Source organism: Centruroides vittatus, unplaced genomic scaffold (genome assembly GCF_030686945.1).
Source record: "Centruroides vittatus isolate TY-2023 unplaced genomic scaffold, ASM3068694v2 contig_502, whole genome shotgun sequence".
In the NCBI taxonomy this organism is placed as follows: Eukaryota; Metazoa; Arthropoda; class Arachnida; order Scorpiones; family Buthidae; genus Centruroides; species Centruroides vittatus.
The window spans coordinates 471,007-615,185 of record NW_027122289.1 but is presented as its reverse complement, the minus strand read 5'-3'; the positions used below and the strand labels follow the sequence as shown (position 1 = coordinate 615,185).

The following is a 144,179-nucleotide window of genomic DNA, read 5'->3' as shown; positions in this document are numbered from 1 at the left end:
TTCAGTTTGAGTATCGAGTGAAAAGAAATCGCAACGTTTCTTCTTCTTCATCATCTTCTTCCTCCTCTCCTCCTCCTCCTCTTCTTCTTCTCCTCCTCCTCGTGGTTTTCTTTTTATCTTATACACAGAGATGTGTAATTAAGAATACCGTTTCCTTGTTCCTCTTGGGGTTTTTTCCCCGCTCTTCTTTTGTTTTCTGCGTATTGCTGGGGTGTGGAAGTTGGCGCGTGATTGGCGCGGGGAGAACCTTCCATGACGTCGGCGTTTCGTCGGCCACGTGAACGGAGAGAGAGAAAAAGTTTCCAAATAAATGGAATCCTAAGAACAATGGGACGTTGGGTGGCGTTTTATTTTCCCACCAAAAAACCTCTAAGTTGGGGGAAATCGGATTTTCGAAAATCTGTGCAGATTCTTCTGACACTTTTATCTCCCTCCGTGTTTTCGTCCCCTCTTTTTGGAGGTTTTGTTTGTTTAAATAAAAGCCATCTCTCGCCTCATTTTGGTGGGGTGGTTGCTCGAAGAAGCGAAATCCCGCAAATTTTGGTGGTAGGTTCGTTAGAATAAGTAACTATCTCTCATTTTTTGGTAGGATACTTAGCAAAAAACGACTTTCTATTGATTTTGGGGGTATAAATCTCAAAAATATGCAAAAATACCCTTTGGTTTTGCGATAGAACCCTTACGAAATGACGAGAACCCCTTAAAATATGATCATCCCTCTTATTTTACGAATAAACTTGTTAAAAATCATCCTTAATTTGGAAATAGAACACTAAAAGATAGTAAAACCTCCGTTCTGAAGCTAAAAAACACAGCAAAACATTCAACCACCCCTTTTTTGAGGGGATTGGACTCCTTGAAAACTGCAATCTATAATAAAAGGGGAGCGAGCGTTGTCGCGTCACGCAACTCGGCTAGAGCTGCCCTTAGTTACGCAAATAACGAAAGTCGGCGTCACGCAAGAAGCGTAAGAAAGGGGATGGCGGCAGTCACGTGACGAGACTCCACGAGACCTGAGGGAAGTAGAGGCGCATGAGAACGGGCCACCTGACCCGTTAGATCGATGAGATGTCACTTAGAGCGGTATGTGTGCCATCCGCGTAATCTGCACTCCAACGGATTTAATTCCTATTTGGACCGGAAATCCACTTTCCATTCTGTCTCAGCAGCAGCGCCAGCCGCGGCTTTATTAATAACTAAAAACTTTTCTCGTTCGTCGAGGGGGGAAAGCGGAGAGGGGCGGGCGGGGAAAAGACGCCCGAAGCGCCCGTTAGCGTGATTTGTTAGAAGAGATGCTGTCAAGGGAAGCTGCCATCGATGCGGTTTGTGCATTATTGTGTTCTACGTAAATCCCATTGGTCAACAGGGGGTGACCCGTCGTAATGCTCTCACACACACACAACACACACCGCAAACACAGCTGCCAAACAATGACCCCGCGCGCTACCGGTTTTATTAGCATTCATGCAAAACAAAACAAAAAAAGAAAAAAAAATTGAAATATTTGAAAATTTAAATTTTAAAAATATACTCGTCGTGCCATCTGTCGTTTGGTTTTTGAATCGTATTTTTTAATTTTTTTTAAAAATTTCTCTACTCTTTTGCCATCTGTTGTCGGTTATTGAAATTAATATATTTTTTAATTTTTGTTTTTAATACGTATTAAAATGTATATAACTTAATTTAATAATTATATCAATTCTTTAACTATTTTATAACGCATTTTGTGGTATTTATATTCTTTTAAAACATTTTAAAAAATTTACGTATTATATGCAATTATCTTTATTTTAATATTTAAATTAATATATATATATTTTTATAATTATACTTGAAAAATTATAAATAAAAGTAAATTTATGTAATAAATTTCTAATGAAATTACCTTGACTATATTACCATCTGTTATTGAATTTTTTAATTATTTTAAATTTAAAAAAAATTAAAATTTTAATCTCAGAAATATTAAAGTTTGTGTAGTTTTTATTAAATAAATGTTTATTTATAAGTTATTTTTGTAACGCTTTCCGTTTTATTTGAATTAAGTTAGAAATATTTTATTTTACTATTTTAAAATTTCTAATTTTATTTTCGAAAGATTTATAACAGCAGATGGCGCCATTATACATGTACATCAAATTTTTTATAAACTTAATAGAAATATTGAAAATAATTTCCTATAATTTATTCTTAGTTTATTAAATATTTGTAAAAAAAGAAACCTATAATATATTTTTAAAATTTAAATGTAGATTCAATTTTAAAAATAAACTTTTTAAAAGATTTGATAAAGCATTATAGAAATTGCTTTCAAGATTATTTAAATAAAATTTAATTATATAGACATTTAAAAATTAATAAGCAATATTAATATTTATTTATTGTCTTTAGTAGTGAAGAAATATAGTACTGGTACTGTACAGTACATAAACAATAATTAGCTTTCGAATTGGCATATCGCACTGCCCCCTGGACACTAAAATCGAAAATAAAAAACTAAAATGATTTCCTGTTTAATTAATTACATTTAAACAGAAAAATTAACGTTGTAATTTGTATTTTATAATTTATAATATCTTTATCACAATCTACATACATTTTTTAAACATTTGTTATTATTTTTATTATTATTATTATGAACAGGTCAATTTTTTATCATATTTTTATTTTATTGGTTTACGGCAACGCGACTCTACAAGCGATCTGCCGAGGGGGGAATGCTTCCCGGGAGGCCTTTTATGGGAAACAGGCCCTATTTAGGTATTGCAAACCTGAAGAAAACCCGTACTATTGTAGATTTTCTTCTAGAATTTTTGCATTATTCGATTTAAAAGAAAATTCATTTTTTAGAAAAATGCATCAAAATCTTGAAGTAATCTTTTCAAATGTGATTCAGAAGCATTGTACGATAGTTCATTCTTGCATATCCTTTCGCTGCTGTTTCCTATTTGAACTAACGCTGAGAGTAGAGAATAGAAACTACTGAAAACCTAAAACGGAATTTATATTTATTATTTTATTTATAACTATCATTTTATTATTATTAATTCTTATTTTCAGGAAAAAAAATAATAATAAAATAAGTTTCTCCCTTTAGAAAATTCACACCGGACAATTTCTAGAAATGTAAGGCCGCGACTCCACTAGCCGTAAAAGGGCCGTAAAACCCCTCACCGTAAAAGCTTTTACGCCCGAGCAGGTCGTAAAACCAACGTAAAAGCGAGTTGAACACTGCTCAACTCGCTTTTACGTTGGTTTTACGACCTGCTCGGGCGTAAAAGCTTTTACGGTGAGGGGTTTTACGGCCCTTTTACGGCTAGTGGAGTCGCGGCCTTAACCTTTTTTAAATTACAGAACAAGCAAAGGTTCTAATTTATTAAAATAAAGACACATTTACCTTAAGAATAAAATTTTTCTTAGCGTAAAAAAATCCACCAAACGATATTCCAATGGGCATTTTACCGAATCTTTTCATAAAATTCAGCATCTGTAAAAATACAGAACATTTAATAAATTGTATATTTTAGTCGAAAAAAATCGCACGCAACATTAATTTGATAGAAATCCATAGTTGCACAACACTAGCCGGGTGGTTAAAACCACTGGTTCAGTGGTTTTAACCACTCGGCTAGTGGTGGGCAACAAGTGGTTTCACTGTTATTATTATTCACTGTTAAAACCACTCGGAACACTGGTTCAGGTGGTTTTATCCGTTGAACTAGTTTCACTGATAAGTTCATGCCTAGCCAATGGGCTGGCCATATGGAGTTTTCCGAGTTTTCTTTCATGTTTGTAACATAATAAGAGTAGTTCCCCCTCTCGGGACGCATTCCCATGACAGGTGTCGCATTGCTGCGTACAAAGAAACAATAAAACATTAATCAGCCATAGTTATCTTTGATAATAGAGAATCGGCAAATAATAGTATTATTTGTAATGTATTAATTACTAATTCCTAAACGGCAGGCATGGTTTTGTTTCAGGCATGGTCAATTTATACTTTTGTCTAAGACCTCGTACTTTTAAGAACCTCGGGTTCTTAAAAGTACGCATGAATTAGTACAGGTATGCACTAATTCATGCTTATCCATAGTTTGGTCTAAATCCAATTATAGCTAGGATTAAAGAACCTGTACATTATCAAGTATTATGTAATTCTTGGGAACTCAAAGTATTGACAGTTAATGATTGAAATTTACCATTCAGAAACACTTTACATAAAAAAACAATTCAAACTTACTCTCAATTTGTATAGTAAAGATAAATTCGCTCCCGAAAATCTGTTGAATTCTACGAAATTTCTATATAACTGTAAATAGAAAGAAGTATTAATGCAACTAAATTACTGTTTTTAAAAATTCAAATATACTTACAGCCAAAGAAAACCGAGAAAGTCCAAATGCACCAATTATACTCTGAACTAACATTATCGTTACGATTGTCAACAAAACAATGACAATAAATAATTCTAGTTTCATGAAAATACAGGAATAAATCACCAAACAGCTACAGTATAAACAATACATGTATACAACAGCAAAGAACGTTTCTGCCGTTTCATTAATATGCTGCACGTAGAAAAAAATGTCCGAATGTCTTTCCATTACATCTTCCAATCTTTCTTTCAAGTTTGTTGATTTGTTATTGATACTGTTTAGTACAATACTCAAATTTAAAAGTCTCTTATGTAATATTTTGCCCAATACAAAAGAAGACATAACAACACAATTCATCTCCCCCATTGCATATGCAAATACCATTGTTACGAACGTATCACAAAATATAATTTTCTCGTCGGAATTTTCGTGAAATGTACGATATAGAAAAGCATCTATTGCAATTGTATACGCTATAAGAGTAATAAAAGATGATATAATTTGAGACAATAAATACGAATCAATGTCTTTCATTAAATACACTTCTTCTCTGTAAGAGCTTCCGTCGTTAGGGGCCACCAATTTTCTCGTTTGAATGAAGAAAAATAGGAAAGCAAAGAAAATAATGATCATTAGAATACCAGAAATAATCAATATTTCTTTATCCGAAGATTCAAAAATCTTTATGCTGCACACAATATCCACTTTGAGTATCATTAAAAAGATGCTCAAAATAGCGGTTATATAAAGAATTTTTAACGTATTAAGGTAAACGGCATATAATTTCTTTATAATTTTCGGCTGGTTTACTGAATATTCTTCTTTTTTTATAATATTAACTCCAAATATCTCAGAAATGGAAAGAATGGGCAACATTAAGAACAATGCAGATGACTTGGGTGTTGTTTTCATTCTTACTGGATCCTCTGGATCGTTATTCATTTCTTTATTTAAACTGTAGCAATGCAAGTGAAGTTCTCCCTCCAAATAAAACAAACAAAGATAATCCAGATAAAAGATTAATTAGATACGTAATGAAAATGATTTTGATCAGATACAAACAGTGAAACATTCAGTCAAAATTCTGAAGGATATTTATAATTTAGAAATGTACGGCGGTGTTGCTAGGAGCACTTATTACACATTTCTAGCTAAAAATACTTTAATGAAAAGCGTGTAAAAAGATCGATATTTCGATAAATCGATATCTTAATTATATTCATGTTCTTCGTAATTATCGGAGAAAAATATTCTAGAAATTCCAAGTTATTTTTAAAATTAATACAGTAAACCAGGGATGGGCAGCATGCGGCTCGCGTTAGTATATTGTCGCACAAAATATTACAAAACAATATAACGGTCTATAAAATAAAAATTTAAAATATTAACATCTACTCGTCTGTAATCGTACTAAATACCAAGAACCCGCTTCGTATATATATTCGACGCAGTTAGAGACGGCCCTTGGGTTGATTCGTTTTTGCGTTTTTAAGGGGTGCTACAATTGTTTACAAATGCACGTGTACTTTCGTAGACTGTCCATACGCGCTTGACCCTTTTTCAAGACTAAATGAAGCTCGAGGGAGTAATATGCATTCGTAAACAATTCTATTGCTCCTTAAAGACGCAAAAACAAACCAATCCGAGGGCCAACTCTAATTGCATGGTATCTGGTAATTTGACCCGACTTCACTCGATACTTCATATTCAGCTGTAAAGTTTTACCAACGCTTTGTATCGTTGCATTTAATTTTTTGGTATTTTCTACATTTTTACTATTAATCTACTGTGGTTTATCCGAATTATAGAAAAAGGTATGTTAAATATTTGAAATTTTACGGAAATAGAATTTTTAATGTGGAATTTCGAATTTTAAATATCCAAGTTAGAATTTCTGTTTAATAATAAATGTTACTATTAATTTCCAAAATTGAAATTAAAAATGTTTGAACTAGAGAATTATTAATATTTTAAGAACAATTCAGACTTAGAACTGGACAGTAATAAATACAAAACCCACATATGAAAACGTTTCAACTTTGCATTATTTTCAATGCTAAAACTGACCTTGAGGTTCGCACCTGGTTTTGTACAATAAAAGCTCGATATAACGGACGGTCTGGCCAAAAGTAAAAGAAAATTATTTAAAAAAAAAAAAAAAACTCATTCCTTGTAATGGACTCCTGCTACTTCGGATTATTTTTTAGTCCTCGCAGACCATGGTTATTACGGACTTTTTAGTCGCCGTTTCATTTAGTCAAGTCATTCTTTTACAGTCACCTCGTCCGCGACGGCCGGATGGCCGAGCGATGAAGGTGGCAGCCTACCGCTCTGGGGGACCCGCGATCGAATCCGAACGGGTCGAAAATCCCCAGGAATTTTTCGGGGGGTGGTCCGTTCGGATATGTCGGGCCCCGTCCCTCACCACCCGGTCGCCCCATTGTGGGCCTGGCCGAACCCATAATGGGCCTTCTAAAAGAGGCCCTCTTAGTGCCCACAGGGCGGAAAGAGTTAAAAAAAAAAAAAAAAGTCACCTCGTCCGAAGTTGCAGAACCGAACCCCGTCGTAAGTCGAGAAGTGACTAGTTATTTCACCATAGTCGTTGTTTTATTCATTTTATTTGACAAAAGTAAACACAAAATTAATATAAAGTTTATTTTAATCATTGTTTCGGTGTAGATTTTTCATCTTACATGCAGTTTTGGTTTCGTTTTCTGATCGACTTGTTTTTGGACTGCAACTTGAAAAATTTGCAAAATCTATAAATTCCCACTGTCGTCCGTCTGTCTTTCCTTAAACTAGGGGGCAGGAGTCCCCAATTAACTATTTACGAACTTCCGGTTCAAAACCCAAGTCACGTTATTTCAATTCAAAAATTTCCCCCGAAAGGAGTTAGATAAATGACCGGCACTACTAATTTGAGGCGGAGAACATATATCTTAAAAATTAGATTAATTAAAAATGTGATTAAAAATTGCAGCCCAGCATTGTTCAGTTTTGGTTTCATTTCGCCATGGGTGATGCGTCGTGGATTTGTTTGTAAAGCGAAGATATGGATCATAAAAGAAGACGATAAGCTTTTGATTTAATACAAAAAATAGATATATTTCGTTAGATTTAAGATGGAAAATATCAGGATGAAGTTGGTAAAGAAATGTCTCGGAATAAATAGACAACTTCAGACATTTCGATAGCGAGAGAAAAATAACAGACTTTTCTTAAATATGACAGTTCTACTAAAACTAAAAAGTCTTTTACTTTGTCTGATATAATGTAGGCTGGTAATAGGGTAAAATTTTAAATTAAGAAAAAGTACAGCAGTAGTAGCCGTTTTCACTCTTCGTTTTTCGCTTTAATCTAACAATATTTTTTTTTATGTAGACAATTTTGATACAGGTGGTAATTAGTCTAAAGTTGAAAATCAATTTAATCAAGATCCCGTTCTAACGTGATTCTACTATATAATAATATACTGTTTGATATAACGGACGAGTCCGTAGTAATGAGTTATCGCGATAAAATGGACTTTCATTGTGATGAACCAATATCTGCGATTTGTTTTGTGTGATTTTTGTGTGCGGTATATGAATTTCAATCAAATTGGTATACTGCACAAAAATAATTGCACAAAACACATTGCACATATAAAAAAATCGCACAAAAACAGGTTTGAGTGTAGATGTCAACAAGAAAGAAAAGAAAAATTGAAGATGAAAATCGAATTTATAATGAGTCGTGGAAATATGATTACTTTTTCATTCATAATGAAAAAAATCTTGTTTGTTTAATTTGTTCGGAAAGTATTGCAGTTTTTAAGGAATATAACATTAAAAGGCATTACACCACTAAACATTCCAATAGATACGACCAGTTTACTGGAGACTTAAGAAAATAGAAAGTGGAAAAACTGATAAAAGCCGTAACCTCCCAGCAAGCATTCTTAATGAAAACAAATAATGAATCTGATCCGTTACAAAAGCCAGTTATGAAATTTGTAATCTATTGGCAAAAACTCTTCATTGTTATTCTGATGGAATGTTTATAAAGCAATGTATTGAAAAAGCAGTTGAAATTATATGTCCTGATCAGAAGAAGATTTTTGCTAATATTAGTTTATCTCGACGAACAGTTGCGAGAAGAATCGATGAAATGGCAGATAATGTTGACGAATCATTAAAAAAACGAGTAAAAGCCTTTGAATATTTTTTCATTTGTTTGGATGAATCCACCGACATAACAGATACGGTTCAACTTGCAATTTTCATTCGAGGCGTTGATTCAGAATTAAACATTACTGAAGACTTTTTAGATTTAGTTGGGCTAAAAGGAAATACTACAGGAGAAATTATGTACGGGGCTTTTGAAAAAAACCTTAGAAAAAAATGAACTCTCACTATTAAAACTGAGTGGAATTACAACTGATGGCGCCCAGTCTTTCAGAGGAGAGCGACCCGGTTTAATTGGTATTCTCTCGAATAAATTAGCACAAGACGAAAATCCAAATGATTTATTTATTTGCCATTGTGTTTTGCACGTGGAGAATTTATGCGCTAAGAAAATTAATATGGAACATGTTATGGATATAGTAGTATCCACAGTGAACTTTCTGAGAGGTCGTGCATTGAACCATCGTCAGTTTAAAGAATTTTTGTCTGATATTGATGCTGAAAATAATGACGTTGTTTATTTTACTGACGTCAGATGGTTAAGCAAATCTTCAGTTTTACAAAGATTTTACAATCTCTTACCAGAAATAAAATTATTTATGGAAATGAAAGGAAAACCTGTTAAAGAACTTTCAGACTGCGAATGGCTGACAGATCTTGCGTTTTTTGTCGATATTACAATGCATTTGTCAGAATTAAATATAAAAATGCAAAGAAAAAAATCTTATCATATCTGAATTTATAAAAGCATTTATATCCAAGCTCAACTTATGGAACACGCAACTGTCCACTTTATTACACCGCACCGAACCTAAAAATTATTTTAAATATGCGGAGAAAGTCAAGGAACTAGAATAAGAATTTAAAAATAGATTCGAAAAATTTCTTAGCCGAGAAAACGAAATACGAATAATTACGGCACCTTTTTCAGTAAACATAGAAAACGTACCAAATGAACTTCAATTGGAGTTAATAGACTTGCAAAGTAATTTAGATTTGAAAGATACTTTTAAAGAAAAAATTTGGTAGATTTTTATAAAACTTTTATCAAAGAAAATTGTGAGCCCGCAGGTTTTGAGGGCGTGAACTCGAGAGTTCAAAGGGGTTCAGGACCCGCAAGTTCGATAGGAAGTCATCGCGATCCTATCAGAAAGAGAAAGCATAAATCCAAGGCATCGCGATCAGATCAGAAAGAGAAAACAAAAGTCACAGTCATCACGAGTCAGCCAATTAGTCATCGAACATTGAATAATAGACTGGCTCAGTGCCAACAACGATGGTATAAAAACCTGATCGACTCTGGAAAGAGGGCGATCATCCAGGAAGGTCTGAATCCAGTGTCTCCAGTCCCGAATCAGTCTTATGTTCCAATCCAGTGGAACATAAGACTGATTCCAGCTTCCATAGTCCAGGAGGTAGTCGCATACAGTCATCGGACCACCTATCAAGGTATATTGACTTTGTAAACTCTCTCCCACTAGACTGTATTGGTTAGATCGCGATTAGCGATAGGGATATTTTATCCGCATTTTAGCAGTAATTATCTGTATTCTTTATTTTATGTGTATCTTTAGTGTATGTGCGCTTTTGTTAGTTAGTAAACCTTTATTGTTATTTGTCAAACCTGTCTCCTGTCAAAGTAAGGACGCCTGTCGACTTACTGACGCACCTCACCACTCATTTTTGCCCTCCTAGCCATCCAACGACAACGAGATCGGGTTTTACCAACCCGTGCAGCGTAAGTGGTCAGCGAGGTTTCTCCCCTGACCCTCTGCTTATCTCACAAAATCAATTTCCTAACTTAAGAAAGTATGCGGCAAAAATTCTGTCCTTATTTTGTACAACTTACGTATGCGAACAGTTTTTTTTCCGCAATGATTTTAGTAAAAAGTAAAACAAGGAATCGGCTAACAGACTCTCATCTAAAAAATAATTTAAAATTAGCGATGACAAATATTCAGCCAAATATATCTGATATATTACATTCGCATCAATTCCAGCAGTCACATTAAGTACAGTATACCTATGTTAATTTATGAATAAATATTTGTGATTTACCCGTATTTTTTATTTTTTTCTTATGTGCGGCCCGCGTTAATTCAGAAGTTTCAAATGTGGCCCTTACATAGAAAAAGGTTGCTCATCCCTGCAGTAAACAATGTCTAAAATTCCTAACAAGTTAATAGTTTTTTTTTTCCATCAAGGCTATTAACTTGTTAGGAATTTTAGACATTGTTTACTGTATTAAGTACTCGTTACTGTATTCGTAGGAAATTAACTTATTCGATTTTTTCAGCATTCTGAACCGTACTTTAATTAATAGAAGAATAAAATAAGATTTGAATGGAAATTCCAAAAAGAATTGCGTAACTTCGCCGACTGTTATGAGAATTTATTTAAAAAATAACTTTTATATTATTAATTATAATAAATAAACTTGAGTTTGGCGCCATCTCTTACTAGATTTTGTTATAAAAATGTTATAACTATATATATAAACGAGACGAGTTGATAATAATAATAATAATAATCACAGAGCCCAAACGGTTAGGAGTTGAAAGTTGAAATTTGGTACACAGTTAGGGTATGTCACGAGAACGCACACTAAGAAGGGATTTTTCGAAATTCCTCTCCACGGGGAGATAGACAGGATTAAAGCTTCTATATACATTATCGAGACGTGTCCAAACGGTTAGGAGTTGAAAAGTGAAATTTGGTACACAGTTAGGGTACGTCACGAGGACGCACACTAAGAATTGATTTTTCGAAATTCCTCTCCACGGGGAGATAGACAGGATTAAAGCTTCTATATACATTATCGAGACGTGTCCAAACGGTTAGGAGTTGAAAGGTGAAATTTGGTACACAGTTAGGGTACGTCACGAGGACGCACACTAAGAAGGGATTTTTCGAAATTCCTCCCCACGGCGAGAGGGACAGGATTAAGTCTTAACACTTCCATCAACAATGGAAGTGTTACGTAACAATGAAAATGTTAAGAGAAAGCGACGTGCAAGACGCAGATGCAGTTTTTTTCGTTTTTGCGGGAAATCGAAATATTTTTAAACTCACCTAAAAATTCTCTAATTAGTCTGGAAACAGGGGAACCAAATTCTTGCATTCTGTGAAAAGGTTGACTATAACGTAATAATCTTAATCTCAGTGGCGTGCCGTGACATTTGATGATAGAGAAGCTGTGTTTCTGTAAGAAGCCGACTTCCAGGGGCAATCAGTTAATTGCGCGTCAGTGATGGCCTAGGATCCATTCGTACGTGCGTGGTGGAGGAAGAGACGGTACCTGACAAAAACCGACAAAAAAGAAACATAAAATAAACATATACTATGTACAAAATAGTTTTCTTTAGAACAATCAGCCGTTCGGACATCCTGAGCGTCGATGTGGTTCTTTGATGGTCGATCGAAGGTGGTCCCCGGGACAGAGGCGTTGACAAGTCTGTAGGGCACGGGGAGACTTCCTCTGTTTGCGTCGGGGACACGGTCGAAGTCCAAAGTGGTACGGGTTACAGGTTTGCACAATAGACGAGAAATTGTATTTTTTTTTTTTTTTTTTTTTTTTTTTTGCGCGTTGTGTTTGCGCGTTTGGTTATTCGGAACGTTAACCGAGTGCGAGGTGTCCTCGATTGTCGGAGATTATATCAATCTCCGTTCTTTCTTTTGTCCATTTTATTAATCATTCTCCCTCAATCACGCTTCCCGAGTGGTTGGTCCCTGGTTACTAAAGGTAACGAGACTCTTACCTGGAGCGGGAGAAAAATCAAAACCAAAGATGAATTCGATCTTCCACCGATGATAGGACGACTTCCTTCCGCGATTTATGGTTTCCGCCTCGCAGTTTGATATAAACAATGGTCCGACTACAAACGACTTTTACCTATGTTTTTTTAAACTAATAAATTTTTCTCTAAATTAACCGTTTTTATCGCGCTTTTCGTGACGGGTCAGACCTGTCCGGTACATCAGATTTCCATAAAAGTTTTAAACAAATACTGGAAATGACAAAAATAAACAATTTATGTATTACAGTTCTAAAATACATAAATAATACATACATAATACAAATTGATATGATACAAACAATGATAGAAAAACTTGTTTTTTTAATTTTTTATAAACTAACTGTATTCGGCGATTTTTTCCGCAAAGTCGTTAATTACTTTATCATAAAAGTCGCTGGTCGTCGACTCCATCAACGTATTTGAAAGCTCTTTTTCTATCGAAAGCAACGCTAGCGACGACAATTTTTCCTCCGACCGAGTGAGTGTTCCTGGCCAATGTATGAATTTGCTTCGTGGTCGAAAAACTGCGCTCAACAGACGCATTGGTAGATGGTATTATAAAAATTAATGATATTAAATCATATAATTCTTTTAGTACATCTTTGTTCGGATCGACACTAATTATAATATGTTTTATGTTTAAGAGTTACTTGTCAATATAGTCCGGACACGAATATAAATATTGCGATTCGCTACGTAATTTAGATAAATCAAAAAATTTCCCATAAAATTTACTTAATTTAAAGAATTAAAACACGCTTGGAAAAATTGTTTTTCATAATATTAAAATTATTAACATCTAAAAGTGATAAAAATTCTAAAGATTTTGTCTGAAAATCAGTCAATATAATTACAGTATAATTAAAAGAAAATTATAATTAAATATAACTTTGCAAAAAAAACGTACATAAAAATAACATTGAATACTTTTTACTTTTTAAATCTTAAAACAATTCACTTAGTCAGATACAGTAGCTCCCTACCCGGTGGCTAAAGGATAGATAGAATCGTTAGAAGCGTTACACGTGTGTAGCTTCCACCAGGGGTGCATATACTTTTCGTTTTGTATGGATCGATCTGTAAAATCGGATCAGTCCTTGTCACGTGATACAGATAGCTTCTGTCATGGCAGAAAGTATACAAGTAGGATCGAAAATGGCGGCAAACATTTGTTAGTTAATAATAGTCTCTGCTTGTTAGTTAACATATACGTATAATATTTTTAAAATTCAGTATAATATCTTTTAAATTCTATATATGTTAATTAACAAGGATCAATTAATTAAATTAAAATAATCCATTTTATCTCTCGATATTAAAACTGTAGTTCGTACTAAACGACATACGCTGTTACGAATTATCGTTTATTTGACAAAATTGTTTGTGCTTATTCATACGAATTTTTAAATCGTATTACTATGTGAATAAAATTATTTTCCACAAAATAAAATTTAAATAAAAATTTCACAAAATTAAAAAATAAAACTTGCAGAAAAGATGAAAGTGCATGCCATACATTCTTGAGGTACAACTTCGCAAAATTGTATCTAAATACTTATTTTTTCATCTCAGTTTATCGGATATTTTAATAATGATGTTTTTACTTGCCATTTTATAAGTTTTAAATAAGTTTCTTTGTCAACAATTAAACGTGTTTCTTCGTTATTTACTGTAAGCTTAACGTCAACCATGGTAGCCGCCATCTTTAATCTCTTATCCGATCCAAACGATCCTACTCTCTGCTCGGATTAGTTTGATCGCGATCCAGTTGATCCTAGATGGCGTTTGTATACGCAAATAGAGATCGATCGGATCGCAGTAGTTCCTTTGTATACACGATTTGAACGATCGAAGTGATTTGGAATCAGTTTGATTCCAAAAGTATATGCACCCCAGCTAAACCAGATGAGGTTGTAAAGCGCATGCGCCAATGCCCTCTGGCTGCTTTACACCATTCAGTTATTCTCGCCGTGGAAGCTGTCTCGTAAGCGCTTCCATTCCGCCACTGATATTCGAATATACAATAGCAATCTTTTCGTTTTTTTCACAGGTAGTATAGAAATTTGTAATAAGATACATAATGCAGTTATAATAAAATATCAATTTTAATTAATTCAAAGTACGTTAAAATATGAAAAATTTATATTTTAGAAACTACAAGGAAAGGTCGTTAGAAAGTGGAAGCGGCGCTTCCACCGCTTCCAATGACGGCACGCCACTGCTTAATCTTCGCTATCGTTACTTTTACCCGAGCAACGCCGGGCCTATCTGCTAGTTATTAATAATTATAAAATGGCAAAAGCTTCATGTTGAGGATAGAGTCGAGTTTTATAAATAAATTGTAAATGTTAATAACGAGTATCTTTCGTATCGTACTTAACTCTAGAATCCTTCAGTAGTAGGTTTGAGAATTTCTATCAGCAATTGCAACATCCAAAAGTTTTCGGTGACGATACAATTTTTTAATCTCATTTTATTATGCACTGTGGGCAAGTAATTTCCAGATATTTCTCTAATGTAATTTTTTTAATACAGTACTACAATTTTCTTTTTCAATCTTTCTCTCATTCATGAAAATAAAAAAAAAAGTGATTGAGCAAACAAACCGTTTGCAAGTGTATTTGTAGTGATAGCTTTGAATCAACTGCTGAATGTCACGCAACGAGCTAGAATATAATACTGTGCATATAGTATAGTATATATATTCTAGTCGTTGAAACGACGCCATGTTTGAGGAAAATCGCCATTTTACATTTAGTCAAGGAGGTGTGGCATTTGTGTTATGTAAAGGCAATAAGTTGGAATATTCTAACTCGTCAATAGTACCATTGTTACCACCAAGAGGGCTGCAACCATGGTCATAGCCACTATATGTGGTATATTCTAACTCATTGATGTCACTCAGTTGATGCCACCAGCAACTGCCCACAGTACTGATACTGCGATTTGTCATAGTTTGCGACTGATACTGGTACTGATACTACCCTCTGTCTGCTGCACAGTCAAGTGTCAACACATGGTGCAAATCGTTTCAAAAAATTCACCAACAAAATTTTGCTTAATATCAAAAACTTACGTTAATTGATTAATTAAACGCTTAAACCGATAAATGATATCATTTCGCTCAATCGTAGTAACTGAATATCGCGCATATCGAATTTGCGTTAAGCGAGGTTTTCCAGTATAATTTAATAACTATAAATTTAGATCTGATGCTTTGCTGTTTCAAATTATATTGAAGATTGCTGATGTGTCGAAATCGGATTGGTCTTTTCACAATAACATTAGTCTATACTATTCTGTAATACAATGTTGCAAGACGCCCGGATGGCCGAGCCGGTAAGGTGGCAGACTACCACTCTGGGATCGCATCCGGACGGATCGAAAAATCCCCAGGAATTTTTCGGGGTTGATCCGTTTGGATATGTCGGAGTCCGTCCCTCACCGAATCCTCCTCCCGAACCCATAATGGGCCTTCTGAAAGAGGTCCTCTTATTCCCTATTTCACCAACAGACGATTAGGCAAATCGCAAGCTTAACAACTATCACTAATACAGGATTATTGATTTTGCGTTCCACCATTCTAAGATTAGACCTAATTTGGCATTAGTAACTAATCCGTCAAATTCGAGCGATTAGTGTACTAATCTCGGTAAACATAGCGGAAGATTTGTCTTACTTTGCAGAGTACGTGTATGAAAACGAAATAATACAAAATTACTTTCGAATTCCACGACGATTAATTTGTGATCGATTCAGTCCTATTGAAAGGTTTGACGATCAACTGTTTATCAAAAGGTATAGGCTTTCTAAAAGAACTGTTGTACATGTATGTGAAGAAGTCAAGCACCTGTTGCCATCATATAATACAAGAAGAAACCATCCTATATCACCTCTATTGCAGTTATTGATTACTTTACATTTTTATGCCACTGAAAACTTTAATCACGAAGTAGCGTAATCATTCAAGCGTAATAATCCCCAAGTTTATAATTAACGTCAAGTTTTAATTATCCTACATACGAAATCAAGCGTATGTACGATAATTAAAACTGTATCTAAAGCGTTGAGGAGCCTTTTCAAAAAAGTACATCGCATTTCCATCGACCATGCTGGACTATAGAATTATTACTATAGTCATTAAAAATTTTTATGATATTGCTAAGTTTCCAGATGTTATAGATCAGGGCTGCCCAACCCGCAGCCCGTTACGTTAAATTGTGTGGCCCGCTAAGCGATATTATATATCTATTAAAACTTTTGTTTCCCGTTATGTGTATACCAAAACAATTAAATAAATGAAAATTTGCATGTGTCATTGTTATAATGCGTAAGTGCGAGTACGAACTCTTGGTATAACAATAAAATCTTATTCATTTTGTATTTGTTTTACTTTTTTAACAACATGTTTGCCTAAATTGTGGCCCACCGTAATATTACGCGTGATCAAAGTGCCCCGCGAAACAATTTGGGTTGGCCAGGCCTGCTATAGACTGTATTCATATTCCAATTTCATCTCCTGGAACAAATGCAGAATTATTTAGAAATAGGAAAGGTTATTTTTCAATCAATACCCAGGTATGTTAAATTTTATATTATTTTTTTTTATCAGAGTGCTTACATGAATAAATTCTGTATGTATTTAAATTTTAATAAAGATAAATATTACATCTTTCATTCAATTAATATTTTTAAGTAGTCAGTGATGCTAATTTACTAATAAGAAATTTAGTAGCACGATGGGCTGAATCAGTGCATGATTCTACAATATAAGATATAAACAAATTTACTTTCGACAGGGACATTAAAATCAGCATCACTGTCAACAGGATTTGAGAGAGGCGTAAATTGCTCGGTTATTGCTCAAAAGAAATTTTATCAATAGTTTTTAATGAGGAATTTTTAATATGATATTTTAAATTTTCAAAAATAATAAAATATAAACATAAAATAAATTCGTATCTATACAAAATAATGAAATATTTAAAAATTTGTTTCTATTAAATTAATGCTTTTTTATATTTTAGGCATTTATTACGCATGAATTAAAACGTTACAATTTTCAACAAAATTAACAATTTTTCCATATTCATAATTATCATTTTAGATTTTGATATTTATGATAATACTAACTGTACCCGGCCACACGTTGCTGTGGCTCAAAATGTATCTATTATAAATGTATAACACTCCCCGCGGGGGAAAATTTCAAAAAATCCCTTCTTAGTGTACATTCTCTTGGCGTACCCTATTAAAACGTAATCAAAAACGCATCTAAAATAGAATAATAGAAGACCAGTTCTTCACTGTAATCCTTAATTTTGTCCCTCTCCCCGCGGCGGGAATTTCTACATCTATATAATATAAAAACACACGCGTATTCGAATGCAACGTTGTGTCAAAATTTCAAAGCAATCGGTTAAGAACTTTTCGAGATTTAAGATTTTGAACAAACGAACATTTACATTTTTATTTGTATAGATAAGGCCGCGTTTCTTTATGCAGCGCTCGAGAAACGCTTTACAGCGATACGCTAGAATTGGTTTCTAATTGGCCAACACTGCTCATGACGTCATTTCGCTACACTCTCGCTGCATAAAGAAACGCGGCCTAAATTTAAAGCGTCACCATATTTTCTCCACCTGGTGATAATTATTGGCATACAACTTTTATCATATTCTTACAAAAGATAAAACCACGCGATAGAAACAACTATAAAACGTTTAATATAAGAAAAATTTATAATAGAATTATTTATTTTCAATTTCCACAAAAATTCACACTCTTGTCTGAATTTAATCATTTGATAAAAATAGGAGTATGCATTATGATAACACAGTAAAACGATATTGTAAGGAAACTTTACTTAGTGTTATTAATTTAAAATGTTTTCCAGTGCATTTTTTGAGAAAGACAAGTTTTATAAATTGAAGAATATTTAAAAAATATTTTATATATTTTTTCTGTTAAATTTATTAAAGTCTCCATCTATCGGACGAAAACGTAATCGGATCGATGGCCATCCCATCGTTCTATTCGCAGCTGGTCAATGGCGAACGCGAAGCAATGTTGATGATGATGGACGAGTGTCCAAATTCTGTCCAAAATCATACGGGTCCAAACTCACCTCCATCATTAGGACCTATAAAAACAAACCAAGACGAAATCCAACAACAGCAGAGACCGAGATATTCTATACCCGGCATAGTACATTTTATACAACACGAATGGACGAGGTTCGAAGCCGAAAGAGCACAATGGGAAGTGGAAAGAGCGGAATTGCAAGTGAGTAATAACCATTAGATCGAAAATTTCCTTTGTATAATAATCGTATATTACGAATTAACACATCGTTCGATCGCCTTGTTGGTTTTTTGACATTTCCCCGTCGGCCATCTTGTTTTTCAAAATGGCGTCGGTATACCCGAATTTTGTTATCTTTTATTATTTTCTGTGTATTTGATGTAATAGTTCTTATATTTTAAGCTTCTAAATCGAATTTATTAGCTTAAAATCTCCATTTATGCCTCGATTTCTTTATAAATAAACGAAATCTACATCATCAGAAAGTTCTGCATTGTAAATGTATTAAATAGTAATTAATTATATGTATAATTGGTAATTTATGATGAATTTAAAGCAATTTTAACTCATATAAAGCTTCTGATTTCTAAATTAAAGGTTATAAATCAATGTTTGATAATTAAAAATAATTTTTTTTATTATTATTAATTTTTTATGGTTTTATTTTACAGCAAGATTCATTGTTTTACTATGTTTAAAGCCTTGTTTTAATACACTACCTTTGAAACATGTTAAAAATTATCATCAAAAAACGTAAATTAAAAAAAAAAACCTTAACCCGAACTTAAAATGCCTTAAAAACCGCTTTTATGAAGCTGAAAAATCTTAAAAATTCACATTAAATGTAGAAGATTCTTGAAATTTACCATATAACAGTTTTATAAACATAATTCTTAAACAGAAAAATATATTTTTTAAAATAATAATAAAAGGAAGAGTTTGTTAGGTACGTATTCTTTTGTTTTACATAAACACAATTTCAATGATCTCCGTGCAGATTGCAAAATAAATTTCGTGTACTTACAATTGTTTGATTCTCTAAAAATGTAAGAATCATTAATAATTCATTGCTAGTTTCTAAAAATATATATATATAGAAACTATACAGAAACACACTTTTGAATGTATTATTATTATTTTTATAGCTTCAATTTAAAATTAACTAATTATAAACATTACGACATATTGAAATTTTACTTAAATATTCTTATATTATTTTATTAATTAAATTTTACTTTGTACTTTTTTTATATGGATTTAAATTCTTATTGACGAACGTTATTTTGGGTGGCATTTAATTATGAGTAATCTGATCCTCAAAAATTTTCTTTTTTTTTTAATTTTAACAACATAAAAGAATTTGATGGTGTAGGATCATTCTTATTTTTTTATTATTATTAAATATATATAAATGGCCGAACAAAGATACAAATGAGAGCAATTAAAATCTTAAAGATTAATGTATTTAAATTATCTGGAATTATATAAATGAAGCATGATGTATTGGAATTATTTATGGAAATTCAATATTTGTAGATCTTTTATTTTAAATTATTTTCTTAGTTGTTTTGGAGGACTTGTTTATAAACTTAAAAAAAAAAAATTGATTATATTTTACTCCAGAATTTTTTAAATTATTTATTTAGGTTTAGATTTAATTCCTATGCCAAATTCATTTATTTCTCTACTAGGATCAGATCATAAATATTTGATGTATTGATTTGGCAAATATCCCTTATATCAGATTTTATATTCATAACTTGGTTTAAATATAGTTTCTTAGATTCAGCCGCGTTTTGTGTTTTTCATATATCTTTTGATTGTAGATGTTTAGGTCTATATAAAATGATTCTACGATAAGAAGTTTGCTTGGTTTTGTTATAGAAATCTTTTGTTCGTATACAGAAATGAACGTTTATATAAATACCAACATAGATCTGAAATTTTTTTCAATTTTAATTTGCTGGTTAAAAGGCTTGGAAACTAAATTTATTATTGTAAGAATTGTATAAGTGTATTAAAAAAAAAAAAACCCTTTCTGGCAAATTCCCAAAAGCAAAAAATTTTTCTTTATCATTAGCAGAAATTATTCATTTTGGATAATTTATTAGGAATTTTAATTAATTATCTTTGCTTAGCAAGGTAAGAATATTTATTTTCCCTGAATTAAAAGGAATTTATTTTCTCTTATATATTCTTCATGTTAAAATTTATTTGATAAGACCAAAAATAATAATTAATATAATTAGAATTTTTGATTATTTATGGTATCTTAGGGCATAAAATGTAGATTTTTGTATCATATTTTAATTTAATTGTTTTTGCCAAACATGAAATCAAGTTTTGTTAACAAACTGTTTTGACTTATCGAAAAAAATCATGCAGTAAAAAATAAGTTCTGCTTATCAACTAGTTAAATACATAATTCAGTTTATTTTAAATCATTTAATAAATTATTTAACTTTTTTCTCCCATTTAATGTCTAATTGTCTATTTGGATTTCTCGACATATCTGAAATTGTAGAATTGCTATAGTAATTTTATATCTCCATACATGTTATTCGATATGTTTACTACTAATATATTATTGATAGTAAATTGTGGCATTACTTTTTTTTTTATAAAAATTTGTTGATGAATTCAGAACTTTCATTTCCTATACAAAGTATTTGTGATGATATTGTAAAATACATTGCATAACAGGAAACAATACACAAAATTGAAAATCCGGGGAATAAAATATTACAGCATATATATGAAATAAAGTTTTATATCCTTAAATTTCACTTTTAATCCTTTGTAAGCTTAATTTATGGCAGAGAAGCTTAAGTATTAAAATATTTTGTTAATTGCAAACATAAGATAGTAATTAGATGCTTTGTGGTGTAGAAATTGCAGAGAGCAAGTATGATTAGTTCATTTCTAATAAGTTTTTTTTTGTCACTGTTACAATATATGGTAGTAGTCAATAGAAATATATGCAATGAAGTAATTTGATCAATTAGAATAATTGATCAAATTACTTCATGCTGTAACATATGATAGACATAACTTGCAATTTTTTTTTTAAGATTTGCATATCTGCATCCAACAAAATTAAATTCTAGCATAAAAATCATCTTTTAAAGTGCATTGATTATAAATAAGATTGTCACAAATGTGGTTTTCGATTAAAGCAACAATCTGCCATATTATTGGGCTAGACTATATAAGAAAATGTTTAATGTTTAATTTGGAATTTTATTGTTATATTAAAAAATATTATATATTGACTAGATTTACATAAGCAGTATCGGAGTGAGATGTGATTCAGTTTATGCTTATTGTCGTTTATCTTTCATCATTAGTTGATCAGCAGAATGAGTATTCTTAATTTTAATAATATCCTTTTATATAAAAGCATTAATATTTTTTCCTTATTATAAAAATTATAGATTTATGAAGTTCTATTGTTAGAGCAAGCATGATATTCAGTTTTTGATATTCGTGTGATATGTTGATTGAATTTTAATTTATTTGATTTGAATAGAAGCTTAGGTATCTTAAATTATTATTAAATTTTTTTCATTTAGGTTCATTCTTATTTATAATAGGTGAAAACTTGAAAATGTAAAATCATGTAAACTACATCCAGAATGAAAGTGAAATATTCATAAAGAACAGGTATTGCTTACACTGCAGAAATAGGTGCTAGTGGGAGCATTTATTATCTAAAACTATCGAAAAGATTATTGATTTGGGAAATAGAAAACATACTTGAATTAAAAATAAAGTACTGAAACAATGGTATTTCAGTCTTCTTAAGTAAATAAATTAATTAAATTTTTTGAATAAAAAAAGTCATCACAGAAAACTGGTTATTGTATGATTACTAGTATAAGCAATGCTGGCTGAATGGACAAGATGATGAGGTAACTGCCTGAAGTGGCAGATTGAGAAGGGCAACAAAAAGTTCAAAAGGAGAAAAATAAATAAATAAAAATAATAGCCAAATACACTGAAGTCCCATAAATGTACTCTAAAGTCGTTTATAAATAGTTCAGCAAGAAAGTGCTCTCTGTTGGCAACCATTCTGGAAGTTGGGGCAGCAAAAATTGGTATTGCCTCATCTGCAAGTTACCATTGAGCCAGTATTAAGTATAAGGATTTGTTATCTAATCACAAGCTTATTCTGGAATAAGCTACTGTATAACCTTGTATTAAACTAATAATAATCTTTTCAGAGTCCAGACATTTTTATATATTGTACAAATCTATATATATACATACATATATGTACTGTATATAACTCAATCTACAGCAATATACTGTATATAACTCAAAGATTATATATATATTGAAATATATATATAATCCTTGAGTTTTATATAGTATTTTGCTGAATTATCTTGAATTTAAGCTGGCTGTTCTTAAATGTATTTGCATAAATAAGACTAAAAGTATTCCTAATATTTATTTTAGTGTATAGTTTTACTCGTAGGTGTAATACTATTGGCAAAGAGAATTGTACTCGTCCGAATGGCACTGATCTTTAATTTCAGTACTGAAATCTCTGTATTTGATAATTTTTTCAGTTGGTCTGTAAGGTGTTAGATTAAGCATAGTTGTCAATGAAGCATGTAAATTTAATGCTCTTCATCAATTGTTATATTTTACATTAGTTGTTTTATAATATATATTGAATTACTGAATGAAATTAGTTGTTATGGAAAAAGCAAAAATACCAATTTTATATTTAAAACTTGATAATGTATAGTCAATTTTTAAAATTGTTTTATACTAATTATTGTCTACCATTTGATTTAATGAGAGTTATTTATTGAATTTTTAACTTATTTGCTAGAACATTTGAAATATAGAATAGCTAAAATCTGCCACGTGAAAACATAAGTTAGTTGATAAGCTATTAATCATGATAATGGTTTTGGTTGATGAACATTGGCTAACAACTGCAAAAACAGATTATTTAGCAGATTTCGAAGGCATAGTCATTTTTTTGTGGAGGGTCATGACAGGAGAATGGAGAATTCCCCCATTTGTAGGTTGCTGGGAAGTTGCAGTGGGTCTTTGGTACCGCTTTCAAGAAAACTGGTCGAGGGAAATATTTGGTGAAATTTTTTAAAGAAGAGGTATTGGATAATAAGAATAATAAGAGTATCATAAATTTAGAGATAATAATAAGTACACATTACAGTATTTTCAGGTTGAAGGTATTTCTTTCATATCTTCAATGATGCTAACCATTGGCAGATTTTGAGTTATGATCTATCTGAGCATTGATTTTTATGTAAGTTCATCTTAAGATCTATAGTTGTGTCATAGTTAGGCAGTGTTATTTTATAATTAAATTTTTCTGGACTAATATAATTAAAAAAAAATTACAAAAAGTAAACTCATTCATTTACATAAACTTCATTAATTATCACTTAAATTAAATTTAAATTTATGCAAATCATAAATTATTTAACATTCTCTATTGTATTGAATTTATGGAGTGAATAATTTTTAATTTTTGACAAATAATTTAATGGAATTGCGAAGACTGTTATATGATATATTTTTTAAATATTTTTTATTTTATGCTTGGATTATAGAATAATAATTTTAATAATATGAAGGTAATCTGTCAGCTGTTGAAGACTAGCTCCTGTTTTTTATACAAGGTCATTTTATATCATATTATACATTGACGATGGATAAAACAATCAAATTGGACCTTGAGTTAATTAGGAAATCAAAATATTTTCTGTTTCACTCAAATTATGTAGAATATTGCACTGAATTTCATAGTCTCTTAAATGAGTTTCATTCAGCTCCATTTTAAACACATGAATATATTTCTTAGTATAAAACGTCATTGCTAACTCATTAAAATGCTTAATTTTAACAATAATTTGTATGATTGGTGACAGACTACATTAAATAATCAAATAGAGGTGATAGCTTACTGTTAATTTATGCATCATAGCAGTGTATTGGTAGTAAATTGTCTCAACTTTATTAGGTTTGATTTGTTAAACTGTCAGAAAAACTTGTGCTAATTATCTAATTATATTAACAATTTAGTAATTACAATTATTATTATTATACTTAAATAAACAAATTGTCAAATTTAATTTAGAAAAATATAGCAATAAAATGACAACACACTGTTGAATTACAGTGATTTAATTATTACAAAATACATTCAATGCATTATATAATTTTATAGTGTCTCTACAAGCAGAAGAGATGAATGTTGAATATTTAAAATTATTGATTTATAACAATAACGAAAATAACTACTTCTCAACTTTGAAATGTTAATCTTTTGAATATTATTTTGTTTATATCATTTTAAAACTCCAAATTATTTTAACATTAAATATTTAAAGAACTTATTTTTAATTATAAATCTGTTGAGGATAAAATTAGATTCTGTGACTAGACATTGATTTAAGTTACGCAAATGGTAAACTTCAGTCTTTCCAAGGCTTACGTATGAAGCTGGATTAGGAGCCAAAACAGTCATTAGGTTTTTTCCTCTATGCTTAGGTAGATTAAGCATTTTCTTCTTAGTCTGTTGCTGATAACTTGCTGTCTTGTTATCTGCTGATATGATGCTATTTTTATGTGGTTAACCTGTTTTTGTTTTCCTATAACATTAATTTGGTTCTAATTAATATATAATATGTTTTCCTAATTTGCATAGTATTAAATCATCTAGTTTAAAATGTAACTTTGCTATTAATGTATGCTATTTTGAAATAATTAGATTAAAATTTTTTTATAGTCACGACATGACTGACTAAAATGTGGTGCCATTTATATACACTGTAACATTAACTGCATAAATTATATATATATATATATATATATATATATATATATAAAATTAAAAATAAAATATATACTTGTACACTTGAAGAGTTTATTTACTTAACCTGAATATTTTAAGTTTATTGATAACTTCTTTAATGCATATTCTGTATAAAATTTAAGTAAAGAATTATCATTTGTAGTTAAATGGCATGTTAAATTGCTCAAATTGATGATGCAATTTTAATCTTTAGAGTTACTTTTATTATGTAATTTGTTTTCATGTGTATTAAAATAACAGTACGTATCTGTTGTGTGTACGTGTTTGTGTCTGCTTAGAGAAAATTTTGTGCATTTGTACATCTTCCACCAAACTTTGTAATAGTTCTCATTAATTTAATATTGTATTGAGTATATGAATTAATTTTATATTCTGATTCACAAGTAATGTTTTGAGCATTCTTGTTTATCATTTAACCAGTTTTAAATTAATAATAATAATTAAAAATATACACCTGATTTAGTTCCTTCATTATTTTTCCATATCTTAATTTATGCAAGGTTTATAAAAAAATGACAAGTTACATTTTATTTTTAATTTTGAAAGCTTTGTCACGTTAAATATATCGAATCGGAATGTAAATATTGATAAAATTAATCTCTCATTGCAGTTATCTCTACTGCCAACGGAATGGGCATTAAATAATTTGGATTTTTCTTTAAAAGATAAAATCAATTGGAATATGAAAATACTTCAGTTAATTCTTCCATGGTACTTAATTAAAAAGGAATGTTTATAATGATTCCATCTGATTAATTTTTGTTCCGAAAAGATGCAATTAAGTTAAAATAGAAAATCTATAAATTGCATTATTGCTAAGTAAGAAAAATATGATATTGTGGAATAGGACAAAAATAATCCCACGACAATTCTGTTGTTATATCAACGACGGTTCATTAAGGATTTTATCTATACGATAATTGATTCCAATCTAAATGTACCTGTACCTGTTACTAAGATAATTAAATAGTCTTACTTTTCAGACAGTCTGTCTGTCATTAACAGACACAGTAAACAACACTAAGATAATTTTTAATAATATCCATTTTAAAATAGTTGTACATTCACGTAGTTCGTTGTCATACTCAAGTTGTGCAATAATTTAACTGTTTAACATGTTAAATGAAGCAATTTCACATATGGTTAACTTTTCCTTTGAACTCTTTAATATCAATACTCAATAACAACATAGCCGAATAAATAGTAAATTATTTTTTAATGTTTTGTATTAATACGTTTCTTACAGTAAGATAAATATGGCGATCAAATATCCATCAAAATGAATAAAAATATGGCTGTTCTTAATTAATGTACAAAGCCAAAATTTTTCCTTATCGGGTGGTTACGTCATCAAATTTAGCTTTAATATTAAGTTGTATTTCTTTATTGTAATAAATTATTTATTTATTATTTTGGTAAAATTAGACGAAGTTGTACGTAAAATGAATTACATTTTAATCAGAACCAATTAAAGTTTTCAAGTTATTTAAATCTTTCAGCTTTTAAATTGGCACTTGCACAAGTACTTTTATATAAATAAAATATATAAATTGGTTTAATTCAAAATATTAAACATAAAGTAAGGAAGTTTCTGATGGTGTCCTTTGTCAACTGCATTGTCATTCACAACATTATTAAAAAAAAAATCATCTTTTTCAGTAGGTTAATTTGTAAAATTGTATGTATGTTTATTTATTGAATTAATAATTAATTTGTTCAGAGTAAATTTTTTTTTCTATACTTTATAAAAGCAATAGATAGGCAACTAATAAAATTGGATGAAAGTTTATTCTTCTACAGATGCTAAGTCAACAGGATAGGATAAGTTCATTTCATCCAATATCTAGGGAAGAGATATTTTTGGACGTTTCCAGTTTTATCCTCAAGTAACTTGATATCATAAGTTTAATCTTTACTTACGGATCTAAAATAACACGAAGGGATTTATTATATGAAATTATGTTTAAGGTAAAATGAAAAGGGGGAAAAAATGAAATGATAGAAAATTATTTTGATTTACAATTGTTTTTTCCCCCCTTCTCTCTCTCTGAAACTTTTATGAATCTGTATAAAAATTTTAAAGAATTAGAAAGTATGTTTAGTTATTTAATTTTTTATAAGTTTTTATTTTACAAAAAAAAGAGACCATACAGAAATAAAACATAGCTAACTTATATTTATATCAAATTAATTTAGATATTTTACAGGTACAGCTTGTATAGGATATATAAAAATATATACTTTAAAGGCTTTGTATTGTAATGTTATTGGAGAATTTTTTTTGTCAAATTAATTAAAAAACGATTTTAAAAAAAAATATTTTAAATATTACTTTTTCTTATTCTGTTTATTAAATATTATTTGCGGTTTGTTATAGATTTAGTTGTTTAGATTGAGTTTTTTTTTTTTTTACTGTTTAAAAATCAAATCTAATTAATTTATCATATCTAGTTTATAAATGGATTTTAGTTAGTGATTTTCTTATAATGAAGCCCAAGAAAATGCATAAAATGCTTGCATTTGTGTGATATGAATCATTGTTCATGGTGCTTCTTGAACAGAATTAAATTTAAGAAAGGTCAGTACAATAGATTCTAAAGTTTATTTTTGGCAGAAATAACTGTTTGTTCATAAAAATTCGGAAATGTAAAACGTTTTAGCAATAATAATAAAGCTTATATTAGTAATTTGACTGTATCTGTTGGTCTCTAGTGACAGTTTTAAAAATTGTCTAGAGTTTCATTTTCTGCTCTATAGACACTAAGAGATCTTTTTCCAGTTCTGTTGTGGGTTTGGCCAGATCTATAATAGGATGGCCGGTAGTGAGGACGGGGCCTTAAATATCCAATATAATCGCATATGAAAAATTCCCAGGGTTGCTCACCTGGATTTGATTCCAGTTTCCTTAGAGTGATAGACTGGTGCCTTAACCATCTTTTTCATCAGGCTTTTGGGATAGTTTGAAATGCGATGTATATTATTTTGCAAAATTTTTCCACGAATAGAAATCACCATTTCAAAATTTTAAACAAATTAGAATAATTTTTATTAAATTGGAAAACTGAAAGTAATATTTCTGTTTGTTTTCCAAGTTAATAAGTGTTTTATTTGAATATTATGATTTTTATTTTTCTTATATTTTTGTCATTAACTAGTTGACTTTGTTTCTGAATTCTTAAATATTATCAGATATTGAACTGCTTCTGAGCGATTAATGGGGTTACATTATTTATTATAGTATTTATTAACAATGTGTAGTGGTAGTCTATTTTAGGTGGTGATGATATTCTATCAAGATTAATAATTCCTGTTAATCTTATTTTATCATTATTGTTTTTCCTAAATTCTGCTACCTATATGCATTTTAATTCCAAGTTTACGATAAGAATATGCAAAATAATATATATTGTATTACATATTTGTTAACATAAGTGATAGTTTATATGTGTGTGTGTAAATGAAGCTTTAGAAATAAAATATTTTAAAATAAACAAACATCTCTAGATATATTTTTATCTTTTTGTTTAAACTGTTCTACAGTAGCATTCTTACATGTTCTTAGAAAGACACAGGTATTTGAGTTGTAAAACAAAGTTTGAGTTACTGTTTTATTTAATTATTTAATGAAGAAATGGAAGAAGCGTTAGTGTGTATTAGAACTTTTTATTTCATTTTTTTTTTGTTAAATTTCTAAAAAAAAATGAATTAAAAAGTTGACACTTAAGAGATTGTAAATAAGTTTGAAATAAGATATTGTTACAGATTTAAATATGTAAATAAAAGTACATTTAACTTGGTTAAACATCTTTAAAGATTATCCTTTAAGCACAACTACATATTTCTATGGTAAACAATATTAAACTAATACTGCACTGTAGACTGAATGAATGTGTAATCTCATTTTAAGGAAAGCTGAGATGAGAAGAAGAAATATTATAATCAAGTAATGATAAAACTTCTGTATAGAGAAAATGTGGAAACTGAAATTGAACTTAGAGTTAATAACACATTCAGAATATTTTGTTTGTTTCTAATTGATTTGGATCAACTGATGATGAAGCAAACAGTTAAAAAATGTGGCTTTCCGAACTTAAATTTGGCTTCTTTATTGCAATTTTTAAATATTTAATGTTTAAATTTATATAAAATATTTGCTCATAATAAATTTAATTTAATTTTGTGGTCATACAGTTGCGTTATTATTATTATTATTGTTATTGCTTTTAAGTTTCCATTTTTCAAGTTAACTGCATGATATATTGAATGAATTCATTAACCCTTCAGTCAGTAATTGAAACAAGAAAAATTGTATCTCTGCCAAAAGGGATTTTCTCTGGTGAGGTTGCAAAACATCAAATTAATTTACTTATCTGCTTCATTTATAGTGAGTATTCTGGTAAATATGTTTGTTTATATGCTAATATGTTAATATTAAATATATCACTAATACAGCACTTGACCATGAAGTTAAATGAATTATAATATAGAGTTTATCAAATATAATGTTAATAATTTCATTTACATTTATGTAGATATGTTGTAATCTTGTTTAAAAATTTTTTAGGCTAGAATTAATTAATTGAATTCTTTGAGGCCTTTAAGAAAGCATATTAAAGTTTATTGATGATTCATCTAATAAAATGATTTTTTTAGAAAATTTCACAAATGAAATGATGCAGTAAGTAGTCTGTAGAAGCAATTAAAGTGTATATGAAACGATATATATATAATTTGAATAAATATTCAAATTAATTGGTTGAAGGTTTTAATATAGGATGGTCCAAAAGCCAGTCAACCATGTAATAACTGAGTTTATGTTGGTTTTGAAATACTTAGTTTACTAATTTTGTAAAAAATATGGTATCTTGGTGTGATTTGTAGTCAGCAAGTTTACAGGAACATGCAAAACAAAAACACAATCAAACCATCCTTTGGGCCATCTTGTATTTAATAATAATACCTGTTAAGTTCGATATTCAATTTAACAAAATTGTAACACATGTGTTTATGTTACGTAGTGTTGATGTACAGTCCATAGCTCTGTCACATGTCTCAGGTGTGTTGTGTAACTATAGACTTGGGAATGCGGGGAGAGATCTTCCTGCCTAGAGAGGGAAAAATTGTGCTTTTTCCTTTGGTGTGGCCGGGCAGTGCGACCGGAGTGTGTAGCTGTGCTGATGAGTGTGTGGCTGTGTGGCTGGCAAAGAACCAGTGTTGTGCCTTTATTAATTAATTGTCGGGTGCCTGAGTGTTACTCGTTTGTGGAGTGCCAGAGTGTTACTCACTAGTGTTGAAAATAAATTACAAATAGTGTTGTTGTTGTGTTATAAATAATTTGTGTACTGTGTTTAGAACGTATAAACAGCAACACGTTAAAACATTTACAATACCTGTTAATAGAATTTGAATTAAACAAGATTCTAGTTGTAGATCTTTTACCACTTTGCATGTTTTGAATGTTTACTTTTTAATTAATCTTTGTATATTTTTTTGCATATAATTGCATTAAGATGAAAGATAGGAACAAATGTGAAGTGTTAAGTAGCCAATTACCATCTCAGGTAAACATAAGTTTGCATTTAAGCATTTTTGTTGTTTCCAAGACATGTTTTTATGATGTAGTAATTCAGATAGGCTATAGAATCTTAATGTAGAATGTATTAAGAGAGAAGAAAGTAGTGAAATGCTGTGAATATATAAATAAAGATATATATTTACTATGGAATCTACTATTGGAATTTAGTTTAGTATTGCTTAAAGATGCAGTATGAAGTTCCAAAGTTTAAAATTGCATACATTATGTAAACAATTAAAAATATATGCAATTTATTCAGGACTGCTTATGCAGGGTATTCAAAAAATTATTGTGTGATGAGAAATTTATAATGGCATTAAAGTGATAAGTTTTAACTGTAAACAATTGATTAAAAAGATCTGTTAACAGTGTTTTTTATTTATTTTTTAATAGATACAACTTGGTTTTTCATAAAGAAAAGCATGACTTTGCATTTGTTATGTGAATATTTGGATTAAGAAAGCAAAATAATCATTAAAAAAATCTGAAAGAAAACTCTACAATGCACTAAAGATTTGTTAGTCAAAAATTGAAATTTGGAAATATATTCTTGTATTTGTACCTGTACACTCAATGTTTATTTATATTGATTGGTAAATCTGTTTTTTATTTAGATACGAAATTACTTAATCTAAAAAAAGATAAAAAGTAGTTTTCTAAAAATAAAATTTATCTTTCACAAATAAACAAAGTGCATTTTTAATTTAAATTTTGTTAAGCAATTTCAGAATGGTACGGTGTGTATGCAAGATCATAAATCTTAGTCGTTGGCCTGTGATAATCATTCTTTTACGTGTTACATTCTAATATTTCCCCTCTCTGGCAGCTCTTGTCTTTCAAAATAAGTAATTCCCAGTTTGAGAATTCTTATTTAGACACAATTTCTAGACAAAGCCAAAAAGTGAGATACTGTGTTGTACCAGATTAATGACAGTAACTGTAAAATTCGTAACGATTCATAATTAGTCGTTTCCCTTTTAACATAGATGCAGTGTCTGGATCCAAAGTTTAATAGTATATTATTTATGCTTCCAGTTTTTTATAAATCATAGTTTATTTGATATAAGAAAGAGATTATTCACTTTAATTTAAAATTAATACAAAATGCAATTTTTTGCTTAGATAAGATTTTTTTTCGTTTTGTTTTTGCAGTAAAAACAATTTCTGATCATCATCATCATCATCATTAACTTCCCATCACTTTCTTCATCTTTCTTCCTCATCCTTCTCCTCATCATCCTCATGTTGATCATTAGAAAATATGCTTTATTATACAGGTTTTCAACATAATTCTTCCCGTTTTTAATGATAAATTATTAGTAATTTGTGATTAATAGATGACAATTATTTAAAAATATCAGATTTTTGTTGCTTTGTTTTCTTTCAAAGTGTGTTGAGTAAAGATTGAGAAAAGTAATTTGGTTAAATTGCATTGTTTATACTACGCTGCATTCTAAACATAAATACAGAAGAAAAATCAGAGAATATAGAAGTTTGGCTTGTTTATACAAAACTTAAAGAATTAATATGCTGTAAATCATTATACACTAGCATATTTTACCTAATATATATTATTACTGTGTAAGTTTAGATAGTATCAGTTAGTCCTGTTTCCTGTATAGTAATATATGTTGTTGAATTATTTTTCTGTATCGTTCAATACCTTCCTAACCTATATATTACCTCATAATGCTATTTATATACCTTACTAAGCATTATTATTATTTTTTTTTATAGAAATTTTATTATCATCTTGTTTACATTCTAGAAATCGGTATTTCTGAATCGGAAGCATTTACAATTTTCAAGCATCTGTGTTCATTCTCTTGCTTTATTTGTTATTACGTTATGCAAATTGACAAAATTCTTTGAATTATAGTTAGAAATTTATATATGATGTGCAATTTATTCACTCTCCACTATCACTTTTTCTTCTTTTTTTTGTATATTTATCATTAAGCAATCCGTATGATTAAATAATTTCAATATTTAGTGAACCATGGCCTGCAAATGGTGCGATCTTACAATATTCTGATATTTATAGATTATTCATTTTGTATTCCTCTCCGGTAACAGGAAAGTCCAAAGTATAAATATTTTTCAGCTTATTAAATTTATACGAATTTAGTAATTCTGAAGAACGAGACGATTTGAAAATAATTCGAGAACATTTCGGGGGAAAGAATTGCAAAACTGATTTTATGGCTTTGCTTTTTTTTTTTTTCTTCCTTCTTCGGGCTTAATTATGTTGAAAAGTTTGTCGTTTGCATTTCCGAATTTACTTTTAGATAAATTATAATTGTTGTCAGTTGTAGAAAAATTGCTGTTTTGTCAATACAAATTTCACACAAAAAATGATTTATTTAATTTCTGACCTTTTTTTTCTGCGCTGAATTTTATATTTAGAGGAATTTTATGATACAATTTCATGACTTTATTTTTTCCAGAAACTTAATTCTTGGTGGAGATATTTTACGGGTGAGGAATTATGTCAAGGTTGAGGTTAAAAGAATCGGCTCAAGTTTCGGAAAAATAAGGAAATACTGTAGTTTTGTATGAAAAGATATATTATAGTTTGAATCATAAACGGATAGCTACTTATGGAATTATTGCAGCTGCTTTTTTATGACATAATTTCGAAGTATTTTAAGCACCAAAGGTTTATTGCAAATTTTTTTTTTGTGATGATATAATAAAATTTGGACTGTACAGGAACATAAAAGAAAATGCTTAATAAGTTTACTCCTGTAGATAAGTTATAAACATAATATAGAAAATCTAATTCTCTTTTCTCGGTTTTGTTGTTAATATAGCAACGTCAAAAGATAAGTGTATTGTTTTGTGCTCTCGGTTACATGTAGAGAAAATCAGGACTTCTGAAGCATGATATTGTTCGCATTAAGACCTTGAATAAATTAGGAAGGAAGGCATGCCGTACTGTTGTATTTTGTAATGTTTACGGTTGCATTACGACATCAGATTTTTAAATGTATTAAGAAAAAGGATTTTAAAGGAGATATCACATTCGAATAGGAATGAGCAAAGAATAGTGATATTTTATATAAATTTGAATGGAATTAGAGCGGAAGATTACCGTCTAAAACAGACCGTTAGAAGCTAAATTAGTTAAGTTATAATTTATTATATATTATTAATTTTTTAAATAATATTTTGAGTTGCTTTCAAGTGAGGTTAATATAAAGTTTTGTCTCGGCTATAACAGAAATGTGTATATATTCGTTTCTGCTGTTAATTATTTGTTTTCAAGCAGTTAAAAAAACTATTATTATAAATAAATAAACAGTAAATATTAATGCTTAAACTTAGATTTAACTTAGGAAAAATATGCAAATCATGAAAATTTAAGTGGTTTTCTTTGTTATTATCTTTTGTTTTAGTGACTTCCCTAAAAAGTTTTGACTTTTGAATTCTGCTTTCATTTGTGTTCAATACCCTACTGATTCTGTTTTTCCTCCTGTATTTTTCTTCTTTTTTCTAAAGAAACCATGTACACTTGAAAGGTACAATGAAAATCGAACAATGGTAATGTTACAGAATCACTCCTCTAAACAATTATTTCCAATTTAAATCTACAGGAAGTGTCGACATCTTAACACTAGATTAATTTAAAATATTAATTTACCAACTAAGTTAATGACTCAATACTAGTATTGTAGAGAGTGATCGAATATATTTTGGAAATTCAGCAAGTGGGTGGTCTAAATTATAAGATATTTATTGTTAAAATTTTCATTTAGATAGAGAAAAGGCCTTTCAATGATTTTTATATAAATTTTGGAGCTTGGTATTACAAAGTTTCAATGCCATTAATTTATATATCAACAGAAATAACATGCTTGAAAGCATCAGTAAGTTAAGGAAATTTAGCAATTTCTGAGTAAAAATGGTTTTTACTTGCTTACAAGCATTTTTGACTGTTTGTTCCCGATACAAAATATGCATTTGCACATGTTTTGGTTCAATCAGATGTATTTTAAATGAAGCGAAAATGTTATTTGCATGAAAAAGTTGAATTTGGAATGCTTACTTTATGTCTGAATTGATTAATAAATACTTTGTAACTAACTAAACATTGGTATAGTTAATATTTTTCCTTAATTAATGCTAATGATATTTTAATGATAATGATGATTTTGCTAATTGAATGAACTGCTATCAGTAAGAGATTGTTTTAATAAGAATCAACAGAAAAATCTTGTCTAAAATATAAAATATTATTAAACGAATGTTTGTATGTAGTGTATTGATAGATTTTACTCTGTACTGTGATCCCAAACTTGTTTTAATTCTAAGAATATTGTTAATAGTAATAAAGTATTAGTTTAAATCAAAAAAAGAGCTGATTATAAAGAAATTTCATAGCTTTAAGTAGTATTTAAGTATTTTGCTGTAAATTTGTATACATTTTGCTATTGAAGGTGTTTCTGGCTTATAGAGTAAGATTGCGTGTTAAACTGGTACATTCGGAAGCGGAAATAACATGTTCCAATCATTTTTACTCCCCACGGAGAGCTTCTGTCAAGGACAATGTCGAATAAATCATATAAAATATAAAACAGATTCGCTAAAAGACAAATTAAATTTATTGACTAACCGTTAATATTATTTAATCCATTTTATTTTTACAATTACAGAGAGAACCTTTAAATCTTGGAGTTAAAAAAAAAAAGTAAATAAAATCAAAATTTACTGGTTTTCGATTTAAAAAAAAAATTGTTTGGAGTAATGCTTGTGAGCAAAAAAAAAACCCGAATAATAATAGTGTAATAAATTTCCTTTAGATGTCGATACCGTGACCTTTTAGGAATATCTTTAAAATATTTGGTTAGGAATAACACAGGTGAAAAGCATTATTAAATTATCAAACAGAGCATAACAGACTGCAAACATCTTTGAACATTTGTAATTTATTGTGTGATTATGATGTATAAAGATTTATTGATGGTTTATCCTTGAAGAATTTTTGATATATTTTCAACTAAAATGTATATAATTTTATATATTCGTATAAAATTATAACTGCATTTTAATTCATTTTTCTGTAGTCATCTATTTAAATTTATTATTATTAACTTATATTAATTACCATATTAAGAATATTAATGAATAAGCTGCAAAAATAACTTTTTTTTAAAATTTATATCTTATAAAAACTATTTATTAATGCACAAACAGGATATATAATCATTCTTTTATATCTTAAATAAATAGAATTTAGTGCAGTGATGTTATTAATGAGGTTCATTTCAAGGATAATTTAGTCTATATAATAATGGTTTTATCTCTAGGCAGTTCTAATTTTATTTTCTTTTGCGATTACATTCCGCTTGCTTTTGCACGTGTCCGTTGGAGTTATTGTCCGAATTTCTTGTTTTTAAACTCGGCAAAGTGATAAGATTGTTGAGTAACATCGCGCATAATTGATTCGTAAATGCTGTAAACCTTTGTGTACATTTATTTTCTTAAGCGCGTGTTTTTAATGCGTGTGTAAGAGATATTACGGCGATTTAATAAGTAATTTGTAAAATAGAAAACAGTATTTAATGTCTAAATTTATTTTATTTACAAGAAGAATTAGCAATTCTTGTAATATTTCTGTTGTTTAGAGTGTGTGTGATACAAATTATGATAAATAGCTGAGTATAGCTGAAGGTCTTAAATGACCTCCAAAAATTATAAGAAACCATTCATAGACTATAGTAACTTTTTGATAAAGCATCTAACAGATATGATTTATTAAATATTGGTTATATTTTTATCAGCTTTAATCGGCATAAACCAAAATTTCTATAACCGACATTAAATAAAATGATCCGTAAGAGTTCCAAATATCAAGCCCCAGTTAGCGTCTGTAGCATGAAAGTTGCCCCAATTATTCTTTGTTTATATATGTACTCTCTGGTGATGACAAGCTTAATAGATGAGAGTTATTTTTTTACAGAATTGTTGCCTTTTTAAATCTCTCATTTTACTTATTTTAAGTTTTGCTGATCAGTTATTTGATGGTTGTAAGTTTTTCTTATCCATTTTGCATGCTTAACAATATTTTGTATACTCATTTCTATGCAATTAAATTATTAAAACAGCTTTATTTTTTTTTTTTAAAATAGTGCTGTTATAGGAGTAAAATATATGAATATGCTAAGTCTACTTAAGAAATGTCAAAAAATGAAGAGAGCAAAATTTTATTTAAGACACATTACATGATATTAAGACAATAAATGGCAAATTAATTGATAATTAATGAAATTTCTTGTTTAAACTTTACATATTTTCAGGAAATTTTGAGGTTTTTAAGAGGAAAATTTTGAGTTTTATTTGTTAATTTTAAAGTTCCTCCTCTTCTGAGTTGACTCAGAATGCTTTTATAGAGGATGTTTTTCTTATTTTTATAAAAAGACAACATTAATGAATTTAGCTGTAATAAAATGATTTTTTCTTTGCTATGTGATTCATTTGAAATAAATTCATTTTCTTTCCTCCTGTAATTTAAATTGCACTTCAAATGGATCACTTCAAATCAGTTTTTACTGATATGTAGTCCTTTTAACAGTGGCATAATTTCTGCTTTCTGTACAACTGTGTGTGTCAAAATGTTTTTTTTTTCTTTTTTCACAGGCTCGGATAGCATTTTTACAAGGAGAGAGAAAAGGACAAGAGAATTTGAAAAATGATCTCATTCGTAGAATTAAAATGTTAGAATATGCTTTAAAACAAGAAAGGTGAGTGCATACTTTTACTGCAAGATTTTTTTTACTAAAAGACTGTTTGCTTCGTACTTTAAAAATGACATTCATTGCATGCCGTTAGACAATCAAATACATTTAATAAAACTGTTTGTTGTTTCTAATGTAAATTTTAATAAATCGGCATTTTATTCAATTTCAAAAGGACTAAAACATATAAATTAAAATACGGAGCCGATCCTAATCAGGCAGATGCTCGTCTCCAGATCTTTGACGAGACCGACAAAGGTAAATTTACGGTTTGATTGGAATGGTTATAAATTAACATCGGCATTCACAGCTCATAATATTAATTTTTGTATTTAATATGTTGTTTAATGTTTTGTAGAAGAGCCAGTCGATGGAGATATATTTCCTTCAAATAGTAATGTTACTTGGAAACAAGGGAGGCAGCTTCTCAGACAGTAAGTTAGAATTTTAAATTTTAAATTAAATTTAACGAAAGGTTAATAAAATAATAATTTAAATTTATTGTTTTTTCCAGATATCTACAAGAAATAGGATACACAGACACTATTATAGATATTAGGTCTGCAAGAGTTCGTTCTCTTCTTGGTTTGAATAATAATATAGGCGATCAAGATAAGCAGCTAAATGTTGTCATGAATGGAGATCAGACAACTAAACGGGCAAATGATGTTCACAACAGAAGGTAATGGAAGGTCAAATGTTTTTAATATCCGTTCTCGTACGTGGAAGAGATTTATAAAGAACTTTTGCAAGAAATAAATTCCTGGAGAATTTTGTAATAGTTTAGAAAAAAATTCAATATGATCTGAAATGATTACAGTAGAAAAAAAATATATAAAATATTTTTCTTTAAATTATTTCTATATATAGGGTCTTCCAAAAAGAACGCTACCATATTAAATTATTGTAATTATCTAAAATATTATTTGTGAACATTGTAATGTACATTAAAACATTAGAAAACTGTCCAAATTTTACATTTGACCATTACAATTTCTCAATGCATTCACTTCATATTACAGAACAGAATATCTGACCAATATTCAAATTCTTCCTATTCTTGCTATAGCATATCTGTTGTTACTCCTCCCACAACAGCCACAATTTTACAACTCCTGCAAATTATTTGTGTTGCATGATAGTGAATGATTTTGGCTACAAAGTGCAGAATGCAAAATGTCTTCTCTGTTGCAGAGTCACCATTTTTGTTTACAGTGCTTTCTAGAGGTAGTGGATGATGCAGGTTGGAGATGAAACTGGAACAGTTATTCTATTGATTGGTGTGTGTCTCATACTTCTCAGATAATAATTAACATAATTACAGTAATTATAAAATAGTAGCATTTATTTTGGAATACACTGTACATAAAATGGCCAGTTAATGATTTTACATTTTAGCAGAGAAAATTTATTAATAGAACATAATATTTAGAAACATACGTTCTAATCATATTAGAATACATACAAATCTAATTACAACAATTGTTCAAAATACTGTCCGGTCTGCGAAGTCAATCAACTCTTGACTTTGCAGACATTTTGCAGTTTAAATCGTCATTATTTGGAAACTTTAAAATCTAAATAATCCAAAATAGTTATTAATTAATAATCAAAGTAGTAGTAACTGCACTATTACTTTTGGCCAGTCTACATTTAAAATTAATTGTAAATGTTATGTAATCTCTGTTATGCACATTTTCAGTTTTCATTGCATGAATTAACCTTGTACTGTTGTTAAAGTAACAGATTTTTTTTATGTTTGAGTTACAGGTTACTTTAATATAATCAATAGTTTCATGTATGACAGACATATTCATTTTAATTAATATACATCTGGCATCATTTAACAGATACAGTCAAACCTCTGAACAGTGGCCATGGACAGAAACACAAAAATTGCTGTTGTATGGTGATTTTTGGCCAAAAATGTGTGCAAAATAAGTATATAGTTTTATTAAAAAAAAAGAGAGTTCCTATAAAAATGGCTGCTGTGTTGCAATATGGTTATTACTGGAGATTTGACTGTATTAATTTCAATATCTGCAAAATCTAAACAAATATCTTTGGATAAAAAGATAAGAGAAACTGCACTAGAGCTCTTAAAAAGGAGTTATTAAACTAGTTATTTGATAGTACCAGAAATTCTATTCATAAATTACAATTATTTACAAAACAAAGTTTAATAATGATGACTAATTTTAACTTGATCAGGAAAAATCTAGCAGAAGAGAGAAAGTCTCAATTAATAGTTCAATAATTTACAATCCAGTACAGTGGAACCTCGCTTAACAAGCATAAATCGTTCCAGAATCTTACTCGTAATGCAAAACACTTGTTAAGTGAAACAGTTTTTCTCATATAAATTAATGTAAAATATGATAATGTGTTCCATGCCAAAAAAAAAAAATACTGAAATATTTTATTTATAATGTTTATTCAAAGAAAATTGTACAATATACATTGTTAAGGAGTGTGAATCAACTTCATCTTTTCTTCTAGCATGGAATGAACCAACCTGGAATGTGAATTCGATTTGTAGAAAACAAAAAAATCAAAAAAAGTCTCATAAACAGCCAAATGATATGCCAAATTCCTGAGCTATGTAAAGGCTATAATTAAATACTAGAAATTAATTAATTTGACTAGAGGTAGGCAGTTATGCTGTCATCTCATATTAAATTTAATGACCAATTCCAAATTAAATTTTAGAAATGTCTAAATGAAAAATTATTTATTTATAATTATTAAATTTAATATGAGATGACAGCATAACTGCCTACCTGTAGTCAAATTAATTTCTAGTATTTAATTATAGCCTTTACGTAGCTCAAGAATTTGGCATATCGTTTGACGTGTTTATTATATAACGGGCTATGGTTGTTGTTGTTTATAATATGTGTGAACACAAGTGACACTAAGATGCTAGCAGAACAAGTGCTACACACAGACTGATGGAGCATGCGCACGCACAATTCGGGACTTCCCCTCTCCTTTTTACTTGTTATGCAAAACATTGTTTGTTAAGCGAGTCATTTTTTTACAATTTGTTTTGCTCGTTAATTAAGTGAGGTTCCACTGTAATTCTAGACTGGCTGACAGTTGTCCAGCATACCTTGTCAGCTTTTAAGTTATCTTTTAAACATACTGTTGGCATTATACTAATTGATGTAAAATACAATTTGTATTCACAAGTAATTTATTAATGATGATGATTGAATTCATTTAAAACCATTATTTTTGGTGTTATTAAGGAATTCAATTCCAATACCATACCAATATTACACGAAATATCTAGTAAACTGGGAAGCAGTGATGAGATTTAACAATACTAGACCCAAAATAGCATAATGGTAGTAAAAATGCAAAGAATGTATTAGATGTAACTATAAAAGTTCTTGTTCTATTTTACATACTTTTATAACAGTATTAGTAATTAGTTTTAATGAATACTTGTTGTTTATTATTATTATAATTTTAAAATAATAATAAATGTTCTTTAGGATCCCTGGAAAGAAAATCAATTCGATAGCCGAAAATACATTAATGGATGCTGAAGCTTCAGTTTTAGCAACTTTTGATTTCTTGGCATCAGAGAATGTGGATGTTGATGACGAGGATGAAAATCTCAGGTTAATATTAATCTATAAATTTATTTTCTCAGACTGTAGTTAAATATTTATGTTCATGTTTTTATATATTTAATTTACATAAAAGTTTCTTTTTTTGACACGCTGTTACAAATTTAAATGTTTCTCGAAGTAATGTTTTAAATATCTACTACTAAAATTTGAAATTTTATTTTTGAAGCGATGAGCTGGAGTTTGGGGGATTAGGTGATGAAAGAATGGAAAGATCGGAGGAAAAATTGGAAAAAAGAATGAAAATGAACTTAAAAGTAAGTTTATGTTGTTTATTTATTTATGATTAACTTAATTCTTTTCTCTTTTAGATTAACTTAATTATTTGATGTTCAATACATGTGTGTGTTGCTTTTTCAAAGGGTGATTCAGGTAGCGGTTTAATAACAAGAGTTAATAATATGATGGATGAACCTGATGGGGATGAAGTGGTGTCGCAGTTTGATTATTTGGGGGCAAACAACACTGACGGAGCTGGAGAAGCTAGGAGCCAGGATGATACAACAGAATGGAGTAATTACTAACATATTATCAATATTCTTTAATGTTGTTTATGTAAATTTTTTTGTATAAATATTTATACATATACTTGTAGACATCCAAGGAAGATCATTCCCCTTCCAACCCGTGTCGCAACGGCAGCTTTTGGGAAATCTCAGAACAGACAACGATGGTATGGAACCTACTCTTGGTCTCGGTGATCTTGCCGAGTTAACAATAAACAATGAGGCAGAATCCACTTACGATGTAAGTGCCATGTCATATTTTTTTTTTATAATTGGTGATAATAGAATAATATAGAAAACTTTTTTCTATATTTTATTATTCAGGTGGCTGCAACCAAAGAGGCTTTTAGGAAAACTTGGAATGCTAAATATACCCTTAGAAGGTGAGATACTTTTGTTGTTAAGTAGATTATGATAGAGACTTATCGTTTTTATATTTTTATTAGTGATATAATATTGAAATCATTTTTTCCCCCAGTCATTTTGATTGTGTACGAGCACTAGCATTTCATCCTGTGGAACCAGTTCTTATCTCTGCTTCGGAAGATCACACATTGAAGTTGTGGAATTTACAAAAGACTTTGCCAGCAAAGAAGTTAGCTTTCTTTTTTATTATTATTAATTTTATCTCTTGATTATTTATATAAAACTCTTGTGTTTTTCTCTGAATTTGCAGAACATCGTCATTAGATGTAGAACCAGTTTATACATTTCGTGGGCATGTGTAAGTAAATTAAATTAACTGTTCTATTAAATAGTTTGTATAAAAACTATATTAATGAAACTTCAATTTGTTTAGTGGTCCTGTACTCTGTCTTGTTATGGGTAGCACTGGTGAACAATGTTATAGTGGTGGTCTAGATGGGACTATTAGATGTTGGAACATTCCAAATTCAAATATAGATCCTTATGATTCATATGGTAAATTAGTAAATCTTTTGTTATTATGAATACACAATAGTTTTTAGTAGTAAATTAACAGTTTGTTTTCCAGATCCGGGTGTTCTCGCTGCTACACTATGTGGGCATACAGATAGCGTGTATGGTTTATCAATTCATACTTCGAAAGTACAGTTAATCTCGTGTTCTTCAGATAGCACCATAAGACTCTGGTCTCCCCAAAGCAAAGTTCCTTTACTAAACACTTACATCTCAAAAACAGGTCAGATAACGTTCAGATATGTATTTTTTGTTTGTGAATATTTTTTTCTTTTAATATAAATATTTAATAAATTCAGATGATGGAATGCCAACATCTGTGGATTTTGTACGTTGCGAACCCACACAGATGGTGGCAGCATACACTTCGTCAAATACTATTATTTTTGATATAGAGACCGGAAAGCCAATAATGCATTTAGAAAGCAATTTGAATACTGGTAAGAAGGTAATTTATGCAAAGATTTAAACCCTTGAAAATGTCCTTTCATTTTATTTTATTTTTATGTTCAGATGGTAATGCTATTAACAGACAGATTAACAAAGTCATCACTCATCCTACACTTCCCATAACAATAACAGCCCATGAAGATAGACATATTTGCTTTTTTGATAATAATACAGGTTTACATTTTGCATTTATGAATTTAATCATATTTTTTATAACTTATAAACCGTACTAACGGAAAATAAAACATTTTAGGCAAAGTAATACATTCAATGGTTGCACATCTTGACGCAGTAACCAGTTTGGCCATTGACCCTAATGGATTATACCTATTGTCCGGAAGTAAGTATTTTGTGTTGATACCGTTGTTAATATATCTTGTTATTTTCCTGCGTTAGCAAAAAAATATTAGTTTGTAATTTGGAGTTTGCAGAACTCAAATCATATCTTTATCTGATCCTAATGGATTTTTCTGTTCAAAATATGCTAATTGCATGTTTTAGTGAGGATTACATTGAATTGATTGTGGAAAGGAAAAGTTTTTAGGATAATTTCATGTGAAATATTAAAAAAAATTGTGAAGATCGGAGAAAGTTGTCTTAACACTGTTTATATACTAGTGACTTATTGTAAATTAGTTATACTGATTGAAAAATGGCCATCACATCCCTCACACATGCTGCACTTTTGTTACTTTCGGAACAAAAAAAAATATATTGGTAATATAATTGAAAAATATTGGTGAAATTTATAAAGTTTTATATATATAGTATGTCAATGTATGTATTTATTAACTTGTCTTTTAGCAAACAACTAACAAAGACTATTCCTAGAAAATATGTAGCCGACCAGAGATCTGTTAGAAAAATCTCATTTTCCTTGATCTTAAGCTAATTATAAATTTTTATAAACTCCATAATTAAACATTTAATTGAAAGTTTGACGTTAAGAGTTAGTCAGAATTATTAATAATAATTTCGAAAGTAAAAAATAAATATTATTATTTGAAAGACATGAATAAAATTTTGTATTCCAGGCCATGACTGTTCCATTCGTCTCTGGAACATGGACAATAAAACATGTGTACAGGAGATAACATCTCACAGAAAGAAGTTTGACGAATCCATCTTTGACGTATCATTCCACCCATGTAAACCATTCATTGCCAGTGCCGGAGCAGACGCACTAGCGAAAGTCTTTGTTTGATGAAAAGTAGTAATTAATATCAACTGTACAGGGACAAGTATGCAAGGATAAAAAAAATAATATGTTGCTTTTTACAACATCAGGGAAGATTATTTTATCCCATATTTTAAAACCGGTATCAGATTGTGTAGTCATTTTTTGTGTATTCGAAAAAGATATCCATTCTTCCCTGTTGGTTGTTTTTAATCACGACAATCGACACTCGTTATTACGGATGAACTGGATTTCCCGAGCCGATGGAGGAAGAAAACAACACTAGGATGTGAGAGAGATTGTTTTCTGCACCTTTGTTATGTTCTTGAGCCGTTAGTTTTTGTGACTTCGAGTAAGTTCTGGAGATGTCGGCTGTAAGAATAAAATCTCCAGAAACCCCCAATAATCAGGTATTAAAATTTCGTAATTAAAAAAAACTATATATGAATATATAATATCAGTATTTCATTGTGAATCCTGTGATCCATTAAGCAATGTCATCTTTTTATTATTATTTTATTATTTTGAGTTCTCGTCAATTGCAAGCTCCAAAAGAAAATTCTCATTGTAGTTCTCTTTATATTTTATTGTATAATGAAGGAAAAACTTGTATATATTATATATACATATATATATTATATATATATCATATCTGTAAAATCACTTGCACTTTACTATAATTGTTAAATTTATGCCGCTTGCAACGTTATGCAGCTTCATTTTTCAACAGTACAAGCAAATGCACATTGTATAAATGATTTTGCAACGGAGAAAACTCGACGCCAACTTTTTTGTTCCTTGTTTTCCGCAGACAGAAACGAGCTTTGTTGTACAGTGTACAGTTATGTTCCATGCATTCGTCAGCGAGTAAACCGGATCATTTCCAACAAGTCTTGCCGATCCTCGTTAAAACTCCCCCACTCAAGACGGCGGTATTTATTGTAGTTTGGTTTGCCGCCCGCAGGCAACTCATTTTTAACACGCAGCGTGTCAACGTTGTTACATGAATTATATAATATACAAGAAATTAATCAATATTAGATCGAACTTTACTGTCGTTTTTAATGGTTTTATTTTTAATTTTTTTTTGTCAGTCTTCAAAATTTAGGCTAGCATTCTAGCTATGTATGTAATGTATTAGGTTGTGGCTTCGAATATTTGTGAAACAAGGAAAAAACCAAAAAAATATATATATTAGATTGTTTTGCATCATCTTGCACGTGTCAAAGTATTTTCACAACTGAAACATTATTTATAGAATCAGTTGTGTAAATAATTTACAGATCCAATTGAAGCTGTGAAAACTGGATCAAAGTGCTTCCTTTTGTAATAAAGATCATACAGCAGTTGGTTTCACGGTGGATTTCATTCAAACACGACCAAAATCTTTAATTCTTTTCCTCGTACCTCAAAGCATTTACCATTAAACAGCAAAGTGAAAATTAAATATATTTATTTTGTTAATTGTGTACAGCAGTTTACAATTTAGGTGCTCCGTATGCATCGGGCATTCTTTCTATGGAGTACCTGCAAAGAAAGAAAATTAATGCATGCAGATTTTTAAAATATTTGCAATGTGAATTTCCACGTACCTGTGTTGATAAATGTACATTATTGGAACACCCGGGATTTTCCTTATTCTCCTTTTCAGATCTTTATCGCACGTTGCTACAATATAACACTTGTGCTGTTTGGGGGAAATATATTTATGAAATTTCTGATCTTCCGCCCTTGCCGAAATACCATCTCAACATACCTGAGTGACTCTCTGCACAATGCAGTCGTCCGCATACGTTCCCTTGTGGAGGCATGGAAGCCTTTCGAACCGCGGGTCTTTGACGATTCTATTATTTAAATACGCCATTAACAAACAAAGAGATAAAAATAAATACAGAAATAGAATATCACCTTAATGCCACTCTGTATTTGCTTCCTAATTTTTCCAGCTCTCCGATAACGCAATCTGTGACGTAAGGTATACCTGAAATATAGACATTTTCTGTGAGTAAAAATTTATAGATGCAGAAGGCCCGTTAATACATTAACTCACATTTGGCATACAGACAATCCATCATAGACTGGATGACGTCTAATTTATTTTTGATGGAGAAGTTGACGAAATTTGTGTCTATCAAAATGCGAAATGGCGGGCCGAGCTGAGTATTATATTTGAAGTAGAGTGCCGACGAATACTGCGGACTGAAACGGAAATCTGAATTAGGAACAAATTTGTAGTTTTTAAATGGAGTCCAAAGAATACTCACGCTTCTTTTACCACAAGTTTTTGAGGATCTTGTTTCTTCTTCTTACGTGGAGGTAATCTATCTTTCTCGTTACTAGTTTGAATGAGAAAGGATAGAAAATTTATTAAAATTGAGGGAGGTGTACTTTTACCAAATCGTCAAATACCTTTGTTTCAAATAGCTGTAGATGGATTTGGGATTGTTTATCCCCTCTACAGTTTGGTTTCTAAACATTCTTGAAATATGTTTATCACTGTGAAATAAAGGTGTTTGACGAGGCAAGCCGCAAGCATTGATAGGGACTGATACTAATTACTATAGGAACAATTTGGAAAATAAGCGATGCAAGGTGGGTCTGAGAACGAGGGGTACTTACATTCTGCTGTCTGCAGGATTAATTAATTTTTTCACCGGGGCGGGTCTGACTTTGACTCTCTTTACTTTCGGCTGAAAGAAATGGGAATTTATATACATTATCAAATGCTATTTTCAAAATAAAAAAAGAATTACAGTTAATGCACGAAAGATTGCACTTCTTCCCGTTAAATGGACAATACCTATCATTCTATTGACTTTTCGGTGTCCTGGAAGCAACATATGCAAAACTAAATGCCCAACCCTGTAAATAATGTACATTTATGCATTTTATCATTATTACACTATTAAGCTGTTTTCAATATTATTTTATTTTGTAATGTGTCAGCTTTTTAAAACGATCAAGAGGATACTGAACCCTTTAAAGGTAAGTAACCGAAACAAATGATTCTCATTTTTATAACTATAATTGGTTGTCTGCTTATAGATACAAACATTGAAAAGACAATGTTACTCTAATACGGTGGATTTTTACATTATGAATTGCAATGTGCAGAGCACATATTCATAAACAATTCATTTTTTAAGATTTTGGAAATTTAATTAAGTTAAGTTATAATGAACACTTGCAATTATATGTCAAACCACTAAATGTAACCTCCAAACAATGGCCATAATCCTTTAAAATTCTGTATGTGTTTCAAAAGAAATGTTGCCAAAAAAATTACTGCTGTTTGGAGACAGCCATTATTAGAGATTTAACTGTATTTAGCAACAGATTTGTCTTTTTTATTTCACGGTATTATTTACAAAAAAAAAAAAACAACACACAGTATCCTTGTATATGATAGACTTACTCCAAATCCCAGAGAATAGTAGAGAAATAGAAAGTAACATTAATGAGCCCATTGATTTTACAAAACCATTCAATTTCCATACAATACCAAGATGTGCCATACTAATGAAATTTCTTGGCAATGGTTTGTCTCGATGGTTGCAAGCATCCCGCGGCCTCTGGAGCTTTGGCAATTTAACTTCATTTTCTCGTTTTCTGTATTTAAGCCGATATTTGCGACAAAGAAATTCAAAGAATGAGAACAAAGTATATATTGTTAGTACCTAGTGTACTAGCAGTTAATGTTTATGCTTGGAAAGCTCAAAAGTCAGACTATAAGTAAAAATGCACACTGGCCACTTGCAGAAAAGGTTGCGCGTCGACAATCTAGAACTAATAAGTCGAATTTGCGGGACTCTACTGTACTTAACTTGGACCGGGAAGATGAGTTTTGCAGCATAGTGATGATGCTAGTTTAAGTAGTGCAATTTTTATAATGACATTATATGAACAAATTCAAACACACACATTAACTATACACCACTAGTAACTTTTATTTGTAGTTAAAATTTAATTAAAAAAACTACTGACCATTTAGTGGCATTTTGCAGTGGCACATCAGAAAATGGGTTATATTCTTAATACAGGAAGTTGATGCTATTATTAATTTGTCAATAGTGAAGAACAATAACACATTTGATTCTAGTGTTAAGTTATTGGGTAAAAATTAGATTATATTATATAAATTATCTACAATTTTTTATTATTATTATAAGTTTTGTTTTATATGTTCCAAAGCTACAAATTCAAATACATAATGTATGGTTGTAGGAATAACTGCTTTGAATAAAATGAGCTATTTTTGCATGCAACGATACACGCAAGAACATATTAAAATTTTTCTGCACGAAAGAAGAGCACAGAGAAAGAATTCCATTCTCCAATCCGTGGTTTTGGAAAATAATAATAATGCTTCTCATTCTTTGTAAAGAATAAACAAAATAAGAATTTGGAATATGAATGCATAAAGCTAAATGTGGATAGGGAAACACCCATTCTGTAGAACCCGATGTATTAGATCCCATCCCTGCCATAGACGTGAATAAACCTCTCTAAGCACTACAAACTGTGGAAAATTAATAATAGAAACAACACAAAATATGTAATTTATTTTCTACCACAAACTACAATGCATAAAACTAATGCACTTTATGGGCATAAATATGGAACTTATTTACTTATGTAGTCTTTTATTCATAGATTTTTGTCAAAAGAGTTTCGTGAAAATTCATGCTTTGGTAATAAACTGTATACAGTAAAGTGACCAGATATGTTAGGTTGAAATGCGAGATGCTTCTGTGTTGTGGGAGCTAAAAGTGGGGTGGACCTCCAACATATATACAGGGTTCCTACGTACCTGGAAAGTCAGGGATTTTCATTAGTTTTGGAAAAAGTCATGGAAAGTCAGGGAATTTGTCTCCCTAACTGCCTTGTTGATTTCGTTTGCTGAATATGGCTGACTAAGCGTAGCCATCTGCAGGCGGAAGAAGTAATGCTGCAATCTTTAATAAGAAAATATACTAGAATCCGTTTTGAATCTGAAATGGCTCTTTTCACCGTTCTAAAGCCATATAATTTTACAGTTGTGGATTAATAACAGGATAAACTACTATTATGTAATAGTGTTTAATTTTAATAATTCAGCGATTATAAAAAGATGAATTTGTTAATTAGAATAAAAAATAACTAATTAAAAATTAGTTTACAAACTTTTAAAACTTGAAATCGTAATTTATTAGATTGTTCACTTCAAAATAGCTAAACAGATCAGTAAAAATCCGTGATTTAGTTGTTTTTCACGTTTAAAACATTACTATACAACATAAAAAATTATAAATAGCTACCCGACATTTACAGTAAAATGCTGGTGCCGATTAGTAGTTTTTTACATGTGTTGTTACAACTTTCCTTGAAAAGAACTGTACTGCAAGCGTATTTTTCCCCCTCTCCCGTTAATTTCCGCAACTTCGATACATAGTTTAATAATTAGTTTAACAGAAATAATGTTGGGTAACAAATATCCACTGATTTTGGCAAATTTAGGCATCATACTTGTAATAGATATACTGTAGTTATCGTTTTGAAAATCATCTAGGTCAGGGGTGGCCAACAAGTCGATCGCCAAGCCAATTTTGGTCGATCGCTAGCGATGTCTTGACTTAGTGTATTATATTTGTAACCGAACGCAACTGTTTGCATGCAGTTATGACTCGACTCACAAGCAGTGAGTTCACTTCGTACTGAAACAGTGTATAAACATAGTATGTATTTCACACTTCCCCTCCCCACTTAGACTATGCCTATGACAACAAGTCGATCGCGACACATTTTTACGATAAAAAGTAGATCTTATGTGCACAAAAGTTGGCCACCCCTGATCTAGGTAATCCGATAGTTTAACCAATGTTAACTTGCTTATAATTAATTATAAATTTAAAAAGCTGGTAAATTTTTAAAAAAAATTAATTAAATTACTAAAAAATTAAAATAAATTTGATTATCTTTTGTGCGAAATAACAACAAAACAATTTTTATAGTTATGTTGCAAAAGAAAAAAATTTGTAGTTACGATTCTATGCGCTGAACTTCTATATTTTATTAACATATAATTGTAATTTCGTTTGATGTTTATTTCTGTACACTCAAACCTGTTTTTGTGCGGTATATGAAAATTTCAATCAAATTGGAACATAATTGACTTCTGTAAAATTTTTTTCTCTTACCTTTTTTTCGGTCCCCTCGTATTTTAATAGCATAAAAATCAGAAATATTGTGTTAAATGTAGACTGCAGGTGTGAAATTTCACGCCTTGTTAAATGAAAGAATAACACTTCCTGCAGCTATATTTATCAAATAAAAGTATTTTTTAACGATTACTTTAAACTTTTTATATAGTTTTTCTGTAAAACCACTTTTTGTGGGAATTATTTCCCGGCAAATTTTTTTAATGTTAGATTCGTATTTAAGTGGAAATAATTAATATAAAAAATAAACTTCTTAGAGGAATTTTTCCCCCATTAGAGATTGCAGAAAAAGGCCCAAGGAGTTAAAGAAGCAATTCCTAGTTATTTCGTACGATTTTGAGTTATTTTTCACGTGAGACTTTTTTTATGCGATCCCTATTCACCGCATAAAAAAAATACTTTTTGTGTTGCGAAAACTATTTTTTATAGCTACTCGTGCGTTTTTTAATGCGTTTTCTTTTATGTGGTCCTTATCCACCACACAAAAACAGGTTTGAGTGCATTTATTTTATTTTATTTAAATTCCATACATTTTAAGAATCCTAATTTTCGTGATACTATGACGTCATAGAAATACAAGTCTCACTAAAATAGAAAAACGTAAAAAAATTAAATTATTAGATGAAAAAAAAGGAATGAGTAAAAATTTTTTTATAGAAACTTGAGAAATAGTCAAGACAGTGCAGCTCTCAAGATTGATCATTTGGATGGGAGTTGGATTTTCCATTGTTTGAAAAGACAATGAATACTTCTGTGAACTCGGATTCTTCGATTGACGTAAGTAAATCGGAGAATCCATTAGATCCCCATCATAAAGTGTGGGTGATGGTCCGAAACCAATCCAGGAAACGATTGAGGGCTACCTTTTCCTTCCACAAATTAACAGCTGCCTTTCAAAAGGAGGACTTTTCTAACTCAGGAAAAACACGAGTGATATATGTTAGTGCTAGACATCAAACAGAAATCAAATGAACTTTCCTTTCCGGATCATTCACTGAACATTGCTCCGGATTCCACTACCGCCACTATGAACTTAAGACGAGAAACGAAGACAACTTTAGCTATATTGTAAGCATGTTTTTACAATAAACGGGTTAAATGGTAAAGAGGTGTCTTCGTCCGTCTGTACCATGTTTCCCACAACTTATTAGTCCCTCGACTTTCCTGACGTTGCGAGAATTAACTTTATCCCTTTTATTTTCCCAAAGGAAAAGAGTCATCATATCTCACAAGTGAAATGTGAAGTTTCAAATCTTATGTTCTAATTGACGTTTGAAATTATGTTAAACCTGAAGAAGGCTATTTAAGATTGCTGAAAACATTAGTTCATTTATTAAAATTTGCTATAAAAGTGAGAAAGATGGTTTGTGATATGATTTGCAATAATTATAAGATTTGTAATTAAGGGTTAAAATAGATAAATTTTGTCTGCATTCTTAAGCAAATTTAATGCGAAATTAAATAATAAATAAAAATTATTAAAAATAATTATTAAAACTCTGGCCTTTACACCAAAACCAAAATCAAAATGGCAGCAACAAAACATTTTTTTTCTTTTAATGAGTTGCCAATTCAGCTAATTTTTTGCTAGATTTAGTGGATTTGTTAGAGAAGCTATAGTAAAAACTTACACCTATCCCTCTTTATATACAATCTATTTTTACACCATTTTGAAATAATGTGGTTGACAAAAGAAAACTATTTCTTTTTTTACATAATCAATTTTTTTTATGAGGGAACAAATGCTTTATTTGAAAATTTTTAAATTTAACTTTTTGTTAAAATTATGTTGCTGTTTAAAAAAAGTTACTCTTTTTGTCGAAAGATTTTAAAATTATGTGTTTCTAAGTCAAGAGTTCATTTTAAGTACAGTACAGTACTATTTGTATATCAAAGCATAAAATCAACAAACAGTATTCTATCTTGTATTTACTAGATTTACATACAAATAATATTGATAAATAATGATAAAATAAAAAGCTCATGTTTCATTTGTAAATTGCTTATTTTTTCATTACATTGAAGTTGTGGATTCTATCATACATTTTTCTACAGGATGTATGCATACTGTATTTTTTTAATGTGGCAGTCTTTGAAACATACAACTAGGCAAAAAGAGGGATAGATATACTCGATGTTCGCAGTACATAAAATGCTGTTTTATTATGTCGATATTCCATACCGTGAGAAATGTGAGGGTCAGGGAATTTGGACAAAGTTGGTCAGGGAAAATCAGGGAAAGTCAGGGAATTCAAAACAAAAATTTGAGTAGGAACCCTGTATATATAATAATAAAAACTAATTCATTAATAAATAATTTAGTAGAAAAATATGTAAATGCATAAATAAACTTAAAAATAACTCTACGTTTTTTTTTTCCACAACTTGATGGCGCTGTTGTATATCTGTCATGGTATGCCTAGAATGGCCACTTGAGGTGCCCCTAGATATTATTTAAATTAATAATAAATTCAGTATATTATTATTGCAATAGGAATTTATTGTTTATACCATGGAATGACACCGTTGCTGCTAGAACGCCCACTAGGGAGTGTCCTGGGCTGCTAGTAGTAAAAGAAAACAACTTTGTGCTCTTGACAACTTACGAACATGTTGAAAATGTTACATGAACAAATGCGGGACGCTTTCTGGGATGGTGTTCAATGCGGGACTAACAACCCAAATCCGGGATGTCTGATCACCTTAGTATATAGTCTTCTCAAACTGAAAATCTTAGCATGCTTACATCTCAAAGCTGTCCTTTGTAGTTCCCAAACAATTAAGTTAGGCTAGAATCAGGCAAAAGTTAAATGTATTCTGAATTATCTCTTGATGAAAGGAACCCTTTTCACTAAAAGCTTTTATTATTATGTAGAGAGAGATATACATGGATTATAAGCAAAACTCACAACTTAAAATAGCACTTGTGAAGCTAAGGAGTTTGAATGAATAGTCAAAGTTATGTGACATTTATTAATGACCAGAGATAGTATTTTATATTAAAAGTAGCTGTTCCAATAGGAGATGTGACAACTATTATGACCACCCATGGTGTATATGACAATCAAAAGCCATGATTATGAAGAATAATGAAAAATAACAAAACAATTGGAAAATTTGGACATTTGAGAGTAAGCTAACACAATTCACTACACAACCCAAAAACTTTGAATGGCAAGCAAGTATAAGATATCAAAATACGTTTTCCAAAGATAAAAATATATGAATTTTTTTAGAACCACAAGTTTTCCTTTGCTAATAAACATCTTTGAAGTTGACACTTGCACATCTTCCACAGAACTTAATCCTCCTGGCACAAAAATGTTCAAAACATCACCAAGTTGTCTTTATATAGTTTTGTGTCTATGTAGATTTTTTTAATATCAAATTTATCAATAAATTAATATTTTAATATCATTTTTTATTAATTCTAAATAAATATGATGATGATAAGTAACCAGAAAACATATTTCTGTTGATCACTTAAGACAGTTTACAATGTTGATATACATGGTACGATCCAAAAGTTCAGGGAATGCAGTAATCTATGACAACAAAAGCATGTATTTGAAGTTACAGCGTATGAAATGTATTCTACCAAACCACCTCTACGTGTTCAGGTTAATTTCACCCGTGTCATGTGATTAAACTGCAAACGCTGCTGTTTTTTTCCAGAGATAGTTACCTTTGTTCTGCAACGTAATCAAAGTGGAGTTTCAAGAACAACCTCCAACATTAAATTTTGTCAGCGTTTAGGTAAAACACCTACGGAGATTTTAAAATTGCTAAGAAAGGTGTACAGTGATTCTACAGTGAAAGGTCATGGTGAAGTCGAAATGTTGGAGGTTGTTCTTGAAACTCCACTTTGATTACATCGCAGAACAAAGGTAACTATCTCCGGAAAAAAACAGCAGCACTCGCGGTTTAGTCACATGACATGGGTGAAATTAACCTGAACACGTAGAGGTGGTTTGGTAGAATCCATTTCATACGCTGTAACTTCAAATGCATGCTTTTGTTGTCATAGATTACTGCATTCCCCGAACTTTTGGATCGTACCACGTATATCAATCCAGATCTCAGTATTTGTCAATGTGGCTGACACTATGCTCTGAATGTTCTTCACACCTACATCATACACTAATAATCGCTAAAACCTGTGTTACCTGAACTACTATAGCTGTGACTTCTATTAGGAGCTACAGATTGTATGTCAAGTTATTAATAAAATGATGTTTAAATAGCGATTTAAGAATTATCACACTTAAATAGTAGATTATATAAGTTTGTGATTTGCTTATATATGAGGTTATAATTGTTGAAATATTCTTCATACATGCTCTTACGAAGCTTAACAAATATTTGTGACATGAAACGTGAATAAAACACGTGGCTGCCATCTTGGATGTAGTCACATGTCTATCATTTTAAATCTACACAAAAGCTTTTTACCATAAACAAATATATCCACTCAAGCTAAATTATACTTCGAAGACATTCAAGGGAAAAATAAACGTATTCTTATTAAATTTACATAGATAACAAGCAATTATTTACATTAGAGATGCAAAAATAACTCACCATATTCAATTATAGACGACAGAGCGCGTAGCGAGTAATAGCGTACCCTGGCGAATAAACTTCGAAACAAAATAAATATTACCCGATTGTCTCGTCAGACTAACAAAAACTGAAAATGTGTAATTATTAATTTTAATAAAAATATTTAAAAATGTAAATTAATAATAGTTTAATAGCAATAATTAAAACATTAGTTTTGTTTCAAAATGCCTTGTTGTACGTTTGAAATTAGCGAATCTGGTAGACGTTGTTTGGCATTAACTCTCGTACTTTCTAACACCGCCTTATTTCTTCATTGCCTTATCCATTTTGGATTCGGTATATACGTTTTAACAGCAATCCAGAAGATCGCTCACCTCGTCAGCAAAGAATACGATACCAGCAATTTAGGCCTTATCATCTTGATATTCAACGGCGTACAAATGATGGTCTATTTATTTTCCATCGCTGTAAATTTCCGCTGTTCTAAGAAAAATCACGTATCCAAATCCAAAAGATTTTATCTTCCGTTGATTTTCGTACTCTTCGTCTTCATTTGGTTGAATTTGGCTTACATGATCATCCTCCATCAACATAATGGAGAAATCATATATCAAGTGAAGAAGGGAATGACTCAAGCTCTTGATAATTACTGTACTAAATTATCCAATAAAATACAAATAGATCGCCTACAATTCCATTATAAATGCTGCGGAGTTTCAGACCATCAAGATTGGTTACTGTCGTTCTGGTATCCTCTACAACTTGTTTCTCCGGAAAGGAAAAGAAAAGATGACAAATTTGTGGAGTGAGTTTTAATTCTTTTTTAAAATATAAATCGCTATCGATTTGAATTTAATTTTGCATTTTTGTTTGTTACGAGAATCAAATCCTTTGGCCAAATTTGTAAGATATTTTTGAAGGCCCTGTTCTTATTGTGGGCCTGGCCGAACCCATGATGAGTATGGTTTAAAAGCGGTGTCGTGGTATCACTGTCATAATCCCTACGCATGTCTTTAATCACAAATCTTAAAACATAATGAATCTTTATAATGTAACTAGCAGACCCGGCCACGCGTTGCTGTGGCTCAAAATGTATCTATTATAAATGTATAACGCCTCCCCCGTGGGGGGAATTTCAAAAAATCCCTTCTTAGTGTACATTCTCTTGACGTACCCTATTAAAACGCAATCAAACACGCATCTAAAATAGTATAATAAAAGTCGAGTTCTTCACAGTAAGCCTTAATCCTGTCCCTCTCCCCGCTGGGGAATATCGAAAAATCCCTTTTTAGTGTATATTCTGTTGACGTAACCTATTAAAACGCAATTAAAAACGCAAAAAACCGCATCTAAAATAGTATAATAGAAGCCAAGTTTTTCACGGTAAGCCTTAATCCTGTCCCTCTTCCCCGCTGGGGAATATCGAAAAATCCCTTTTTAGTGTATATTCTGTTGACGTCACCTATTAAAACGCAATTAAAAACGCAAAAAACCGCATCTAAAATAGTATAATAGAAGCCAAGTTCTTCACAGTAAGCCTTAATCCTGTCCCTCTCCCCCAGTGGGGGGAATTTCGACATGTATATTATATAAAAACACGTGCGTATTCGAATGCAACGTGGTGTCAAAATTTCAAAGGAATCGGTAGGAACAAACAAACGTTATATTTTATTTATATAGATAGATAGAAAATGATCTGCTTTAGTCCATTCTCACAGAAAAGCATAATGCCTCACAGAAAAGCAAACTTAAGTCGTCGGAAGTTAGCGCCATCTGTTGGACATGAAAGGCTTAATCCATATATAAATATATTTTTGAAAGGGGGGAAATGGTGGTCTTCACATATGCCACAAACCTTCGCAGGAGTGTATTAAACAACTTCCCGAAGTTTCATGGCAGTCGGATAAATGGTGTGGTAATGCATGAAGGACAGACACACAGACACACACACAGACAGACATACATTCGTTTTTATATATATAGAAGATAGATTTAGAGAAAATTCATGTGTTTAAGGCTTATTGTAACCTCTGTTATTCATGCATCTCCTGCAGACGACATGAATAACATAGAAGTTACAATAAACCTTAAACATAAAAATCGTGTTTTCAGGCTATATTCTACAGCAGAATCCATATCAGAGAAAAATAAAATATTTATGGACCCAGAGCTCAACACTCGGGGAGTTCCATTTAGCTGCTGCAATCCAAGAGTACTTTCTCCTTGCTATCATAAACACGTTGTGAAACCTCGACCCAATTATAAATACGATCCAACGAATCATTCGTTCTATGAAGATGGATGTGCAGGAAAACTTACAGTCAAACTCAGAAATACCATTAGATCTTTCACCCTTTCTGCATTGTTCCCGTTCCTCTTATTGGTAAGAAACACGTTTTCAATTTTCAATTGACCCAAAAGAAATTTTACAATAATATTTCTTTTATCATTTTCACAGTGGATAATGATGTGCCTTGTTCAGTTTCTTCGAACGTCCATAAATTCGGCAGTTGCAAGAGAATCTATACAAGGAAAAGGCAAAGCTTACCTTTTACCCGTAGACATTTCTCAAGCAATAGCTGTTGCAGTGGCAGGACCCCCGGGTCTATTAATCAAAGAAATGCATAGTAAATCGAAGAGATGAAAAAATAAAATAAAATTTGTAATTATAAAAATTAAAGAATCTGTATTGTTTCATTCTGGAAGTTTTATATACTCTACGAAAATTTTCTTTATGATAGAAAAATCGGACAGAGTTCGATTGAATAGGATTTTTGATACTATGATATGGACTAAAGTAATCAACATCAATTTTGTGTATTACAGTGAGGCCGGACGGCAGATGTGATTAAAGCATCAGCCTACCGCTGTGGAGAATCCGGGCAAGGTCGAAAACTCGAGGAATTTTTCAGGTGATGGTCTATTCCGAATTGTTTTTTTTTTTTTTAAACTCTCCTCCTTATAGGCACTAGAAGGGCTTCTTTTTTTAGCAAAACCACAATGGCTTCCGTTGTGAGGCTGGCCGAATTAGTAATAGGGCGGGTGGTATGGAACCGGGCCCCTTACGAAACTAAATTTAGGAAAATTTACTTAGTCTTTATAATAATTAAAAATAAATTCCAATATAAGTTTATCGATTGTTGATTAGTTCATGTTCCTGGAATCTTCACAAAATTAGATTATTTTTCTTATTAACTGAAATGCGCACAGATATACTACATTTGATTACATCCTTATTATTTTAGTTTGTATTTAAATGTTTTCACGATTATTAGATTCTTTCAGAGCGATTAGATCACACTACTGTCTCAGTTATAAAGAATTAAGTGTTAATAACATTACATAATAATCATGGCTAAATACAAAACACAGATTGGCCACAGACACTACAATACGCCATCAATCGGAAAATATTTTTAGTAAAAAAGAAAACTGTTGTTTGAATACCCCTAAAGTGGACCAGTTGTTAAAAATTAACCAATCACACCACTGTCCAAAGTTACGCTTCAAATAAATATCCACAGTACACGTATTTACTAAGAATTCCAGTCATTCTCTTACAGCTTAGTATGTAAATATTAAATGATATGCTTCGATTAATAGTAAGTTTCGAAGATCCATTTAGGATGAATTTTTAAAGAATTCTTATTATTTGTTCCCGAGTGTAATTATCACAATTGATAACAATAGCAGAAATTTGATTATAATAGGCGATTATTTTAAACAAATTTTATAACTGCTAAAAATTTTAACTGATTATGATAACAATATCCGATTGATAACATTATCCGTGATTATAATAACCAGATTGCACTGTATAAAAATTCATAAAAGATATTTTTTTCAGTTTTTAAGTTATGATTTGTTAAAAATTTATATTGAATTCAAATTAAACGTATCCAATCTCTGGTCTGTGGATATAAGGATAATCGCTTATTGTCTAAATCAGTGGCACCCAAACTTTTTGATTGGTATGCCAAGTTGCGCATAAGTCGTACCTGTACATATGCGTATAACGGCGACGGATATTTTCTGCTTCATATACCTGAAAAATAGGCCTATTTCTGTCGCTATAAGAGCCATTCAAGTATTACATCAGCAAAACTTTCTATTTTTGATCTTCCCTTTCCTGTCTTCACCAGTCATCAGAAATCATGGCACCTTTTTCTTCCTAATTATGCTTTTTCCAGTGGCGTGCCGTGACATTTGATGATAGGGAAGCTGTGTTTCTGTGAGAAGCTGACTTCCAGGAGCAATCAGTTAATTGCGCGTCAGTGATGATCTTGGTTCCATTCGTATCGTTTGTTCGATAAGCCAGTAGAAACCATAGACTTCTCTAAATGTATTTTTAATATCACGATTACATTCTGAATCGCTAGCCACGATATAAGGGCTAAAATTATAAATAAAATAATAACTTACTTGGTGAAATAAAATGTGTGATGGATATACAGTTCATACTCGTACCCGGTACAAAATCTTCTTCAATTGTATGAATATACTTTTAAAGAAAATTATAATTAAATATAGCTTTGCAAAGAAACGTACATAAAAATAACAAAATTTTCTTCTTTTTTTAATCTTAAAACAATCCACTTAGTCAAATAGCTCCCTACGAGCGACTAATGGGTGGAATCAGAGACAGTCCTGGTAAGTGCATGCACGTGGGCTGCCAAATCCCGAGGGTGCCGATACCAATCAATGTCAAATGCCTTATTTGTCGCATCACTCGTATACCTCAAAGGAGGCAACAAGATTGTTGTACATTGTAAATGTTTCTCGCCATAGCTATAAAAATCTAAATATGTTAAATTTAATAGATTGTCCGTCATTTGTTTTCTAACTAATTCGTTTTAGGACCAGGGTCCACGAAAATTTCCAAAATTTACAATTTTTCGGTCACTCTCATTGAACTGGAAAAATAAAATCCAATATTACGAACAAATCAGTCCGCGCTGTACTCGGCTAGAGATTGGTTCGGTTAAGCTTTTAAGTAAAATTCCGGTACTTTCGGCAGGATTTTATTATGTCCCCCAATTCCCTAATCTCTTAATTATTTAACTACTTCTTAAGTAGAAATAAGTCGAAACCGGTTACTTTGTACTTGAATATTTGTAGTCTTGGGAAAAAGTGGAAAGACAAATTTTTCTGACAACGGATACATAAATCGTAAATTTAAGGAAAATAAATTCTAGCGCTTTTTTGTACCTTATGCATCTTTCATTAAATTTAGTTGTAAATGATGCTGCCAAAGTAATAGTTAATTTTTTAACATTGTACAAGATTTGTACACGTTTTTTTCTACATTTCCTTATAGATGGGACGTACGAAATCGTAATATCACTGGTTTAACATTGAAATCCGTAAGTAATATAAGATGGGAGAGCAGAATAAAAATATCAAATATTTTAATGGATTTTTTAAAATTCCTGTCAATTATACAGAACTATCATAAAAACATCATACCAGTAAATTCTTATCGGTTGGGTTGAGTTATAAATCTACTCATGATTCACATAATCGGGCCAGGGCGGCCAAACATCTAACAGGCAGGCGGCTAACAGCCTAGGACCGGTCCTGCATACAATTGGAAGCGTTATACGTGTGTAGCTTCCACCAGCTAAACCGGGTGAGGTTGGTGCTCTGTCAAGCGCATGCGCGAATGAGTATAATCTGGCTGTTTGGAAGCTGACAATACAGCGCTTCCATCCCGCCACTAATATTCGAATATATAATAGCAATCTTATCGTTTTTTTCACGTGTAGTATAGAAATTTGTAATAAGATACATAATGCGGTTATAATAAAATATTAATTTTAATTATATGAAAATAATCGCACAATATGTATTTATTTTTCAGAAAATACAATCGTAGCGGCGCTTCCACCGCTTCCAATGACGGCACGCCACTGGTTCTTTCATCAGGACAAATAACTATCATTTCTAAATACATAGGAATTATTATCAGACAATTTTGTAGTAATTGAAGAGAAAAGTAAACAATAAATGTAGTCTTACGTAATCAAAGATTTGCCCTCCTCCATCGTCAGACACAAACGAATCTCCCCTGCCCATAGACAGCTGACGTAACACTTGAATGATTTTTAGTTAAGTGGTGTCAAATATGTTCGCGAACCACATTTAGCCCCGAAGCAATCTTCATTTAGACCAGTGGGCACCACTGGTCTAAATGAAAATTGATGATAGTTTACTCTCACAACGGAGCACTTTTGTATTGTAAGTGCTAGAAAAATAACTTGTAAAGAATTTTATGAGACACATGATTGTAATTGACCAAGGCTAATTCCTAAAATTAAAAGTTTATTTTTAATATGGAAACACTTAACTCTTATTTAAAAATTAAAAATTAGAATCTGAATTTGGAACTCGAAATTTGCTGAAAACCAGTATACATGGAAGCATGAGTGGCCTGACATATCTGGAATAGACTGTCCAGGAAAAATTCCTGAGGTTTCCGACCAGACCGCGAACCCTGATTCCTCAGAGAAGCATGCTAATTTACGAGCAATTCTGATGGGGTGTTGTTTCCCACATTAATCTATGTTGAAGATTATTAAGGATCGGGCCGCGTTGCTATTTGTAGCCATTTTACATAGGCTTATATTATATAACTACTAGCAGATAAGCCCGGCATTGCTCGGGCAAAAAGTAACGATAGCGAAGATTATTGCATTATAGCCAATCTTACGCGTTTTTACAGAATGCAAGAATTAGATCTCCTTGTTTTCAGACTAATTAGAGAATTTTTAGATGGGTCTAAAAATATGTTCGATTTCCCGTAAAAATGCTTAAAACCGCATCTGCGCCTGTAAATCTTGCACGTCGCTTTCCCTTAACATTTCCATTGTTACTTAACACTTCCATTGTTAACACTTCCCCGCGGGGAGAAGTGTTAGCAACCTCTCCCCCGCGAAGGGAATTTCGAAAAATCCCTTCTTAGTGTACGTTCTCGTGACGTACCCTAACTGTGTACCTAATTTCAACTTTCAATTCCTAACCGTTTGGGCTCTGCGTTTATTATTATTATATTATTATTATCATCAATCCATCTCGATTATATATATATATAGATTGTGTGAAATTACTACAGTAGAGAGTCGTTAATCCGAATCAATTGGAAACTGGGGTTGTTCGGATTAGTGATTTGTTCGGATAACCGATTATGTACGAAAAAATATGTTAACCTGTCCGATGTTCAAATTTTTCTCCGTTGCGTGTCGCTTCGTGTTGAATTTTCGTCGATTTTAAGCCTAACGAAAATTTTATAACAATAATCGAGGCTATCGTATCCTTAAAAATTATTTCTTTATTTTGTACAAACAAAATAAATATATTGAAGAATATAAAAACATGAAAATTATACTTTAGAAGTAAATCTAGTATCAAAAACGTTCGATTCAGCACGACACAGTCCGACTGAAAATCGTTCGGATAACCGGCGATTCGGATTACTGGGGTTCGGATTAACGACTCTCTACTGTAATTTGTTTTATCTCATGTCAAATAATGAGTTCGTTTCTTTTTTTCTGTCATTGTTTTTCTATTTCCCGCTTTTTTCTAATTTACTTATTTCCGGTCTTTGTGATTGGTGGAACTGGACTTTATTAATTCAACTTGAGTGAGTTACACGAATGAGAGGCGATTGATAGTTTATATGCAATTGTCATTGGTCAAAAGATATATAAAAGGACGAAACCACGCGTGTCTTTGTTTCTGCTCCCGGTTGTAGAGTGAAGAAAATATCGTTTGAAAACTCGCAATATTGTTAAAGGTAACCTTTTTATAAGCCACTCCACTACTATTTTACTCAGCTTTTCTCTTTACTAGTTCGTATACGCGTTCTTTTTGTATTTTACTTGTGATTGTCGTGCATAAGTGTAATAAGCAAGTTGTTTTGTTATTTCGTTCCCTTGGGTGTTCGTATATCTAGTCTTTTATAAATAATCTTAATGTATGATCCACGGGTTTACGTTAGCGTTGGCTAAGAAACATTATTCACAATCGTATCTGAAAAGAATTAAAGATGGCCATATAACCCATAGCGTTCTGATGGCAGAGGCAGCTTGATCACTCACAGAGAAATAAATCGTTGTGAATAATCAAGATGGTAAACTCATGAATTTAGAAATTCAATGAAATGGTTGAAATTTATTACAGCGTCGAGAAATATCTTATTAAATTTGTATTATAAAACTACAGTAGAGAGTCGAAAATCGGAATCAATTGGGGACTGGGGTTGTTCCGATTAGTCATTTGTTCCGATTACCCATTATGTACGAAAAAGTACATTAACCTGTCCGATGTTCAAATTTTTCTCCGTTGCGTGTCGCTTGGCGTTGAATTTTTCTCCTTTGCGTGTCGCTTCGTGTTGAATTTTCGTCGATTTTAAGCCTAACGAAAATTTTTATAATAATAATCGAGGCTATCGTATCGTTAAAAATTATTTCTGCATTTTGTACAAACAAAATAAATATATTCAAGAATATAAAAACATGAAAATTATACTTTAGAAGTAAATTTAGTATCAAAAACGTTCGATTCAGCACGATACAGTCCGACTGAAAATCGTGCCGATTACCGACGATTCCGATTACCAGTGTTCCGATTAACGACTCTCTACTGTATAGTTGAAACTCCTTGCACAAATACATTTTCGATTATAAAACAAGACGTTTTTCTTGAAAGTTTCCACCTTGTAAATTAAAAGAGCCTTTTTTCATGCTGTTATGTCCACAATAGAGTGGCCAAGTGCTAAGGAATGAAATCCGAGGTCAAACCACTTATTATATAAAGATTTAGCTTGAACCAAATTTCTCATAATGACATGTTAACGGCTATAAGTAATCTTAGAATAAGAGTATAATTACAGAACAAAGAGATTTCATATTGTAGATTATATACAATTTGTTTGTTATTTTACTGATAATGTACATCAGGCATGTCCAATAAGCCTACCTCGGATAATATGGCTTATTAAAACACACGAAACATTTGTAATTTGCATAAAACTATCAATTCACTATTTTGCACAAAGAATCATTTAATTATCGTTATGGGCGAGTTGTCTGGTAAAGCAAACCAATGACATTGTTCGTTTCAAATGAAACAGGTTATACATTGGTTTTATCCAGCTGTATTAAAGATAAACAAAGCCTAGCAATTGAACTGAGACAAAATAATCTGTGAATAGCGCTGCCCTGGGGCCGTCATCCGAAACTGTCTATCGGTAAATGGATTACGGATAAAATCAAACCTTTTAGAATGTAAACATTTTGAAATCATTGGACCATTGGATTTTTAAATATTAAATGATTAAAGGTTGAATAAAATAAGATGGTGAGTTGAACTGAAATATTTACTTAGACACAGGTTGGCACAAATTTGCAACTTCGTTTTAACAATAGAAACAATAAGAAGCAATAACATTAAACAGACGATTAAAAATTCTCATTATTGAACTCAATTTACTACAAACAATTACGGTATCAATGTATACAATTGATCACAAACCGTACACTCAATGCAACATTGTACATTTATATATGCTACATTTCTCATACACAACTAGAGAAATGGCTAAATGTTCATTCCCAAAGGTAGGCTTGAAGTACAGATTTATATTACACGTATTTTCTAAGAATTCTTATCATGCCCCTGCAGCTTAGTATGTAAAATATAAAAGGTATGCTTCGGTTAAAAGTTCTGAAGAAAAGGTCCATTTAGTACGAATTTTCTAAGAATTATTTTAACCGTTTGTCCCCAAGCGCAATTATAACAATAGCCGAAATTTAATTATAATAGGTGTATTATTTTAAACTAATTTTCTACAGTGTTTTGGGACCAACTGTTATAACAATAGCCGATCGATAACATTACCCGTGATTATAATTTCTGATTCCACTGTATAAAACATGTTTAGAAAGATCTCGTTTCATTTATCTTGCAAGGAAAGACAACGAAATGACTACCTAACTTATAAATATTTCATATTTAAAATAAAAGATTATGTAAAATTAAAGTTATACGTTTTTAAAACACTTTTATAGACAGTTTTATTAACGTAATATATAAAATTGTTATACTTTTAAGTTATGAACTGTGTGCGGACCACAGTTTAAGCACTGTTCTAGACACTTATATATTATAAATTGTGATGAAATAGCAGTAACTAAAACAGTGATGAAGGAATACAAAAACGAGCTACATCATCTAGAATGCTACAGAGTAATTTGAGAAAATATGAGTCATTGAAAGACACATAAAACTACAAAATTTATTTTTATACTGATTGCATCTGTCTACAGTAAATCCCCCGTCATTTTATCAGAAGGAACCAATGTTTGTAAATATCCTAGAACTTGCTAACACTTTGGTATGTTTAGTACCAAATGCTATATTTAGATATTTATGTTTATAAATTTCTCTGGAAACATATATTATTTGCTTAAGTTATTAACAGTAGATAAAGAATAGGCTGAACAATATAGAACATTAATAGTTATTAGGCTAATGTTATCAAAGCATTTTCGGAATTTTGTACAGTCAGGATGAGTCAAAAGTCCCTTGCATTTTTTTATTCCAGAAGTACTGTAAATATATTAATTTTGTTAATGTAGTTACATAGGAGGTCAGGTATAAAGAATCCGATAGGACTTTTCTTGTTGACTAAAAATCATCTTTAAGATCAGTCGTGTTGTAATGTTTTAATGAACAACGGAAATGTAAAAATTCCAATGACAAAGTTAAAGAGCACCATCTAATTAACAGTTTTCTGGATTCAAATAAAAACTACTTAGTACAGTATTTCATAAATCTATGAGGATTGAAAGTGACGTTTAAGTGACTTTTCGAGGTTCATTGATACGTTCATGATCTACTATAAGTTAGACGAGTCTGTTATACTGAATTAACCCCGGGAACGGAATAAATGCTAATGACGGTTAATGACATAGGGGATGGGGCAGTTGCATGAAGAAAATGTCATCAGTACTTCGCATCTTTATTTTCGTAGCTGTCGTACTTTTGATGATTTAATAAAAGAACTGCATAATCTTGGATTTGACATTAACACATCAGGTGCACATCACATTTGTACCCGATGCCACGTTCTTTCCTCACTGCCGAAGGAAATGTCATGTGATTATCGAGCCACTATATTTAAAGCATACAGAAGTTTCTCTGCATAAAAATCACTGTGATGAAGTCTTTTGAACAGCCGAATGACACAACTGGAAGAATTGGGATATTTTTTGGGTCTTCTTAATGTTGAGTTTTTGTCATAGGACGACAAGGTGAAGCTGCAATAAGACTAACAACTTCCTTATGATGCATATTGCCCAGCTATTCACCCAGCCTTAAAAAGAGGACCTGCAGGTACTATTAATTAATACAATAAACTTTTATTACAAAGAAAAAAGATGTACAAAAACCATTTAAACATAGGCTTCAATATGTGCAGTTTGCTACAGGAAGTATGGAATTTATCGTGCTTCTGCAAGAAGTCTAATCAAGCATTCATAAATTAATGACAGAAGGAGAGAGATAAGAAATGACCAGTTTTTGATGATTTAATATATGGACGGCTCCTTAATACGTTGTAGAAAACCATGTAATTTTTATTCTATAATTATTATACATTCTAGTTCGGCAAGATAATGGGCAAAATTATTGACAACTCAATGAAAATTCTGTGAATAATTTAAAATGTATCCTTTTGGAAGTTCGGACTTAATGACACGTGGCAGACAATTCGATTTGTGGTATTGAGAAAGAGAAATTTCTCAACTCTGCCTTATAACAGTTATCAAAGATCTAAAAGCAGCAACAAGGGTTACTTCAATATCTCCCAACCAAAATAGAAAATGAGATCCAGATGAACTTTGAGAAAAGTTAAGATTTGTGCAAAGAACGGAGGGAGCTTACAGACACTTCTAATTAGCATGCATAGAAACTTTACTACCATTCTTCATATAGCATATATAAATTAAGAATGAAGTGTTTTAAGGAATTTAGCTCACTTTTTCTTTGTCTCGCGATGGGAAATAGGTTTCATATTGTGTCAAGGGCGAAAAAATTTAAAAAACATTGACCCGTTACATTTATGAGATCATGGAAAGGGCCTTGATCTGCCATTGCATAAGGTTCAATGATCTTTAATTAAATCATTCAGGTGTAAATACATTTTCTTATATAAGCTTTTTAAATTCTTATATTAACAGATAACTCGTTAAAGCTTTTCTAAAAATCTAGATATTAATAGAAAATAAGATAATATATTCAAGAAAAGGGTATTTGTAGACAATAGGATGAATGTATTTATAATTATTATAAGTTAATTAAATTACTTTTCATAATTTTGTGAAAGTTTATGATTAATTTAGTTTCTATGAATTTTATTTTGTAGATTAAAAAAGTATCTTTTATTCTAGTTATAAAATAATAAGGTTAAATATGTCATGTGTGATAAATGATGCAGAATTAATTATCATACCTGCATACAGTAACAAGAATCGATAACATAATTAATTATTGTTTTAATCTGAAACATTTGTTGACTTTTTAGATTAAAATTACATAATAAAAATCTTTAATTTTAATCTAAAAAAGTATTTTATCGTCATTAATTTTTTAATAAAACAATTATTGTAAAAATGATATAATAACCCCCCTTTTCTTATTTTTATGTACATAAAAGTAAGAAATGGGCCTGTAAGTAACAAATGGACCTGCTTCTTCCCCTCTAGAAGGAAACAAGCAGGTCCATTTAACTCAGATCCCACATACAAAGATGCCTCCATAACTTAAATTTTATGTTACAATGTAAATTTTGGGCCTCTGAATCTATTTTTATGTTTTATTCAAATATTTTTATGAATAAAACATAAAGACATTGAAGAAACATCTCATTGAAGAGACATATGCAAGTGACTCATGCCTCATCTCACCTCTCTGACCCTGACTATAATATTTAATAAAAATGCATTTATTTTGATAGAATGGGATCATATATCTTTCAAATCCAATATTGATAAAGGAACAGACTCTAGAGATTGCTTGTATATCAATATTTAGATTTAAGAGATGTATGATGATAGAGTAGAACAATAATAAGTTGTGTAATGGATTAGCATAATCTCACCTCCCGTGAAAATTTATTTATATCACGAATGCATTCTTATTTCTTAACGTAAATTCATATATAGAGCCGTAACACTTATTAAAACACGTGATATACAAGTTCCATGTTAAACACGTGTCAGTGATAAATTCAAACACATACTAAACTGTTTTTTTTAATAAATTATTTTCTTTTAATTTATAACTACTCTTAAAAAATTTTAATTGTGACTAAAATAATGAAATTATCTTAATTTTACATTTAAAAAAATTAAAAATATATAATTTATTACTCGGAAGCACCAAACGACGGCGAAATTAAGAATTAATTTTTTAAAAAATTATAAAAAAACATTTAATTATTAAAATAAACATAATACAAATATTAAATATTTCATTAAAAATGAAAAATTTTAAATAGTATAAATTAAATTTCCTTAATTAATATTAATTAAAAATAATTATTAACGCGAATAATCGATATCTGTTGATAAAACGCAGACGACAAATATATTTATTAAAATTAAAATAATTATTTAACATCTTATAAATTTTTCGTTTATTATTTAATTAGATCAATAATTATAAGTTTTAAAAATACCAGCAAGAAATATTGATTCGTAATTTGATAAAATCGAAAGATATATAATTTTTTTTATATTAAGTTAATCTAGAATAAAAGTGCGCATGTGTAGTGAAAGCAATTTATTGGTTTCTAGGCGACCAGACGTTGCTTGATGTTAAAGACGATCCCGTCGCCATGATCAGTATTATCAACCTTAATCCTCCTGAAATATAATTAATACGCGTTGTATCTTATACGAATCGTCTTCTTTATACTCCTATTATACTTATAACGGAGAAAAACAATATTTTTTCAGGATCATGGCTCTCGATTTTGTAGCTGGTTGTATAGGAGGTAAGCCCCGTTATTTTTCTTAATTATTTTATTAGATTTAATCGGAAAGTTTTTAAATATTATTTATGAGAAAGCTCATTGAATGTATTATACACACTTTGAGTAATATACAGGTGGCCCAAAAGTCAGTTAACCAATTTAACTGACCTTACTTTATCTCGGTTGACTGATTTCTGGGCCACCCTGTGTATATGCATATAATCTTTGTATAAGAATTTATGTTATTCATGTTAAATATGTTGAGGATATTTTTTCAATTTAATAAAGAATAATATATTTTTAAATACACTTGTGTATACATATGTCTACTTGTAAGAATATACAACTATAGTGCTTAGATAACCTAATTTATAATTATAATAATGACAAATATGTTTATCTGTTTTAAAATATATTTTGTAATGAAGTAAATTCTACATTAAAATGTAAAAAGTCAGAATGATTTAAGATTTTTTTAAAAATAATGTTTATATTAAAAAATATATAAATAATATTTAAAAGTTTAAAAGGTATTATAAGTTGATTTTTGACTTTTTTTTTTAAATAATAATTCTGTATTTTTGCATTATTTCAGGTTGTGCCGGTGTTTTAGTAGGTCACCCTTTTGATACAATAAAGGTAATTATTTGTTAAATACTTAGAGCTGTTGAGCTCTTATATGGGGCCCAGGGAATAGTGCCCCTTTTACATTTTTTTTTTTTTTTTTGAACAAAGGAAATACATGGATATTAAAAAGGTTTTCTTTTTGTTAGTAAAAATAGCATTAATTTATGGGAGTAGGAACAATTTCGGGACCAGGGAGAAACATCTCCAGCTCCACCGTGCTTAGAGACAGTGCTTAAAATGTATTTATGCTAACTGATTTTAAATATTTAGAATTATTTTATGCACTAATTTTTTATGATATTTACATGTCCACGTTAAGAAAACGAACGAGTTCTATAAAATACGTGCACGTGTTTCCAGCATGATTATAGAATGAACGTTTCCGGAATGGGTCATTTGTCAGTTTAGAAGCGTGAAGTAGATGAAAGATACATGATATAATTATTTATTAAATGTTACATCAGTTAAATTGGTCGAAAATTTAAATAACCTTGGCCCTTTTTAACCTTACCAGATTGTGCAAATTAAAGGAAGATTCTAATAAAGATATTTCTTTGTTATCTCTAATTCCAAAATATATATTGAAAAGATATTTTATTTAAAACGTATCAAATTTGATAAAGTAAATAAATATTTTAAAATAGTTCTTTGATTATATCTGAGCATTTAAAAAAGAAAACATTTTTGTGTTCGGGACTCAGTGGAAGCCTTTAAAATTTATTTTAAATCCTTAGAAATGTTAACGATTTATTAGTTTTATTGAACATATTTAACTTTATTTATAAAATATAAATATTTAATTAAATTATGAAGAATGGAAGCATTCAAAAAGCTTTACAAAAATGAAAAATTCATTAATAGTAGAGCAGTATTGTGGAATAAAAAAAAAATCAAAATGGCGAGTTTTTAATCAGTTAAATCAGAAATAAACACAGATAAATTATTTATCATCTTATATAAACAAGATAATAATAATTTTGTTGTATAATCACGTATCTAAACATTGATTATCATTTAGTTTATGAAGTTATTTAAAGTCTTTACAGACGTCTAATTAAAAATTAATACACGGTAGGCCATTAGTAAATTTTTAGTATTTAAAATTAATTTGTATTCGAACAAGAACGATTAAAATTGAAGTAAGATGCCACATAGCAACAGCAATTCGTATCGATTTAGCTTGATGTGTAGGCCTATACGCTGGTGGTTATATAGGTGACTGGGAATTCCAATTAAAAAACTTATCTGACCGATTTTGGAGGAATGAGTGGCTAAAATAAAATTTTTGACTTTTTTAAAATGGTTTTTAGTGTAGATTATTATAAGAGAGTTCAATTAGGCTGGCTGTATGTTATTGAAGTTTTAACCTTTATATGCTTCAAATGTAATGTAATAAATATATTTGTTTATTCAAAAGGACTTCGACTTAATACGAACAGTTGTTTTCGTCTAAACTTGTTTATTCTCAAATATATCAAATTTTGAGGTCCAATCAAAATTACTCTTTATATTCTGTAACCTAACATTAGTTGATAGGAGCATAACAGATCTAATATTTATCTAAGATTTTATATAAACATTGATAACTATATACATTTTCGGAATAATTTATGATACTGTTCTTTTTTTTTTCTTTAGGTGAGATTGCAAACGCAATGTACACTTAAACCCATGTATAATGGAACTTTCCATTGTTTTGTCTCGATCGTCAAGAACGAATCGGTAAGTTCTTATAAAATGATAATAAAAAATTAATTTAAATAAAAATAGGTTGTACCATAAGTGGAGAATCTGCGATTTTCAGGCCACATGCGGTCTTTTGTAGCTTCTAGTACGGCATAACAAAATAAAAAATAATATAGAAATAAGATTTTGGGCATCTGTTTTTCTTCATTTATCACATAAGTAATTTACAAATAACTATTTTGATATTTTCAAGTTGTTTTTAATTGTTTTGTTTTATTTATTATAAAAACGGCATATACGTGTATGTCGAGTATGTTTATTTATGCAGTCGGCAATATGCTCTTTCTAGTATTGGATGTGGCCTTCTAATTAAAATGTTTCTCCACCTATGAGTTTACCATTCTGTCATATTTCTATTTATAAAAAATACAGCAAAACATAAAATGATTTTATTTAAATATTATAGATATCCGGTTGTATAAGGGTATGTCATCACCAATGGCAGGATTAGCAGCTATAAATGCTATCGTTTTTGGCGTTTACGGAAATATTCTCAGATCACTACCAAATCCTAACTCACTTTGCAGTCAGTTTGTTGCAGGAGTTAGTACAGGTGTTGTACAGAGTCTTGTTTGCAGCCCTATGGAATTAGCAAAAATACAAATGCAATTACAAGGTCAAGGCAAACCGAAATATTATTTTCCATATTGGAAAAGACCCCAACCTTTTTACAATTCGCCTTTAGACTGTTTACTCAAGATCTATCGGTTAGATGGAACCAGAGGAATATTTAGAGGTTTGTGCGCTACCGCTATGAGGGATGCTCCCGCCTTCGGCGTTTATTTTGCCGGTTATGAATTTTTAACTCAATTTTTTACGGATTCTAACGGAGATGTAAATACTATAGGACTAGTAATGGCAGGTGGATTAGCTGGTGTTCTCTCGTGGATTGTAGTCTATCCCGTAGACGTCTTGAAATCAAGGTTACAAGCTGATGGAATCGGAAGCCAAAGGTTATATAGTGGCATGAGTGACTGTATGAGAAAGAGTATAATTAGTGAAGGATATAAGGTATTATTTAGAGGACTGAATTCAACTGTTATAAGGGCATTTCCCACAAACGCTGCTACTTTCTCAGCAGTTACTTGGGTTCTTATGCTTTTTGAAGCGGATAAGAAGTCTATAAGGTTGAGAATGGAAAAACATACTAACATGTTAATGGAATGAAGCAATCAACCATTATCGAATTTTGAATAAAGGTCAAATAAACGAAATTCTTTTATATGTTATACCAATGTTGAATTTCAGAATGATAATCTTTGTAAAAACATTCCTGTTTAAAAATATGCTGCACACTTTTTCCAGTGAAACTTTCATAACGAAAATAATGGTTGTTAATTCAGTGTAGTATATATACAAAATGTATATATAAGTATTTATAGTGTGTGTGTGTGTGTATATATATATACATACCGGTATATACATATTAGACTTCTTACTTATATTGTAGTGCACTATGTAAGTTTATATATACAACATTTGTGTAATAATTCTCGAATTTTACAATTATTAAATTTTAAATAGACTTCATTTTGTGTGTTTCTTGTATATTTATAACGAACATTTCAATAAATTTTAAGTACAAAATATATTTTAATAAATTTTAAGTACAAAACACGCAGCCCATTGATGAGGCGCGAACCCAGAACCACAAAAGTTTAGCGATTTTATTCATTTAATACTAGTATTCAAATTCATACATCAATTTAATAATCATATATTCTGCGAGCAGTTTAGTATTAGTTTACTCAAAAAGATATTTTTTTAATTTTAGAAATCAAAATAATTTCGAGAAAATAAAACTAAAATATTTCCAAACTAATCTGATAGCATCTACTGTAGAATAATTCATATCTGAGGAGAAAATTTATTCCGATTCTAATTTCGACTCCTCACATAAACTGGAAATCCGCTTATTTCGTAATTACCGAAACGTTGCTGATTCTTCAAAAAATTGCTTACAAATGAAAAGAATTTTAGAAATATTTTATATTCAAAACAGTTCTGTTTTCAATATACACGTAGCGAAAGTTTCCTCGGTAAGTAGTATCTTTACTTTTTTAACTCTCCGCCCTGTGGGCATTAAGGGGGCCTTTTAGCAAGTCCATTATGGCTTCGGCCAGGGCGACAGTGGGGGGCCGGGTGGTAAAAGACGGAGCCCGAAATTCCTGGGATTTTTCGATCCTTCCGGATCGATCCCGGGTCATCCAGAGCGGTAGGCTGCCACCTTCACCGCTCGGCCAACGGCCGTCTAAGGTAACTCGTAGCTCAAAAAATATTGTACTGTAATAAAATTCATTTTTTGTTAACATAATTAAAATTAACTTCTATATTTTCAGAATAAAGTAGTTTTTTACAAACAAAGTTATTTATAATTTAACGGGGCAAAGTATATATAATAAGTTAACATAAAAAGTTATCTGGCAACACTTATAGTAAAACTGATTCGGCAGACGATAGGTTATTTGTCGTCTGCTTCAGACGCCATATTTAAAGTACAAATTTAATAAGCGATGGAAATAAATAATACATTGAGGACGCAGATATAACGAGGTTTGATTTCTTTTTTAGACATATGTTATTAACCTATGCTTTGTAATTGTTAAGAAGTCCTAAACTATTAACTGATCTGAAATTAATGATGATAAATACTTTAGTTATAATTGACTGTAGCGGATTACGACTTTCCTAGATAGATAGGGTCTCTCTACATATCTTACATAATAAATTATCATCTAATAATAGCCATACAATTATTTATAAATTTCCTTTATATTATATTCTCTTACTTAATGCAATTTTCTAAGGTAAAACAATGATTATCATTTTTTTGTTTAACTTGATATTCTAAGTTTTGCTTTTCAATAAATATATTTTGTTTTGAAATTCAATGAAATATTGTATCAAACGCGCTTTATCAGAAAAGAAATGAAGTTATTTAAACTCATTTTTAAGAGTTCCAAATAAGTTTCAGCTGGAAAGACATCTTTGAATCAAATTAAGAAAATTCTATAGCATTGTTTTTAAAGCTTTTATTTGAATCACACTTGAAATTTAAATTACTCAACTCTCTTTTCTAAAGTCAATTCGTTTATTAGGGGCTGTCCATAAATTACGTCCGCATTTTTCTTGAAATTTTTACTCCCCTACAACCCACGTTTGCCTAAGTTTCCGTAATCCCCCTACCTTCTTCGGACGTCCAACAAAACTCAACCCCTCCTCAAAATCTTTACTACTTTATAAATAATAATATATATAAACTGCATAAAACTTAATGAAATAAAACGGACGTCCATTGAAGTTCAACCCTTTCCAACGTCATTTATGGACAGCCTTTTACTTGATTTTCTTAGAATCCTGTCCATATTTCTGTTACATGAATACTGTTAGAATTCATTTCTTCCACTTAAGACGACCTTCCTAGTGGATAATCTGACACTGAATTTCATAATTTAATTAACTGAAATAGATTACCATTTGGTTTAATTATGAGAGAGAGAAACTGTAAAACATACATAAATTCGAATAGATGATGATAAATTATTTTATGCTACTGTTACCATCTTAAAATTATTTTAGCAAGTTTCTAATATCAAGTCTCACTTTGTACTGGGGGGTAAAAATAGCACGAATAAATATTTATAGTCCACCTACTGACATGAATCAAATTTGAGATCAAAATATAATTAATGCATTTATAAAAATCTGGTTTAAAAAATGTTCACATGTTAGTTTTTACTTTTCATATTTTTTTAATGAATACATAACAATTGTCTTCATTGTAAAATGCGATTTTATGTACTTTATATTATTAGAGATTTATTATTGTGGAAATTTTACAATAATAATATAATGTGCAATATTTAATCATTTTCTATAAAAATTATGTTTTCTGTTAGCTTGTTTGCAAAATTAAATTGTGATATAAAAATTAAGACAAATAATTTATATCTTTTTCCTTAAAATAGACTCTTCCTATGTAATGTCAATAACTGAAAGCATTCATCATTAATTCTTATGTATTGATTCAGCCAAACTAAAACTGGGATGTAGAAATCAGTGTTTGGTAATAAAATGTTTTTTGAGACCAAAATGTATCATCATCAGATCAATGTTTTATTGAAAACAACAAATGTAAACTGAAGCAAATGAAGAATTTTTATTGACAATGAATAAAACATTTTAAATCCAATTTTACTAAAACTTTTGAAGTTTATAACAACAATAAAAATGAAAAAATTACAAATTAAAAACACCAGAACTTATAAACAACTTATAATGAAATGAAAACAATTACACAAATGATTTAAAGTTACTTTTAATGGAATGTTGATCTGACAAGACGTTTTGGTCTTGAAAAATGTCTTATCACTAAACACTCAGCTTATACATCCAATTTTAATGTATTTTTGACATTGTTGATATTAAAACCAACATTAAACAGAAAATTTAATTAATAATTAATGCAAATTTAAAAATAATTTTATTACATTTTTTATTTTAAGATATATTTTGTTTCTATACTTAGCTTAAGAATAATTTTATATCTTCATATAAAATTATTTTTGGAAATTAATTGGTCTATTAGTTTCATATTACATGATTCTCATTTGTACTTTATTTACTTCATTTGTATCTTTAATTATTATTTATATTATTATTTATTTATTATGATCTTAAAATCGGAACATATGGAATTAAGAGATCAACAATAATAGTATAGAAGTGTTTATTGTTGGTGAGCGAATAAATGACAAAGTGCAAATTTTCATTTCTGAGAAACCTACCATATTTACCTAAACAAAACAATCAATCTATTGATTTTGTATGAAATAATGGCATATTGGCACTGTAATAACAAAAAGTTTGTGTTTATGTTGTACAATTTGTTCAAATCAAAATTTAAACTGAATTTTAGAAAGAAAAATAATTAATTCAAAAAAATTATAAATAAATGTTAGGACACTTGGAAAATCATAATGATTAAATATAACAAATTATTATTTTATGCTAAATTACAATTAAATCTGTGAAGGATAAACTGATATACCACAATCTGATGTAAAATCATATGAATATATATACTGATTAAGGGGAAAACACTTTATATTACAATGTTTAATAGCCTCTGAGCTATTGCTACAAATTTACCACATAACTAACTGTTAATGTGTATTTTTCCATGTTTTCAAAAAAATTTTTTTTTTATTGTTTCACATAAGCAGTTGACGTATTCCACTCTTCCATTATAAACATTTCAGGATGATTTGTGGTGACAGTCAAAAACATAATGTTGAAGATCCAAGTTCAAATAAAAAACTTCACAACAAGGGAAATGGAATGACATATTAAATAGCCACTCCAAGTAATGCATCTAAAAAATGTACAGAAAAAGAAGTGCTTTGTTTTTTACTCCACATTGTCATAATTAATATATAGAAAATACATCCTTTACACAGAAGAAGGTATTTTTGAGATGCAGCATTTCCATAGAGTACAAAGAAATTAAAATATCAATACACAAGCTTTGTACATAGTATACAGATTGATGGACTTGTCACGTAACGTGAGAAAGTAAGTAGTGCTAACTTCCTGGCTTTGAAACCTCCAGCAAACCTACTGAAACAAAAATTCATGCTGCGTTTCCGTGACGGTTGTTGTTTTATCCATCGATAAATGAGGTACCGATAATGCCAGGAGAACAGGATACCCAATGTTGTGTCCCAAGTATAAAATGTCCTTAGTTAATATATACTGTGATTGTACACATGTCAATTTTACTAAGGACTCTTGGGTAACAAGTTCTTGTGCACTATTTTCTCACCTGGTGTTTCATTCCTGTTCAAAAGCAAATGTTATTTGCTGTGATTCCATAGATGCAATCCTTTGGGCATTATTCCTTAAAAAAATAATTAATTTTAATTAACAATTTTGAATGTAATTTTTATTAAACAATATATTTAAAACATATAAATCACACATCAGAAAATAAATTTTTATTACTTTATATACAAATATTCTGTAACGTGAAAAATTGAATAATTAAGTTCCAAGTCAATCTTCATTTCTACACATATATGGTTATGGTGTAACTGGGGGTTCTGGATGTTATTAAAGACAGAAATATTTTAGTTTTTTCCAGCTAAGAGATTTTCTCTTTAATATACAAATATGTAGAAATGAAGATTGACATTAAACCTAAACCTAAAAGTCTCATCTACACTAATTAAATCAATTTTTTGGCAAAGTTTGCATAATAATAATGTTTGAAAATATAGTTTCAATGTTCTACAAAACACCCTACATTTGTGAATAATTCTAAATAAAGGCTGAGAATCACCAATCTAATGGAATGATTATATCATAACTGCTTTAGAGATTTTTGTTCTTATGTTTCCATAGTAACACAACAGCATTCCTGAAGATAAATAATTAACTATTTGGTTTTTTGTATGTTTTTATACTCCATAAAAAACATTTCCATTTATGTATTGAATGTTTGTTAGAGCTTGTTCTGATAATTTTAAAACAATTGCCATCAGGAATCAGGACAATAAACAGATACACAAAAAAAAATACATTGTGGTCTTAAAACTTTTCAATTATAAAGAGTCCAGCTGATATTTGAGATTTGAAGTAAAAACAGATGTAAAGGATGTATGTATATTTGTTCTCTCAACACACTGTATGATTGTGAAATATGTATATAATACAAAATACAGGCATACCTATTAGAAAACATATTTCATCAAACACTTCAAAACCTTTATATAGGACCAGTTAAGAATTTTAATTAAATATATTAAAGACAAATGTTTTCAATCTACATCTATAATCTGCTTCAGGTCTTTTAAATTCTTCTTTTTCCTATATAAATGAAAGTATGCATTCTAATTTTACCTTTCTTTTAAATCAAATACAATGAAAACAAAGACATGGGATGGCATTTTATATGGTAAAATTGGGTTGTATACCATATATTCTTTAAATAAACTTAATCATACTCGTTTACCTTTCTGATCACGTTATGGCATTTTTAAAATGACAGCAAAGTTTCATTTTTTGAGATGTTATTGATAAGGCTCTAGATTTAAACAAATTATCTATTTTTTTTTTTTAGTAATTAACTCTTTACATGAATATAAAACTTACTTGTGATTACAGAACTGTGAGTCATATTAATGTAATCAATTATATTAATAATTCTATGGAAATACAAATGAACTGGGTCTAATTGTAATAAAAAACATCTACAAAACCTTAGTATCTCCAGTTGTAAATTTTTTTTATTAGTGACTAATGTTTTCAATCTTAAGCAGATCTTCAGGTCTGAATACAAAACTGAATTAGAATGCAGAAAAAAACCATACTATTTTTAAAAATTGGACCAACCAATAAACGAATACATAATGTAATTAGATATAAAATAAAAATAAAAAAGAAATATCAGTAAAAATGTTTTAAAATTACAAAAATTGAAATTATTATTTAAAATTAAATATAATGCATTGTTATATGTTCCAATTTTTTAACCTAGTATGCTCTATTTCGCATTCTAATTTGTTTGTGTATTCAGATCTGAAGATCTGTTTAAGATCAAAAATGTTAGTTGCTAATAAAAAAAAATTTACAACTGAAGATATGAAGGTTTTATGGATGCTTTTTAATTATATATTTATATATTAATTTTTTGTTAAAAATGTTATTTTACTTTCTAGATTACAATAAAGCACAAACTAAAAAAACCTACTTAGCTTTAGCATGTGTGAGGATATGAGACTTCAAATTAGTTGACTGTGCAAATTTTTTGCTGCAACCATCAAACGGACAAACATATGGTCTGTCACCAGTGTGGATTCGTACATGAGTCCGAAGATTAAAATCTAGAGAAAATCGTTTTCCACAACCTTCAAATGTACACTGTAAAAAATAACGATATTATAAAAAAAATATAGGTAATAATTTTTAATATTGTGTATCCAAAATTTATTATGCATTTAAAAAAAGTTATAATTAGTATATAAAAATACAGCATATACTAAAAACAAGTGAACTTAATTTTTGGATTTCATTTTGCTCTATTAAAACAATTTCTAGATTTTAATAGTAATACATATTATTATTATTTTTTGAAACTATAGATACATTTTCAAACGTGTATAATATGAAAAAAGAAAAGTTATATGAATGTAAAGGGTGTCTCAGAATAAATTTTCAACTTTAAAAATGAATAAAATGTCAACTATGGGGTACCACTAGAGAACAATGAATACATTTGGTAGAGGAGAGTGCAGGTTTGTTAGCAATAATGTCACAGGGGTCAGGTGAGCATTATGCATTTATCATAGAGGCCTTTTTCAAGACCAACAATTCTTATGCAGTTGCTAGATGTCAGTTTCATGCTTGGTGTAATATCTGTTATTTGCGTGATGCACCAAGTGTCAATCTTGTCTGTTCACAAGTGAAAAGATTTAGGGTGCCATCCTCAGCACTAAATACTTGAAAATCAGGTTGAATAAGGACTATGAGAAGTTATGAAAAATGTGGACATTGTATCAGTGGCTGTTCTGTGTAATTGAGACACTCTGTGTGCAAACATACAGCTGCTCTTGGCATACATCATTTGTCGGTTCATTGGATTTTGAAGTTAAACCCATGCTTACATCCACATACTGTCCAAACTGTGCAGAAAATAATGGATTCAGATTATGAAAAATGTAAATCTTATTGTGAGAAAATGCTGAAAGATTTTTTTTCCAATAATGGCTTAATTTATGTTTTTTGGAGTGTTGAGGCCCACTCCCACCTTAACAAATACAATAACAAACAAAACTGTCACTGCTGGTTCTGAACAAACCCCCCAAAAAAAACAAACATTGGAGAACATTATACAATCATAGACTGACAGTTTGGTGTGTGATGTCTTTAGTATGAATTATTAGTCTGTATTTCTTTGAGGATGGCTAAGTTACTCACTTACTTGTACACAATAGTATATGCTATTCTGAAATGAAAAAATATTTGTTCATACTAAAGTTTTATAGGCATCCTGTCTATAATGCAAATACCTGGTTTCAGCAGGATGGAGAAACAGCACACTTCAAAAGCCTCAAAGAGCAATGTTCAAGAATTTTTTCTGGATAAAGTTATCTCAATGTTCGGTGATTCTCTCATACACTGGCTTCCAAGGCCACCTGACCTTACCCCTATTGATTATTTTTTGTAGGAGTTCTCATGAGAAAAGTTTAGATAGACTTCCTGAACAATATTCAACAGTTAAAGCAAAAATAATTAAAGCCAAAAATAAACAATATCTCTGCATTAACTATTTAGTGAATCATCAGTAGGGATGTCCTGATACCCCAAAAGTATTGATACATGACAGTATCAGAACTGAATATCAAAACTGGAAATCATGCTGACTGTCGCATTGCCTTTCGGTTGATTTTACTGCTGAGAAGGTATTCAGTTTCTGATTTGGCTGCAAAATTCAGTTTTGATTGGACCTTACCTGTCTGTGAAAAATATAATGATACCAGATCCGATACCCAAAGTAAAGTTTCAATACTGGTATCAGTATCAAATTAAAAGTTTTGAATATGAAAAGTATTTGGTACTGAAGGAAAGTATAGTAGTACCTTGACTTAAGAGTTTAATTCATTCTGTGACGGAACTCATAACTCAAATTACTCGTATGTCAAATCACTTTTTCCCATTGAAATGAAGTTAATCTGTTCCAGACCATAAAAAAAATTAACTTATAAATAACAATTATTGTATAAAAACATAATAGAATGTACTGCATCAAATTAGTTTTGTGGATGCTTTGGCATTCACTTCATAAATAAATAAAGATAAATAAAGAAAAAATGAAAAATTCGAGAAATGAGAGACAGTGATGCCAAACACAACATAGAAGTGAACTAATTCATTCAATCACACATTTTTCTATAAGCTAGCTTGTCAGACATTGGAAGAGTAACAAAAATGACAAAATTACGACAGTTTTCCACTTTTTTGCTGCGCCAACTAGTGGTGGGGTATCTGAAGCTGGCTCATAACCTGAAGTTTAGCTCTCAACTCAAAGCAAAAGATTGGCTGAGAGACGGCTCGTATCTTGAAAAATTTTAAGTTGGGACACTTGTATGTCAAGGTACCACTGTATTGATACAGTACCGGTAGTATCAGAACATCCCTAATCACCAGTAATATGAAGGGTAGATTGGAGGCAAGATGGATGGCATCTTAATGATATAATTTTTAAAACATGAAATCCACATATGTTTACCGCAATATTTCATTAATAAAAATTTTCAAATAATTAGATTTTGAGTTTTATTTCAGTTTTTAATTGTAAATTTATTCTGAGACAGGCTGTATTATATTCAGAGATGTAAACATAAAATAATAGAATAAAATTAAGAAAATTTCAAGTATGTTGCATATAAGTTTTATAAACTTCACTAAATGAGAACAAAATCTGAACCCAGTAAAAGGGTTCAGATTTTGTTCTCATTTAGAAATTTTTCAACATCCTTAGAAACATAGTTTTTATTTTAACCTTTTGTTAATAACAAATAACTAACCTGGAATGGCTTTTCTCCTGTATGTACCAACTGATGCCGTTTAAGTTTAGAACTTTCCACAAAAGCCTTACCACACTCAGCACATACATGAACTCTGGGTCCATGAGTATGAAGATGTTTTCTCATTGCAGAATTGTCACGAAACATTTTAGTACATCCCTAAAAATATAAAATTACTTACTCAGAAATGAAATAATCTAAATCATTCATGATCATAAAATAACTTGAAATGAGGTTGGTAAAATAAAATATCCATTTTTTTTGTGCACTTTGATGCTTATTTTCATAAAACATATTTTTATGAACAATTCTACATTATTACATACATCTGACATAATAATGTATCAAGCTGTTCATAAAATGAATTTAAAAAAAATTCAAATATGAAATTTTTTTATACAATCAAAACATTCAATGATATAACAAGGTAATAAAAGCTGATCATGTAAACAAGATTTGGGGGAAATTTATGGCAGAAAAAATAATATTAAGGCAGTAGCAAAAAAAGTAATGTAATTAAAAGTAAAATTGTAATGTTGTTTCTTCTGTTTCTGATCAGTTTAGTCACTCATTATATCACTGTCTACTTACACAATTATGTGCATGCAAATAGGGATGAGTAAGTCTTGATTACCAAATCACAGTTTTGATTTTTACAAAAACTGAAATCAAAACAAGGCTTTAAAATGTACCAAAAAGGAAGCCATTTTTATTCCAAAACTTTATTCAACACCATTTTTAATGGTTAGAATTTTTAATTGGCTTGAATTAAAACAAAACAGTCACTCTTCCCCCCACATGGGAGATTTGTAAATTAATAAACTGCATTAAAAAACTTTTTCTGAATTGTCTCAACCAAATTGCCAAACAAAAGTTTTATCATTGCTCTACAGACATCATTTACCTTTATTTTAATATTTTTTCATAATTTATTATACAATAAAAAATATTAATGTTAAAAAATCATAAAAATATGGTTCATTTAAAATGGTAAGGATGATGATAGTGACAAAAAATCAGTCAAAAACTCTAAAAAAGTTCATCTTTTTGCAAAAAACTTGACGCATTTCTTAAATAATTTTGTTACTATCATGATTTACACTTGTTGCTCACTTTTCCAGCAGACCATTGTACAAGTTACAGGTGTTTTCCGCTTTTTCAGAATCCTGCTTTGGGTTGTTCTCTTGTTTGATCTTCACTGATGAAAATTTAAAAGATTTGAAATTTCAAACAAGAGAACAACCCAAGGTAGACTTCTCAAAAAAACTGAAAACATTTGTAACCTGTACAATGGTCTACTGGGGAAGTGAGCAAGATGTGTATATCACAATAATTATGTTGGTTTCAGTATTGATAACTCATTCAAGATATTTTATGTTTTTTGTATTTCAAAATGTCCATAAATGTCCATTAATTAGCATTCCATGCTAAAAATAGGTCATTTATGGCATAAACTTCAATTTTAATTTTTATTAATCAACATATGAGCCTTTGATTTTGAAAGTTGGGCAAGTCCATTTTGTGAAAAAAATAGTTAAAGCTAATCCTTATTACAAATTAACATAAAATTTATGTTTTTAATCAATTCACAATAAATATCTTAATATCATATAAATTTGTTACTAGTAATTTATATTGTCAATGATATTTACAGTGAGTCGATTATGAAAGTGAGGCAAGTCCACTCTAAAGAAAAATATGAAGATATGATGGATTTATTACCCTATGTACCACCCATTTATCATAAATACTTGCACCATCTAAACTAAGAAATATAATTATATGCATGCAACTTATTACTAAATATTTATTATTATTTTCTCCACTTTGTCCTATAAAATTAAATATATTTTTTGTTTCATTGTAGCTTTTCGAAAAAAGTATAAAATTTTGAAATAAAATAAATAAGTAAATAAATAAAATATTCAATTTTTTGTTGTTATAACTATATTCCATTCAAAGAAAAGCAACGTTTTCAACAAATCACTACTTTTGAAAGTGATGCAAGTCCATGGCACATACCAAAACCATGATTTTTTTTTCACCTAACATGGATAACCATTATTGCATATTAAATTTACATAAAATAAAACCAAAAAAATATAAAATAAGCCTATTACTATTTACGAATATTTTTAAACTCATTCAAATGCAAACCATTAAATATCTAGCAATAACATAAAATGGACTTTCTCCACTTTCAAAATCAATGGCTCATATATGCATTTATAATTGTACATGCTATCAATACAATCAATAAACAGTTAAAATATTTATTAATTGTATTTGCTATCCTATGATGATGACACATGATTAAATAATTATTTGTATGATTTAATTTGAATTTCTCAAACTATGTAGGAATAATAATTAATTGTTTTATTTTGTGTGCAATAATTTTCAGGAATGTTTTGGGTCCTGAAAATATTCTGCACCCCTGATTAATAGTATCAAGACAATATTGTTACTTGATTGTTATAAGTCAGATTAAATTTATTTATTGCTGTGTAATTTATTCTTTCTAATATAATACTTTTTAATTTTTGTGATAATATTATCTAAGCTTTTCATTCAAAATTTCTGAGTAGTCAGGTACTGTACAACTTTCATTGTAGAATTTCGTTGGATGATAATTTATAAGTTAATCTAAAAAAGATGTAGTCTTTCTTGTCTTTCTTTAGATTATGACTGGACCTTTCTTTAGAGGCTACTGGCCTGATGGTCCAGTAGCCTCTAAAGAAAGGTCTGGTTGCCAAGGTGTTCTAGAATGTGTGATTAGAATAAATGGTGGTTTTCAAAAAATATTTTGGACAGACTATGTCTTTTTTAGATGTATCTTACTGAACAAGTCTCACCACTAACATCTGAGAGTCACATTTGGCTTTTAAATCACACTTTAGATATCATTGTGATATATGAACAACTTTGAACAATTATTTTATACATATATATAAAAAAATACATACATGTATACTTTTTTCATTAAACATCTATTAACAGATTTTTCTTATAAGTCATTTATTAAACACAGACTATGCATAAATCTGAAATCATTATATTGCTAATCTACAGTATCTTCAGAAGTTTCCAGCAATCACCCAACATTGCAAAATGCCAAGTGCAAATCTTTTTGGTTCCTTTCAGTGTCCAGCTTTGGGCATTTCCATTGAAGATTTGCATTGGAATTCAAACTTTTTTTGTTTTTGAGAAATTCCAGTGTATTAAAAAAATGGTTCAAGTGCTAATGCAAACCTTCAATGGAAATTCCTGAAAATGGCCACTGAAAGGGTCCAAAAATGTTTGCACTTGGATTTTGCAACATCAGGTGACTGCTGGAAATATGTGCTGGCACTATAGATTAGTGTTATTTTGGATTAATAATCCTGTAAGAAAAAATATTTTTATAAAAATAATAAATAAATAAAAATAGTTGGAAATCCTGATTTAAGCTAAAATCTTTAAATTTCAATTTAACTTTGAAAACAATTTTAATTATATTAAACATCTTACTTTATGGGGGCAAGCAATTGTTCTTGCAATGTCATCACTTTGTTTTCGAGGTTTCATCCTAAAACATAAAAAACAAAAATTGAATTGTGAAATTATAATTACAAAAATTAAGTTTTAAACAACAGAAAGAATACAGTGCCATACAGTAATGTAAAGACTGAAACAGAATGTCAATTGTCAAATGTTTGACAATCTCCAGATTAAACATTTTGAAATTATATGTAAATCGATACTTTTCCTAATCAGAATTTAGAGAGAATATATGTAAATTTAAAAGGAAATTCAGAGAAAGATTTATAGAATTTTTTTTATTGAACAAGGTGTATGAAATAAGAATTGCATAACAAAAATTTGATAATTTAATTATTCAAATGAACCACTATACAGTGGTTTGTATTGGGCTACATTATTGCTCCATCTCATGTTAAATTTAATGATTTGAAATAATTTAGAATATTCTGAGAGAAAAGATCAGCCTAGAGAGAACTTGAACCCAAAACATCTGCTTACAGTGCAAATGCATTGCCAGTCATGTTACCTGGACCCCCATCTAATCACTTCTTGACCACTTAAATAATTTTAGATGTAACCATTACTGGTCACTCACCCACTTTTCATTTTCCTGATTTGTAATGGATACCTGAATATTATTGTAATTTCTTCCAGATTATTTTAAATTAAAACTTATTTATTTCTAATTATTAAATTTAACATGAAACAGTAGCTTAACTGCTACCATTTCATGCTACCTCCAGCAAACTTACTTAATTCCTTAATAATTTATTAGCCATCATCTAGCCAAATATGAACCCAGCAGATTATTTGAATAATAAAAATTACACTACAACAAATTGAATTTTAAAATCGATGTGCAATTTTAATGATTGATAAACTGATAACAAATATAATTCTTAGCTTGAATCTTTAAAATCAAATGTAATGTTTGTGGCAACAAAAGAAACAACAGAACATGTTATAAATTCTATTATACAATGCCAAAGCTTTTTTAACTTTAATATTGATGATGATAACAGTAAAACTAAAAGATTATATTCAAGATGGAACCTTCTGAAACTCACTTTCATACAGTCATGTTTAACACCTGAAGTTAAATCTAGACTAAGATTCAAATTGCAGGTTTAGTTAAAGTCGGTATTCATAATATATTAATTCTAGACATAACTCTTAAATCTGAATCATGATTTAACTTGCTGCTATCAAGTTAATTCTTGAATGACAGATTATGGCATGCACTATTTGAATTTTTCATAAAACAGCATTAACCAATTTAATTTTTAAGGCAATTTTAAGCTCTTTTGAAAATAAGCAATCAATTTATGTAAACAATTCATCATAACAGGATTTCCAGTTAGAAAATTCTATCCTTTCTTTTCCACTTGAACTTTATTTGCTTCAGTTATTATTATATACAGTAGAGAGTCATAAATCGGCACCCCGGTAATCAGAATCGCCGGTATTCGGCACGATTTTCAGTCGGACTGTATCGTGCTGAATCGAACGTTTTTGATACTAAATTTACTTCTAAAGTATAATTTTCATGTTTTTATATTCTTCAATATATTTATTTTGTTTGTACAAAATGCAGAAATAATTTTTAACGATACGATAGCCTCGATTATTATTATAAAAATTTTCGTTAGGCTTAAAATCGATGAAAATTCAACACGAAGCGACACGCAAAGGAGAAAAATTCAACGCGAAGCGACACGCAACGGAGAAAAATTTGAACATCGGACAGGTTAATATATTTTTTCGTACATAGACCGTAATCGGAACAAATCCCTAATCTGAACAACCCCAGTCCCCAATTGATTCCGATTTTCGGTTCTCTACTGTATATATATTTTTAAGTTTTGCAACAGAATAATTGCTTATTATTTTCTGGTGGTATAATTTCCTAGTAACTGTTCTATTCTATCTCTATATTGCCTGTATACCTTTCAATGCATTTATTTTGTATTTTCTAATAAATTTTTATATTTTGCAACTAATTCTAATAATACTTCTGTCTGAAAGATAGCATAGTTTCTTTCATTGTTAAAATCTATTGTATATTAAACTTTTAACACTTAGCGTTTAGTATATATGCATGACAATGCATGCAGACATGCCATGAAGCACTCAAAATGGAGAGCTTGTAACATAGCTCTTCAATTTGAGGATTTTGTAATCCAGTGTTAGATTGAATTGGTGAATACAAAAAGTAAAGTACAGTGGGCGATCAGTTAATGAACATAATTCGTTCCAAGACTTTGTTTGCTATCTGAATTGTTCATTAACCAATTATCGATTTACCATACGTTTTTATGGGAATTTGCTCCACTTTTTCAAAAGATGTTTAATAGCAGTTATCAGCATTAATCCTCTTTTTCAGAAGAAAGCATATCTTGCTGAGTTTCTTGGTGTTCTTCTGTCATCAGATCAGTTTCAGGTTCCATTATTAGCTCTTCAATGTTCTTTATTTCTTACATATGATTTTTGTTACTTCTTAAGCTGTCTGAGTTTTCTTGATAATACAGTATCTTTCTTAGATAAGATTGAACTGGGGCCTACTGTAGACCTGTTCAAGCCATACTGCCCAGCAACATTAATCATCAGACATCTTCTGCCCACTCTCTACCTTTGCTATTATACTCTCACCTTTTGAAAATAAAAACAGATGCAAAACTTAACGAGTGCCCGCCCGACAGTCTCGCAAATACTATAAAAGAATTGTTTCTGTCAGAAAAATAAAAGGCTGGAATTACAAGGGAGAGTTTCAAAGTTTGGAGGAATACTATCTGATCAGTATATACTGGGTTGAGCATTGATGTCAACGTCTTCTGTGCTCTGAAAAGCTACCAATTGGTATTCATTATTTTACGTCGCTTCGTTTTGTGTTTGTTCTGTGAGGTGTTTGTTATCCAAACATAAAAAGTCTTTCGCAAAAGTGTTCGTTATCCGATTTGTTCGTTAACAGATCACCCACTGTAACTCTTAATTAAAAACATTTTGGTGAATATAACCATTAGATTGTTTACAACAAAATTAGCATATATTTTATGCTCGCATAATACTAAAATAAATGTTTTTATTTATTTTAGATGTAAATTTTATTTTGTTGAAATTTTTGATATTTACAAATTAAGTTTACAGTGTGACCTTACTTGATTTATAAAGCTTCAATACAATAAGCTGTTTACTTTATTTTATTTTTTATTATATTCCTAACTTGTAAGATAAAATATTTTATAACAAATGAGCTCAACTGATATTTACAAAAACAAAATTTTCTAATCATAAATATTACAAGACTGAAATTTCTGCATAAACTAAGTAGATAGCTTAAAGATTACAGTTTCCATTTTATTTGTTTTGTTTACACTCATTCATTCATTAGTTGCAATGTCATTCATTCTAACATAGTTGTATAATTCAGTAAACTTTATCTCTACATTAAAAAATAATTATGTAATCAAATTAATTGGATTCAAAAGTAAGAACAGTACCAATTACACCTTTTAAATTCCAGTAGCTTAAATTTAAAACATATAGTTGGTACTGTTAAAAAAATAATTTTATTTTACTTAATCTCTTAGTAAACTTTTCTTCTCATCATTAAATAAATGTCTAGTGATATGTATACTTATAAACCAGGATTACACTGAACTAGAATTAACATCAAATTAATATTACAATATTCAAAATCTCTTAAATATATCATTTTTTTTTGTATTTTTATTGATCTAATATTTTGAAATGTTACAAAATTTTAATATTAGGCATAAATCTATTAAACATTTATTGTCTTTATTAAATATCACTGTTATAACTTAAAACTATTTTTCATATTTATAAGAAACTTGTACTGTATAGATATAAAATCTATCCAGTGTAAGTCAACATTTTTATATTTAGGCAATTTAGGCAAATTATTGTAAGATTGAAATAAATCATAGCAAGAAATGAATAAAATATAAAAACTGAAGTTTTAGTAATTAAACTCAAAATGCCTCTCTCGAGATTAAAAGCAGTTTGTATTCTAAAATATCTTTTCCTAGATATAAAGATATGATTTCAGAACAATACTGAAAATCTTCATAATTAACTCATTTAGAAGAATTTGATCATTTTTTAATGTTATCAGAATAGCAAGTTCCATAACATTTGAGTTAAAATATAATTATAAACGCTTCTAATCAGAATAAGTGATAGTTATCACTATCCTTGGGTAACTAAGCATTTTTAAGTTATGTTTTTAAGCATATTTTTGTACTATCAGCCTCAATACATGACTGCTAACATGAATTTCTTTTAGTAATTCATTTATCATTATAAGTCCTAACCAGTGCTTTAAGCATTAAACATTTATTATTTTATTGTTATTACAAGTAAATAAGTTGCTTTGACTTGCTAATTTAAAAGTGAAAGTTCTTACTTTTTATCTCATGATATGATAACTCACTTAGTCTGACAGGGTAAAAGGAGCAGTTGCCATATCATTTCTATGGATCCTTCAGTTTCATAAAATTAAGTATAAGTAACTTGAATGCCTTACTTGAGTGATCACATCATATTTTACTCCATATTTCAACACATAACGTCAATAATGAAATCCTGGGTTTTCAGGATTGAGATTTTGGATGGAATCCCAAAATTTGGCATTGAGATCCCTAGTTATGGTTTACTATTTATCCTGGACAAAATTTTCATTCAATTTTAAATGAAATGTTTATAATTTAATTTACAAGTTTTATAAATTTAAAAATTACATAATTTAATAGTTGTATATTTTTAACTGTTTTTAAAATAAACCTAACACAAAGAATCACTAACTCCATAATATAAGAATAAGAAACCAAACAAAATAAAAACACATCAATGATCTTAAATAAATTTAAAAAATGTATTTATATCTAAGTTATATTAATTTCCTTCTTTACTGTCATGAAATGCTAAATAAACAAAGAAATTAATCTAGCATACATATTCTCTATAATAAAATTTAGCCATCTATGTTGTTAATATTAAATAATAATAATAATAATAATAATAACAATTATGCTGAGAATTTCCTTGTTAGTTTAAAACTGGGCTAATTAAGCTGTCTGTGAATCTGCACATGTAGGCATGCCACTTCTCTTGCTAACATTAATAATTAATATTTAGTAAATTATAATTTTATAATTATTAATATTATCAACAAATTTTGAATTTGTTTAATATTATCAATTACACTTTCACATATTCACCCTTACTTCAAAAGCGACAGAACTAAAAAATGTAGGTTTTCAGAAAAATACAAAAAATTGTTTTTGAACAATTGATCCTGGTTTATAAGCATTATTTTTCTCACTGAATCTGATTAACAATATGGTATTTATTATTGTTTTAAAACAGTTTTGTGCATTTTTTTCTAAAAACTCATATTTTTTAGTTGCCCACTTTTGAAGCAAGGGTGAGATATATGAAATCATATATATATATAAAATAAATTAACTGGAATATTTACCATTAAAAAAAATCTACCTTTAATTTCCCAGCATTTGTTTTGTGTGAACAAGTACTTCCAATTTTTTTAAAGGATTATCTTCAGGCTCATCAAATAATATAAAATTATAAAACTCTAGTATATAATTCTTATTAAATGAATTTAGCAGAATATTTTATTTGAATTTTAAATTTCAAACTTGTTCTGCTAAATTCATTTGATTATAACTGTATACTAATTTTATAATTTTATATTATTTGATGAAACTGAATCCTTTAAAAGAATTGAAAATACTTATTCGTACAAAACAAATACTACAAATTAAAAGTGGATTTTTTATTTTATATATATAATATACAATAACAAATAGATATACACATTGTATATGTATAAAATTAATAAAAATCAACAATATAAATACAAATCATGTTATTTCAAGCATGTATTGTTAAAAATAAATACCAGCTGTTATTGAAAGCTCTAAGTTAGGCATTGAAACTTTAATCACAAAAAAAATTACTTCAAAGAATCTTATGCCATTTCTTTGGTACTCCTTTTTCATTTACTAACTATCTTGCAAATTTTTCTTGCCTCTGTATTGTGTCTTTCATATTCTTTTATCTAGAAGAATCAGCATTATTTTTTAAACAATAGAAAGAAGTATTCCTTAAGTAACTAAAATTCATTTACTAACACACAAAAGTGTAAAACAACAAAAACTGCTTTTGGAAAATTAAGAATTCTTAACATGCACAGCAATAAATTAATTATCTCACCAGAAAATGTTCTTGCATGTACAGCTTTAACTAAAGATAGAAAAGTGATGCTTATTAAGAAAAAACAAAACAATTCTACAGATTTGACAAAAAATGCATATAAATAGTATTTTTTGAATAGATCTACTTCATTAATTTTTTTTTATAAAAAAATTAATTATATATTCTTTTAAAATTTACATACAATTATGTATGAAAACTATTGTAATCAATAAGCAAACAAAAAGCAAAATGTCATTAATATTTCTGATTTTACTTTCTATAGAGAGAAATAATTTGATTCAAAATTATCATCAATGAATATCATAGATAAATATAATGTTAATATGGCTAAATTAATTTGACATTCTCCCAGTTCTAATTCAATAAAGTATTGTTACATTCCACTTGAAAACCACATGTCATATCTTCATATCACATCATATATAATAAATATGATTTTAAGAGTTATAGGAGATATTCAGTAAAAATGCAAGAAGACTCAATCAAAAGAATTGACTTTCAATGATAAATAACTCTTTACATAAGTGTGTCAGAACATCTTTGAGATGACAAAATAACTTACTGTTATTAGATTTATAAAAATCAGGAAAAGCAATGGAAACCATTGAAGCAAATAAAAATGCAACAGACAATAACTATTAAGAATAGTCTGTTTCAAATGCTGATCACTGTTTTTATAGTATACAAGATAGAGTCAAAAATAAACATAATTACAGCATACATTGATAATACAATTTGATCATTTCATGTGCTAAGTTCTCAAGGTTTTGAAATATTACCTCAATAAAAATAGATCAGGTGGCTTCTTCCAAACTTTTAAATATTGAAAATGAAAACTGAATTAATATTAAATTTAGCTCTAAGCTTGAGATATCTTGCAGCAAAATTGTAAAAATGTTAAAAATGGTCTGTAGTAGACACACCATCAAAAAACCCAAGAGATACCCAAGATAAGGAATGAAGAACTTACAATGTGATAAAACATAAAATGATAGAACTCATGACAGCAAAATTACATTTGTTAGTTATAAAAATATTGTTTTTTGCTCTTTTTCAATAAATATATCTATTTAACTATAATTTATATATATCATTAGTGCATTTAAAATTGGCCAACAGTATTTAATTTTTAATAAAATACAAAAATACAGACGATACAAAATGTCTTTGGATATCCATCTTCACAATCACCATCAACAATCTTCATCTACAGAGATGACAGTTTTATGGAGGCTTTATATTTTATATTATTAATATACATATACTAAATGTATACTCATTCAACCTGCCTTATGCAACTTTTACATCATGTGGTCTTAAGAATTCTTTCTGAAATACAATATGACCATCTGATTAAAAAAGCTTCCCATCTATGCCCACAATCCTATCTTTTTTGAATCTCTTGTACAAGTGGTACAAGAGATTCAAAGAAGATAGAAAAGATAAGTAATTGCTACAGGCAAAAGTGCTTTCAGTAAAAAGTTTTTGTTTTAATAGCATTATTGTCAAGTTTATGTAACTAACTTTAAAAGGAGGTAATTGCTAGGATTCAAGAGGAAATTAAACAGAACAGTTACTGGTATCAATCAATAGGCACTTTGGCACATGCTGTGGCTATTTCATATATACAAACTTTTGTGTGACAATATCAAGATGCATAACGTGTGTCACACATTAAGCTTTTGACATCCAACAGTACTTGGTCAAAAAATACAATTTCAGTGCTCCTATAGTCACCCTACTCTCTTGATTTGGAACTCTAAGTTTTCTTTCTTTCCAAGATTAAATAAATATCTGAAAAGTGCTATTTTGTGTCATTGCAGTAACCTGAGAATGCTATACTATAAGCTATCTAAAAAATGTTAAAAAAAAAAAGGGTTTCATGACTGCTTCAAGTTGTGATATGAACTTTGGCAAAAGTGTATGATAGCAAATGGTCATTATTTTGAAAAAAACGTATTACACATCTATCACCAATTATAATTCTAATATCATAAAGGAATCTGACAAAGATTTCCATTTATTTAGTTCCAAAAAAATAGATGATTGTTATGAGAAGTTTAAAAATGTAATTGACACACAAAAAGAATTCAATTACTAAAAATTAGTAGAAACAATACAAAATACATGCAACAAGTTAGAAATATTCTCTCTCTAGATAATGACAGTATATTTACATAATAATATGTATTTTTTTTAATAGACGTTTATTCAGAACACAACACAACAACAGTATTAAAAAAAATCAATCTTAAAAAGGTATAGATTTTGAATGACTTTGTTGTTAGTTTTGACAGATCCATCTTAAGGAATATGCTCTGTTAGCAGTAATTGCACTTCTATAAAATTCCTTGATAAACAAGTACAGTTAGCATACATCATTATAATACATAGTAAAGCATGACTATTTCTATGTTCAATATAAACAAGTAACACACAATGGAACTGTTTATGAAATGGCTACATTTTCAATAGTTCATGAAAAATGTAAATAAATGAAATTTAAAAAAGAGTTTTAGATTAAGAAGGAAAAAACACCAAAATTTACAGTATTTTCACAATTTTTGTCCTTTTCACACCCCAGGACCAATAAAATTGACTCCACTAATGCCACTTTGTTGTTCCTAAGAAGATAAGAATTTTGATTTTTTTTCTCCCTACTTTTTAATCCTGTTTGAATTCTTTGTCTGGTTTTTATTTTCATTAATTGAAAGTGCTTGTTTACAGATTTTTGTTTACAGCTCAAAATAAATAAAAATATAATAGTTTGATACAAGTATTCATATTTGTAGTTAATCACATTTAATTACAGAATATATTACAGGTACTTAATCATTGACAATTTTTATACAGAGAAATTCTTACAATGTTTATAAGTTACTCAAAATCTCATTTATCTGTGGGAAAGAATTAAGTTTCTGTAACATTCTTAAAAACTTCATATGCGATATATGACATTTCTTTATTATCTTGAGTTGCAATAATTATTAAAATGCAATGTTAACATAATCCTAGCTTTATTTATTACAAAAATTATAGCGTTTCTATAATACAATCAAGTACTAAGTAGAGCATATTTCACTTGTTTGACATCCACAAGAATATCTTATCTCACTGAGAATTATTTAACTTTAACAAATGTTTTCAACCTATTCTATGGGTCATCTTCAGGTTATATAGAACAGGTTGAAAATGTTTATTAAAGTTAATAAATAATTCTCAGTGAGATAAGGTGTTATTGTGGAAATTAAGAAGCATCCAGCTAGGTATTAATTAAGTATTGTTTGATAATTTGAATAGATTAGCTATCAAGGCATTATATATATCAGAGACGGGCAAGCAAAAGTTCAGTGGGAGCCAAAATGTAGGTTTTGCAAAATGCATGGGAGCCGCAGTTCTGTACTGTCATGGCGGATAGTACGGTAAGGCAGGGAAGGATAGGGTATCCCCCATCTGGGTCAAGAACTTGTTTTCAAAGAACAGATTTGAAATGCCAATTTAATTTATTGTACCAACTTGGAAATAAGTTACTAAATATTATATATAATTACATATTTTCACAAAATTGTGGAAATAAAATTGTAAAAATAATAATAAAAAGCATAAATTGACACTTTCAGCAAGAGCCGCATGTAACTCAAAAAGAGCCGAATGTGGCTCTCGGATCCGCATTTGCCCATGTCTGATATATGTTATTACTGTACCTATAAGAAATTTTATTAAATCTGTTTAAGTTTCTCAGTATATTTTTCACTCTGATACTAACAACATAAAACAAATAGTTGTTCATTTTAATCTATAATAATAAGTCTATAACAATAATGGATTTACTTTTATATATTAAAAGCAAAATCATTTTAGTGACTGTCAAAAATCTTTCTGTAGATTTTTACTGTCAAATTTGGAAAACAGTACACAACTAATCTGGCTTGAAGTAGTTCCTACGCTTCATATCATTAAATCATTCATATCAAAAAATCTAATGCTTACAGATAATCTGCTGTAATGACAATTTTAGCTGTCATTATAATAATGAATAAATTTAAGCATAATTAGAAATGGCTATCAGTCAATGCTACATATTATACAGTATATAACAAATATTCCATGCTTATTTATTCCTGTTTGTCAACAGACAAAAGTAATTATTATTTAGTTTTATACTATCTATGAATTTTCAGTGTATAAATTAGTTGAAAAAATTCACTACTTTCTTGTGTCCTTTTAGACTTAAAGTCAATGAATGAACTTAAAAGTATACATATTAGTCTAAAGAGGGCTAAAATGCTTAAACATGTCGCTTCTAGTTTAAAAGCTGAAAAAAAAGGAGTTCATTTTGTGATTTTTTTGAATACAATATCAACAAATTATACACTACAAATCTGTGGATAGTATAAAACTAAATACAGTAGAGCATCGGTTATCCAACTTAATTGGGGACTGGGGTTGGTCGGATAACTGAAAAGTATGAAAAAATACATTATTAGTATAGTGTATTAGGCCTGGTTTAAATACTAGCCTCCCTTTCATGGTCAAGCCAGTGCTGCCAGCTAAAACACAAAAATTTAACAAAAATAATATTAAAGTAGCCAAGACATAGCCAAATATTGTAGCGCCACATCACTAGTGGACAATTGAATTTGCCGACTAGAACGCGGTCGGTTAATTGGGGGTCGGATAATCGATGCTCTACTGTAATATACAAATATCTGTTATCATCCTTAATATGAAAGAACAAAATGAAACCTTTTTTAACTTTTTACTGATTTACTTATGAATAAATAAATAAGCTTTCCACTTTGAAATACAAGTACTCCATCTATATTTTTAAAATGAAAGTATATCGTAAACCTGATATAACAATGATGGAGTCCAAAAATTCAATCAACATTATAAGTGAGTGCACATTATACTGTGCTAATGTGATATATTTGCATAATATATATATATATATATGCTGGAAAAAACAGATTGTTATCAAATTTGAAGCACAAAATTTGGAAAACAGACTGAGTGCTATGAACAATGTTCTGATCTGAAGCATTTGAATGTACTGAAGTTGGCACAATTGATTACAGGTGACATTTAAATAGTAATCTAGAATTACTGTACATAGTTTGTTACAGTGACTAAAATAAGCATAATTCACAGTCACATATAATTTACTTTGTCCATGTAAAAGTATTCATAATTTACTGGTCTGCAATGATAAAAAGATTCAGAAACACTGCTCTACTCCACTAGAGTATATCTTACATCAGTGAGTGATTCCCAAACTTTTTCGATCCACCGCCCCCTAACCCATTTTCTCTTGCGTGAGAAAGGATTGGAAATATTCTTAGGAAAATTTTTCTATGAATCTCACACTTTGTGCCCTTACCGTACATTGTTCTCAACATCCGGAAACCATTAAACACAATGTTTTCTCTTATCCATTTAACAGTTTAATAGAGGAAAGGGAACAGCTGTCAGTGACCCCATCTTTTGCCTTTGGTCACCATTCAGTACCCTGCCTCCAGTGCCCCCTAGATTTACTCACTGCCCACAGGGGGTGATAGTGCCCATTTTGAGAACCACTGTCTTACATTATGATTTTTTACAATATAAGAGAACATGTAAACATATTATATATAACTGACCAGTAACATAGTATGCTCTTTTAATATCTCAGCTTTTAGTGTATAAATTCTTACATTTATATTTTTTTAATATCTGATATTATTTATATGTATCTCCTTTATTTGATTTATTGTTTATATTTATCTACATTTTATAATTTATAATTTTTATACATGTATATGTGTTAATTTTGATTTAGATCTGTTATATTATTGTACAATGCAGGTTAATTAACTGTTGTTCGTGGATGGAAATCCATCGTCATAAGACAGGGGTGGCGAACCTATGGCATGCAAGAGAAATCATCTGGCACGTAATGTATCATATGATTTTTGTCTTTTTCAATCATCCTTTCTGTTTATCACCTGATCATCCTTTTTTCAATCAGATTTTTTACATTTATTCCAATTAAAGTGTATTCATTTAATTTCTTTAAATATCATTATTTGAAGTCTAAGACTTTGGCATGCATTAACATCTTTAAAGCTAAGTATGCTTACAATATAACATGCGGACTCAAAAAGGTTCGCCATCCCTGTCATAAGACATTTCCAATTATATGTAAAATAAATAAATAAATAAATATTGAGAAAAATTTAATAACTATTCATTGCTCCATATTATATTCATCTACCTGATGCACAGTGATACATTCATTAAAGTGGTCATAAAACAAGAATCAATGCATATTAAGAATTATCCAACTAATGGCTGGAAAGAGCACATACTAGCAGTCCCAATGACAAAAGCTAGTTCTTATCCATAGTGTGCATTAGTGTCCAGTCATTATTTAATTGGTAAACTGCATACATAAAATAACACAATCAAATTTCATATTTTCTTCATAATGACAGAGAATTAAAATGTGTATATTAAAAACAGACATTCATTATTTCAGTTTAGAAAACAAATGGTTTCTTGATATGAATATATCTACTGTAATAATATATATATGACAAAAACAATATTAACCTTACGCTGGGAATGTTAATATGGGAGAAAAATCATTAAACTGACATTAAAAAACATGTATTTTTAATAAATATATATATTTTAATGTCAGTTAAATGTGTTTCTCTCCCAAATATATATCTACTGTAATATACATGCATAATAAATTAACTAGGACTCATGAAACATTTCCACATGCATTAATTACAAAGGAAATCGATAAATTAAATCATTGTTTTATTGAATAATATAAAGTTTTAGATCTATATCCTTACTTTCGTATCCCAAATGAAAGAGACTTGAAAACAAGCGAATCTGAATTCACTATTATAATGTTTTAATATTTGATCAATTTTTTGTGTCACAATGAGAAATGATTTTTTTTTAACAATATGAAAATGAGGAGAGATTAAATACTATTCATATTATAATTTTCTTAATATTGCATTTATAAACAACATCGCTAAACCCGATATATTATAAGAGTAGACACCAACCAAATGCTGAAACTCTATCGAAACTAGCCCGATAGAGTTTCAGCATTTAATTGGTATTGCATTTATATGCAAAATTATATTTTTATTTGGATTTTTGATTTGGATTTGGTAACTATTTGGATTTATATACATTCACTTTCAGTTACTAATCCTAACAATTCTGTTATTCTTGATAATGTTATTTTGAATTAATGAAAATGCATAAAGTATTTTTTTTATTGGTTTACTTTATTTAGTTCCTATTGATACTGAAAGACAAATGTTTCTTCTTACATGTTTAAATTCAAAATATTTTCTATTGTTATAAGTGTTTACATATTGCATCAAATAATAAAGTTATAATAAAATGTTATATAAACAGAAATGGCAACAAAAGTTACCTTAATGTTAAATCCAGACTAATAAAAATTACTTAACTTTGAACATTTGATACTCTGAAAACCATAAACTAAGCACAAGATACAAATGTTTAGCACACTTTACTGACAAGATAAAGTCAAATATTGCAATTTTGTGATTCTACCATAATTACAATAATAAAAAGGAAAAAAATAGAAATACTGAAAATGATCATTTGTTGTACAACGATAAAGATAAATGTAATATTTCACTAGTACTTTATTTTTTTTTTACTGTTAAAGAGACCATGAAATTGTATTCTACAGAAACAAAAAAAATTAATTATAAAAAATGCAATTCCATTTCTTAATAACAAATGGCATTGAAAGTTTAATTATCTTTTTAAAAGTGTTTAAAAACCATGAATGATTTTAATGTAATCATTCATGGTTGCTCTGGAGAATGATTGTCTATATCTAAATATTTTTTAAAATTTTATTTATTATTATTTTTTCTTTAAATAAATCTCTTGCTCAAATAAAAATTCTAGATCTGTTACAATCACTATAACTGATGTTAGTATAATCAAAAATTACTATTTTAAAATTTGCACTCACTTAGCAAATTCTGCTAGTTGTTTAGGATCACTAAGATCTACTCCGGGAATTCCACCTGGAGGTATCTTTTTTCCTGTCATATACTCTGTATAGTCTGGATCTGGTTCAGGTGTTGAAGCATCTTCCACAACTGTTAAATCTCTTTTATCATCTGGAATGCAAGTATAAATTTTTATAATTAAATATTATGTTCTAATCATTATTAGGACAAATTAAACAAAAACTGCTATCAGCAAAATTTAATAATACAGATATTTTCAATTACTTTTTAGTGTCCTTTTCTCTATTTACTATTGAAACTAATTGCTTTCATAATAAATAGAGAAGACTAAAAGTAGCTGAAATTTGTTTTTAATCATTAAGTTTTGCTAGTAGATATCAGTTTTTGTTTAATTAATATCATCACCATAAACAATACTTATAACTATGAAATTTCATTTAACTTCACACAATGAAGTTCTTTATTATTGTTATTTTTTTAAATATAACACATACTTAGCCAATCCAAACTAATTATTATATAGGGGTGTTCAGATTAATGTGTTCTATATAAAAAAAAAGTCAAGAAGGACTATGAACAAATATACTTATTTAAAATTTTTTTTTATATTGTATTTGGTCCATATATTAAAATATGTAATACAGTAAAACCTGTCTATGGCGACCACCCACAGTTCCTTCAAAAAGTGGTCTTTTAGTCAGATGGTTGTCCAATACAGGTGGTGCTATAATACCGTATTTTTCAACGATAGCAAAAAGAAGCAAATTTTTTAACGATAGAGCTACATTGGTATTGTATTTTATTCTTATCAGATAACTTGATTTACAGCAGCAGTCACGATTTTATAAGACAGATTTAATACCAATATTTTAAAGACTAATACAATACTCGCATTTTCTTAATTATAATGCACACTTTCTTTCTTTCGATTTAATAAATTCAACTTGGTTCTTTTTGTTTGCTCCTCAGTTATGTATATTGCATCATCGATATACAAGTGCATTGTATCTCTCCATCACTTTGGTTGGTTTTCGTTAGTTTAATCTTATTTTAACTTTAAAAATACTGTACTGTAATTTTTTAATATTTAATATTTTCTTAAGTACAATAAGAAAAATTATTAATTAATAATAAAACGATTTTATTATTTTTTCTCATAATATGATTTCATTACATTCTGTGATTGCCCAATGACAATGGCGGAATCGAAAAAAAAAAGGTTGCCTGTAAAACTGATTTTTGCATTAATGGGTTTACTGTATTTTGAATATTTTGCGTGCAAAAATTACTTGGATATTACTTTTCTAAAAATATCGTGAAAATAAGGTAGGTTGATACAAAAACTATTTATCACACATCTACTGTATATGAATGTAAAAAAAAAAAAAAAAATAAATGAATAAAATAAATTTTATCAAAACAATGAGATCAGCCAATTAATTGTATAGTATACAATATTTTATACCCCAAGGAAAATACTGTAGGTCTACGGTAAAATAAATTTCATTTTCCCACAGTTAAACTTCTCAGCTAAATTGCCATTGTGATAAACCATTTTCACTTTCTCTGAACGTTAACACGATTTTCTAACAACAGCACTTTGCATTTCTTTCATTTTTTGGACAATTTCGAACAAACTGAAATGAATTTCCTTTGTTGCTAGAATTATTCATTAACACCTGCACCTAATTTCAAGGGTGGAAGAAGTGTCCAAGGTGGGTTCAAACAAGAGTTTAGACTAATTCATTATATTAGGAGGGGAAAACGTTGTTGAGATGGGTTCGAACAATAGTTGAGACCAGATATACTCGGGAAGTGGTCGCTTATTACAGTTGTTGTATGTTGTTTCGAACCAAAAATCGATGCCTGCAGTTGTGTTACACAGGTGGTCGTTTAATACGGGTAACTTATATCAAGACTCTATGTATAAACTATTCCATGCCATAAATTTTTGCCTGTTTTGACAGGTGGTCGCCTAAGCAGTTTTTACTGTACATAAAACACTCCTAAAAACTGGAACCACTTGATAATAAAAGACACCTTCCATACTTTTCCAGCACCAGTCCTTTATTAAAAAAGTTTTTGGTCACTTTTAGGGGTGCTCAACAGAATACAATATTTATAATGAGTACAAATTGAATGTCTAATGGATTTAACAGTGTTCAAAAGAGTGGTTAGTGAAATTAAATCCATCAATTTAAATTTTCACTATGTATTCATAGTAATCTGATGCAGATCCCTGAAAGTGTCCAAAAACATCTGTTCTAATAAAGGAATGGTTCTGGAAAAGTGTGTAAAATGTCCTTTATTAATGTTTAATACTTATCAATGTTACAATTTTGCCATATTTTAAAAAATAATCCATAACTTCTTTATGTTTTTGATGAACATTTAGCAGAAAAACATAAAATTAGTTCAGATTAGTGAAAGTGCAATGTGGTAATTTTATCATAAACAATTTCATTTATTAATTTTTTAAACTCTAGCACGCCCATTATAGATTCAACAGGCTCACAATGGGATAACTGGGGATGGTAAAAAATGGGGCCTAACACATCTGGACAGACCACTCCTGAAAAATTCCTGGGGTTTTTTGACCCATCCAGATTCAATCCTTCGTCCCCTTAACAAATTTAATCATAAAGGAAAGATGATTTATTTTCATAGAATTAATAAAAAATATCATTAGTGACAATCTAAAATTTAATAAAACTTAAGATTTGTGAAGATTATGTGCATAAATACAATTGAGGTAACACCTTATATTTAATCAATTAAAATTGAATCTTGTTATCGGTGTAGTGATTTCTTAAGAACAAGATTAATAAATTTAACCATTACTACAATTGACATGCTCTCACTCATTTTACAAAAGTCATTCAACACAAAAGTGAGCTTATACAGAGTACCCACTGACAGGAAAAATTCTTTAGGATTTGCCTAATTAGTTGTGAAAAATATTAATCAAATTCAGAAAGCTTTAGCACAGCCCTGTATTCTCAAATTATGCAGAATACAAAGAGAATCACAATATTTTATTGTTACAAAAGCTCTGTTCAACTATACTGGCTATAGAAAGTGGCACAATACAAAATTTATAATTTTGATTTTGCAATTATAATGCTTAATAATAATTATTTTTATTACAAATTAAATGCACTTTCTTATAATTATAAAATTCTTGAAAATATCATTTATAGTTTTGTTTTGAGATGAAATCACTAACCGATGAAATATATTATTTATTATATTTCAAATCACCTTAGGACAATTTAAATTCAGCTTGTTAGTTTGAGCTTAATTTCATAATCTTGCTGAATTTGTTAATTGAAATGTTCAATGAAATGAAGTGATATCATTCAACAAAATTATAGATACACAGTAAAATTGCTCCATGTGCATTGTTTTGCAGTATTCCATATCTATGCTTTTTTCTTTAATATTTAGTTTTATAAAATAAATTAAAATATTTTTTTACACTTTAATGTTACAATAGAGATTTCAAAACTCAAATAACAAAAGCTTACTCAGATGTGTTGAGCTGAATTTAAGTTCTTGCATATTATGTCTAGCGCTTGTTGAGTGCAGCAAAATGATGCCATTTTGACATTCTCATACATTACAGATTTATGAAAACAGATGCTACTAAAGATTATTGTATTGTAAAGAATATCAATCTTTACAATACAAGTTTATTGTGTGTTTTTTCATTTATGTTGGTACCACAACAAGTGCTATAATATTTTTTGCTTGAATAGTTACCAATTTAAACCATTTCAACATTGGCAGGTCTGCAACTTAACAACACTGTAGATGGTATTTATGATAAGATATGGATAGTTAACAAAGCACTTATGTGAAATGACATAAGCTACACTTTAGCAATGAAAAGGAATGGTCATTAACACAGCCTTCTAGTAGGTGGGCATTTGAACTGCCAGAAAACATCACTTTGAACCTAATGAAAAACCATTGGAGATCATTTCACAACCTGACAAATATATATGTAATTGTATTATCAGTTTTATTCATAAATAATGATTTTACTAGTAGTAAGAGGAGCCCTGTTATATCAAACATTTTAGGATAATTCTATAATACATTATTACTTAAAATATGATAGTAACACAGTTTCTATCTGGCATCATATACTGTACTTGAAGTAATTAATGAAGTGCTAGATTTCAAGATAGTAACAATCATGCAGTTTTGTATTAATTTATAAATGTAATTTTTCTATCTGTTTTTTTTTTTAATTTAGGAAGAGGCAAATAACTAAAGATGATCTTAAATGGACTATATGTTAGATAATAAATGTATTGATTCTGAACAGTACCATATAAATTTACTTTGGCTAAAACAAATCCATGCTCAAACATTAGCCAAAAAACTTACTGTTAATGTTTCAGGAGCCCAGAGAGATAATTCTTGAGGATTATGTTCAGAAAAGAATGATAAGCAGCAAATGTAGTGATATACTTTTAAACCATTTGAAACTAATTAATAATATACAATATATTTGCTATTCTTGGATATAGATTTGCAGCATAATATTGCCCATCTTCAAACTACTAATACTACAGTGTGACTAACAGAAAGGAGGAAATTTAAACTATTAATCCACTCTTGTCATTTGTCAGATTTTCTGACCAATAAAGGATTCATTTTTTTGTGGACGTATTCTCCTGGCTGTAGGACTCTGAGGACTGTGTTATCACTTTAAATACTAAGATTCATTGGGCAGGAGGCATTGAATGGCCATCTTATAACCCTCATCTGAACCCATGATTTTTGTGAGGTTGTTTAAAGACAAAGTCTTTCAGACTGGCCCAAAACCATTAATCTTTAAAAAAAGCAATTGCAGATGAAATCAAGTCATTAACTAAAACATGCTGGATGTACTTTCAGCAAATTTCAGGCCTGTCTCTATACTGTGGTTTGTGGAACAGTGGCTATTTTAAAAATCTCTATGAATTTCACTTATTGTTTGAAGTTCTATGAAAATTTCAGTAAATTTGGTCCAGTAATAAAAAATGTTGTGTCACTTTTTAATGCCTTTTCTTGACCTCCTGCACCACAACATTTAATCTAATACTGCAATACTGAATCAACTATTTTTAGTACACTAACTGAATCCTGTCAATTTGGAGATGAAAAAATTCTTTTTTCAAAACTTGTTATTGATAACAATATTAATATATTTGTATTTAATCATATTATTAAAATTATGAGGAACAGTTATTATTATTTACAGATATTATATCTGATTATTTTTTATCATTGTTACTTACTAAAAACTTTGGTCTTTTGAAATAAATAACTTTTTAAAAACTTGTAAACATTTTTAACATAAATACTTTATCAAAGCAAGAAAAATACTACTACTCTTATAATTTTTTTAGAAAAGTTCAGAAATCAAAAAATATAAGTGAATTTATGCTAGATTTTCTGGATTGTTTAAAATTTTTAAAGATAACTACTTTTAATAGTACTTTTTAAGTTTATTTTTTATATTTAATTTAGAAGTAAAAGAATTAGACAGAAATGCTGATAAAACATAACATAGAGAATAATGGTTTTATTAATTCATTCTTGACCAGTTTGTTTCAGTTATTATTTTTTAAAGCTCTTCAACTCTCAAATGTTTCTCTCTTTACTACTGCTCCAAATGTTCAAGTTAGCAAAATTGAAACTTGCACTTTTCAATCATGAACTCTATTATAAATATATATATTTATATATGTGGTGTCTATAGATGGCTGGGCTGGGCTTTAAGAAGCATATGCTGAATGCAGTTTAAGAAAGAATACGAAGAGCTTCTTATGACATATAATGACGTATATTTTAATACGATACAGAAAACATTACAGAACGAAGAACACTAAACAAATCATCTTGATACTAATTATTAAATAGATATTAATCGTCTTGAAGTGGACACGTCGTTTGTGCTACATCGTTGCTTTTTTTTTTTTTTTCTAACTCTTAACTGTTTGTCTTTTTCCCGCCTGCGCACAACATCAGACTCAACCAAGCATGTCAGCATGGGGGATGGGCACCACATATATATAAAATCATTCCTGCATTACATTTAGTTTCTTATTAAAGTAAGATACTTTATTTCTATTTCACTCCTTATTTTCTACATTTCTATAGATAAAATATCAGGCTTTGCCATATTTTTAAATTTTATCTTAGACTTACTTGCTATTCACTTGAAAATATGGTAACCCGAACAAAAAATTTAGTTCAGTTTGTCCAATTTCTTAATATATTTTATATATTAGTTATAATCAGATACACTTATTTTTTTTTTTATAAATCTTCTATTCCTTACTACTATTTTATAATATTCATCTTTTATACAGTTCATTTAATGTCTACTTTTTTTTAATCATCTTGATTTGGCTAACTTAAAAATTTTCTTTATTTTATTTTTGTATTTTGTCATTCATACTTTGTCTTTTTTTGGGAAGAATTACTGAATCACATACTGAACCTTTTTGAATTCCTTATGATTTCATTTAAAAAGAAACAATGTTATGGTAAAAATATGAAAATATCAACTACTGAAAAAGAAGAGCCAATTCAAATCACTTGATAAATCTCAGTTTCAGGCTTAACAGAGTTCTAATATTCAGAGCTTCTGATTTTTAATAGCCAAGCACAACAACTCAATAGCAAAAAATAAAATAGAGATCTAAGTAGCATAACTAGTAATACATCTGCAAGACAAGCAGATTCGTAAAATTTGTGATTACAGAACGTATTGTGGTAACAATACCTTCCAATGTGATTACTGGTGTTACTGAACACTCTTGACGAACCTTTATGTCCGGTAACATTTAAAATTCATGAAACGAACATTTTCGGCAAGACAAGCAGATTCGTAAAATTTGTGATTACAGAATGTATTGTGGTAACAATACCTTCCAATGTGATTACTGGTGTTACTGAACACTCTTGATGAACCTTTATGTCTGGTAACATTTAAAATTCATGAAACGAACATTTTTGGCCTCACTCGAGGTCTGCTTCAGGTTAAATTGAGAAGGAATTCCAAACTTAGAATGCCTGATATCGAACAATTTCAAATGTTAAATTTTAAAATAAAATTGGAATATGGTTATTAACCGTATTCAATGGTTGCAAAAGCTATGTATAAATACATAGGGTGTCCCATGCAAGCCTATTAATTGTGGCCAAAACAGGCACCACAAAAGGTCCCCCTCTATATATACATTATTGCGCAATGTGAAAGACAAATGTGACGACCTCAGGGCTCCTGGTGTGTACACTGTTCTGGTGAGAGATGACAGGTTTAGACGAAACTTGGTGTACATCGTCTCCACGAAATGTTCCATCCAACAGAGAGTCCATGAGCACAAATACGACATAGACCATGCACGATACACCACTGCCCTATCTACCTATGCCACCAGGCTGGCCTGGTGGGTAGATGTATCAACTTTAAGGACGACAATGCATTATCGTACACGTGGTGCTACATATACGAGGAACAAGTTGTTGCTGATGTATTATTTACGTTTATACCAGTCCCACAATTAATAGGCTTGCATGGGACACCTAGATGGCACACTTTTGCAACCATTGAATACTAATAACCATATTCCAATTATATTTTAAAATTTAACATTTGAAATTGTTCGATACCAGGCATTCTAACTTTGGAATTCCTTCTCAATTTAACCTGAAGCAGACTTCAAGTGAGGCTGAAAATGTTCGTTTTACGAATTTTAAACATTACCAGACAAAGGTTCATCGAAAGTGTATTGTGGTAATTGATATGGTTGCAGATTTGGTTGTAGATTGAACGGCAGTTGAATTTTTGGTTATGAAATGGGTTGCAATAGAGAATGAATTGCACAAACTTTTAACAAATGTATTCATAGATATATGAAAATGTATGTAAAAACCAATTGCCATTTGATTCTTCTTGATGATCCGACACCATTACAAGAGTAAAGACAACATACATGCACTGATACAATCACATCATGTAAGCGTAAATATTAGAGAGCAGTGCAACTGACGCTTCACTTTGAGATATCTTAAAACATATAGCATTTACAGAAATAAAGTATTTTTCACAAAAGAGAATTATTTCTGACAAAACTGTATGAATCATACACCTTGAGAGCCTACAGCAAAAAACCCATCTACTTTTCAGCTATCTGCCTATTGGGATTTTTGACCAGGACCTCATAAACTACAACATATTTCATTTTCAGCTAATTTCACCTAACTGCATTTTCCAAAGGAAGTTAAAAATGCCTTCAGAAAGAACCCACAACTTATTTTATAATCAATTCGAACAGCAGTTACATAATTAGTTAGCTTATTTATTATTAAGGTTTCAGAAATGTTTACAAAATTTGGCATCTAAAATATTTTATTCCAAAAATGTATGATTATGTTAAAGATTATATTTTAAGACTCACTTTTTTTTACATGTGTTTCTTATTTAAAATTAGTATGTCTTAAATTGGAGATATTCATTATCAATGGCTAAGATTATATATTTAATAGAAATTTTTATAATATTTCCTCTTAATCACTCTAGATTTTAGATACATTAATAACTCTCTTACTTTTTAATAAATTCTTTAAACTGTGTTTACTTCTAATTATCACTAAACATTTGCCCAAATCTCCTTACTTTAAAAATGGAAATGTCTTAAATTTAGAGCATCATTATATTTTAATTAACTTAAAATACTTGTTTCATGTTAACAAATTATAAATCCCTTTATTTTTTATATGCAGGACAGAAAAATAAAAGTGCATGTTTTTCTGGAAGTTTTTATGATAAGTAGATTAAGATATGCAAAGAATACACAACAAATCTGACCATCAATTTTTAAGAAGAAATTACTATTTTCAACTTCAATTACTTCAAATGGTATGTTTGTTTTTATTACATTATATAAATAGAATAGTGTGTCAAAAAGCTATCATAAAACTATCATACTGATTATTCTCATTTTAACAACTAAATTTGCAATAAGCAATGTAAAGATGTCAAAATCTATATTCACCAACTAATTTATTGTAAAAACAAATGTTTCCAATCATGTGACCATCTTCAGATTCTATAAATCTACTGATAATTATAGAATTTATAAGAATTATAGAATTAATATTAATCTGATTTATAGAACAAAATGTTAAAGATGCCCTATGTCCTGCAATATTCAGCCAAGATTTAATTCTTTATGTAAAAACAAACAAGTACAGTAGAACCTCACTTAACGACCACCTCGCACAGCGAGTATTTCGCATAACTAGCAAAACAAATTGTAAAAATTTGCCTCGCATAACGAGTGATGAGGAGAGGGGAAGTCCCGAACTGTGTGCATGCGGCATGCTCCACCAGTCTGTATTTAGCACTCGTTCCGTTAGCATCTCAGTGTCGCTTGTGATCACACATTTTTCCAAACTTGTATTCACACATATTACTTATAAACATGAACGACCATAGCCCGTTATATAATAAACACGCCAAACGATACGATACGCCAAATTCTTGGGTCAGTAAATTTAACGACCGATTCCAAATTACATTTTAGAAATGTCTGAATTAAAAGTTAACTGCAACTTGAACACAAACTATATGGTGTATTTTCTCGGACACATGGCAAATTTCATCACTAAGTTTTCCTTCAGTTGATACGTGTATTAAGTTTTGTACACGTTTCGGGCTGTTGACGCCCCTCTTCAGCCAACTTTAAATCACAGATTTTTGCAAACATAAAATTGTTTTAAAACCTCTCTGTACATTAATTAATTTTTTATCATCTAGTCGATCTTTTTTCATCGAAGCCAGAGATTCTATTGTACAAACGAATTCTTATTGGTTTTGTTGCGTATGACTATTCATTTACATAGTGATGTGGTAGATGGGCCACCTCGTGGCAATCTTCTGTTTATAGGCATTAATTTTTATTTTATTATTTTACATAAAAATAATTTACTTTTTAGTTTATATAGAAATAATTTACTTAGTTCCAATTTATAATATGCTGAGCCAATTTTCATTTATTTTTATACTAAAGTTTTTATTTATACATTCCTTAGCTTTTAAAGAAAGCATTTAAATTATAAAAAGTAAGTAATGTATAAATAAAAACTTTAGTATAAAAATAAACGAAAATTGGCTCAGCATATTATAAATTGGAACTAAGTAAATTATTTCTATATAAACTAAAAAGTAAATTATTTTTATGTAAAATAATAAAATAAAAATTAATGCCTATAAACAGAAGATTGCCACGAGGTGGCCCATCTACCACATCACTATGTAAATGAATACGTCATACGCAACAAAACCAATAAGAATTCGTTTGTACAATAGAATCTCTGGCTTCGATGAAAAAAGATCGACTAGATGATAAAAATTAATTAATGTACAGAGAGGTTTTAAAACAATTTTATGTTTGCAAAAATCTGTGATTTAAAGTTGGCTGAAGAGGGGCGTCAACAGCCCGAAACGTGTACAAAACTTAATACACGTATCAACTGAAGGAAACTTAGTGATGAAATTTGCCATGTGTCCGAGAAAATACACCATATAGTTTGTGTTCAAGTTGCAGAATAAGCACCGGCACGGTTTCATAAATACTACAATAAAAGTTAACTATTTATAATTATTAAATTTAATATGAGATGGAAACATAACTGCCTACCTCTGGTTAAATTAATTAATTTCTAATATTTACTTATAGCCTTTACATAACCCAAGAATTTGGCATATCGTTTGGAGTGTTTATCAACCATATTAGCTGCGATTTTTTTTTGTTTCTGCAAATCAAATTCTCATTCCAGGATGGTTCATTCTGCGCTAGAAGAAAAGATGATAATGATTCATGCTCCTTAACAGTGTATAGTGTACAATTTTTTTAAAATAAATGTTATACATAAAACATTTGAGCATTTTTTTGGAGTGGAACGCATTACGAGTAAGACCCTGGAATGAATTATGCTAGTTAAGTTCCACTGTACATCCATCTCAACAGTATGAAAATCTACTTTTACCTTTAATAAATGGCAAAAAATGGTAAAATAACATTTATATAAAAACTGTTTTGGTATAACAAGTAAAAATCAGTGATTTTATTTGTATACCTATTTTATATATCTATACACAGAGGGTCATATAAAATTTTCTTGAGTAAAAAGGATCACAAATGAAAAAGTTTAAGATGCTCTGATTTAAAATGATTGTAAATGTTTGTTTTTAGAAACATCACCAAACAATCGCCTAAATAATCAGGATATAATTCAGCTAATTTAATAATTAATATTAAGTAATTTGCTACTAGAGATAGACATTAGGTGTCATCTCTTAACTAAATTAATAATTATAATTTTTAATAATTTATTAAATAATTTGAAAACCATCTGGAAGAAATGGACTAACACGGGGTGGGGCTTGAACCCGCAACCTCCGCTTGCAAGTTACACCACCCGGACCCTTTGCAAGCCTTTGTTTCCAGATATATTTAAATTTAGATATAACTTTCCACAGTTTGTTTTTACAATAAATTAGTTTAAGATAAAAATAATTTAGTAAAAAGAAACCATCAAAATCAATTTGAAACACATGTCAATAAATGTTAAACTTATAAAAAAAAAAAAAAAAAAAAAAATGTCCATTAATATGTGATTTGGTTTGTAAACTTATTTTCTATGCTATTATGTTTTGTTTATCAAAGCAGAACACCAAAATACGTCTAAAAAAATTTGCAGAGCATTTAGTATAACTTATCACTCTATACCAGACAAAAATAATACAGCTCACAATCTAGTTTTTCTAGTTTCCCCTAGATGGCATTAGTTTTATTGACAATTCTTTGTCTGCCTAAAATTAGATTTTTTTTATGATCAGCTACTGATATTAATTTTTTTATTCAAATGTATGTCAAATGTTCACTATAGCAGAAATTTTAACATTGCACATAATTCAATTATATTTTCCCAGAATTTTTTAATTCTTAATTATTTTAAATAATTAAAAAAAATAATCACAAGAGAAAAATTATTTAAAAAATAAATGTGTTTGCATATACATTATTTAACTGTATTTACATCAGTTGACAAAAAATAGTTGGTATCAAATTTCTGAACATTAAAAACTAACATTAAATATAATTACTGCATTCTATTCATGAATTTATTTAATTTAGCAACCAAATAATTTCAACTAAAAGTAATTAAAAAAAAAAAATATTTTGCAAAATTTGTTTATTTACAAAAATTCCTAAGGAATATTCCTAGTCATATTAAGATACTAAGAAATTTTGAATAAACTTTTAATTAAACAACATTATTCAAATAATATTGTTTTAAAGAATAAATTACAAAGTCAATTAAGGAACATTAAAAACATATCCAAAACTTAAAATAATTGAAAACTTCCAGCTGCGTGATTACCATTCTCTAAATGGCTGCAGGGTTCTTTCAGACTGCTTTTGAGGCCTGAAAGAACCTGCAGCCACTACATAAGTTTGACAGTTGCAACCAGAAAGATTCTAACACTGCATAATATGATAAACAAAATCGAAATTAAAAAGTTTTTTTAAATATAAAAGAGCCAAATAGTGTTTTACAATAGGCTAAAAATTATAAACATTCCAAAGTTTATGTAAAAATCAAGTATAAGCTGTTTTTCTTTGCATGTGAAACGATAAAACTTTTTAAATATGCAAAAATTCCAATTAAAATTGATAAATCAAAAGAAAATATTCTTAAAAATTTCTGGAATAAAACTGATTCTATCTTACAGAAGTTTTCATTACAAGAAATTCTGAATGTGCATATAAAGAAATCAGTACATTGTGCATCGCACAAACAAAATTTCATTCTCATTCTCTCGAACATGACAGTTCAAAAACGTTTGTGCACAAAAAATGAAATGTGTTATACTTAAAAATACATAGATTTAATTAATATCAACGAAATATTTATAAACGAAACTAAAAAATAATACATTTAAAACAGATCTATAATTTCTAAATAAATAAAAAATATATATATATTTCAAAATATCAATTATGAAAGCATGAGCTTTGTTGATTTTAATTGAACAACATGCATGCCAAAACTTAGAAATTTGATGCTTTTAAAGCTGTACATTATAAACTGTTTTTAAAAAATGTATACTTGAAGACAATTTAAATTAACAGACGAAAACAATTAATAAGAAAAAAAAAAAATTATGTACTGTTGTAGATTATGTATTCAAAATCTTAACATAATAACCGTAAAAAATTCACGATCGAATTTTACGTAATTATAATAATAAAATACAATTTATTAAATAAAAAATCATACATGGCATATTAAACTAAAAATCAGTGTGATGAAAATCACATTAAAAAGATTTTAATACAAAAAAAAAGGCAAAAATAAACAGAATGTAAAACATTTGTCAGCAATACAATCATTGGCCGAATTTCACTTTCACAGAGGCAGAAGTGGAATAATTTCACACGTAACAAGCAGGATAAACACTACCGTCCATCTTCATCATTGTACTTTTTGTGTACGAGTAATTCAAGATGGCGGACAGACGCCATCAACGATCGCCATCTTCGATGATGGCGGCGCCCACGACAACATGACAATCACTTGCAGGCATCCAAACACTAATATTTTAATATCAAACGACACGTTTTCTTACAGAAAACACTTTAATAATAATAGCATACGGTAAAACTCGATCGTAACGGCCAGCATAGCTAACGGTACAGGCGGTAACAGTATTAACTGGGTATGTGTTAGAGCGCAAATTTGATAACACTAGAAAAAACACAAGAGAGTGGTAAATGATTGTTTACTTACCCTCATCGGCTCCCGATGCCCACATGGTAACGGAAAATTCACCTTCCAATGTTTTAATTTGCACTTGTTTCTGTTCCCATTTCCTGGCACCCGTAGACCTTTCGGTGGCATCGTAATTTAAATCGCTGTTTCCTCTTCTGCCCTTTTTACCCCTTCTACCTTTTTTACCAGAGGTACTCGGACTCGTTTCTATAATAACTTCCGGTGTCGGTACAGGAATGTGATCGTATCCGCTTAAAACTTCTCCGTCTCCGTCATTACCCACTATTTCTTCTTGTGTCTGTAGTATGATCTCACGTCCGGGCTCGGGTAACGGTTGTAGGGCTATCATGGGCTGTCCTTCTACAGATTCCACCGTCGTTTCCACAGTTTCTACCGACATTTCTACAGGTATAGCTTCGATTTCTACCTCCTGTATCTCTGGCTGTATTTCAACTTCGGTAACAACATCTGACGACGCCATCTTGTCCCCTTCCACGATCTAGTGACGTCACCGGCGGTTACGTAGGGGATCAGTCACGTGGTCGAAGATGTCGACTAGAAAATTTCCAATTTAAAAAAAAAAAAATGCGCTTACAAAAGTTATAAATCACGCGATGAATCGCTTCTTATAACACAAAAAAATACATTAAAATTTTATTACGACGCATTTTTAAGTGACAATTTAATTAGGATATTAATTAATACTAATGAATACACGGGGATATAAATACATGTATTGTTCGGTGAAACACGTACAAAAATTCCCCCGAGAACACTTATATTTACTATTAAGTAATCAGTTGAAGGTGCTGCGAGATTGTTCTGTCAGTCGAGAGTTTTCCTTTTAACATTTTTACGCGGAATCTGTTAAACAAGCGACATATCTTTCGCTTAAAGAATCCAGCTCCAGGCTGAAAAGGTGCACCTTTCAGTTTAGGCGCTCACTCGCTAAGATATAACCTAGTAGAGGGTCATAACCTAATCGCCTGTCACGCGTTAACCTCTAAGGACGTTCCTGAAAACATTCCACATTACGCCTCTCATTTTTTGATTAAAATTTATTAAATTTGCATTTTTTTTAATTGTAAACCTTACGACTCTTTAAAAGATATCGCCAATAATATTTAAGTTTTATAATTTCAAATAAAATTATTAAATGTTAATTAATTATTTTTGATCGATTGATTCAAACTGTCGCCATTCACAATAGTTGTCGATTTAATCAACAGATGGCAGCACAAATACTTTAGAGGAAGAAATACTGATGTTAGTAGTATTTTGGCTCTTTCCTCATTTTATGTATTGATCTATCTAAAAATAATAAATAAGAATTTTTCAAAGGTTAGAGAGGAATTGATTTTGCCTAAAATCGGTCAAGGTCAAGAACATTAAGTTTGTTTATTTTCCCATTAGATGGCGCTACGTATAACTCTCTTTTTTTAAATTCATTTCCATTCATCTTTCCACTTGACTTATCATAATTCAAACGCATAAAAACTTCCCTACGATTTTTTCTCTCTAAACGGACAACATGCTTAGGAGGCTCTATAGTGTTTTCCTCCTACGTAGGTTAAGAACTTGGAAGTCTAAATTTTTTTCTTTTTCTCTGAATAGGGAAAGTGCTTACTAGTTTTAAATTGTTTCCTTACAAGTCCCTACGAACTTTTTTTTTTATATAAAATGCTTAGAGACCCCTCAACGTTTTTAGAAAAATAACTTGAAGTTTCTACATTAAACACTAACAAATGCTATATTTTAAGTGAAATACCGTATAATAAATTATATTGCCCAAATTTTAAAATAAATTCCGATATTTTACTATAGTCATCGATAAAAGGATTAAAATTTCTTTTGTTTTTTTTAAACACAGCAAGAATTAATTGAGAAAGAAAAAAAATATATACATAAAGAAAAAAAGACAATGTTTATTTAATGTTTATATAATTATATGATACATGGGTATGATTTATTAATTTATTCTCACATGAAATAAAAGTTTTTTGGATGAATTTAATAGCCAAACTTCTCATTCAAATGTGTTCTTCCATCACCAGACTGATCTGAAATTAATAAAGAAAAAAATAATAATGTTTAAAAATAATTAAAACACTTAAACTATCAAAAAAATTATAAAAAAAACATGCAGTTTGCAATCTCAAGATGATATATAATTACTTTTTTAAGAGCTTAATTATATATTTTTTGGTTTAATGTGCAAACACTTTTTGAATTCTATCATTAATCTTAAGCAAATTTTAAACTGAATAATCCATAAATAACAACTTTAAATTTAAAATTATCCCTAATTTAACTGCAAAAGTACATTAAGTGGAAATAAAGCAAAGCTTCAAATAAATTTGATAAATTATTTATCACTGAAGGTATAGTCATTAGTTTGTTATAAATAGTTTAATCTTGAGATTTAATGAAACGTATAAAGAGTTATTAAATATACCTGTCGGCGGCAACCACATGGCATATTTAGAAGCTGCATCCTCGTAAGATGATCCGTCTTTCTCATTTTTCTTACTCTGTTAGAATAATTCAAAAAACATTTTAAATTGCTAATTTTAAAATTTATTAATATTATTTAAATCCGATTAAATACTTTTTATGTTCAATCTTGCAATTTAATATTAATTTAAAACTGTTAATATTTTGATTCACTATTGTAAATCTCTTTTCATAGAAGAGAATAATCCACTTATTAGTACTAAACTGTTTGTAGTAGTAATTAAGTTTTTAAGTAGAATTTATATGTCAAATCTTCAGTGGATTAATCAAAAGTAATTTTAATCAGAAAAAATCTTAAATTAGCAATTAAATTACAGGAGGCTTGGGGCATTTGAAAAAAAAACATGTTAAACATAATGCTCAATATAATTTATCAGTTAGTTTCTTGTAATATAGTTAAAATACTATAAAACTGATAATATTCTTTTTAAACATATCTGTAATTAATCTTTCTATTATTTAAAGAACTACTAACCCCAAAACATTTAGAAATTTGTAATTTTTGAAAGACCCAATTCCAATTTATAGAAATATTTTGAAGAATATATTACAGATTTCTATAATAAAAGCAAAATTTATCTCTTATTGTCTCATAATTGAAACAATGTAAATCATTTCATAAGCAATATGCTACGATGCCACAAAATTCAAATAAGAAACAATACTGTCTTATGGTATTAAATTGTAATAGTGAATCGAGATATATAAAAAAATTAATAAAAAAACGTATTTTGAATAAATCACGTTATATTCTTCAGATGAACAGAACACAGAATCTCTGTTCACTATTACATTTTAATACTAGGATAATATTATTTCCCTTTGTATTTACAACTTTTTAATGTTTGTAGTCATTATTCATTATTATTTTATGACTAGAAATTTTATTAATTTTATGTATCAAGAAACTAAAATTTGTTAAATGATAAGTTCAGATTGGATAAATATATATATCAATTTCGTATATACATATTTTAAACAAACAACTCTGCAAAAACCGATACATTATAATAATAAAGCCAATCACTGCTGTAGCCCAATGGCATACGGCAATGGTTGGCTTTATTATACATATTTTATTAATTGAAAAAGTTTACATCAGATTTTTTAAATTAATTCTATCTTTCTTGGAAATATGCCATAAAGATTTAATATTTTTACAATAAAAAATGTTAATACGATATAATAATATGAACAACATTTGGTGATTATTATATATCAGATAACAAAAAAATTGAAAAAAACAGATATTTTCCGACATATTTCTATTTACTTATTTGTACATAATTTTTATTTTTTGTTTGAATTCTTGTTTTCCATTTAGAAAATTATCACCATATTTAAAATGTATTTATTTATAATAATGTAAGAATATTTTATAAGAATAAATAAATAAAAATAATTTCTTTCAAATAATTAAATTATACAAATAAAGTTCATTATTTTAATTAAAATCAATATTCCTTATTTTGTATTATTATTATTATTATTTTTTTTTTTTTGAGAAAAAATAAATTTATTATAACAGAATTTACAAAGTAATTTTGTATATTAAGAAAGAATTGAGAATATTAAATTTAAGCTAACCTTTAGCTGAAATTTAAAAAATTTTTGAAAATATAGTATATAAGAAAACTTTTCATTCATAAGTTAGTTATTTTTTATACTAATACAAAATAGCAAGAACATGATAATAATTTTATGCTTTAAAATTTATAGAATTTATGGCAGGGTGGCTAAACCTCGTCATGATATGAGGCATACACTGTTTTTCAGAAATACACAAGAGCCTCATCCTGTAATGAATGCCTACTGGAACTACATCATCTATTTATATTATATATAGTTAAAATACTATAGTTATCATTGTTCTATAGTAAATATCATTGTTACTTTACTGGTACTTTAGGATTAATTAGATATATCAATTAACTCCTTCAACTTTATGAATGTATCCTAAGTTTTCTATTGTGTGTTCAAGATTAAGTTGTGAGTTACATTTACAATTCCTGTGTATATTATTCTATATAGTCAAAAAAACTTAAAAAAAAAAAAATATTATACATGTGTAAGTAGTATAGACCAGATTTATAAAAGAAATTGTGTAAGTATATGAGAGCTGCAATAAGGATGTAGACAAGTCATATCTCTAAACAATACCTATTAAATAGTGCATCCCCATAAAGCATTTGTGAATGAATCTTCCTGAAATATTATGTAGATAACCCTTTAGTATCTGAATTACTAAATGTATTATATCTGCAAACAACTTTCAAAACTCAAACTCTTTGTTGCAACATATGATACTTATTGTTTGAGATACTTCAATTTAGTGCCAATTTCAGAGATGAACAAATGGTAGCAGTAAATTAAAGTTTGACTTGTATAAGTGTTTTGTTTTTTACAGAATTAAGTTATGAAATTATAACTGAATTGTATTTACAAATATGAACATTAAGAACATAAATATTTAAACGAATATATACATTTAAAGTTTACCAAATTATGTAATATACATCAGGCCTCGGATATGCTAATTATATTCATAACTCACATTTGCTGAGAATACTGTCATGTAAATCTTTTACATTGTTAATTTTTAATCTAAAATAGCAGTGGTCATTCGTATTATCAGTTTTCAGTTATCCAAGGTAGCATTTGTCTATATTACATTGGATAACTGAGGTTGTTCTGTGCGTATGTGTATATTATATTTGAACTAAAATGCTTATTTGAATTTAGTTAAGTTGAAAATTCAAACATAACTCATTACTAATTTATGTAATTCATGTACTGTACTGTACATTCCTGCTGTATATGCAAACCATAAATATGAAAATCTTATTAGAAGAATTAAGGCACTTTTTTAAATATTGAATTCAAAATTTTAAAATATAATAATAAGCTACTAAAAGCAAATAAAAATATATTTAAATTGTATTTACATCTAAAAAAATATATCAAAATATGTAAATTTAATAGAAAAGAACATGAAACTAAAATAAACAGATAAAAGAGTAAAAGTAGAAAAATGTTTTCTCATTATCGCATAAAAAACTATATTCATATAAGTGTGAGAAAGCATAAATGTGTAATAACTTGCATTTGTTAATCATTGAGCAATAAAATAATAATAATGTAAACAATAGTGTACATCCCTATCCCTTCGTTTATATATGGAATGTAATTACGTTGTGTTTTTTCGACACACGTATTGCGCATGCCAACAACACGTAACACGAACGCGCAACGGTTCTATTTAAAAATTTGAATACGTTCTGAAACAGTTTTGAATCTCAATAGTTAGAACCTGATGAAGACCGAGTTAACGGTCGAAAACGTTTGTTCCCAATTATTATTACTGGTTTTTAAAAGGTTGAATGTGAATTATTGAAATATTATTATTACTGGTTTTTAAAAGGTTGAATGTGAATTATTCGCTTACACCAGTACAGAAGTCGAACCTTTAATAATCAACTATTTTTTTTTTTTAAATTCTTCTTTCTTTACAGATACAGTACATGCAGTACAGTACAGATACAGTACAGAAGGTACAGTACATGCTTTAGTTGTCTCAGCCAAGCACATGCCCCTAATAACAATGTTTTATAGTGTGTTAACTCTATAATTTTAATTATTATACAAAATATTCTTGAAAGTATTTAGATATAAATTAATTAATATTTAAAGTAAATTGCAATGTCCTCTTTATTGATTACATTCATGTCATGAAAAATTCATTTAACTATAACATTTTCAAATTTTCTACAATAAAATTCACAATTATTATTAAAATATCTTTTACTTAATACAAAAATGCAATATGAACATTATGTTTAGTACAGTGAAATTTATAATAATAAATAAATGTTTTAATTATTTTCAAAACATTCTCACTTTTTTTACATCCAAAATAAACTGTATCTTGTAAAAAGAGTGATAAATTAATTTAAAATATAAACATTTTAAAGTCTTTTTCTTAATATCAGAATTATACTGAAAATTTATTACTTAAATAAAAGAAGATCGTCTGGGGATGAAGATAATAAATAAGAGATTGAGGAAAAGATGGAGTCAATTTCTATCTTGTTCTCTTTGGCAAAATGAAAAATGACAGATGTCAATTCAATATTAGTAGAAGGCAGAGAAGAAAGAGAAAAAAGGAAATGAAGGAAAGAGAACTGTAAATAAAAAAAAAGTATATGATTGCAATTCTGCTTTGAATTATAATAAAAATATCTTTATAGGAGAAATATTGATGGGAAATAAAAATAATTTGATTATTACATTAGTAACTGAAATAGTGAGGATATCTGTTAAAATTACAATTTCAAATAAACTAGTTTTCAAATACAGTATATACAAAAACAAAATAGTAAAAAAGCTGCTAATTTGTGCTTGAAAAGTTAATAATTTATCAAACATAATGAACATTTCAATGATACAGCATAAAATATAGCATTGAATAGAATAAGAAAGCATAGGAATGACCCATAAGAGTTAGCAATGTCAACAGAAAAAATACAAAAATAATTCTACATTGAAAATACAACAGTTGTAATGATTGGAAAAAAACTAATAATATTCACTCAAATTTTTTTAAATAGTTTGGAAACAACATACATGCAGGAAATGACTGTAAATAGGTTAAGTGAATGCTATAATTTATTTAAAACATTAATATTTATATGAGATTATATTTTCTATATTTTCATCAATTTGTATGTTAATTATTAGTATTATGAGCAATGTTTAGTTATTTTATTTTTAAAATTATCATTTATTTAATTATTTAAAGTTCACATACAGATGCTGCCAAAAAGATTTTACTTATTTTGTTTTAATATTATATGTAGGTAACGTCTCTTCATAGTTTACACATGGGTTATATAAAGCTGTGTAACAGTTATATCAGAAGTTTCTTTGACTTAAATTTTAAAAAATAAACTTACAAATTATTATTTATATTACAGAAATAATTATCCAAACAGAAAACTATTGATTTTAACAACTCCCTGATATATTTTTTTAGTGTAAATAAAGCAAATACTGCAAGTTATTTACTTAGTAATTAACGCTATTATTTACTTTTAGTTTTAAAATATTTCTAAAACTATTTTTACCTTAAACTATTCATTTTTGTATAATTCTAGAAATATTCAGAAACAACAAATACGTGTTTTGAATTCTGATGAATTTGCATATTAAAGTAAAATTCAGCCAATAACTATTTTTGTAAATTCAAACATTTTCCTATATATATATAAAATGTCATGTCTATGTTTCCATAATTTTATATATAAAACATTAAGGATTCAATTAATATGCAAATTTGTTTAGCATACACTTTTTCAGCATATCAAATACTTCTTAACTAGTCTTGAATTATTCATTTTACAACTTAAATATATTGAAGATATCATGTGTTATGAACTCATTCAATGAAATGAAGTGAAAAAAAGTTTTGATCAATAAATGTGTCAGAGTCAATACTGCTTAATCATTTGATGTTAGAATAATCATTTTTATTAAAAAAAAATTATAAATAAATTTGAATGTATAAATTAAAAAGAGAACACTAATAATTTAATTTGGGAGGGAAAAAAATATTCCTGAAATAAATGATGTATATCAGTTAACTGATTTTGAGCCATTGAATATATTCAATATTATACATGAAATTATTGCTCTGCCAAGTATTATATAATATTTTCAACAATTTAAAATGAAAGCAGTTGAAAAATTATTTTAGATTAAAAATGAAAGAACTCAGTAATTTTTACAGATTTCTTTGTTTGAAGCTAACTACAAATAGATTTAAATTTCCTTCAATATCCTTCCTTACTTATCTATATTTTTTCAACAAGAACTGTAATCTTATAACGGAATTAAATTTTAGTTCTTACTTCTCTCCTCCGGGCTAAATTTATGTAATGTATGCAACATAACTGAAAACTACTAACTGCTTCATTTGCTGAAATGATTTATTAGAGTGGGTGTAGAGCGGGTGCTTGAAAGTCTAACCTAAAGTCTAGGCCGTTCATATTATTCTCTGATAGTAAATTTTACCTCTATAGATATTAAAATATTTTTCCTGTTTTTTAAATAACAAATCTTTTCTAAAGAAAAATGACAAAAATATATTATTGAAATACTTCAAAAATGTTATAAAAATATCAATTATTTTAAAAAGTTTTTTTGAAAAATGGAAAGTTTCGTAGAATTTTGTTCTTCGATAATAATATTCATTCCTTTTAAAATTGTTTATTATGCATACACAGATGATTCAATGATCATTTTACATACGATGGATTAATTTCCAGTTTACTGCTATTATTTATAGAAAAATACCATATTGATATTTCAAAAGTATATATAATAAACCATATAAACTGGATAAATAAATCAAATAATTTGGAACAAAAATGTTCATGATAAATAATCACTGCTGGACTATAAAAGTTTTTGTTTAAAATTACTTGATTATTGGTTTATCTAAAAAAATACGAATATGTTCTTAATTGAATGTTCTAAGTATAACAACAGTTAAGTCGATAATACTCGTACAATTTAAATCAAGGATTTTCATTTATTTTAAATAAAGCAGTCTCCAACTTTTGGATGTAACATGTTCCTAAAAGTGTATAGAATATTCAAATGTATGAAAGTCAAACAATAGATTTATAAAATAATTATAAAATCTATTGTTCAGATAGGAAAGTTTTACTTTTTTCATAGTAAATACATCACTTTGCTTAAAACATTATTTAATTAAAATTAATTTTCACAAATTATTTTTCTTATATGGAAACCAAAATCATTTCACAATAGTTAAAAACTTCTATTTGACAGCTGAAAATTGCAGAAGTCTGAACTTGATATACAAGAAGTGATTTATGGATATTAAAGTACTGTGTGAGAAAGTGCAAGTGTCCAAAAGTTGAATATCCAAACATCAAGGACTATATGAATATTTAAATAAAAGATTTTGGATCCTTATGCATCAATATCCTTCTAAAAAATGAAAACTATCTTCATTTGGTGCTTTATTTGGAGCTAATCATACAGCATGTGAGTGTATTGAAGATGTTGTGATAATGATTCTCGCAAACAATAGTCTCATGAAATGAGTTAACATCATGTGACATTCTCAACATATTTGTGCTGCTATAATAACAGCTCAAGACTAAGCATTCTGGTATGTTATTTCAGAAATGAATTAATTGCTTTAATAATTTATAAAATATTTTGGTGTGTATTTGTGTGTCTACATATTAATATTAATAATACATATTATTTATCTTTACTTATACATTGGATATTACTAAATAATTGACAAAAAGATCATCTTCATAGTCTGTCATATTGATGAGGTATGTGAAAAAAGACAAAGTCAGATGGTAGAGTCAACCTTTACTTTGAAATTTCATCTCAGTATGTCAAACTTGTTAAAATTGTCTGGCAATGGCACTATACAATTAAAAATTTTGTGTAAACTTGTGTAAATATAAATTTTTGACTATTCTTTAGTAGTAAGCTTGTGACTCAAATAAAAATGCTTAAATTTTAAGAAACAAATCAAGTTAATTTGAGAATTAGAAGAGATTTCACATACTTTTATCATATAAATAATTTCTAGCAAAAAAAAAAAGTTTTATTTTGATTTAATCTACAATTGTAATACATTGATATACAACTTAGGTTTGGTAGATGGATTAATTAAAATAATTTCACTTAATTTAATAATTAAATTCAACATTCAAAATAACAGATTTTTTTTTTTTTAAATAATAAAACATATACTGCACATATCATATATAGTTTGACTTAAATTACTGCAATATAAATACTTTATCGTCCTTAAAAATAATCCTTCATTAATAAAAAGTTTAATATAAAATATTTTTTATTTTGAGCAAAAACATTTGAAAAACTTTTTAAATAGAATAATAACTGCTTTAGTAAATTTTCTGCTTTCTACTATTTGATATCTATCCGTATGCAAACTTTGTTCTCAAAATAAATAAAAATAATTTTATCTGTATACAAATATATACAAAACCAAATTAAAATGACAAAAAATCATTAATATTTGAGCTATAGACACAGACTAAGATTTTTCACTTGAAATTTAATTTCTTTTAACTGAAATCTTATACACAAACTACTGAATGGAGACTAAGTTTATGGTTTCCCTTTTTAGAGAAGTTATGGAATATTGATTACTTATTTAATAAAAATTATTTGCATAAAATTTTTTAAGAATGTTCTCTCTAGTAGCTAAAGACCAAACTTGTTTTACGCTAAATTTGCGTTTTAACAACAACGTATATTCTAATGAGAATTTTCAAATATTAATTTTTAACTAATTCAAAGTTTAATGCAGAAACAATAAACAAATAAATAAAAATAAAATATTAAATTTACACTAATATGAAATAACTTCTGTATTGACTTACGTTTTTCTTATTTTCTTCTTTTTCTTTTTTCGACTGTCTTACGCACAAATTTTCAGGTGGAGGCCATAAAGGTCCTGTGAAAATAAGTTTGTTGTTTTAGAATTCAAAATGAAAACATATAATCTTTCTTTCCTGAATTTAACAAGTAGGTTTTGTAAATTGTAAATACAAAAACTGATGTGAAATTACAAATTGTTAGCAGGAATGTTAATAAATTAATAAAAATAGAAACTATGATGTATTAAAATGGAAGATGTCTCATATGAAATGTATGAAACTTCATAAAAAGCTGACTTTTTGCAATAGAAAAAGAATGGAAAATCCTCCACTAAAATTAATATAAATAAAAATAAAATTGATCTCAAGTTCTCTGACAGTTTTCTTAGTGCAATTATAATAAATATTTACCTTTAATTGGAGCTTTCTGTTTATTGTTGAGCAATTCTTTTTCTACTTTCTTAGATTCTTCTTTTTGTTCTAACACATTTTTGGAACTCTCAGCATTTGTATCAACTATTTCTTTAATATCAGTTTGCATTTCTTCCATATTTGAAGATGCCTTTGCTGGATTTGCTTTAATAGCATCATAATCATCGTCATCCTCTTCCTCCTCCTCCTCTTCTTCTTCATCCTTATTAGTCATTTCTTTTGTTTGGGTTGGAACCTGAGTGGTCTGTTGCTAAACAAATATTGAAATATATTATATATCATATGTTTTCACATTATTTATTATTAGATATTAAAAAGCTCTAAGTATGGACTGATCAAAGCTCACTTGTGAGGAATAGACTTGATGTCAACAAGGTGTTTCTAATGTCATCTTGAGTGTGTAGTACATAAATGTTGAAGATTTAAGCATTCGTCATTAGTGTAGTGGGGTAACAGGAATGACTGATTCATTGTATGACCAAGTCTATTCCTCATTGCTTTCCATTTGATCTTTTGGTATTATCAAACAAAAAGTGTACTTGGTGATGTGAGCAAACAAGTCTCAGTGTTATTCCTTAAATATATTTTCAAGATTTAACGTTTCTTGTGACATGTGGCAGAGCAGTAATAAGCACAACTGCTCATAGTGTTGCCAAGTCTATACCTCACAAGTAAACTTTCCATTTGGATCAATCATATAAGAATGAACTTTAAATACCATTTTTTGTGTTTTTTTGGAAGAATGACCTTTCATAGCTCCAGTCATTGGTAAATGAGTTTTCTTGTCACTCATACTTTTCTCATTTGTTGATATGGGTACCTGCCTAAATACAAAAGAAAGATAAAATTTAACATTTAAAAAAATTCAGATGCATGCAAAATGACATATAAGTTACAATACGATAAATTTACAGATTGGGATTTCATACAAAAACTAACTTTTCTAGAGCTGGCAGATTTACCGGTCGAGCGATATCTACCAACTTTTGCAATCTACTTTGTTCTTGTTGAAGTTGGTTTAATTGAATCTGTAGTTTTGACTGCATCTTTTTATCTATTAATCCCGACTGGATTGAAGACATGTAACTGTCTAAATCGTCTTCTGAATTCTGAGCAACTAGGTTCTTCTCTAAATTATAATTCACTTATATGTTAGAAATTATTTTTTCTTATTCCAAATAAAGAAGAAAATTCAAAAATATGAAGGAAGAAATATATATTCTACATTCTACATATATTACAGATGAATCTATAAATATAATTTTTAATTTCATAAATTATAAAGTTGGAGATAAAAAGATATGTTTTCTGATATTAAAACATAACTTCTCACCAGCTAATTTACTTGTCTGTAATTTTTGACTAATTTCTTCTATTTCTTTATCAACTTCTTGTAATTTTTGAACCTAAAGTTATGAAATCATCTGAATATATAGTAAATCGTCATGCGTAAACATTAAGAATGCATAAGTTTTGTGACCATACCAATGTCTCGTAAGTTTCGACAGTTTGTTCTTTGCTATACATGCGCTTTCTAATATCCCTTTTCTTCTCGATAGTCCCCGTTCGGTCAAAGAAAGTGTCTTCGTCGCTGTCATAAAAGTCATTTTCTTCCCAATTCTTACGTTTTCTTTTGCGGCTTTCTATAAAATTATACATATAACGACTTTAATAAATAAAATACACAACAATAAGACAAAACACTAAAATTTAAAATGATATCCACCATGCTGGGCCTGTCGAAGAAGTCCGTAACGATCTAAAATTCGACAAGCTTCTAGAGCACAAGCAGCAACAGCTTCTTTCTTTTTACCTCGAACAGAAGCTTCAGCATATACATATTCCCCATTAGGAGTATCGATTGGCAATCTTTAGAGAATCAAATGTATTTATATAAAAAGTTAAAGGGCATCTATTCTAATTCCAGCTCTTAGAAAATTATATTCACTTACTGTATTTTACATGTAAACTGTCCAAATCCCTTTTCTTCTACATCATATTCAAGATCATAGCCTGTAAAATACATTTGATAATTTCTAAAAATATGAAAAATTAATACATATTCTCGAATAAAATAATTATTTCATATAAATTCTCAAAAACTAGAAATTTAAAATTTATTATTATTATTAAATATAACAAAAATTAAGTATATTAAATACTTGTTAAAGTCATTAATTTATGTTGAATTTTGATACATGTGTGTGTATATTTTTCAAAATTTAATTTTGCTTATTACATAAGTATAATTTCAGTTTTAAAGCCTCAAAATAAACACTTAAAATGAAATTGTAATTGTAATCAGTAAAATCAAGACTAAATTTTCTTAAAAATATTCACAAACAGAAGACAACATAAAATAAATCTTGTATTTTAAAATTAGTTCTTTCCACACCACAAAGTTACGTGATAGAGTGTTTGTAATAACCAATTTTTAATGATACCATCATTTAAGAGACATTTTAAGCAATTTTACATTTAGATAGGAAAAGAGCCTTCATAAAAATGTCAATTCTATACAACTTTGTGCTCCTACAGCATAGAAAGGATAAACTGAAGACACTAAAGATTATTTTTACTTTGTCTTCTGTTTGTAAAGATTACAATAAATAAAATTAATGCAAAATAAAAGTTTTACTTAAGGCAAAGGATAAAATTTTGGGAATAGGGTAGAATCCACTTATTGTAATTACTTTGAGACTTGCCTATATAGATGATGATAATTGAAGGATTGTCCATAAATTATGAAATGCTATTTTTATACTTTTCAACTATCATCCCACTCCCATAACATCCCCACAAATTCATTTCCAAAATTATGTAATACATATCCTTAATCAACTCTCTTAATTTTACTAAGGAATAACATACAGCAAAAGGACTGAACAATAATTATTTTATTAATTACATGTGTAACATACAAAGCAGTGGCAAATAGTAGATTTGTCACTTTATTTTTGTTTTGAGTTTGTTTTTTGGTGAATTAGAAAATGAAGTCATGGCCAAATCTGAGCAGCTTAAACTACACATATTTAACAAACAACACCAATTGATTTAATAATCCTAATATTATGTAATCACTCTGGCTCACTTGTAATACATCATAATGATTACCTGTGTACCCATCCACCCAAATCCATGTTACATAATTTATGAGCAGCCCGTCATGACATTAAACAGCATTATTATAGAAGATTACAGAGTTGGTTTTATTGATGCCAATATTAAAAAAATAATTTCTATTGAATTCTATTATATTGCCTGCTCAGTTCTAAAAATAGCAAATATAAACTTTTAAGTGATGAGTATGTCTGTATGTCCACATATTACTCATGTTTAAGCATAAACTATATCATATCAGTTATATATATATACAGTATATAGATGTGATTCTAATGTAGAAATGTCACAACTAATAATGTCTTGAAATTTATTTAATTTTGAAATGATAACATTATGAGGATTTGATTACATTTACAAGAAAATAATATAAATATACCTTCTCTTTCAAACCATCCTCGCAAAGTTTTCTTCGGATCATCAAGATATAAATCTTCATTCGGTGTTGATAAAGCAAATGGATTTTCTGTAGAAGCATCTTCTTCTGCATCCTCACCTAAATAATAGAAGCCAATTCGTTTACAATCCAATTAAACATTGGTAAATTATTCTAAAAACTGAATTAGGTTCTTCAAAAAATTCCTAATACAGTCAAACCTGTTTTTACGCGCTCTTTTTATGTGCGATTTTTATTTGTGCGATTTTTTTAATGCGAATTTTTAATTTGTGCGGTATAGTTGGCGACTAGTCTCGTGCGATTCGTCATGTCTTACGTTGACTTATTATAGCTAAATAAACTTATTATAGCATAAATGCACTTATTATAGTAATATTATTGCATGAATATGCGAAAAATGAAATAATTTACTTTTTAAGTCAACAAAACACCACCTGGACAAAAATATGTAAAACAGACGATAGACCAGACGATGCAGTCAAGTGCTGACATCTGTTGTCAATAAATTCTATTTCGTACGGTTTTGAGTTATTTTCTACGTGAAACTTTTTTTATGCGGTCCCTGTTGACCACATAAAAAAAATATTTTTTAATTGTGTCGCGAAAACTATTATTTACAGCCATTCGTGAAGTTTCGTGAGATATTTTTTAATGCGTTTTTTTTAATGCGGTCCCTATCCCCCGCATAAAAACAGGTTTGACTGTACTTATTCTAGTTTAATTATAAAAAATGTCACACATCACTGTAGGATATAGTGCTCTCTATGCCGATCATCACAATTTTATTGAACTTAATAGTGAAAAGTAACCATAGTTTATAGATTTTACATGTCTAAAACTTTCAAACATAAGTTGTCAATGTAATTTGAATGTTCATAAGCATGTATAGTTATTTGATTCAAATTATCAGAATATGGTTAATTTGAAAATAGAATTTTGACTTTTAATATCTTCATGTTTCTTTCCAATAATTTTATTCTGAAGTAGATGTTTTTTGAGCCAAACTTTAAGAACAAAATTTCAACCATTTTTGTTTGAATTTGTGCTCTTAATATTTAGACCTGATAGCTTAACTTCAATATCTTGATCATTATTATTGATTCCTTAAACTGTTTCAGCATATTATGGTTGTTTTCTGTGATTTTTTTGAATAAGCAGAGCGATCTGTTTCAAAGATGAAATCTGAAAAAAACTCAAGCATCTGTGCCCAGAAAGGGATTAAAAATTATGACCTAGCAAACTAAGAACAATGCCATAACAATTACTTATTCAAAGATATTGTTCATGTAGACAAATATTATGCATCCCAAACTTCTAAATGTTTGATCAAATGTTATTTTACACATTTAGACTTCAACAAATTTATATTTATGCCTATTTAATGTTTTTATAACAATATTAAAATGTTAAAAAAAACAATTTAAATTAAACAGACTGTTTTTTCAAGGAAGAAAAAATTGAACTAACAACATTTCTGGACATTATTCTGCCCATCTTCAGTTTAAATACATTGAACAATGCAGAACAAGAAATTCAAAACAAAAAGAAATAATAGTTATAGAACATTGAACACTGTAAAACAGTATCTTGTTCCACTATTCAATATACTTGTAAGCTGAATATGGCTAGAACAACAGTCAGAAACATTTCTAATCAAATATATTTTTTGCTTCCTTAAATAAACAGTCTATTTAATTTTTAACACAAGTCCAAATTTCGTCCATTTTCATATTGAAAATAAGTGAAAATTTTAAACTTAGAAGTCTTTTGAAAATCTGTTTGTGAAAATTCTACATTTTACTTTTAATATTTTGCATTTTCTCAGATATACTGAGAAAAGACAGACAATAGACGTATCAATTAATGATATTTCAAGTAAACTTCTTAACATAATTCTTGGTGCTTGATTAATAAATAAAGCAAGTCCTCACTTAATATTTTGTTACAATGACGTTGAGGAAAGATAAGTACCGGTACATCTGTAATCATTTACAGCTATTTTTGTTGAATTTTCTTTCTTTATAAACAATCAAATTGATTTTATGAGGTAGAAAACAAATGTTGGAGGTTGCAAACCAGATCCAATTAGAATATTAACAAAATTATATCTTGTTTTTTTTATGAATAGTCTATGGTAAATTGGTCTTATTACATATCATTTTGCTTAATGTCACAGTTTCTAAGAACATATCAATGACATTAACCTGTTAGCTGTGCACTCAATAATCTGAAACAACACCACTGTTGCGTAGACGTTTTGTGATTTTTAAAGTGGTTTTTCAATTTGCAATATCTCGCTTAAAAATTGTTGTAGATATGATCTGTTGTCGGTTTTCTATCACGTACGTATTACACTTTATGATTGTTAACTTCAAAGTATTATGTATTTTTAAAAAAATTAATAAAATTTAAGATTTTAAAATATTTAAAAAAATCGTTTTTTTATAAATAATCCATTAATTTGTTATATACATTACTTAAATATGTCTATTTTCTGTCAAATAAAAAAACTGTAGCTTTCTAAATTGACGTAGAGAAATAATACAACCCATAGATTATAACGCTGATCAGTGTGGGGGTGGTGACCTTTTAAAATCTAGGTCATAACACTTTTATTATTAATGTGTATTTGATTCTATTTATACGTTATTTACACTATTGTACTAATAGTAGACTATAATAAGCGATTATTACTTTATTATATTAACGACTATACATATATTTCTTATGTATTACAGAAGTACCATGATAACCGGAAGTACTTCGTTTTTTGAAAGATTTATGGCCGAATGGTTAAAAAACATGCTTATTTGTTAAACAAGATAAATATACATAAAAATTTATTAAATTCAAGCTAAAAATAGATAAAAATAATGATTTATAATTGTTTGTTTATGTTTGTAGCTGACAATGTAGCTCCGAGTTGGTATAACTTTTTCCAAGAAAGTTCCCAGCCCACAAACCCAAGTCGATGCTTATTGGTTAAAAGATAGTCATTTAGCTATAATATACCAATTAGAGCCCAACAGACATGCTAACTAGGATTTTATTGTCAAATGAACAAAAGAAGGGTCTCCCATAGACTTAACATGGAAAGGAAGAGTTTTGTTAGTAAATTTAAAAATACAGGGTGGTAACAGATATCTTATTCATTGAAACAGACTTAGTCTTTGTAGGTAAAAGCCAATCAGTGCTTAAATCGCCACCAACTAGTTAATTATGAAAAAAACATTGACACTTACTCCAATTGGAGTACTACGCAACAGTTTAACGAAAACCGGTTACTCCAATGGGAGTACTCCGCAAACAACTGGTTAAGTGAGAACTTGCCATACAAACAGTTTGAATAAAAACTTATTACATGAAAAAAGATTTTTAAGTTACAACTAACCAAGACCCCAATCAATTCCTTCGCTTTCATGAGATTCTTCTTCTTTACATTTCTCTTTCTCCTCTAACATTTTCAATTTTTCTTCCTGCTGTCTTCTCATTTCCTTTATTTCTGTTACGGTATATTCAGATTCATTTTCTTCATCTTCTGATGGTCCCTGATTATAAATATTAAAAATCTTTAGTCTTTAATTAACAAAATTTTAACAATACAAGAATTATATATTTCATAAGTACAAAGTGGTGCAAGGATCAGTTAACCACATATTGTTGTAAGTATCTAAATAAAACACCAATTTAATCTTTGCAATGATCAACCAACTTTTGGGGGAAACATTTACTCCAACCTTTTCCATAAGATAGCTTTGTAGATAAGACAAGTTTAGAGTAAAGCTTGGCTTTCAATCTAATCATGATACGTTTGCTGTCTTGGAAATCATTTTATTAGTTTAAAAACTGACTTCTTTAAAGATATAGCAAATGACGAATGAAGTATGAATCCTTTACACAGGACAAGACTGACTATATTGTTTTGTATCTATACTACACAATATGAAAGCAGAAGTCAAAGTTTTATGTGGAAACTTCTCAAGAAATCTATCTAGTTTTGATGTAGAGTTAGAAGTCATTCAAGATTATAATTAGAGTCACATGTTTTGTTTGTATATATTATATAGTTAAAACTTCATTTTCCAGAGTGTAATCTCAATCATGACATTAAATTTATGGGAAATAGAATGGTTACTTAATGCCAAACTTCCAAGTAGATCCTCATAATGCATGAGACATACAATAGCCACAGTATGGGACCTTCACATTTTATTACCAATATTTACATTCTATTTCTGTATTTATGTGAGGTCTCTAAAGAAATTGGGTGAGGATCTCAAAAATGGTTAAAAAATCCCTGGTTTTGAGAGAGAATTATATGATAAAAACAAGAATCCACACTGTATACAATTTTTGATACTGATAGCTTTGGCTAACTAGATATAAATAAGATTTTTCGTAATATCAGATTTATAGAATTGGGTTTTCATTGCTTAATATCATTACTTACACAAGATTTGGTTAAATGTATATGAAAATGTTTACTTTTTCTAAAAATAAAATGACAAAAGCACAAGATATAGGAGCTCAGTTTTATTAAATTAACGAACATTTTTAAAACTTATCAATTGTTATCAGCTATATGAATATAAATTTGTGTTCCTATATTCTAAACTGCACTTTTATCATTTACTGCTAACATTTTGCTCTTAATGCATGCTTCATTAGCCACAATTAATAAAAAAATTTCTGGCAAATGCATGCAGCAGTGAAGCTTTCGCTTGTAACCTATCAGCATAATAGCAAAAGATGAATTTAAGTTCTATTAGGAGTAAATCTTTTTGTCCAGAAGTATTTAATTAAATTTCAAAATTAACTTTTAATTATATTGATCTTAGACTGAAAATTATTCAAATTTTTATACATGAATGGATTTAAAAATTACACCAGTTTTTTTGGATAAATTACAAATTTTATTTAATGCATTAACAAAATTATTGATTATTTAATTAGTAATTAATAATTTAGAATATAAAGAATCGATTCTAATTTGATAATCAAAACCCAGTCTAAGAAATTATAATTCTGAGCCAAATCTTTAATCAATATGGCTGTTTATAAAGATGTGTACTCTTCATAGATATTTATAGAAATAACAAAATCAATTGCAGTGTGTAGTAGTATAGTAAATATTAATGCAGAAACAAATTATAATAGAAAAACTTGTTTTTAATTTAATTTTTCCTTCCTAATTTCTTCTTTATAATAGTTACTGTACATTTTCCTCTGAATTAATTAGGCTTCTTTGGTTAAGTTAATAATATAAAAAACAGTTTCTGGCTTTTCAAAACAGAACATTAACATTCCAAACTTCATCTAACACATCAAAATCTCTCTTTTAAAAGTTTTTTTACAGTCCTGCAGCTTTGGAAATGTTTGTTTCTTCAAGTTTCTCTTTGCACAGAAGCATCGTAAATTTTTGAGGAAAACAAGATAAAGATTGTCCTTCAGATCATTATCCTAAGTGCAAAATTATAAAAATGAAATCAAGTTGGCATTGAAAAGGAAGTTTGCTTCTGCATCTATCTCAAGTACAAGAAAAGTGCATCAGAGAAGGAAAACGAAATCCAAGATAAAAGATGCACAAAAATGTCCCAAAGTCAAACATCTACAAAATGAAAAGAAAAGACTTACAAAAGGAAGGAATCTGAGCCCAAAAGAAAAAAACTTTGTTAAAACAAAGAAACCCAGAAATGGTCATTAGTACAAATTACATTATTGAAAGAAAGACTGTAAAAGTCAAATTATAATATCACAATAATAATGCCATGTTCATAAAAATGAAACAGAAACAATAGATAAGATCATAAGTGATTGAATAATATTGTTCAAATTATCGTCTTTGCCAATAAAATTGCAAAAGTATTAATGGCGGCACTTTAAAAATAAGTAGCTTTCCATCACAAAAAAAAAAAAAAACAAAAAATGATATCAGTCAAATGAAAATCTTCAATTGTACGTAAAATTTTAAAACTTGTGTAATTTTCTTAAAATTGGCAATATTGTTGAAGGACATCTGGAAAGTGGGTGGTACTAAGAAACTGCATCTGATTACATTGATGATGTTACAGTAGCAGTCCTAAGATGGCCATCTCATTTGAGTCATATCCAGGAAGAAGTGTCATTCTGTTGTCAGATTCCTTAGTAGTAAAGGGGTAAAGAAGCGGAAGTTCATCACAAAATGAAGACTTAGTATGAGAGTGTATTTGCAAGTGCACAAGTGGCATAGAAAATTTGAAGGTGGCATGACTTCTACAGATGATCAGAAACTAGGAGAAGCTTACTGAGTTGTGACATCACAATCAATAGCTAAAGTTGAATGCATTGTACAGGAAAACTGGCTTGTTACAATGGATGTGATAACTGAATTATTTAACACCAGTCATGGTTCAGCATGCTATATCATCCTTATTGAACATAACAAGGTTCTTCTGTAACAAAAACATTATTGCTCATACTGACAGTTGCATTCATGGAAAAACTGCACACGGGAGTGTTTTACAAACTCCACATTCACCAGATCTCACATGTGATTATCACTTGTTTGGACTACTTAAAGAGGTGATGAGTACAGAATTTTCAAATCAATGTACAGATGCAGAAAGCATTGCATAAGTAACCGTACAAGCAATTACAACAACTGTATGGCAAAAAAAAAAATATTTAAAAATCTAACAAAATTTACTAAAACAAAAGTTTTCAGTCATTCCAAAGCCCATCGTTTTTGCAAATATCAAACTGCGATTGGTTTTTTTGTGGAATGGCCTTCAGGTAATGGTTCTGCACAGGCACCTTCTTCTTGTCTTCACTTAGCTGCAAAAATTTGGATTTCTTACACTGTTTACATTTGGCCTTACTCTCCCAAAAATGGTGATTACATGACAAATTTAGGGCATTCTTTGTCACTTAAAAATGATCCCAACTCCAATTTCAGAAACCCAAAAAAAAGTGCATCTTAAATTTTATGCTTATCTAATTTAAATATAATTAAATCCAAATAATAAACTTTTATGAACAAACCTGTAAAATAAACATTCTGCTACTTCCACCAAACTTAAGCATGTGGCCGACATGCATTCTGTAGTAAGTCCTTGGTCGTAATCGCTCTTTGTTTAAAAATGTTCCATGGGTACTTTCCAAATCATAAATGTAAAAACCTGAAATGAAAAATATCTTAATAACTTGTAATTATTGGAAATCAATGTTTAGCAATGCTGATTATCAAGTAAATGTAATATAAGAATAACCCTGTATAAGGGTTCCAATTATTAAAATGAGTCTCATGTATCAATAAATCCTTTGTTACTAGTATCCATCAAAATAACCACTTTGTTCTAAACCCAATTAGAATTTTCTAGTAATGCTAATTGGTTTCCATCAGCATGTGATTCATTTTTATGTGATAGTCACAAATACAGGATCTTTCAAAAATTATGCCACCATTTTAAATTACAGTAATTATATTAATTATTATCCAAGAATGTCATAACACACATTAAAACTTTGGAAAACTGTCCAAATTTCATATTTTCCCATTACAACTTCTTAATATGTACAACTTGTGTTATACAGCACATGACTGTATGACACAAGCTGTATTGCATGCTATTTTTTGCTATGGCATACCCATTGCCCCTTCTCCCATTCCAGCTGCAATTTTACAGTTCCCACAGCCTACTCATGTTGCAGAGTCACCATTTTTTGTTTACAGCACTTCCTAGAGGTGTAGATGACAAGACATTTGAATGCAGATGAGAGATGAAACTTAGATGATTGGTGTGTTTCATATTTCTTGGATAGTAATTAACATAATTACAGTAATTTAAAACAATAGCATTCTTTTTGGAAGAATCTGTATTTAAATTTAATGTAACTTTTTATGTTCATAGCACAAGTACGAGGGCTGTTTTTTTAAACCTCCGATGATCCATAAAAAAAAAAAACAAGCGTAAATAACAAAATGAATTTATTACCAAAAGTTAGGTACAAACATGGTTACTTTTCAACATAATCACCATGAAGATTGAGGCATTTGTCATATCTGTGGATGAACTTTTCCATCCCCTTGTCATAGAATGTTGCCACCAGTGAATTGAGATGGCCTTAACAACGTTGTTTTGAAGATCATCATTAGTCTCAAAACTCTGCCCTGCTAGCCATGTTTTCAGTTCAGGAAAGAGGTGGAAGTCTTCACACATTAAAAAGTTCCAAGCTGGGTGAAGTCTTCACCACCTTTAAACACCCAGCGTATAGCCCCAATTTAGTGCCAAGTGACTTCCACCTCTTACCTGAACAGAAAAAGTGGCTAGGAGGATAAAGGCTTGAGACTAATGACAATCTTCAAAACAATGTTAGGGCCCATCTTGAGTCATTGGAGGCAAGTCTATGACGAGGGGATGGAAAAGTTTGTCCATAGATACCTAACTTTTGGTAATAAATGAAAACTCTACCAGAGGGCAACATATTCAAATCAGTAAAATGTAAAAATCTTGTGACGATTGCACTTGAACAAGTAATACAGAATGGGCAGAATAACTGATTTAAAAAATGGTATGAATATTGGCAGAATTAGTGTGTATATTAGATGATATTTATTTTGAAAATGCTCTTCTCTAAATAGCTGTACTATTAATTTAATAAAAGTTCTGCTTATTACCAACCAACCTTATTACATTCAATGCTTTATTAAAACTTCAAAGGACTTTGCAAATATTACTAAAATATATTAGCATTTAAAGCCATTTATATTACAATGTATTCAATATATTTGCCCTCATCTTCAATAATCTTTGCATCTGAAAAACAGGCCTACATATTCTCCAGATCTAAATATTTAAGGCATCCTATCATGGCAATATATCAAAGCAAAAGTGTGTAAAACCATCACAAAGAATTTGGAGAAGCTCAACTACCAAGTGCAAAAAAAATCTTTGCTATTCTGTACAAGGACAACATTGAAGTTGAAAGCAAATATATTAAACAAATTGTAGTATAATTGTATTGCAGGGTTGTGGAGTTGATAAACCAAGTCTCTAACTCTGAATTCATAAAATTTTAGAAAATCCAACTCTGACTCTTGCTTCTAAATAATAATTTAAAATATATTTTGATTATATTAATACAGAATGGTATTTCATCAGAATCAAGTGCTAGTTTTTAAGCATTTTATAAGTAAATCATCCAGCATTCCTACTGCAACTGAAAGTACTGATTTTTATCAGGATTTTTCATTACCACCATTCTTCATCTACATCAGTGGTTCTTAACCTTTTAGTGATGAGGGACCATTTATCAAAATTTTTCTCTTGCCATGGACCACGAGCTGTTTGGCAGTAATATAAGTTCTTATAAGGTTGTTCTATAAATTAAACATGTATAAAATTATTTGAAACCAAGAGTATTATATTTTTTGCGAAAATGTTACATTAATTATATTATTTTAGTGCAATTTTTGTAACTGCATAGTGTTTATCAACTGCTGGATTCTTTGTTCAGTGCTACTCAAAGCCAAACGCATGTCGGCACTGGCATCCAACCGATTTCGATGTTTATTTTTAATTGTCAAAAGCACTGAGAATCCTTGCTTGCATAAATATGTGGTTGAAAATAAAGTTAGGTACCGTAAAGCAATTTCTCGAATTTTAGAGAAAGCAATAGCTTTATGCCTCCAAAAATCTTCAAGATTAATTCCTGTCTCGAAAGTATCCTTGCAGTTACTATCGTGTTACATTTCAATTAACTCTTCTTGTATTTTATCCGGCACCTCAGAAATGTTGACTATGAAAGGATTGTGAATCAGTTTCCGAATAATGCCTTCCAGGAGGTCTTGTAAAGGAAACTGGCCCCTATTCAGGTGTTACAAACATGGAGAAAACCCGGAGAACTCCACGTGGCCAGCCTGTCCAAACACAGTGGGAACCCGCGACCAAACTCTCAGTGTTTAGCGACAGAACCGCTCGGCCACTGGTGGGCATCTCACACACTGTCTGTTAATAATTGGGTTTAATGTATCAAACGCAGAAAAATTCTCTCTTTCAACTTTGCTGATCAATAGGTCGATTTTAGCGATAAATGTACTGATTTTATCTTCAAATGCAAATATATTGCTAGTGTCTTTTAATTTCATATTTCCTGACCGTTGCAGTTGAAGGTTCAATTTATTTAGTTTGTGCAAAAAAAATAAACTAAATAAGCAAAATGTATTTGAAATTTGAACTGACAAAACTTGTCGTCATTTATTTAATAATTTTAGGATGACTTCATGGACCACTTCGGGTGCTTTCAGGGACCACCAGTGGTCCATGGACCACCGGTTAAGAACCACTGATCTACACACTAATACACAAAATTTTTACCATCTGTGGTTATATTAAAGTATTCAAAAAACACTACATTTAGCCTTCGTTTTAGCCATTTGACAATAAAAATTTAGAATTACCTAACACAGAATATATTCAAATATAAATTTTTGTATAGAAAATCAACAGTAATTACTGATATGCAAAGAAAAATTATGAAGTAGGGGATCATTATAAAATAGGATCTTCTATTACAGGAGGCTCCTACAATGCAAGATATGATGTTAATGCTCTTATTAGAAGCTTAATATAAAGTACAGTACATAATAAAAACACAGGAGTTGGAGTCATTCTGTTTTTATCAACTCTAACTCCTCTGGCAACAAATTTGTTTCCAACTCTGATTCCACAGTTCAGCTTCATTGTTCAGTTTTAATAAATCAACAGGAAGAAACAGGGTATTAACACCATAGATCAAAAAAACTGCTGGAAAATTTGTTCCATAAATGCAAAGTCGATGACAACTTAGATATTATAGTAGAAATATTTCTGGGACATAGTATTGAAAAAGAAAACAATACTTATAAATGAAGCATTAACTACAAAAATCGCAGATTTAAATTAATATTTAATCATAGAATTCCTGATAAATACAATTTTAATGCCATTGATATTTAGAAAAGACGTTGCACATTGTAAAATGTATGATGTCTTCTCTAAGTAGCAATGAAGTTCTCATGGATATTACACAATCAGATAATAATTTTGTTATAAAAATGGGATAAGGCTGGGTGGTCAGGGACAAGATCTTAAATACCTAGGCTATATTACTCCCAAAATTTCTGGGGTTTTTCAACTGCTTGGATTGAATCCTTGATTCCCAATAGCAGTAGGCTGACACTTAACTGCTTTAGCCATCTGGTCCCCAATTTTATTAGAGTACTACTAAAACTGTCTATTGAGTCTCATTTGAAAAAGAGAAATTTTATTGATCGTTTGATTGTTAAAAAGAAGATACACAGAGATTCATCAGATTTTTACTGGTGATGTATTTAATTTGTCTTCAAGATTAATACAGCTAACACTTCACTTAAGTGATGTGTAGATTCGTTCTGTAAAAGTTTTGTGTAAATTGAAATTGTGGGAAGCAAGATCAACAATCATATGGAAAATACATATCCTTGGAACCCATTGCCCTATTTTTCATTAACTGTTACTCTCAGTTTCACAAAACTTTCTCAGAACAATTGACAAACTTATGTAAATTGAGAATTAGGTAAAGTTAAAAGAAATTTTTCCCACCAATGGCAGTTTGGTTAAAACCACTGAACGCTGGTAGTTGGTTGTAGGTTCATGTCTGAAACAGGCTACATTGCACTGGTTACATTGCATTTTTCATATTTTTGTCACATGTCTAACACCTAAATAGTGTCCAGTCTTCCAAAAGGAATATTCCTTGGCAGAGTGCCATGTGTTCCATTGCCTTAACCCATTAATCATTAATGATACCAATGCCTTAACCTATTAATCCTTTCTATTAATAATACCGATGTGTTTAATCAAGTATCATATGATAGTTTTTATCTAGCAATAGCATGGAAAGATTACTTATGTTGATATATAAAAGTTTAATTCAGAATAACCCGATGACCAAAGCAGTAAAGGCATCAACCCTTTTAATTCTGGGGAATCTGGGATCAAATCCGAGCAGGAATGCCAGGAATTTATCAAGGGTAGTATGTCCCAGACATGTCAAGTTCCATCCTCCATTATCTGGCTATCCCTATTGTGGACCTAGAAAAGACCGTCTTAGTACCCAACAGGCAGAAAGAATTAAAAACAAATTATTAAATTAATTATCAATAATCATTATTTAAAAACACATTATATTAATTTTAATGCAATCAAAATTGAATTGATTACATTAGTTTCGAAAATTATTACAGAAACTAATGATTTTTTTTGAGATAAATCAACTAAATATGTAGTTAAATAAATGAATATTTAAATATTTTTTATCATCAATTTTAACAATTATTATGCTTGCTTAGCCAAAATATATTGGTTAAATAAACATTATATTCTATAAGTGAGGAAATGTTTATATAAGAAATTCTGATCTGTTGACCTATATATAAAAATGTCAAGATATCCAAGAATATCTGAATGTTTCAGAGATAACATCTATATTTTTTATTCTAGCCAACTAGAAAAATTTGTGTCGACAATGCAGTTTTATTGGGCAAAAGGATTAAAAAAAAAACAATGGATTATTCAGATCGGCAGCGTTATGATGTGCAAATGTTTGTCATTAGTTCCAAATTTGTGTTGAAAGTTGCATCAAATGTGTTAAAATCAAAAATAATTTGCAAATCAAACAGGAAACACCCTACTTTGGGTTCAAAGTTGCCACAGCAACTGTCACATGCTGCTTAAATTATTCACAAAGGAAGAGTTTGTGACTTTTGCACATTCTATGTTCCATTTGGAAGTGACTTTTACATTTTCTAATTTTTGGGTCGTCCTTGCATTAAGCTGATCAAAATGATATGTAACACATAGGTTTGAGCAAATTTAATACCCTTCTGCTGGCCAACAACAATTAAGAAACAATGAAAATATAAATACATATAACTAAAATACTATAATATACAAAAATTTAATGTGTGTAAAAATTGTAAGATACAAAAAAAGAAAAAGTTCAAAGAATTTCATAATTTATTTCCTGCAACAGAATAAACATACAAAATTTGCATATTAAATTTTCCCTAAATTAAACAATCCAGTCTTGAAAAGAAATTAAAAGAAAGAAATAAATCTATTTATGATAAATGAAAGCATTTTGCACCGAATACTGTGTGGAATTGCCTTATGCTTTAACTATATTAAAGACTATAGAGCACATCAAACACAAAAACATTTTTCCCACAAGTTTGCCAAGAAATTTAAATTAGGATCAATTCATTATCATCATTTTCTTTTCCTCTAACCAGGTTAAAGTTCAATAGTTCACAAAATGTAGAAAGAGGCATCATCCCGTTGGAAAAATATACTCTCGTACTAATTTATAGCCAAAAGTAAAGTAGTTCCAAGAATTAAGGCAATTCAAAATGCAACAGTACTCGCGAATTGACGGCATTTGGCTAGAAAAGCAAATCAACCTTTCGGATCAAATGCCACTAATATTAAAAAAGTTACTAAATACTAATACTAAAATCATCCACCAAAAAGACAAACAAAGATAAATCTATGCTCTTTACTTAGATCATGCAAGTAACAAGAATATTATCGGCATCATCCAAATTAAACTTCTTAATCTGACAGTGCAGTTTTCTCATAATTTTTACACGAACCGCACTTAACGTGTTGCATAAACGTTAATGTGTCAAAACCGTTAATCGATTTATCGGTAGCATATCCCACAGCAATTAAAGTTTCGTCGGCAACATCAACGTAATACATAAGTCAGATTACCGATATCCTAACAAAGAAATTAGATTATTATTTTTTTTTATCAGATTAAAACAAACGACCGGACAACCGAGACAATCGAGACATCGGTTTGCACTTCGGACCCTCGAAAAATTTTACGTGCGGCTCGATCCTTCCCCGTCAGGTCGCCCACAAGATCCACAAGGTGCAAAAAAGTCCATCCCGGCACTCCGAGACGGAAAAAAATTAAAAAACACAAAGACATAAAAACTCGAAGAAACCTTTAAAAATACATACAGACCTGACATCTTTTTACATATTTTCTAATTATAGAATTAAAAAAATTCAACACTTTGCATGCACAAGATGCATATTAATACTGACCTTTGGGATTCTCCTCACTGGATTCTAGTCTATACTGCAAGACAGCGTGATATCTGGAAACGGATGGATGTTCCAGAGTAATGTCACTGCTAGTCAATCTACCAAAAACGGTATAAGATCTGTCGGATACGTCTACGGTAGATACTATGATGCCATTTTTCAGCACCTCGAAAGCGTAAGATTCCTTTGGCTTTCCACCCCATGAGGGTTCCACGTAAGGTAATTCGGACTTTTTATTTTCTTTTACTTCCATTGAATCATCATTCGATTCTTTTTCCGCTTCGTCCAAATTCTGTTTGGTCATATTGAGTGGTTGTTCTTTGTCTAAAACGTTATGCTTTAATAACTTATTCCTGTCAATAATTAGTGGCATTTTGAACACCATTTTGTTGTTGTTCCCCGTTGGTTCAACGTAAGCCTTTTCTTCTGGTTTGTGCTCCTCTTTGCACTCCTTCACTTCCACCTCTTTGGTGTTCGAATGGCAAGAATAGTCCATTTTTAATGCCTTTCTTTTAAAAAATATAAATATCTTGTAATTTAAACGGGAAATAAATATCGATCAAAATGGTTCTTCTTCGTAATCTCCATTATCAAAACAAAATTCGTCACAAAGTCGCTTCCCCGCGATCGCAGCGCCGAAGCGGCGATTATTTCAATTACTTAAATATAGGCATGTAAACGTTAAAACGGGGTGTTATAAATGTTTATTTTAAATTTAAAGTATTTAGCGTAGGTGTAACTTAAATTATGTATCTTAATTTTTAATTCTCAGCCCTGTGTGCACTAAGAGGGCCTCTTTTAGCAAGCCTTATTATGGGAGCCGGGTGGTGAGGGACAGGGCCAGACATATCCGGACGGACCACCCTCCGAAAAATTCCTGTAGATTGTTCGACCTTAGGTCAGGTCTTTCGCTCCTCTCATAACACTGTTCGGGAAAAAAGTCGGATCATTCCGGGAACACTCACACTCGGACATAACATCACTCTACGCGAAGATATACACCGTTTAACTTTTACTCGACCTTCGCACTCGTGCATTACGTGTACGAGTGCCTCACTCTTTTTTTTTTTTTAACTCTTTCCGCCCTGTGGGCACTAAGAGGGCCTCTTTTAGTAGGCCCATTATGGGTTCGGCCAGGCCCACAATGGGGCGACCGGGTGGTGAGGGACGGGGCCCGACATATCCGAACGGACCACCCCCGAAAAATTCCTGGGGATTATTCGACACGTTCGGATTCGATCCCGGGTCCCCCAGAGCAGTAGGCTGCCACCTTTACCGCTCGGCCATCCGGCCGTCGAGTGCCTCACTCTGTGATTCAACAAATGAAACAACCCAAACACTCGCTTCCTACAAATCCAACCCCTGCATCCTCGTCCCGGGAAGTGGAAACACTAATTTTAAGGATTAAACATCTTTAAATTGGCGACCGAAAGGGCTCT

At 29.4% G+C, this 144,179-nt stretch overlaps 6 protein-coding genes across 8 annotated transcripts; 3 read left to right on the top strand and 3 right to left on the bottom strand.

Moving 5' to 3' along the window:
* Positions 1–18,339: 18,339 nt before the first annotated feature.
* LOC136978282 (striatin-3-like) lies at positions 18,340–44,759 on the top strand. Of its 2 annotated transcripts, none has more exons than XM_067273979.1 (18): positions 18,340–18,624; positions 37,497–37,600; positions 37,770–37,852; positions 37,953–38,028; positions 38,109–38,276; positions 41,095–41,223; positions 41,402–41,489; positions 41,595–41,745; positions 41,828–41,979; positions 42,063–42,121; positions 42,217–42,333; positions 42,415–42,462; positions 42,538–42,659; positions 42,733–42,900; positions 42,977–43,117; positions 43,191–43,301; positions 43,381–43,467; positions 44,162–44,759. In XM_067273979.1, the coding sequence occupies exons 1-18, from the start codon at positions 18,355–18,357 to the stop codon at positions 44,329–44,331; spliced, it is 2,244 nt and encodes a 747-aa protein (XP_067130080.1). In that variant the 5' UTR covers positions 18,340–18,354; the 3' UTR covers positions 44,332–44,759. The 2 variants fall into 2 exon arrangements, with proteins under 2 accessions (XP_067130080.1, XP_067130079.1); XM_067273978.1 differs by having other exon boundaries at positions 42,721–42,900.
* A 981-nt stretch (positions 44,760–45,740) lies between these two features.
* Positions 45,741–55,131, bottom strand: Bka (FCF1 rRNA-processing protein Bka). Of its 2 annotated transcripts, none has more exons than XM_067274001.1 (8): positions 55,083–55,131; positions 46,924–46,994; positions 46,569–46,640; positions 46,355–46,503; positions 46,213–46,285; positions 46,061–46,148; positions 45,897–45,991; positions 45,741–45,831 (listed from the first exon to the last, which is right to left on the bottom strand). In XM_067274001.1, the coding sequence occupies exons 1-8, from the start codon at positions 55,083–55,085 to the stop codon at positions 45,783–45,785; spliced, it is 600 nt and encodes a 199-aa protein (XP_067130102.1). In that variant the 5' UTR covers positions 55,086–55,131; the 3' UTR covers positions 45,741–45,782. The 2 variants fall into 2 exon arrangements, with proteins under 2 accessions (XP_067130102.1, XP_067130103.1); XM_067274002.1 differs by lacking the exon at positions 55,083–55,131 and adding an exon at positions 48,289–48,384.
* Positions 55,132–55,255: 124 nt separating this feature from the next.
* LOC136978291 (photoreceptor outer segment membrane glycoprotein 2-like) lies at positions 55,256–57,728 on the top strand. Its single transcript, XM_067273993.1, has 3 exons — positions 55,256–55,869; positions 57,177–57,447; positions 57,523–57,728. Exons 1-3 carry the CDS (start codon positions 55,289–55,291, stop codon positions 57,706–57,708), a joined length of 1,038 nt encoding a protein of 345 aa, XP_067130094.1. The 5' UTR covers positions 55,256–55,288; the 3' UTR covers positions 57,709–57,728.
* Positions 57,729–68,909: 11,181 nt separating this feature from the next.
* On the top strand, positions 68,910–73,002 carry LOC136978262 (mitochondrial basic amino acids transporter-like). The gene is made up of 4 exons (XM_067273947.1): positions 68,910–69,120; positions 69,695–69,738; positions 71,365–71,452; positions 71,879–73,002. Exons 1-4 carry the CDS (start codon positions 69,087–69,089, stop codon positions 72,637–72,639), a joined length of 927 nt encoding a protein of 308 aa, XP_067130048.1. The 5' UTR covers positions 68,910–69,086; the 3' UTR covers positions 72,640–73,002.
* Positions 73,003–76,560: 3,558 nt separating this feature from the next.
* Positions 76,561–114,226, bottom strand: LOC136978274 (transcriptional repressor protein YY1-like). Its single transcript, XM_067273959.1, has 6 exons — positions 113,726–114,226; positions 99,862–100,012; positions 85,569–85,626; positions 82,059–82,217; positions 79,223–79,392; positions 76,561–77,371 (listed from the first exon to the last, which is right to left on the bottom strand). The coding sequence occupies exons 1-6, from the start codon at positions 114,186–114,188 to the stop codon at positions 77,305–77,307; spliced, it is 1,068 nt and encodes a 355-aa protein (XP_067130060.1). The 5' UTR covers positions 114,189–114,226; the 3' UTR covers positions 76,561–77,304.
* Positions 114,227–115,608: 1,382 nt separating this feature from the next.
* On the bottom strand, positions 115,609–143,369 carry LOC136978273 (kanadaptin). The gene is made up of 14 exons (XM_067273958.1): positions 142,741–143,369; positions 135,647–135,783; positions 132,018–132,174; positions 128,609–128,725; positions 127,062–127,122; positions 126,836–126,978; positions 126,595–126,752; positions 126,443–126,515; positions 126,049–126,238; positions 125,828–125,933; positions 125,089–125,359; positions 124,681–124,754; positions 116,163–116,238; positions 115,609–115,767 (listed from the first exon to the last, which is right to left on the bottom strand). Exons 1-14 carry the CDS (start codon positions 143,234–143,236, stop codon positions 115,718–115,720), a joined length of 2,109 nt encoding a protein of 702 aa, XP_067130059.1. The 5' UTR covers positions 143,237–143,369; the 3' UTR covers positions 115,609–115,717.
* Positions 143,370–144,179: the final 810 nt, after the last annotated feature.

What these genes read in the sequence shown, in the direction of transcription:
- LOC136978282 (XM_067273978.1), top strand. Translation starts at nt 18,355, where the DNA reads ATGGCCATCCCATCGTTCTATTCGCAGCTGGTCAATGGCGAACGCGAA. An exon ending in GAATGAAAATGAACTTAAAA is followed by an intron (nt 41,490 to 41,594) that starts GTAAGTTTATGT and finishes GCTTTTTCAAAG; the next exon opens with GGTGATTCAGGTAGCGGTTT. An exon ending in CACTTACATCTCAAAAACAG is followed by an intron (nt 42,901 to 42,976) that starts GTCAGATAACGT and finishes TAATAAATTCAG; the next exon opens with ATGATGGAATGCCAACATCT.
- LOC136978274 (XM_067273959.1), bottom strand. Translation starts at nt 114,188, where the DNA reads ATGGCGTCGTCAGATGTTGTTACCGAAGTTGAAATACAGCCAGAGATA. An exon ending in GGCATCGGGAGCCGATGAGG is followed by an intron (nt 100,013 to 113,725) that starts GTAAGTAAACAA and finishes CTTGCATTCCAG; the next exon opens with ATGATAAAAGAGATTTAACA. An exon ending in CTCACACATGCTAAAGCTAA is followed by an intron (nt 77,372 to 79,222) that starts GTAGGTTTTTTT and finishes TATTTTTTTAAG; the next exon opens with GAATAATGCCCAAAGGATTG.
- Bka (XM_067274001.1), bottom strand. An exon ending in AATCCTGCAGACAGCAGAAT is followed by an intron (nt 46,641 to 46,923) that starts GTAAGTACCCCT and finishes CATTCAAACTAG; the next exon opens with TAACGAGAAAGATAGATTAC. An exon ending in AAATACAGAGTGGCATTAAG is followed by an intron (nt 46,149 to 46,212) that starts GTGATATTCTAT and finishes TTTAAATAATAG; the next exon opens with AATCGTCAAAGACCCGCGGT.
- LOC136978291 (XM_067273993.1), top strand. Translation starts at nt 55,289, where the DNA reads ATGCCTTGTTGTACGTTTGAAATTAGCGAATCTGGTAGACGTTGTTTG. An exon ending in AAAGATGACAAATTTGTGGA is followed by an intron (nt 55,870 to 57,176) that starts GTGAGTTTTAAT and finishes TCGTGTTTTCAG; the next exon opens with GCTATATTCTACAGCAGAAT. An exon ending in TGTTCCCGTTCCTCTTATTG is followed by an intron (nt 57,448 to 57,522) that starts GTAAGAAACACG and finishes TCATTTTCACAG; the next exon opens with TGGATAATGATGTGCCTTGT.
- LOC136978262 (XM_067273947.1), top strand. Translation starts at nt 69,087, where the DNA reads ATGGCTCTCGATTTTGTAGCTGGTTGTATAGGAG. An exon ending in ACCCTTTTGATACAATAAAG is followed by an intron (nt 69,739 to 71,364) that starts GTAATTATTTGT and finishes TTTTTTCTTTAG; the next exon opens with GTGAGATTGCAAACGCAATG. An exon ending in CGTCAAGAACGAATCGGTAA is followed by an intron (nt 71,453 to 71,878) that starts GTTCTTATAAAA and finishes TAAATATTATAG; the next exon opens with ATATCCGGTTGTATAAGGGT.
- LOC136978273 (XM_067273958.1), bottom strand. Translation starts at nt 143,236, where the DNA reads ATGGACTATTCTTGCCATTCGAACACCAAAGAGGTGGAAGTGAAGGAG. An exon ending in GCAGAATGTTTATTTTACAG is followed by an intron (nt 132,175 to 135,646) that starts GTTTGTTCATAA and finishes ATTTATAATCAG; the next exon opens with GGACCATCAGAAGATGAAGA. An exon ending in TCGAAACTTACGAGACATTG is followed by an intron (nt 126,516 to 126,594) that starts GTATGGTCACAA and finishes TCATAACTTTAG; the next exon opens with GTTCAAAAATTACAAGAAGT.